Source organism: Engystomops pustulosus, chromosome 6, assembly GCF_040894005.1.
Source record: "Engystomops pustulosus chromosome 6, aEngPut4.maternal, whole genome shotgun sequence".
NCBI lineage: Eukaryota > Metazoa > Chordata > Amphibia > Anura > Leptodactylidae > Engystomops > Engystomops pustulosus.
The window spans coordinates 155,022,528-155,141,962 of record NC_092416.1 but is presented as its reverse complement, the minus strand read 5'-3'; the positions used below and the strand labels follow the sequence as shown (position 1 = coordinate 155,141,962).

Here is a 119,435-nt window from a genome sequence, read left to right as displayed (position 1 = left end):
GCTACACTGACTGCGGGTGCGTCTACAGAACACGTTTTATCACACCTGAGCCAAAAAAACGCTTCATGTAAACAGAACTAAATGATTGTCTTAAAGAATATGCTGAGAATATGCTGAATCTACAGAGAGTAGACACCAGATGACATCAAACTCGTCTTTATTACTTTTATTCCTATTCTGCCTCCCCTCACAGAGAGCGGACATTACAGAGCAGCACTAATACAAAGAAAATACATTTTCCGATACACGTAGATATACGATAGCCGCCATCTTGTTGAGAGCGGCGCGGCGGAGGGGCGGTGCTATTTGAGAAGTAACCAATGAGGAAGAGCTACGAGTGAGATTCTGAGTTCCTGATTGGCTCAGAGCGAGGGGTGGGACACTTTGTGGTGCATCAGGCTGCCCGCCGCCATTTTGTAGCAGACGGAAGCGGTTATAAGGCGAGGGAGCGGGCTGCGTGCGGTCTTGCAGTTGTCCGGGATATCGCAGGAGGCCTGTAGCGTGTGTGCACGGCGCTCAATTCTCGACAACAAGGCCTACAACAACCGCCATCATGGACATGAGCTATGGCCGGCCCCCGCCTGATGTGGAGGGCATGACTTCTCTGAAGGTGGACAACCTGACGTACCGCACCTCCCCGGAGACCCTGCGCCGGGTCTTTGAGAAGTACGGCCGGGTGGGCGATGTCTACATCCCCCGGGACCGCTACACTAAGGAGAGCCGCGGTTTCGCCTTTGTCCGCTTCCACGACAAGAGAGACGCCGAGGACGCGATGGACGCCATGGACGGAGCCATGCTGGACGGCCGGGAGCTGCGGGTGCAGATGGCGCGGTACGGCAGACCCCCGGACTCCCACCACGGCCGCAGAGGACCCCCACCCCGGAGGTACGGGGACTATGGCCGCCGCAGCAGGAGGTGAGTGACTACAAGCCCCAGCATGTCTTGTGTGTCATATGGGATAGATGCTGCATGACCCGGACTGGGCCTCAAGATGGCGCCTCGCAGCAGTGTGGGCGCCAAAATCATGTGGTGAGCGGGGCTGGGGAGGGCGCACGTGATTGGCGGGGATCCGGTCACGTGGCTGGGAACAATAGATGGGCCCTGCAGCCCAGGAATGTGGAATAGGAGCAGGTTATCCGCTTACAGGGGTCCCCAGAATGGATCTATGGAGAATATTGTGTAGCCACGCTTTTTGTCACTTTTACATTGGGGGTAACGGGACCCCAGTGTGATTACTAAACCTAAATGGTTTTGTATAATTTCTGTATATCCCAGCAAAGCAATCTCCATGCACACATTGGGGTTCTGAGAGCTGTAGTTTCTGATATCTTTAGGCAATGGAGTCTGGTGAAAAATTGTGGAATAGATTGTGCTATGGACATGGAGTAAATGGGGTGGTGACTCTGAAGAGATTTTCCACTAATCTAGTTTTAAAGGGATTGTCCAGAGGTTGGAACATAGCTGCTTACTTTCACAACCGGCCATGGATTGTAGTGGTCTTGCAGTTCAGCTGTATAGAGATGGAGGTTATTTGCAATACCATGTTTCCCATGGAGGGGAGCCGGTTTTGGAAGAAAGTGGTCATATAATTCAACATCTGGAGAACCTATGTATGGGCGATGCCACACGAGGAGTCTTTGGTCTGTTTCTGAGCATGCGGTTTTAAATTCACCATGCATTCGGCTGCTTAGGACCTTATCTATTAAGATAATTAAATTGAAAATGGATGTGTCTTTAAACAGACTTAAAATGCCATGTGTCATCATGTGGTGGTGCTGGTTCTCATTCACTTTTTGGGTTGTAACTTCATGGGGTGTCATGTAGAAGGGGAATGGAGCAACAAGGGGCTTGTGCATCTCTATTATTGGGGATCAAAGTAGGAAAACCACCCTGGATTTAATCTCGGCACAACCATGTGCACATCTGATTATCCAACATAATGTGATGCACAAGAGGCAACCAACAAACTCCATGGACTTGTAGCTGTGTCTTATCACTGCCTGTGCTATTCTGGTAATACCATCTTCAACCAGGCCTCTGACAAGTGTGGATATAGCCTTACAAATCGCACAGGTTAATCACTGAGGGGCCTTTCCCTTAAAATTGTTCACTTGCACAAAGCCGCTCTTCTAATCCTATAGTCTCTTCTAATCAGATTATACTTGTAGCCTGCCCTTTCAGTATCATCCAAGGGCTCTGTAGATTTCACCTCTGACTCTTGCACTGAGTGCAGGGCAATCCTATTGCTGTACCTGGACTCCCAGAGGATCTGATTAGTAATTTGTGTTAAAATTTCCAAAATTTTTTCTCTAGCCCCAGACGGAGAAGACGCAGTCGTTCCAGAAGCAAGAGCCGGTCAAGATCACGCAGCAGATCCCGTTACAGCCGCTCCAAGTCCCGTTCCCGCACCAGATCCCGATCCCGCTCCAGTTCAAAGTCTCGTTCTGCCCGGCGATCAAAGTCCAAGTCTTCCTCTGTGTCCAGGTCCCGGTCTCGCTCCAGGTCTCGGTCTAGATCGAAGACATCACCCCCACCAAAGAACTCAAAGTCCCGCTCAAGAACACCAACGCCACCCCCTAAGTCACCAGAAGAAGTGGGATCGTCTTAGATATGAGGTAACCTATGCTTGGTGCACGTGTTGCCTAGAGTCGGGGGTGGGCTTTGTCATATTGTGTTGCTAGATTCACTGCAGCTGCTGCTATCCGGCCAAGGTGTGTATGTTTGCCAGGTCTGGGTAATGTTGGTCTTATAATGTCTGTTTTGTGGGGTATCCATCTGACTTTAAACCAATATCTGCATTTTCCCCTCAAAGCTGCGGGCTCCAGTTGCATTAAGGAGTAGTGAGCTGTATTGCAGATATTAAGTGGTTTTTCCTGATCCTCCAGAGAGCAGTTTCTGTGGGCGTATAATGGAGCAGGTTTGTGTCTATTATTAAAGATGCACTATCCTGGAATCTGTCGCCGAAGCTGGCCGCACACCTGGCTAATCCCTCCCAACCTTCGGGGAGACCGTGTACTTGCCTAACAGGATGAAGGGAGCACCTCTGGTTGGATAAAATTGACAATATGCTTCCTTTCCCTGACATGTGGTATTGGGGAGTTAGGCCTCCGCTATATGCAGTAGATGGCAGCTGACCCCACAGATGTACATCACATGGGGCCTACAAGTTATACACCCAGAAACACTAGTGACTCGCTGCTTGCAGTATCACTGGCAAGAGGCTCACATGCAGCCTGACCCCCAAATCCAACAAGTTGAGCTCTTCTGTCAGTGGCAGATCCCTACGGGTCACATGACACTGCAACCTTGTCATGCTCAGCAGACTGTTCTCAGATCACACCAGGGCCGTCTCATGGATAGTGTGTCTTTAATCTCTTAACTTTTTGATCTTTTCAGCTGTAACAAACTCTAAATCCCAAAACATGAGACACTTAAGATACATCTAAGCCACTTTACCAAAGAGCAGGGACCCTTAAAACAGATGAGCTCACCCCTGTCCAGTTCACTGTCTGATGCCTTGAGTAACTTCTATATTTTCCTTGCCCCCTCCTCCTACACATGTTCTGTATTCTCAGGCTGTTGTGTGGTCGTCATTCTCATAAATGTGTTTCTTCTCACAACCTCCAGAGTCGTCTAAAAGGCTTCCCCCGCCGGACACACCCCGGATGATCCCTGTACAGTAACTTGTACAGCCCATGGAATTGTACTCGGAGCAAGCAAACAGCCTCCCGAAAAGGTGGTTATCTGTATGATTTGTTATAAAATTTTTGTTCTCCCTCTTATTTTTACCAGTTTAAGTTGCGCCTCATACGGCAGACTCTTATTTTACGTGCCATTTTTTGTTGCTATTCAGATTTCTTGTAATTTAGAGAACGACAGATTTCATTGTTGGCTTTGGATGTTCTGAGGTAAAAATGTTGCTGTGTAATAAAGCGTCTGCCGCCTCCACCCCTACGGAGGGGGGAGTCATATATTTTTTTTTTTTTGCCTGTTAATGCCTCCCGCTTAGAGGTTTAATAAATGTTCTCATTACACGTATGCAGCTGCATTTTAATGGGAAGGTACAGACATGCAAAATGATCTTGTATGGGATGTTTATTTTCTTGTGACAATATTGTTTGCAAGGGAGTGTTTTTATTTGACCACAACTCTAATCTTTTCTCTTGTGTATTTTTGTGCACTAGGCGCAGTTGTGTAGCAGTTGAGTATTGCTGGTTAGCTGTTAAGGTGGCGTGTTGCAGTGCAGAGTGCTTGGCTGTTTCCTGTTTTCTCCTGATTGCTCCTGTGTAACGCAGAAAAAAAATCATGGCTGTCCAGTTTGTTAGAAATTCCTGACAACTGCACGTCCAGTCGCGCGCCCCGGGGCCTTGCCTAAAATTACGGAGCATACAGTGAGCACATCTAACTGATGATAAAACACCTTATTTTGCAGAAGCTGGTCAATCTGATGTCATGCAGGTGTCATTCCCTTTTGTATGTACTGTTATCTGGCTCTATAACATTCTGTACTATAACCACTGTTTATGTAGTAAATAAACATTTCTTTATTAAAAAAAAAAATTGGTGTATGTTGATCTGTGGTGGTTGGTTGTGGGACTTGTGATATATATTCATTATACAATCAATAGTTTGGGAAAGAAGTGACTGAGGTATCCTATCATGTCCCATCCTGGGTACTGTGGTCAAAACAGGACACTGCATAGTCTGATTCACTGAATGACCATGCACTTCTAAAATTGTAATTTGAGTTGGCCACCAGTGTTGGTAGACATGCTGGATGAAGCTGCTAACCATCTGTGTACGGCTCTCCAGAATCTTCCCTTGTATAGATCAGCTTGTTCTGGGGAGATTGCCACTGCAAGAAGATGGCGTATCTGCCACAACTTGAAGGTGGTGAAGATGCTGGTAAGGGGACTTGTACTCAACTGGAAGCTAATTCAGGGCACACATTGGGCTTTTGTGCATGCTCAGTTTCACATGTGGCCAGTACCACAAATTAGTGGGTCCTATTCCTGCCCTGACTTGCTCATTTCCTAAGGATGTGAACAGGTTAAACAGAGCTGCTCTCCCACTGTCGGGTAGCAAATGGTCACATTCGCTTGTTTGCTGCTTGTTGCACACGTGAGGGTGTGCTTGAGGCCTGAAGGTAAGTATGTGAAGTAGATAACCAGAGGCCCTGATGTATACAGCCATTACACATCTTTCTATAGTGTTAAGTATGTGTTGGAGCTATATCTGGATAAATGCATAGAGCTACACATTCACTGGGGGATTCAGAGAACCCACAACTATTTCTAAAATTGAATAACAGAAGATTAAAAAGTCCATAAATTGGTTTAATAACTGGCATAACTTTTTACAAAAACTTCTTGCCAGAAACTTTAATACTAAGTATCACAGCTGATGCAATATATTATATACAACTTATCCATGTTCTATAAGCTCCAGATCAATGTTGTACTTTATAGGAATAGTGAACATTTGAGGTTCAAGCATCAAAGCCTGCAACTGCATCACATGAATTTGCTATACAGATGGTCCCCTACTTAAGGACACCCAACTTACAGACAAGCCATAGTTAGACAGACCCCTCTGACCTCTGGTGAAGCTTTCTGGATGCTTTACTATAGTCCCTATAGCAATAAGGTGTCTGTAATGAAGCTTTATGAATAATCCTTGGTCCCATTACAGCAAAAAATGTTTAAACTCCAATTGTCACTGGGGCCAAATTTTTATTTTTCTGGATCTACAATTATAAAATATACCGTCTGGGCTTACATACAAATTCAACTTAAGAACAAACCTTTGGACCCTATCTTGTATGTAACCTGGGGACTGCCTGTAATTTCACTGCTTCTACATCAGAAAACCTGTGATAAATCTCCACTGCTAACACTTTCACTCCCACCACAGCAATAGGAAGGTCTAATATTTGTATCACTGCTGAGACTTTACATCTGTAGTGTGTGACAACTAGTCCAGCAAAAAACGATCAGGTGACTCGCATCCTGCTGGGCACCCCAAGTCTTATCCATGTTCATTCCTGCCGTGGCAACATGAACCAAACTGATACCTGAAAAGTATTTACCTTTATACGCACAGAACCTTATGGCCTCCTGGTGAATGAATGCATTGGACTGCCCCAAGGGTGTCCTCTCCAACCCTGTTACACATGGTCTGTACACACTACATGGTACTGGGGCAGACATGAGTGGTTTCAGCACAGAGGATCCCTCTTCATGGTAATGATCATCATCTGGATGCTGTGTCTCCCTGGGAGGGCTGATCCCGCCAGACATTCCCGATCAGCATCAAACTCCCTCAATGGCACATTCACACAGCGCAGATCCCACTTGTGCAGCAGAGCGTCTATGGACCAGTTGGCACTGGGAGGAAACATTGATACGACATATATTACCCTTCTCAGGAGCCGGATTACAACACCAGTTATGAGGTAAGTGCAGCGTTACAGTAACCTATAGGATCGGCATCTTTTCTGATCACTTAACGTAATATATGCAAACCCCTTATTGCGTGTACAGCACCAGGGAATTAATGGTGTTCAATACATAATAGATCAAGTAGGCCATCCAGATGAAGGATTGTGAGCTAGGCACAGTGACATGCTGGTGTGCGCCCGCTCTGGCAGGATCTGCTCTTTTAGCTTAAGCCCTTGTTTTAAATTAAAAACTATAAAAATTAATCTGAGGCTACATTAACCCGTCTTTGCATAAAGTGCATAAGAAGTTATAAGAAAAGCTGATCCAACCAGCAGGGGGCGCACACCAGTATGTCAGTGTGCTTGGTGTACAATCCTTTATCTGGGTGGTAGATGTCCTTTAACTTTTTCTGTAATGTTTGGATAGAGATTAGGGCCCCAGCTACATCAGGAGGCTGGCACTGCCAGTTCTATGCAGGCTATAACAAGTGTGCACGCCCCCCCAACACCCACCTGGCATGGAGGAGATGTAAAGGGGAAAATAATAGCAATGCCTGGTGTCATAAATCCCCCCGATAGTATTATCTGAATATATTCATGAGAAGAGCTCCAAGCATGCAAACAGCACAAAATATTTTACACTATGCTGTTCTTACATAACACAGCACAGATTCACAGCTAATAAACTACTAGCCCTTCAGGTAGGGTATGAAAGAATCTCCAAAGTCCTGTGACAATGAGCAGAGAAGAGTCATATTTTACCCGAGATGAGTAGTTTAGAAGCTGCAAGGGGAAGGTCACTTCAGACGCTTCTGGTGTCATATTAAAGATAACAATCTCATCTTTCAAAGTGCATGAAGATTGGTTCTGTAGCTCACAGAACCACAGAGATACCAGGGGTTAGACATAGTCGGAGATGTGAGCTGCAGATAAAATCTGTATCTCAAGTTCTGCAAGATCTCAGAACCAAAACCCCGAAGTTTTCGGAAAGATGATATTCTTATGGCCCATGAAGCATAGAATGAATATAGAGAAGTCTGAAGTGATTCCTCCCTCTGCAGCTTCTACACTTGCCTTGGCCTGGCTTAACATGTCATTGTTATCAACTAGATTGATCACAAGGTAAAGGGATATATTGTACCTTCTAACTTGATAAGTCGCCCAGAATTCAGCGTTGGGGTTTCTTTCCATGATGAAGCGCGCACTTACTAAAACATCTTCAAAATCTGCCAGCAAAGAGAAATAAGTGAATGTGGCACATGCCGAGGACTTACAGCAGATGTGTCGCTGCTCCACCTACTACTTACCTTTGGGTTCATAGAAAACATCAGATCCCAAAATAATGTCGATAGGGGGGAGGGTGAGCAGATCCGGCGATACCTCCCCCCACGTCAGCCCTAAGACGGGCACTGTGGTGAGGTTATTCTGGGCACAGCTCCTGGAGCAGTTCTCTAAGCACTGTGGCAGCGCCGCCGAGTCTGAGAGTATGACACTGGCACCGCACTTAGCTGCCACTATGCCAGGGAGACTCACACCCGCGCCAACCTGGAACCGCAACAATGAGATGCTATTCAGGAATGATCCCAGACAATATTACATCTATTACAAAGATTTTGTTCTCTGTTATCAGCCACTGTTAGCTGGGAGGGGGTGGAGGATGACTGACTGGACATCCAGAAAAAATGTCCATGTTTATCTCCTGTAGCCACAGATCCAGCACATTTTTAAATCACTGACCTCCAGCAGTCTCTTCCCCGTCATAGAGGCCCGGTGATACCAGATGTACTGGGCAAGAACGGGCGCACACGGCCAGACGTACATCCCATACTCAGAATCCAGAACCTGCAAGATGAAAGGACGGAATATTAAAGGGTTTCCATAATGAAAGAGACCACCAGAAATTATTCACTAATGGGTGGAGAGGCCGGACCATCATGTGCCCTGCCACCCCATTATAATTATACGGAATGATGGGAATTCTGGAGACCAGGGGATCCCGGCAGTAGGACCTTCACCCATCACCTTGTGGAAAGGGGATAACGTAAATACTTGGGTCAAACCCATTAAAGGGGTTTTCCCACCAAATAAGTCAGGCCCTAACTTGCTGATCTGTGGGGGTTGCATCACTGAGACCCCCACAGATCACTAGAGGGGGGGATGACTGGAGCAGAAAGGACATGAGCAGCTGCCTGCTCCACTCATCTCGGGAGCAATGAGGGGTCCAACGGAGGTACCTAGGACCCCCTGTTCTAGTGATCTCTGGGGGTTGCATCACTGAGACCCCCACTGATCAGCAAGTTAGGCTCTAGCCTGGTTTAGTGGGAAAACCCCATTAATGACCAGTGAAGTAATGCTGATGCACACAAGTCAGTATGTTAACTAAATAAACTCACGTACAGTTTGCTTGAGGATCACATCATCCTCCCTAGTGCTCCTCCTGTCAGTACACATGGAAACACATTGTACTCTCACATGAGCAATCTGCACGTAGAAGGTAATACCTGGAGCAATTAGGGCCTCTTTCCAACTAACATATGCTCGCTGGGCGGGTATACAGCCATGCAAACAGAAAAGACAGAGCATGCTGTACGGTTTTCCCTTGGACAGTACGGTGAGACACCTGCAGTCACCGTACGCGGCCAGGCGCCATAGGCTTCATTGGGGACCGATATCGGTCCCTCACATGTTAATGTGAAGGAGGCCTCAGTGTTAGCATAGCAGATGGGATTTACATGAATCTCATCCACACACTGAATTATTATGGTGGGAAGTGATTTAAACTGAGAGTTCAACATCCGCAGCAGGGGATCTGTGCTGTGGTCCTCACCACTTAATGAGAAAACCTACAGAATGTCCACAGTCCAATATATAACCGGCCTTCCTCGTAGGTGTCTGTGGATAATGGATGCTACACCAGAGGTATTATACCTCCCTAATGTTCTGCATCAGACATGACAGTCCTGGATTTCACGGTTTGCCCCACTGTTCTGTTTTCTATATTGAAGTGTACTGGTGAAGCAGGGAGCCCTCGCCTCCTTGCATCACCTTTGTGCGCTGCAGGGTCCATCAGGTGCATGTGATGACATATACCCAGAGAAGGAAGGACTGGGGACAGGCAGGAATACGATTTGGTGCAGAAATCATCACAGGACAAGTGTGTCACAAGAAGGGACATTACACGCCCCCTGCTTTTAAAGTGGGGAGTATATTTTGCAGGAATATTATGAAGCAGGACACAAATATTTTAGGTGACACACCGCATCTTGTATCCCTCATTATCCGAGGAAAACTTGGGAGCTGTATGTCCACTAAATGGAAACTAGGATCTGCTACACAGTGTGAACATAGGCGTATAACTGGGTCATTGGCCATGGGGGTGACCGCTCCCTCTGCTGCACCCAGTCCACCAGGGGTTAACCCGCTGCCTGCCCTCCAGCACGTACGCCATGGCGCCCCATGCGGCCGGCACAGGGAGCCGCACCTCGGGGATGCGGAGCCGCAGCTCCCGGGATGGTCCCGCTCCTCCGTCCTCCCGCGGATACACATACTCCCGATACACGATCCGGGGCTCCATCCTTCTTCCCTCTTCCTCAGACATCGCCTGGCGCTACACGTGGGCGCCATACTGTCGCACAGAGATGGCGCACTGGTCAATGGAAGAATCCGGAAGCCATGTTGGTAGAGGCGCCCTAACTTATTGTTACATAACGGGTAGTGTTATTGATAGAGATGAGCCTCGTATAGAGCCAAAACCTCGGATTATTTTCATCTAAGCTAAAAAGGCTAAATAGAAACTAAGATCACTGGCATTGAGGCACCAACAAAGCGGATCCCAGCTTATGCGCAGTATAGCATAGAACAGCCATTGCCCCTCCCAATATGGCGGCCTGGTGAGGACAGTGAGGGGAACAGTACGCGCTGCTTCCTACTTTCTTGTCGACCAATAGGAGTAGTGTTTGAAAGGAGTGGGCGTGGCGTCAGAGCTGCGGGGATCTCGGTGCTGGGAACCGCGGGGAAACGTTAGCGGAGAAACCGGGATGAACCACAAGAGCAAGAAGAGGATCAAGGAGGCGAAGCGCTGCGCCCGGCCGGAGCTCAAGGACTCCCAGGACTGGAGCCGCCACAACTACGCCGAGGTGTACGGGCTGAGCCCCAGCGGCGTGCGGGTGAGCGAGCATGTGCCCGGTGCACCCTCCAGCCTCTGCCGGGCATTGTGCAAGAATAATGCCGGCTACTTACCTGCCTGTAATGTGCTGTGCCCAATAATAATACTCACTACCTGTAATGTGCTGTGCCCAATAATAATACTCACTACCTGTAATGTGCTGTGCCCAATAATAATACTCACTACCTGTAATGTGCTGTGCCCAATAATAATACTCACTGCCTGTAATGTGCTGTGCCCAATAATAATACTCACTGCCTGTAATGTGCTGTGCCCAATAATAATACTCACTACCTGTAATGTGCTGTGCCCAATAATAATACTCACTGCCTGTAATGTGCTGTGCCCAATAATAATACTCACTACCTGTAATGTGCTGTGCCCAATAATAATACTACCTGTAATGTGCTGTGCCCCCTAATAATACTCACCACCTGCCTGTAATGTGCTGTGCCCAATAATAATACTCACCACCTACCTGTAATGTGCTGTGCCCAATAATAATACTAGCTACCTGCCTGTAATGTGCTGTGCCCAATAATAATACTAGCTACCTGTAACGTGCTGTGCCCCCTAATAATACTCACTGCCTGTAATGTGCTGTGCCCCCTAATAATACTCACACCTGTAATGTGCTGTGCCCAATAATAATACTACCTGTAATGTGCTGTGCCCCCTAATAATACTCACCACCTGCCTGTAATGTGCTGTGCCCAATAATAATACTACCTACCTGTAATGTGCTGTGTCCAATAATAATACTCCCTACCTGTAATGTGCTGTGCCCAATAATAATACTCCCTACCTGTAATGTGCTGTGCCCAGTAATAATACTACCTACCTGTAATGTGCTGTGCCCAATAATAATACTAGCTACCTGCCTGTAATGTACTGTGCCCAATAATAATAATACTTACCTGTAATGTGATCTGCCCCCTAATAATACTCACCACCTACATGTAATGTGCTGTGCCCAATAATAATACTCACCACCTGCCTGTAATGTGCTGTGCCCCCTAATAATACTAGCTACCTGCCTGTAATGTACTGTGCCAATAATAATAATACTCACTACTTGTAATGTGCTGTGCCCAATAATAATACTACCTACCTGTAATGTGCTGTGCCCAATAATAATACTAACTACTTGTAATGTGCTGTGCCCAATAATAATACTAACTACCTGTAATGTGCTGTGCCCAATAATAATACTACCTACCTGTAATGTGCTGTGCCCAATAATAATACTAACTACTTGTAATGTGCTGTGCCCAATAATAATACTAACTACTTGTAATGTACTGTGCCAATAATAATAATACTCACTACCTGTAATGTGCTGTGCCCAATAATAATACTACCTACCTGTAATGTGCTGTGCCCAATAATAATACTCACTACCTGTAATGTGCTGTGCCCCCTAATAATACTAGCTGTCTGTAATGTGCTGTGCCCAATAATAATACTCACTACCTGTAATGTGCTGTGCCCCCTAATAATACTAGCTACCTGTAATGTGCTGTGCCCAATAATAATACTAACTACCTGTAATGTGATCTGCCCCCTAATAATACTCACCACCTACCTGTAATGTGCTGTGCCCAATAATAATACTACCTACCTGTAATGTGCTGTGCCCAATAATAATACTACCTACCTGTAATGTGCTGTGCCCAATAATAATACTCCCTACCTGTAATGTGATCTGCCCCCTAATAATACTCACCACCTACCTGTAATGTGCTGTGCCCAATAATAATACTACCTACCTGTAATGTGATCTGCCCCCTAATAATACTCACCACCTACCTGTAATGTGCTGTGCCCAATAATAATACTCACTACCTGTAATGTGATCTGCCCCCAAATAATACTCACCACCTACCTGTAATGTGCTGTGCCCAATAGTAATACTACCTACCTGTAATGTGCTGTGCCCAATAATACTACCTACCTGTAATGAGCTGTGCCCAATAATACTACCTACCTGTAATGTGCTGTGCCCAATAATAATACTACCTACCTGTAATGTGTTGTGTCCAATAATAATACTCCCTACCTGTAATGTGCTGTGCCCAATAATAATACTCCCTACCTGTAATGTGCTGTGCCCAATAATAATACTACCTACCTGTAATGTGCTGTGCCCAATAATAATACTAGCTACCTGCCTGTAATGTACTGTGCCCAATAATAATAATACTTACCTGTAATGTGATCTGCCCCCTAATAATACTCACCACCTACATGTAATGTGCTGTGCCCAATAATAATACTCACCACCTGCCTGTAATGTGCTGTGCCCCCTAATAATACTAGCTACCTGCCTGTAATGTACTGTGCCAATAATAATAATACTCACTACTTGTAATGTGCTGTGCCCAATAATAATACTACCTACCTGTAATGTGCTGTGCCCAATAATAATACTAACTACTTGTAATGTGCTGTGCCCAATAATAATACTAACTACCTGTAATGTGCTGTGCCCAATAATAATACTACCTACCTGTAATGTGCTGTGCCCAATAATAATACTAACTACTTGTAATGTACTGTGCCAATAATAATAATACTCACTACCTTTAATGTGCTGTGCCCAATAATAATACTACCTACCTGTAATGTGCTGTGCCCCCTAATAATACTAGCTGTCTGTAATGTGCTGTGCCCAATAATAATACTCACCACCTACCTGTAATGTGCTGTGCCCAATAATAATACTCACCACCTACCTGTAATGTGCTGTGCCCAATAATAATACTCACCACCTGTCTGTAATGTGCTGTGCCCCCTAATAATACTAGCTACCTGCCTGTAATGTACTGTGCCAATAATAATAATACTCACTGCCTGTAATGTGCTGTGCCCAATAATAATACTCACTACCTGTAATGTGCTGTGCCCAATAATAATACTCACTACCTGTAATGTGCTGTGCCCAATAATAATACTACCTACCTGTAATGTGCTGTGCCCAATAATAATACTACCTACCTGTAATGTGCTGTGCCCAATAATAATACTACCTACCTGTAATGTGCTGTGCCCAATAATAATACTACCTACCTGTAATGTGCTGTGCCCAATAATAATACTAACTACTTGTAATGTGCTGTGCCCAATAATAATACTACCTACCTGTAATGTGATCTGCCCCCTAATAATATTCACCACCTACCTGTAATGTAATAAAACTCACTACCTACCTGTAATGTGCTGTGCCCAATAATAATACTGACTACCCCCATAATGTAACATGCTAGCATCTGTGCCCCCATAATGAGTAACTACCTGCCCATAATATGATGTGCCCCAATAATGATACTGACTACCTGCCTGTTATGTGCTCTGCCCCCATAATGTAACATGTTAGCTGCTGTGCCCCAATAATACTGACTACCTGCCTATTAAGTGACCCAATAACAATAGTAACTACCTGCATATTATGAGCTGTGTCCAATAATAATACTGACAACCTGACTATGTGCTGAGCCCCATAATATATTAACTACCTGCCAAAAATGTTATGTGTCCTCATAATAATTCTGACTGACTGCCTATAATGTGATATGCCAGCTGCTTTGCCCCTCTAATAATAGTAACTACCTGCCTAAAATGCAACATGCCAGTCACTGTGCCCCCATAATAAGGGACTACCTGTCTGTAATGTGCTGTGCCCCAATAATAATCCTGACTACATGACTTTTATGTGCTGTGCCCCATAATAATAACTACCTGCCTATACAGGCAGTCCCCGGGTTACATACAAGATAGGGTCTGGAGGTTTGTTCTTAAGTTGAATTTGTATGTAAGTCGAAACTGTATATTTTATAATGGAAGTTCTAGACAATTTTTTTTCTTTTGCCCCAGTGACAATTGGAGTTTCAAAATTTTTGCTGTAATTGGACCAAGAATTATCAATAAAGCTTCATTACAGACATCTTACAGCTGATCATTGCAGTCTGGGACTATAGTAAAGCATCCAGGGAGCTTCACCAGAGGTCACAGTGGGCAGAGGGGTCCGTCTGTAACTATGGGTTGTCTGTAAGTCGGGTGTCCTTAAGTAGGGGACCGCCTGTAATGTGATGTGCAAACTGTTGTGCCCCATAATAATACCTGACTGTAATGGGATGTTCCAGCTGCTGTACTGACATGGTGCCACCGTACCAGTGCTTACCTGTCACCAGGACCCCTGTAATGTGATATGCCAGCCGCTGTGCATCTGTAATAGTGCTGGCTTGTCACAGAACCCCTATGATGTCACATGCCACGTGCTGTGCCCCATGTTAATAGTGATCTGCCTTATGCCTATAATGGGATGTGCCAGCTCTTGTGCTCCCATAGTAGTGCCCACTCCCTACAGATATTCCTATATTGTGAAGTGCCAGTTTCTTTGCCCCATTATAGTCCCATAAAACAAAAAGTTTATTCATACACTTCAAGGAGGAATAACATGGGGTCATAGGGTATTTCATGTTCCAAGTGTCCATGGTCTATCATACTTGATTTGGTGGTAGATTTCCTTTAACAGCAGGCAGAAAGGAGTATTACACATACTCATTTATGGGGGCACTAATGTGGTCCCTCATACATGATGCCTTTATGTCACAGGAGGGATAAGGTCAAGCACTAATTGTGACAATCGAAGCTATTATTCCGCTCTCATCCGTTCCTCCTCTTCATCCTCTAGGATAATGTGGAACGTGCCGATGCCCTGCAGCTCACCGCGGAGGAGTTCATCGGACGCTACGAGAAACCTTACAAGCCGGTAGTGATCCTTAACGCCACGCTGGGCTGGCCTGCGCACGAGAAATGGACCCTAGAAAGACTCAAACGCAAGTACCGCAACCAGAAGTTCAAGTGCGGAGAGGACAACGACGGCTACTCGGTGAAGATGAAGATGAAATACTACATTGATTACATGGAAGGGACGAGGGACGACAGCCCCTTGTACATCTTTGATAGCAGCTATGGGGAGCACCCTAAAAGAAAGAAGCTGCTGGAGGACTACGATGTGCCGAAATATTTCCGGGATGATCTATTCCAGTTTGCAGGAGAGAAAAGGCGACCGCCATATAGGTATGGGGAGACAAATGGGTTAATACTGGGCCTGGAGTTATCCATGGGCCCCCATAATTGGGTACAAGGGTCTGCAGCAGTATTGGTCGTTACAATGACTGTTCTCTCTCCAGATGGTTTGTGATGGGACCCCCTCGCTCTGGGACAGGAATCCACATCGACCCATTAGGCACCAGTGCATGGAATGCTCTGGTCCATGGACACAAGCGCTGGTGCCTCTTCCCTACAAATACTCCGCGGGAGCTCATCAAAGTGACCCGAGATGAAGGCGGCAACCAGCAGGACGAGGCCATCACTTGGTTCAATGTCATCTATCCTCGTACCCTGCTGCCCACCTGGCCCGCCGAGTTCAAGCCACTAGAGATCTTGCAGAAGGCGGGTGAAACCGTATTTGTGCCAGGTAAATTAGGTTATACATAGCAGAACTGGGATTGTTCATACAGGAGATCAGAATTAGTTCCAGCTCATTATGATTGCATTTATTAAAGGGGTTATTCAAAGTTTTGAAGTTATCCCCTATCTAGAGGACAGGAGATAACAAGGTGATCGGTAATGGACAAATTGCTGGGAACCTCTCCAATCACGAGGATGGGATCCAACAGGGATCTCATTCTCACTAATTAGCGGTGCAGCAGGTCCGAGTATGCCAACTGTCGCTCCATTTAATACTACGGTATGGGAGCATTGGAAATTGGCGGGTACAGTTCTCCAGTATCTCCGGTACTCTCATAGACAGAGTAGGAGATGCCGTGGCCACTCACAATTCTGGTGGAAGCCACATCATTTGAACCGGGTAAGTACTTTATTTAGGGATCAAACATCACATGGAGTAAGTACATTCATTTTTTTACACCTGTCTAGGCCCCGGAGTGTTTTCCGAAAGATTTTGGTAAACTCGTGTAAGTGACAAACTCAGCCCCTGCTCTGTCACATGAAGGATTTGTGTATTTTGCAATCAAATTCCTCACCATTTTCAAGACCTCTGCTTGCTGTCAGTGATGGGAAATACTGGTGCTGCAGATGTATTTAGCTGGGGGTTGACTTGTGATTAGTTTTCATCCTCGAGATGTCGCAAGATTGTTCCTATTCACCCACAGCAGACAGAGATCTGGGAAATGCTTGCACACAAGCTGTAGTCTCGGAACCAGGGTTCTTCTAAGCTGCAGTGTCGGCAGCATTGACTATGCACAGAGGTCCAAAGAAGCCAGTGGCGAGACCACAGCTTGTGCAGGAGCGCGACTAAGACACACAGGTACGTATGGAGTAGCCTGTGCTCCCACAGCCTGGACAGGCTTCTCCATGGCCCAGAACCCTCTGCCAATAATTTGCCAGATAAAGTTTATATCAGCTTTGACAACAGAAGAAAAAGAGAACAGTTCAAAGCTGAGGACAAAAGGGAGAACCAAAGAATTCCTGATGCTAGGTCTCCTTTAAGGTGCTTCCCCGATAGCAATGTACGAGGCGCCAGTGCTGTTTGATGTAGTGTATTATTATCTGTACTACACAACAAGTAATCCTTACTCCTGGGAGCGGGGCCCTGGGGTATCCGGTGTAACCTGTGTGTCACTGGGGTTATTGTGACGGCTGATGGTAGAAGTCTATGGAAGTTGTATTGTCTCCTGAGGGAGACTTTCTAATATGGGCATGATCCGTGTCAATATCATTTTGCTGAGCAGCTGGCACCAGATTCATCACCAGGGCACATGCTTTTAGCCAAGTACAGGGTCTGCTCTAATTTGAGCACAAATTTGCTCATAAACAACGCAATTGATGCTTCTGACACACTGTAACCCTAATGGAACAGTGTTCCTTTTTGTAAATCAAATATCACATGTTTCTTTACTATTTAGCTGATTTATGTGACATCTGCATATTTTATACCATAGAGTGGACACTATGTACAATCTGCTCAGCTCCTCCTGCTCTATAACACTGTCTTTAATGTTCTTCTATCATTTGGTTCCCCCCAGGTGGTTGGTGGCATGTCGTCCTAAACTTGGACACTGCTATTGCCATAACCCAGAACTTTGCCAGTTGTACCAACTTCCCAGTGGTATGGCACAAGACTGTGAGAGGAAGACCCAAGCTGTCCAGAAAGTGGTATAGGTAAGAGGATATGATAGTTACAATGATGTTGGAAGGCACACATTCAGTGGCATGGCATGTTGGGAGTAGTAGTTTTCTATCCGTGTACAGAGATCAGTGTGTTATTATCTCTGTAATAATATGGGTCGGTCTATGGCATCTGGTTATTGTCATGAGTCATTGTCACAGGCAGCACACGCTCTGATCTGATACAGGAGCTCAGCATCTCAAGGATTTTGTTTTTCCAATGTTGGCCCTGCCTCTTCCACAGAGAACATGTAATGGCCATGACATGGATGCCTTCCAGCTGAGGAGACGGATAGAAAAGCATAATTACTCGCCCTGTAATAAGCAGATCAGAGCCAGAACCTGGCAGCGGGTCATGTGCTGATGTTTACACGCACATCATTACTGGCAGACTTGGTTATGAGTTTACCGTATACACGCATCAGATCTCGGTAATGCAGTAAACGGGTCCAAAGACCTCCAAAGTTTCCATTTCACCCAATTGTTGTGTTTTGAGCCCAAATTGGATCTTCATGGAGTGTAATATGCGCCAAAATAATTATGTATATCCTCTGTCACGTGTATTTTCCAATGTCCCATACTTATAGCATCACAGATCCCTTTAAATATGGGTTCCATGAATCTTCACCATCACTTAACCTTGTGGCATTATTGGCCCTCTCTAGGATCTTGAAGCAGGAGCGCCCTGAGCTGGCCGCATTGGCAGACACCGTGGATTTACAGGAATCGACTGGGATCGCATCTGATTCTTCTAGTGACTCTTCCAGCTCCTCGTCCTCCAGCTCTTCAGAATCCGGGTCAGAGGTACGGTTGTATGGTATCACCTCCCTCTACATCTGTCAGTAGTTGCAGGGGGTTTCGGATACTTGGCAGCACATGATACTGGATGTCTCTACGGGTCGGGTTGATTTGGAGTGACAGATCTCTGGTGAAGCTAAATCCTGATTCTAAAAACTGCGACAAGCGGAAGTAATGGGATTAGTAGTATAGTTTCCGCACACCGCTTGTAGCTAAAATATGGATTTCTAACATCTGTGGGCCTGTAGTTTAAGGGAACGTCAGTACTATGGTGTCCTCCTAAAATCCAGCAGTACTAGATCTCCTTTACTATTGCATAAATGATATTAATGGTGTCATCTCTAATATCAAACCTCACACAAAAGCTTTGTAACTAGTTTCTGTTCCCTCGAAGACTACCAATAATTAATAACAATAATTATCTGTATATTTTATACTACATCCAGTAATTTACAGGGCAGTGATGGGGGTTGTGTTAAAATCTGCTGTGATTTAGAGTGGCAGAAAGGTTCATCTCTGATGGCCTATGGTAGTTAAAGAGTTAATTTCTGTAACCCCCCCTTTACTATTATAGACCACCATATATCTACCCTGTGAACACAGTTCATCTAGGACAGCAAATGGGTTTTGTTTCAGTTGCCCTGGTAGCATAGAGCAGTAAAATAAAATCTCGAGCAGTGGAAGAGTTAAAGGTGTTCTACCAACGTCTATTGTTATCACATTTACACAGGATTGGGGATAAGAATTTAATCAGTGGGATCTGACTGCTGAGATCCTTTCTAATCATGAGAAAGACGGTCACATTGAATGAAGCTCTGGAGATGACCAATGCTCCACCTGCTTAATGATTGGGAACTATGTTGCCGTGATTGGTGGGGGTCCCAGCAGTACAAAATCTTTAAGGCTACATACTTGGGATCCATTAGTTATCGATTTTTCTGGTTGTCACAGAAGGTGAACGCTGTAACTTAAGAATCCTAATTTCTTCCCAACACAAGGAGAGGAAACGGAGAACTAAGAAGCAGCATTCTACGGCTGCACGGTACTCTCTATGATTGGGCAGAGCGATTAAAAGAACAAAGTTTTTACAGCAGAAGGGACATTTGTCATGTGAATATGTGTAGTTCTGCCTCATATTTCACTTTGTTCTGCACGCAGGATGATTCGAGCTCCGGAGCGGAGACTATGTCACACCGAAAGAAGAAGCGGAGAACGTGCAGCAGCATGGGGAATGGCGACACCACCACACAGGACGACTGCGTGAGCAAAGAACGGAGCTCCTCCAGGTGACACCAGAGACCATCATGGCTCCTGCACATGTTCTCTAGAGGAAGGTCATTCTGTTCTGATTTCCATCCTCCGCCGCTAGGAGTCTACAGAACAAGCCCAGTGCCACCATTTTGTACACCCATCACTGGCATGATTGCCAACTTGTGTACCCCTTAGAAATCATGACCGGTGACAGTCCAGAAACCACAGATGGCCGTGACTGGAAGTAGTGCATTAAGCTCAAAACCATATACAAGTCTTTTCTCCAAATACAAGAACATGAAGTATCTGTGGATTTCACAATGTCCATGACTCCTTTCAATAGTTCAGTGGTTTTTTAGTCTAGCTCCTGCAGCAAATGAGGTCTGTGCAGGTGGAAGCGACCACTTGGCCGATTTCATTGTTTGAGTGAATTTTATGTGGTTTTCCTTCTCCATATTTGAGTTATATGCAAGTTACAATGTCCATTTTACTCGGGGGTGGACACCTACTCACCCAGGGTAGGTATATGCATATAATACATCAGGGTAGATGATGGACACCTTACTAAGGAAACTTTCTGCACTTCTACCCCTTGGTTTTAGTAAATGGTGGAGATCTCTGTGCCTGGACCCCCACTGATAAAAACTTCTAACAGTTTTTTTTTTAAGGATACCTGTGGTTAAGGTTTATGCTTATGCAAGACGTGATGTTATCCATGGCATGTAGGATGGATTCTGAGATCCTAACAGATCCACCGTCTACATAAATGCCAAATTTTAGTTTACATGGTTTAGTCTTCAGATATGATGCCACTCAATGTCCACCTTATGTTTCGATCTTCCTGGGGTCCATGTAAAACTTCTTCACTACATCTTTTTATAACTTGTATGACAATGTTAAGATCATCACCTAACCCAAAATGGTTAAAATGGTCCCCTTACTGTAGACTTTACCTATTTCCATGGTTCCCCTCTAGAAACATTTCTGCAAGTTAAGCTATCTAAGATGTTTGGTCACCTCAAGACGTACATAAATCAGTTGTGGGATGCAATAGATTAGTGTTGGATTTATTGCCGCCAGCCTGTTGCTCCAGTTCATGGACGTTTTCTTTTTCTTTTGGTTAAAATGACTTGTTCACAGAAATTGGGGAGTTGTTAGGACTCAAAATTGCTACAACTACAAATTACAAATTGTCTCAACATTCAACACGGGCAAATTTGACAATTTTGACCAGATCTGTCTAATGTGTAATAGGGATGCCCCAGTAGATACCAAGGTAAAAAAGGCTTGGGATAAGCTAGTGGCTTGGGGCTGCTGCACCTGGCCAATTGTGCTCAAAAACTTTATCCAAGTGTCAGACAGATTTACCGTCATGATCCCAGTATAGATGAATTTGTACTGGTTACAGACCTGTAAAATCGACCATCACTAGGAGAAAGTTTGGCCTACAACTTATTGCAGACCTGGCACGTGGTAGGAAAGATGTCGGCCATTCAATCATTTCTTTAACCACTATCCTTATCTTTTAAATAATTGTATCAGAACTGGGAATAGACAATTCCCAATAAATCTTCCTTGAAAGACATCTACCACCAGGATGAAAGATTGTATGCAAATAAGCCTAAGGGGCTCCGAGCTCCATTAACGCCCATGAAGTGTGGAGTCCCTCAGGCTCATTTGCATGCAATCCCTCATCCTGGTGGTAGATGCCCTTTTATTAGTAATAATGATGATGGGTAACACACTTAAATTTTCTAATTATTTATCACTGCTGTATTCTTGACCAGGGTTCATGATGTATTTGGACAGAGTAAATCCACATCCAGTTTTATATCACATGGAAAGTTAAGGTAATTGGGTATTTTTTCATTTTTAAATAGTTTTTAGATACTACCCTATCTATCCCTGCTTTTTATATCATATACTACTGGTTCCTCAGTTAATTTGTGTCAGTCATGCCATACAGAAATTTAAACTCATAGTTGCCAAAAATCCCAGGAAACAAATACAGAGTATGGGTAGAATTACTCCAAAGTGGGCTCCTCGGGGGCGGGGATTAAAAGTAACAAATTATGTCATAATTTTTCAGTTCCCTGGGGAGCCTTTAGGATTCATTGCACCCAATTGTCATCTTTGCAGGAGATATATCCTTAGAAGGAAAAATAGAAATGGTGCCACTCTTTGCTTGTGGCAGTTTCCAGTACTGCAGCTTACACAAATTTAGGAAATGTTATTGTGCTGCATACAAGTCATGGACAAATGTTTTTTTTTTTTTTTGTTTTTATATAACCACTTTAATGAACCCATAACTACAGGTGGAGGCTGGTCTACTGTCCTGGTTCAGCACTTGATATTGATAATGTATCTTTTACTATGTAATTAACCCCCTTTTACCCATGGGACAGCCGACACGTCACCAGACAGACGTCTTTTATCCCTGGTATACACAGTACATCTCATTCCCCCGACTGCAGCTTTGAAGTGATTTTAATTAATAATTCCCCTAGAAATCGGGGACATTTAAATCTCCAGCACAATCCCACTGCCCTCCAGGATCGGGGGATGAACAAATAACTTTGCTGTGATTGCCTAGTCACAGAGATTTCCCTGAGCAGCCGAATGATCTCAATCTAAATGCGCCTCAGCCGCGAGTGTCTTCATTAATTATACCAACATCGGAGCCGTGTGTATTCCATGCTAGAGTCTGTGATCGCTGCTCATGTCAATCACTTTACCTCTTTAATTTGTATTTCGTTTTTTTAATGATGTTTTCTAACAAAAATTAAAATTGAGTTCAAAGCTGTGCATTCTCTGGTCTTTTCTCATGCTGTGTGGGTGGGATGGGGTAAGCAAATGCCACTAGGTTTTATCTAGAAAAAAGAAAAACGCTGGGCTCCTATAGGCCAGGGGCTGCTGCAACTTTCTGTTCTCACCTGTAAACGTGCGGACCCAATGGTAGTACAAAATACCTACCTGGTATCACCACATTACAGCTCAAAATACCATCCCGGAAATACTGCAGACAATGAAGCAGCCCATAGAGATGGCCTTAAGGCACCATCACCATCGGTAGGGGTGCATTGATACCAGAATTTGGAGTGTGATACTATATCTGGGGTAATAACACAATACTCAATACTGATGCAATATAAAGCTCTGAACCTAAATTTCTGAATCCAATATCAGATTTCTTCTTTGCTAGTAAGAGACTGTTGAGAAGAAGAAGTTAAAGGGGTTGTCTGGTGACCCCCATGGATCATGAGAATGAGGGTCCTTTGTATCCCAGATAAATAGGGCACCCAGTCGTGCATCCGCCGGCTGCTCTACTGATCTCTGGTGCTGACAGCTGAGTACAGCGCTTTGCTATGCCTGATCGCACCATAAAGAGAGCATACGGTGCAGGCATGACTAGCTGCTGTATTTATCTGGGGTACGACGGATCCCCCTGTTTTCGTATTCCACTGAAAACCCTGCCAATCTGCAAGTTATCCCTTATTGTGTGGAATGGATCCGGTTGACCAAAAAAGTACAGAACGTTTTGTACATTGTGAAAGCTACCCTTAACCGCTGACAATTGGCATTGTTTCCCTTACCTTCTCCGCCTCTGGTAGCAGCATAGTCCATGCTTCACATTACTTGAATTTTTGCCTCAGTATTGTCCCCCTTCTCAGTCCTCGAACTCTAGGAACAGCAATGTCCTTCTTATTTCTCATCCTTTTCAGCAGAATTGTCCCCCTTTCCATTCTTCATCCTCAGGTGGCACCACTGATATCATGTGGTACCTACCTTCTGATATGGACCTTGTAGGACTCTCCAGAGATAAATAACAAGAAGTTGCACTGCCGCAACAGCATTTTGGGGTAAAGCATCTCGCACCACTTAATGTAAAGAATCCTTTCCCATAGTGAATGTGGAAATAAAGCTGTGCCTATGTTCTTACAGATGATGGGACAGTGGGCGTTATTCTTTTTAAAGCCCATACAGTTATCAAGCACATGTGGGCTACATTTTGCAAATGTAACCCAACATGGCAAAACTTTACCGCTTAACCCTTTATGTGTAAGTTTGGCTGGGAGTGTCACCATGGAATGAAGATAGCATGCCATGGGCCTTGTGACTATTCTGTCTATGTGATCCTCTATAAAACATGAACAGATTTTTCTCGCATTCACATAAATAACATATTCTTTCCATAGCGTGCAAGTTTACACACAGATTGTCTGGATTTCACACTTTTCTATTAAACTTGCATCCTTGGGATAGATGTAAATAAGATGTGGGACTACTAAGTACAGCTACACAAGGCACCTACGTGAGCAATGAAGAGGACGAGGACCGGACATGATTTATAATTTTTCACTTGTATATACATAGGATATTAACCTAGGCTTGTATATCTCCCTTGGCCTGTGTGCACAGTGCTTGGGATAATATACAGTGAAAGATCAATAATATACGGAAAGAGGAAGTGTGTCTGTCCTTGGCTCCATCGCTAGAACTAAGGTGAGGTGAGATAAGACTCTAATTTCCCTGTTCCCACAGCCAGGACCTCACCGCAGCCAGAAAAACATTAGCCCTCGCTATTTAACAGATATGGACAGGAGTACACTAAATAACCAGTCCTTATCTTCATTATGTGATCACTGAATGGATAATGTAAACCCAGGTTTCCCAATCTAATGTATGGAAAGCTCTGCCATGTATGGAATGTTTTAGGGAAGAAGGTATCAGGCATGTTGTAGTTGAACATGTCTGATCCTTTGTTCTAAGGAGAAATCGGCCATAATCCAAGTGTTAGGTATCTAATACTGGCTTACTTCACTTTAAGCATTTAAAACACATGCATGCTCAGCCAAATCAAAAGTGCATGTGCATGGGGCAGTATACAAGCAACAGCAGTCTAGGATTTACATGATAGGATGTTGACATTTTATCTATTTTCTATATCTATCATTCAGTACCTAATAATGTTAGGAGGAAATTAGTGTACATGTGCAATCTCCAGTAATGAGGTCAACACAGATAAAAGAAAAAAAAAAATAGACCCAATCTTGACCTAATTGTGATACCCCCTGCCACTGACCACAGCTGAAAACTGAGAGTGCATGTGTATGGGTACAGTCATTAGGAATAGCTGTAGGAAGATGGTTCTTGTTTGGTTGAGCTGCTGGTCACCTTTAAAGGGGTATTCCCATCTGGGCATTTACATTTATTTAAATTCATTTGCCATATGTAAACATTTCTTCAATTGGATGAAAAAAAATGTTCCTGTGTGAAGATGTGTTGTCCCTTAGAAACCAGATAGCTTCCTCGGATACGACCACCTCACACTCTGGCAGCGGTGGCCAGACATGCGCTATAGAGTCCTGCAGGACCATTACAATTCAACGATCATTACCACAGGACGGCTGTGCGACATGTAGTAACTCCAGGACATTTTATATACAATAACCTTTTGTTTCTTTGTGCAATCACTCCAGCAGAGGTGGCCGTAACCGAGGAAGCTATCTCGTTTCTAAGGGACAACACGACTACATTTATGAGAAATTATCTTCACAAAGGAACATTTTTTTAAATAACATCCAATTGAAGAAATGTTTATGTATGGAAGATTAATGAAACTGAATCTAAGTGCGCAGACGAGAATACCTTTTTAAATCACATCTCAACTTCTAAGTAGTCCATTGTGTGTACATGAGGAATAATACTATTTCTCCCCATTGTGTGACCTGTAATCTCCATGTTGCAGAAGCTTTTCCATTACATGCTCTCTGGGTGTGTTCACACGTTACATTCGCATTGCAATGATTGGGCTCGGCCCAAGCGCATCTTCGTTTGTAATGAAATTCATGCGATCCGCAACAATTACCCAGTGCAGGGCCAGCACCAGAACTGGGTGTACCTGGCAAGTGCACCTTGCACATAAAAAGTTATTTTATCAGGATGAGGAGGGGGAGCAGGAGAGAAGCCAAGCAAAGGAGAAGAGGCCCTTTTTTTTTTTTTATATTTGTGTATGGGACTCCTGACAACCCCCTTCCCAAAGCAGATGCAGGGGTAAAGTGGGGCAACTGTGTCCTAGAAGAGAGCTGTCTGGTCGCTGCTCTCTTTCATGACACACACACATGAATCTTTGCATAAGGAAAGACAAAAAAAAGTCCAGCTCACCTCCTACATGAATCTTTCAATGGAAGGGGACGAGAGAGAGATGACTGCTGACTGGTGATGTGTAACACAGAGAGGAATTGTGCAACGCTTCAGAATCTATGAAGACCACATACAGTAAGTTTCTGTAAGTGATCTGCAGGGACACTTAAAGGGACACAAGAACTAAAGTCCTTCTTCTCGTATTTGCATAATCTGTAAGCTCTTGCGAGTAGGGCCCTCATTCCTATTATTTCCTCTGATTATGTTAACACTCTGTAATGTCTTGTTTTATTTGTTTCTGCACCCCATGACCTGTACAGCGCTATGGAATATGATGGTGCTGCACGCTACATAAATAAAGATTGTTAAATCTTTCCTGCTACTAGTTATTTAAGCTGGGGGCCGTCAATAGTAATTACAGAAAAAAAAAATTCTGCCCCCATGATCACTGCTTTAAATCTAGAAACATTGACCTACATATGGATGATTGGGATTAGCAGCTGGTTATGAGGAGCGTTGCTCAGGCGAGACAATTATTACACTGTCCGTAACCCAAGTGTCACACAGACTGTAGATGGCGGTTGGTTGTTCCTATGTATTATTTCGGCACTATATGGTATCACTTAGTCTCTGCAGAGAAGCTTATCCTAGGACAGGGCTGCTATCGCCTGCCTGCTGTATGCTACATGGGAAGGCGGAGAGATGCAGGCAGATGGATTCTAGTGGAAGAGGCAGGGCCAGGACAATGACAGCTGTTTTGTGGAAGGAGGAGAGAGGATCAGTCAGTACAGCTTCTGCCAGGAGACAGAACAAAAGCCTTCTCATCCCAGACAGCATGGAGCAAGCAGGGGACTTCTCAATGACAATTCCCCTGATATTCACGGCTTTAGCTGTCATCCTTGCCACCCTTATAGTCAAACTCCGCGGTGCCAGGGAGAAAGAGCCAGAAGATGCTGCCCATGAAGAGAAGAAGGAGACGGTGGCTGAAGAACCCCCAGAGATTGACGAGAAACACAAAGAAGACCCTATAGAGGAAGACGAAGTGGGTGAGAGGACAGAGAGTGATGGGACAATCCCAGTAGAAGAAGTTGGCGCAGTTGAGGAGTCATCCCAAGCCAAGGAAAACGAGACTGAGGAAGAAGAGTGCGCTGCTAAGGAGAGCACCCCATCTAGTCACTCTAGTCAGGAAGAGGAGGACAGTAAGGTAAGAAAATGCACCTACAAGACACCACCAGTAACGTAAAACTTCACACCATGACAAGTTACTCAGCTTTTTCTTACTACGTACATCAGACCTATGCCAGTCTGAATTTTAAAAAAAGTTGTACAAAGTACTGGCATTAGCTGTAACCATCCTGCCATCCCATAGATGGGTATAACTATGTTCTAAAGTTGGGCACCGTAGGCATTAACTTAAAATGGCTGCAGGTGCACTTTCAGTGCCAGCGTGTAACTGGCATCCAGACGGCGCACAGCTGTCTGTACCCGCCCCGGTCGGCTGGCTGCAAGTTCATATTCATTTTCAGTGTGTATTGTTAATGGCACAATGGTGTCAGTCTATGTCGCTTTCGTAGTCGTAGTCATAAAGATACATAGAAGAAAAAAATTACTTTATACTTGTGGTTTTTTTTGTCGTCCTTTAAAGCAATGGAAAAACTTTGAGTAACGCAGTCGCCTTTATGTAGAAAAGCAGATAATATTCCGCCCTATGACTTGGCAGCGCCAGACCTGCGGGATGTGTACGAAGTGTGCTGCTGTATATATCTAGTCTCCAGCCACCTGGATTGTGCTTATAAAGTAGCATGCATATGTCTCCCAGCTCCTAGCAGCAGTCTGTCTGGCCTTGTTTATCTTGACTTGTGCCCCCTGGGTGAGGAATTTTGGTCTCATACCCAGGAGCTGCTCATTTCCTGTGCACATTCCTGCCCTGTAACCCATTGCGGTCAGGAGGGGAAGGGGGGCAATGCAGGGCTCCACCGTATACCACCTATAGTATACCCGCTATGGAGTGATCTACCCATAGACATTGTTTAAAGCTAAAGGAACACACGTGGGCTTGTGGATATTATTCGGGATGTTTGCAGTTATCTATAATACTTTTTCAGCTGGTTCCCATTTAACGAATACCCCTCACCCCTCCTGACATGTCTGTTTAAGTCATTATTTGTTGAAATAACAATTCTGGGTCACATTTTCCTGTAACTCTGTGTCGTAGCTTTACTCTGTTATTCCTCCTGAAAATTTATGGAAAAAAAGTACACTTTTCCTTGTCAAAGGGGTGTGTCCCTATACAGTCTGCTCTGCCTTCACTGATTGGTAAGTGTCAGAGAATACGGACATACTTGTAACTGGTAACACCCAGATGTCAATTTATTCAGAAACATGTAGGAGGAATAACAGAGGAACAGTACAAAAATAGGAAGCATAAGGGGAATACAGACATGACCTTTACAGTGACCATTAGTGTGGTTGTGACCCATCTTTCTGGTGACCCATCTTTCTGGTGACCCAGAAGGTCAAGTATGCCTCTATGTGAAAGATTACATGACATATCTAGGCCTCATGTAGGAAAATTGTAAGACTGTCACTGTTGCTCATAGCAACCAATCAAAGTGCAGCTCTTACTTCATTAACCTCTCTGGAGAAAGCAGAGCTGATCTCTGATTAGTTGCTACAGTTTTAAAGCCTTGCAAGTCTAATTATATAGCAATACATCATGTAAACTTCCTAATAAACAGTTTTGGCCTATTGTATTTGCCCCATAGAAGTCTGTTTCGAAGCACCAGATCAGATCTATGGTCACCCAGAATTTTCATAAAGCTATATATAGAGAATAGCTCTTTAAAATAGGTTGGGCATCCCATTTTATAATAGAGAATATATTGCTCATAGGGAGACGCCAGAATCCATAAGTAGTGGGTGGAGGTGTCGGATCAGAAGCTAAAAATATGGGTCTGACCCAGGTCCACAGGCCTGTCACACACACTGGCAGAGCTGGCATGCATCATACAGATGTTTTGGCAGGACGCAGCACATTACATAATCATGTCAGAGTTAGTTATGCCTTATTTGGGTTGGGTGTTAAACATTAAGTCATAGCTGTGAGCTTACACATAACTTCCATTGCCGCGGCTCATACAGCCTTCTCACTGCTATATGCCGTCATTTATAGCAAATATCGCCCCCCTCCCCCAAAAATAAATAAATAAATATATATATATATCAAACCAACGAAAATGGCAGCACTCCAAATTAGTGAAAAAAACTTTGTGTTTTATTCCACCTCCCGCAACGTTTCGGCTGTTGTTCAGCCTTTGTCCTTGACAAAGTTGGTTTGATGTCTATTGGACTCTGACTGGTTAGAGTCAAGGATAGCACCCATTACCACCTTTTACAAGGACTGTGCTGCTGCTTTTTCGACTTTGTATATATATATATATATATATCCAAGAAAAAAAATGAGACTGCACTCCAAGGTAAAATGTGAAAAAAACGGATGGGAGCTTTATTAGCCCAAGTGCAACGTTTAAGCCTTGAAAAAGGATCCTGAACAGGGTCTGAAACGTTGCACTTGGGCTAATAAAGCTCCCATGCGTTTTTTTCACATTTTACCTTGGAGTGCAGTCTCATTTTTTTTCTTGGATATATTTGTCTGGTGTGTCAAGACCAGGATATTGGGGTTTGCACCCACAAAATTACTTGGCAATCTTGGTGCTGCTGGACTTTTCAAATGTTGTATATATATATATATATATATATATATATATATATATATATATAGAGGTAGTGATGGATAACAGGCCCTGAAACCTAAAGGGGGGGGGGGGCAAGAGATTCAAGTTAGGACTTTGCTTCCATTCCCAATAGTACTTTTAATTTCGTTTTTTCACAGAAAACGTCTATGTATAAATGCAGGGGTCCATTTCCTTTTAGACACAAGTGATGACAACCCATTCTCGGGCTTACTTTAGAGAACCCTGTTTTATCTCTGGACTGTGACATCACTGTGTGTATTATCCCTGTACTGTGACATCACTGTGTGTATTATCTCTGTACTGTGACATCACTGTGTGTATTATCCCAGTACTGTGAGATCACTGTGTGTATTATCCCTGTACTGTGACATCACTGTGTGTATTATCCCTGTACTGTGACATCACTGTGTGTATTATCCCTGTACTGTGACATCACTGTGTGTATTATCTCTGCACTGTGACATCACTGTGTGTATTATCCCTGTACTGTGACATCACTGTGTGTATTATCCCTGTACTGTGACATCACTGTGTGTATTATCCCTGTACTGTGACATCACTGTGTGTATTATCTCTGTACTGTGACATCACTGTGTGTATTATCCCAGTACTGTGAGATCACTGTGTGTATTATCCCTGTACTGTGACATCACTGTGTGTATTATTCCTGTACTGTGACATCGCTGTGTGTACTGTCCCTGTACTGTGACATCGCTGTGTGTATTGTCCCTGTACTGTGACATCACTGTGTGTATTATTCCTGTACTGTGACATCGCTGTGTGTACTGTCCCTGTACTGTGACATCGCTGTGTGTATTGTCCCTGTACTGTGACAGCACTGTGTGTATTATCCCTGTACTGTGACATCACTGTGTGTATTATCCCTGTCCTGTGATATCACTGTGTGTAGTATCCCTGTACTTTGACTTTACTGTGTGCTTTATGCTGGCACTGTGACATTGTTGGGTGTATTTTTCTTGTATTGTGACACTACTGTGTGTATTATGCTTGTACTGTGACATTGTTGCGTGTATTATTCTTGTACTGTGACATTGTTGCTTGAATTATTCTTGTACTTTTACATTGTTGCGTGTATTATTCTTGTACTGTTACATTGTTGTGTGTATTTTTCTTGTACTGTGACATCATTCTGTTTTATTCCTGTACTTTGACATTATTGTGTGCATTATGCTTGCACTGTGATATTGTTGCGTGTATTATTCTTGTACTGTTACATTTTTGCGTGTATTATTCCAGTGCTGTGACATCACTGTGTGTAATATCCCCGTACTGTGACATCACTGGTTGTGGATTAACTAACTACATTACCGAGGAAAGTTTTTCTGGTGCAGACTCAGAGAGAGCATCTTCACTGGAGATGTGTACTGGGGCTCTATGAATCCATAAATCATTGGTGATTGCTCTATATAAATGTTCTGTCTGCTATTTTTTGTGTAAACTAAATAAGTAGCACAGGATTAAACTACTCTTCTTCAGTTAGTATGGGGAATAGCCTCTTTGTACTGCGGGGAGACAATACCATTATCTCTCGGATAATCATCTATACACTATTGCACATAGGAGTGTAATGATCGCCCTGGGATTGCAGGTCTGATCTCATGAACACCTCAAATATGTATAAATGAAATGGAATCCCTTCCCGAAGTCATAGGTGTCTATCTAGTGGATGATAACATAGGCAGTTTCAGTGGTCCCCAGGGGCCCTAGACATCATAAGGGTCCACAGCCAACCAAGCCATTTGTGTATACAAAAGCCCTTTTGGGACCTTTGAAGCTCCTCCAAAGGTCTATAAACTAGAGCAAAGAAAGCTGGCTTTATGGGAAAAAAAGAAGCGGGGTCTCTTCTAATGAATGTCAAAGTATAAAAAAAATGAGACATGTAGGGGGGCCACAATTTCCATACAGCCCATGGCTGTTAATCTACCCATGTCTATCTTTTATCAATTTTGCATTGCGACCCAATAGCTTTATGTTACTGTAACTCCACCCTAACTGCAGGACTTAGTCGTAGTCTGTTACTATGGAGATGCACAGGTCGACATAGCTTATAGATACAAAAGTACAGGGTTTTTTATGTAAGACTTATAAATTAACTGTATTTTCCACTTTGCATGGGAATAATTTTAAAAAAATTGGTCAAAAGGGTGGAGCTTGCCCAGCTTTATGAAATAGTGGACACTTCAGTGCTCCGGTCTAAATCATTGTTGTAGTTTTTTTTCAGCAGTTTAACACTGTAAAGGGTTAAAACTACTTCTCACTTGAGCTGCCTTTGAATGGTTAATGCCTGTCATTCCCAAGTGAGTCACTGCAGCAGAAATCTGGCCTTACAAGGCAAAGATCCTCACCAGGTCCTGACTCACTATCATCCACAATCGTACAAGTTCTCTTTTCCTACATACAATATGGAGATTCTGATTCTCTGTCCTATTCCAGGGCTTATTCTTGTGACCCCTCGGGCCCCGCTGCTGCATTGTGCCCTTCCAGTGTTAGATGTCACATTGTCTCTGCAGTGGGACCTGGTCTTATCTGCACCCGCCACAGTCTGAAGTATTGGCAGGAACCTGGCAGAGGAAATAAGCAGATTACAGACTGGAAAAGATTAAACCATTTATATCCTCCCTGCCAGCTAATTGTAATGACACAAGGCTACTTTATGTAAGGTCAGGGTATTGTGTCGAGGGTCACAAACCACAGCACGGTCAATAGACAATAAACTAACCCCCTATGTATTCTTGGGATAGGCTTGGCACCATACCCGTCACCTCAGAAGTTGTCCCCATTCCAATATGTAGACCTGGGATATCCTATAGGGATCAGAGATCAAGGTGCAATATATACATGTCTATAAGAAGTATAAGTAGTCATAATGCAATTTGGAGGTTACAGGATTCATATCCGGACTCACCCCAGTAGACCTTATCTGGGTCCTTGACCTTCTGTTCCACCTATAGGTCAGACAGAGTTTACAGAATGTTCAGTTGCTGCCATTGAATAGACTGGTAATGGGCCTGTATGACCACTAATCCATCCAAACGAGGTTCTGGAACCTCTGTTCTAGTGTTGGGTGTTTGATACATTTATCCTGTAAATATGAGATCCTGTGATGGCCCTTTTAAGGAAATCTACCATTTGATTTGATGCAGTATGAGGCAAACATACCTTGAGAATGCTGTAGCTACACTGATGTAGGATCATATATTGGTTAATCCCTGTGCTGAGTAGTTTTGCTGAAAAAACAATTATAACATTCAGTACCTATGGAAAGCTGGGTCAGACTGGCTGCCATAAACACATTACACATGGGAGCTTGGAATTACAAATGGAGGTTAGTCAAGACATGACTGATCAATCTGAGCTGGATCACTCATACACAACAGCTGGGGGATGGTGCAGCAATTAATTATTCTTTCTGGCAGGGAGAACAGTGATTGCATCATCCTATCCTGCAGAGAAAAACTCACACGCTAGGACAAGTACTGAACCACCGCTGAAGGAGCCATAGAAGAGACAGGGCTTCATTATCCTAATGTTATATCTGTTTTATCAGCAAAACCACTCAGCACAGGGATTAACCAAGATATGATCCTGCATCAGTGTAGCTACAGCATTCTCAAAGTATGTTTGCTTTATAATGCATCAAATCAAATGGTAGGTTTCTTTAAAGGAAATCTACCACATGGATTTAGTGTGTCTAAACCAAGCACACTCACATGTTGGCGTGTGCCTGCTGAAACGGGATCTGTTTATCTTTTTGCTTCTAATAGCTTAATTTTTTACAAAACTGTCTTTTTAAATTATGCAAATGAGCCTTCAGGGGCTCCTGTTTACATCACAGAAGCTCCTTCTGGCTACGTCATTCTCTAATTATTCACGTTTCTATTCCGCTCTTAGGCTAAGGAGGTTGGAGGCGGGTAGAAACGCTGAATGGAGGTGTGAATAATTAGCTGACAACATAGGGATTTCTTTGATGTATCCGAAACCCCTGAGGCTCATTTGCATCATTTTAAAACATGGTTTTCTCAAAAACGGAGCTATTGGAAGCCAAAAGAATAAAGGCTCCTGTTTCAGGAGGCACATACAAACATGTAAGTATGCTTTGTTTAGTAGCACCACATCCATGTGGTAGATTTCCTATAAAGGGCATCTACCACCAGGAAGAGGGACTGTATGCAAATGAGCCAGAGGAGTTTAAGGCTCCATAGGTGTTAATGGAGTTTGGAGCCCATCAGGCTAATTTGCATACAATCTTTTTTCCTGGTGGTAGATTTTCTTTAAATTAACAAAGAACAAATCTCATATCACAATCTCATTGACCACCAATAGGTCGTCACCTTCCTCAGAGGAACTCATATCATTGTGCAAACCGTCACTTCAAGGCCTCAGTATGGTGTTTCAAGAGAGCGCCAATAATTTTTGACTCATTGAATTCTAGAAAAGTTTGTCATGGGCTTGGAAAGTGGAATGCAGCCACAGGAATGAGATTCATGAGCCATAGGGCCACACCTATTCAATACTCAGATGTTGTTGAGAGGATGAGAGTCTTCACATTGTCAGAAATCCTATGAGATAAAGGACACATTGGACAACAATACTGCAAGTGAAACTTTAGCAAGTAGCCTGTTGTGTAGATCCCTTCAAAGAAAATCTGCTCATAGATATGGACAGTGACTGTGCTAATCTTCTCATATTTGTTATCCATGGCCCACTACCTTCTAAAATCAACTTAGAAAATTATGCTAATAAGCCTTAAGTGCTCTTGGGGATTTTCGCACAGCCCCACCATGTTGTAGCTTCACAGGCGGTTACACTGTGCATGAGCATTTCCTTCCTTCCTCTCACACAATCAGAGGGGGGAAGTGCTCCAGCACAGTGTAACCATCTGTGGAGCTACAGCAAGGAGGGGCTCTGGTAATGCCCCCTAGAGCCCTTCAGGCTTATAAGCATAATTTTAAACATTTATTTTAGAAGGAAGGAGGCCAACGGTAACAAATATAAGAAGATTACCACAGTCACAGTACCTGGATTTCTGAGTAAGTGTCCCTGGTTTATCTATGCTTGATTCTCAGTTGTCTATGAGCTGGTGGCTGGAGAATAGCACAAATTACGGTTCCTCTACTTCTCTCTATAGATTTGTATTTAATCTGATACTTCTGTGAAATGCCAGATAAACTCAGCAGGGGTTTCAGTGAGCCGGATAAGTGGAGAAAGAAGCACTTTACTCTTATATGCTGTGATCCTAAAATTGACATTTGCTGTAGCCTATCATGTCATGTGTTACATTTTCATCATTGATCTGCTATGATTCCAGCCTCTGAATTACTTAAGTCTCTCCAAATCTTGCCAAAAAGTGCCACCTCTGCCACCCTGTGTCTGTCATTACATACACAATGATCGCGCTCTGCCCTATATTATATAATAAATATAGCTGGTGTGCCCTGCCTCACATTATATATCATTGTGTACTACAGCTTACGGCCCTCTCCCTATGATGTAATATACAATGGATCACCCTGGCATTGATGTTATCCGCCATTGTTCCCTGCCAGTCGCTATTTTTATCACTGAGTGATGGAACACAATATACAGAGATGTAAGATTGTAGGACAATGAGTTGGACCTGTTCATATTGGGTTTGTCTATATTAGTGGCTGAAGTTCAGAAAGTGATTCAGTGTCATATATAAATGGTCTGATACATTACTCATCTGCAGGCTTGGGGTTTGTACACATTTAAAATGTGTGTGAAGCAGCAGGTAATGGAGTAATGTTATAGAGCAGGAGGAGCTGAGCGGATTGTACATGCAGCATGTTATAGAGCAGGAGAAGCTAGTGTCATCTGCAGGCAGCATATTATAGAGCAAGAGGAGCTGAGCAGATTGTACATAGTGTCCTATCTGCAGGAAGCATGTTATAGAGCAGGAGGAGCTCAGCAGATTGAACATAGTATCCTATCTATAGGAAGCATGTTATAGAGCAGGAGGAGCTGAGTAGATTGCACAGTGTCATATCTGCAGGCAGCATGTTCTAGAGAAGGAGGAGCTGAGCGGATTGTACATACTGTCCTATCTGCCGGCAGCATGTTATAGAGCAGGAGGAGATAGTGTCATATCTGCAGGCAGCATATTATAGAGCAGGAGCAGCTGAGCATATTGTACATAGTGTCCTATCTGCAGGCAGCATGTTATAGAGCAGTATGAGTTGAGCAGATTGTACATAGTTTCCTATCTGCAGGCAGCATATTATAGAGCAGGAGGAGCTGAGAATATTGTACATAGTGTCCTATCTGCAGGCAGCATGTTATAGAGCAGGAGGAGCTGAGATGATTGTACAAAGTGTCCTATCTCCCATTTGCAATCTAGGATTGCATGTACTTGCACAGACCGTCGTAGCACTTCCCATTCGTGGTTATTATTGGATGTAAACCCTTTGTTTTATTGAACTTGTGAAGGACTTTATTATGTCCTCCACAGACATCAGTCCATACAATTTCTGCAGTCATGTCTTTATTGATTTTCACTCTTTTATGAATAATTTATAAAGTTAAAATTGTACATAGCACGTGGAACCACTACCGCTAGAGCAGGACTATAGTAGATGGTCCGTCCTTAGATGTTCAATAACAGATACCTGAATCCAGTGACTCCACCTCCGTGTTCCCCCTCATCTATGTAGGCATTTCCAGGCAATTTTTGATGTAAAACACATTGACACGGCAATCATTTCAGTAGCAGCGGAGTACCCTTTAGATAGTTAGATCCCTCTTTTGGATCTGTGGTTCCCTGTTTTTACTGGTGAAACAATGCCATGTTCGGACGCATGCACTTTTTGCACTTTATCGAATTTCTATACTAGACACACTGTTCCATATCTTACTAATCCTAGAATCTGAGGACCTTAGATGATTAGGGACAGTGCGCCCATTTAGGGTCAGGTTCCAGTCGGAGTGTAATCATTTAGGATTGCCACCCCGAGTTGAGGCCTTTAGGGTGTAATAGGGCACATTTCATATCATTGGGTCTATTAGGGCTCATTATTGAAAAATATTACATCCCTATTGAGTCACCTGGTATAACCATCTCTGCACCCCGTGTGTCTCTTGGCGCTCTCTACCTGTCCCTTTTTGACTACTTCTCATTTTCTGTCCTTTTGCCTCTTTATATCAATACCTTACCGGACATATCCAACATCTCCCGGATCATCATAAACGGGCATTAGGAGGTATGAGGTTGTATTTTTCTACCTTGTTTCAGGGCCCGCTACAGGTTACAGTAGGCCCCTGGGCAACAGAGCCTCAGTGGGTACCTTTGCAGTGATCTTACATGGCGGCATTAAAAATTCAGAAACTAAAACAGTCTCCTGTTCCCTAAAATATTCCCTGGTTTGTCAGCCCAAACATCCCTGTCATGGTTATATTATATAAAGCCCCGCTCACTCCTATGGATTCATTAGTTATAGCCCTCCTTACCTCCATGGATTCCTTATGTACAGCCTTATGTGGGCCCCCCAGCAGCCCTGGGCCCCGACACTTGCCCAAGTACGCCCAGTGCTGGCGCTGGCCCTGCCTTGTCTATTAAATGTATGCCAATATTATTCTCTGGCTGATACCCAGTTCTCAGTCCGAGGTCAGTGGTATACTTTGCTTGCTGGGTTATGTTTTCATTGTTCTATATGTATATGAGGGTGTCTCCTCATGTTTAAAGTGGTATCTCCACAATTGTATTGTTGTTATGAATCCCTAGTGGAGTAACCAGGATTCTATATCTCCTGGATTGTTTGTATATTTTGTAACAGATACCTGGCGCTCTAATACCAAGGACTCTCAACCATCAGCCAACTATGTCTGAATAAATGCTGCAGTCTTATCACTCCTTACTAAGCACAGCGCCATATATTGTACAGTGGCTGTGTTTGGTATTGCAGCTCAACCTCATTCACTTTAAAGGGAATCTGTCACCACATTTGCACATATACAGCCAGTGACAGGTTCCTATGGAGCTCAAATAATTGACTGACACCCTATTTTTAGGAAAAAATTGTTTCCCCTACATCCACATAAATTTCCTTTTATCTTTTATTACCTGGCATCAGAGGGGGGCGTGTCCTGCTCATCCGGCCCCTCTCATCTAATCCTCCCCATGCCTTATGCTTCCTTACTGGTTATTTCATGTCATGTGACCAGAGTGACATCATCTCAGATCCTTTAGCCTTTTAAAAATGCAAACTGTACCACATGCATGTATCTGACCACATGAAGTCAAAGTGGCCTCCATGGACTTCTACTCCCCTCCATCCTCCATAGAGGCTGCTGTGATTTCATGAGATCACTTACATGGTGTACAGTTTGCACTTCTTAGAAGGCTAAAGGAACTGCAATGATGTCACTGGTCACATGTCATGAATGCAACACAAGGCACCATGTAAAAAAATTGACACAATGGGGCACATTTACTTACTCCGTCCCCGGAGTTCACCGAAAGTGCATTGTCTGTGTATAATGCACTGTGCCACGATTCACTAATATTGTGCGCCCGATATCCTGCATGTGTCGCTTCCCCCCTCAGGTCCGACAGAGTTCACCTTCTATTTCGTGGTGTATGTAAGTGCTTGGCTTGTGACACAATTTGAAAGTTAAATCCTGCACTCAGTCCGAATCAGTTGGATCATCTGATTGTCCGCCCCCGATTTTTGCCGCATGAAAGCAGCGCAGCTGTGCCAAAAAACGATCAAGCACGACACAATTCCAGCACAGACACCTGTTAAATACCTGTCCAAGCTGCGCAATCCCCGAAAAAAAGTGCAAAGTCCAACGAAAGTGCAGTACGGGACCCTTAGTAAATGAGCCCCAATATTTCCCATCTGTACATAGAGCTTTATATGTCTTTAGTTGAATATAAGCAGACAGTCCCTAAGTACAAGGAGGCAGAGCAGGGATGTGAAGAGACACAAAGCTGTCAGTCACAATAATGGGGCGCGGTTCACTGGTATCTCTGACTCTTCTCTCACAGGCTGCCAGAGATGAGTCAGAAAAGCTCATTTGCATATAAGAAAAACATCTGTAATTAATATACAGTGCCCCACTGGCAGCTAATTTTAGGTGATATGGGGTAATTGTTAGTCGGGGGGGGGGGGGGGCAAAATCTGGTGACAGGTCTTCTTTAATGGGGATGCAAACAGACCATGTGACCATTTGAGTTTTCTGAAGTTCCAGGATGTGATTAAATGCTTCTGCACACCTATTTTTTATTGTAGCAATGCCAATGCCTTTCATGTCTTATTCCTTAAAATTTCCAGAATATTACCATAATAGGAAATACAAGTAACAGCTGAATGCCCAAGTACAATAGCCGAGGAACAGGGTGAACCGCATTGTGACTCTCCCAGGGTCATAAGTGTTTGATCCCATCACAAAACAGATTGTATAGTTCTCAACAGAAAATTCGATGTAAAAGATGTTACATCCATGTCAGGCGATTCACTAAAGATATGAGAAATATGCATTATATAAGAAAATGATCATTAAAAAGCAGTAAAATGTATATAAAGACGACCCCACATGTGCCAAGTTAAAATGATATTAAATCGAAGAGTTTTAATATTAAAAAAATTAAAAAATTCAGTCCTGTACTATATCTGTTCCGTCACCACAATACAATTTATAGCAAAAATACGCACTACATCCATAACAGAGGCAATATTGGATTCATGGAAATTTTATTGAAGATAGTACAGCACGGCTCAACTCCGAATTGGCGCCTTCATCAGATCAAAACTGTACAATGACTGTGTATGTGAATTAGTTGATGTTAGTAAATTACAAGATAAACAATAGCCAAGAGTAGACTATTCCAAAGTAATAAAATCAATGATCACAGTCATATGTAGGTTATTTTGATTAAAAGAAATACATAAATAAATCAATTATTAGTTAATAAATAGATCAATGATTAAAATAGTTAAATAAATACATAAATCATAAATAAATGACAAAATGACATATTTGCCAATTGTCATTGTAGATTCATGAGAGACACCTGAGAACATATAGATAAATTTAAAGTAAATCTCTCTCTCTCCCTCTCTATACAAGTTTATGTGGGACACTTGAGCATATATGAATACATACATGAAGAGATAAATCAATAATAAACTCAATAATGCATAGATCTGTAAAAGAGGGACAAATGTATGGGCATGGTTTTAAAAATATGTGCATAATTGATTGCCAATCATGATGGGAGAACATTACAGTTATTAATAAAGAGAGCAGATGTCTGGTGGAGGAAATATACTATGAGGCATAGGAAGTGTGGCTGCAGGGTTGGATAAACTACAATGTATTAAAGGAAACCGACTATTTGATGTGATGCATTATGAAGCAAACACACCTTGAGAATGCTGTAGCTACACTGATGCAGGAACATATCTTGGTTAATCCCTGAGTTGAGTGGCTTTGCTGAAAAAAAACTATTATAACATTCAGGACCTTGGAAAAGCTGGGTCAGGTTGGCTGCCTACATAAACACATTACATACGGAGCTTGTCATTACACATGGAGCTTAGTCAACACATGACTAATCAACCCGAGCTGGATCACTAATACACAGCAGCTGGGGGATGGTGCAGTGATTGATAATTTTGCCTTCAGGCACAACACAGGGATTATATCATCCTTTGGTTCAGTGAATAACTAATGTGCTAGGAGAAGCGCTGAAGCAGCCACAGAAGCGAGACAGCTTCATTATAATACAATAGAATGAATCAATCGAGATTGTTTTGTTTCTGTTTTTACATACAAAGTCATATTAATAATAATTCATTATTTATATAGCGCACACAGATTATGCAGCGCTGCACAGAGCTTGTCACATCAGTCTCTGTCCCCAATGGGGCCCACAATCTAATCAACCTACCAGTATGTTTTGGAGTGTGGGAGGAAACCGGAGGACCCAGAGGAAACCCACGAAAACACAGAGATTGTGTGGTTTTGACCTGATAAAGACGCCAATTCAGCGTTGAAACACGTTGTCCTAGCTTCAATAAAATGTTTATGAATCCAATATTGTCTCTATTATGTAGCGCGTCTATTTGCTTACCCCATTTTTCTCCATATCAATTGTAAGAAGCCTACTGGGTATTTATCCAGATTGGGGATAGACTCTGCAACAATCTCCTTCCCATTACCATTTGACAAACTTTTGTGTACAGATTTAGGCGCCTGGCTCAAAAGTCTCTCTCAAGATTTTTTGTAGCCTTCATTGTTCCTTCACCTCATGTCTCCATCTTCCCCCGATATAGATTGTGAACCCTCACGGGCAGGGTCCTCCTTCCACTTGCCTCCTGATCACTGCAGTTTTGTATTTGTCTTAATATAATGTATGTGAACCCCTTACTGATTGTACAGCACCACAGAATTAATGGTGCTCTATAAATAATTCATAATAATAATAATGCAGAAGTCTATGGGGAGGGGAGGGGGGAAAAGTGAGCAGGAGTGAGAGGGTAGACACAGACACATACAGAGGCTGCTGAATGTAAATAGGAAGTTTCGATCTCAGCCCATAAGCTCTTGCAGAAAGAAACAGAGCGAGAGAGAGAGAGAAGGAAAGTTATTGAGCATATTTCCCTCTACTTTTTTGTATACAGTATTCAGGAAACATCATATCATCTAGTCTCCACCACCAGCTAAGACTTAGCAAAACAGACAAGACTTTGTACAAATTATGGTGGTCAGAAGAACCAAGTCTACTAGGCCACTTGTGCAGATGTTACTTCTTGCTCTTCAGTGCCGACACTTTGGGTAACAGATGCTTCCAAGTGCGAAAAGACACAGAATAAATACTATTTACTGAAGATTCTGCTTGGGTTGATGCTAATTATATTCTACTTCATTAGTATCCATGTTTTATTGCAGGAAGAAGACTTTGAAACAGAAAGTGATAAAGTATTGAAGATCAGTGAAGCAGATGATGCAGGTGAGTTACCCCGGATATATCATGTAGCATATTCTATATATTTATCTATCTGTCTATCTATCTATCTATCTATCTATCTATCTATTATCTGTCAGTCTGTTTATCTGTCTGTGCATGTATCTATCTTACTGTCAATCTATCTGTCTGTCCTTCTATTTATCCTTCTGTCCGCCTATCTGTCTATATTTCTGTCTGTCGTCTATCTATCTATCTATCTATCTATCTATCTATCTATCTATCTATCTATCTATCTGTCTGTCTGTCTGTCTGTCCTTCTATTTATCCTTCTGTCCTTCTATCTATCTATCTATCTATCTTGGGTGCCATGATGACTGTCCCCAGCACATTTTCAGATTGGGTTGATCTGTACAGTGGACTTGCTCATTGCTACCTTATTATTTATTCAGTTCATTTGGATGAATAATGGATGGGTGTTTCTAAGGAGCAATAGATCTCACCAGGAAATGACCTAAAATTGTCAGATTCTCACAGCTGTGACTCTATTTGGGAGTAAGGCAGCCCCCTACTTAAGAACACCCGACTTACAGACGACCCCTAATTACGAACGGACCTCTGGTAATTTACTGTACTTTAGCCTTAGGCTACAATCATCAGCTGTAACAGTTATCAAATGTCTCTGTAATTCAGCTTTATTATTAATCCTGGTTCTTCATTCAACATTTTTAAAATCCAATTGAGTCCAAAAAAAATTTGTCTGGAGTTACAATTATACAATTGTAAATATACAGTTTATAAAATATACAGTTCCGACTTACATACAAATTGAACTTAAGAACAAACCTACAGAACCTATCCTGTACGTAACCCGGGGACTGCCTTATTACAATGCATTGACATACCATTCGACTTCAAGGGGCCGCACTATTAACCACAACTATAGAAACACCAAATACCACCCTAGAAATAACTAGTGCAGAACAGAACAAAACCCCACCCCAGAAGCACCAAATACCACAGTGCTGAACAAAATATCTCCCTAGCAGTATTAGCCAAATTCTACATTGCTGCCCAAATACCTCCATAATACACACCCCAGACAATAATAATGCAGAGCCCAAACTAGGCAATGAATAATTATACAGATCTGGCACAAGTTGATAAGAATACAGAGCCCAGCCTTGGCAATACATAATAATGATGCAGACCTCAGATGTTAATGATAATAATAAAGCAAAAAGACAAAAGCAAAAAGCAATAATTTTGTCTAATAATTCAGACTGCAGAACATGAAGAGAATGCAGGCTAATCAGCGACACTAATATAGACCCTGGGCCAGACAAAAAAATACAGATAACAGACTATAACAAATAATACAGACCTCACTTTAGGCCATTAACATTACAGTCCCCAGACCTGTCCATATTACATTATAGGCCCACATATATTAAAGTGTATATTACAGTTTTCTGTCTGACTGTGCACTGAAAAGAACATGCAAACTGCTTGCACATGTATTTATAAGGTGTCTGCGTCCGTATTGTGTCCTAAAGGTGCGCTCCGGTGCAGAGGTGCTCACCGCGCAACACATTTATTACTGCGACTAGACAAAATTGTGTTGCACGCTCTATGTTAAAGGTGCACCAAAAAAAAACAACTGGTGCCCACTTCCCAAACAGTGCAGGGGGCGCCAGATTCATGAAGACCGTTCGCCAGTTTTGATGAATGTGGCGCACTCTGGACAATAAAACAGGGAAACTGCAGGAAAAATAAATGAATACTTACCTCTCCTTGCCCCTTATCTCCTCCAGAGTAAGTTGTAAGGCCTCATTGACATGACCATGTGCTTTGGCCATAAACTAGATGCACAAACAGTAACTAAATCACAGACCCGGTACTTTCTAATGGCCTTGGTCATGCTGCGGTGTGTGCAGTCTAGAGGTTCCCACATGCCAATGTCAGATGGGCCACAGGCAACAGAACACATGAGGCCCCATATACTGATCCTGTAACCGGCACTGGCAGCAGATGTAGATGTACTCACCACTCCCCAGACCTCCTGTACAAATGAAGACACACAGAACTGTCACTGTCATAGATTAACCAAAAATATCTTTATATATACTGTATTCATTATGTAATTTCATAACAGCATTAAATAATGCTTAAATATTACCTCTGTACTCAACAGTGATTAGTGATAGACTCTAGATCAGTGCTTCTCAACCTGTGGGTCGGGACCCCAGTGGGGGTCGAATGACCAAAACCGGGGGTCGCTTAAAGCCATCGGAGCCGCAATTTTATTGTGTTTTTACTGCAAGTTGCATGGTTTGGGGTCACCACAGCATGAGGAACTGTATTGCGGGGTCACAGCATTAGAAAGGTTGAGAACCACTGCTCTAGATTCATGATAGACGTAGCCAGAATAATCTACAGTCAGATGAAACAAGTGAGCAACCCCAGAACTGTTGTCCTATATCCTACATTGTCCTATATCTGGACCTATATCAAATCCTATATCTAGACCAATACTTCTGGTACGTCATATCTGATGGGATCAGATGATCAGATATTCGTAAGCGCGACTCATTGAGATGCTCTGATGTTTCTGGGGAGAGGAGACTTAAATGCCCACAAGTCCCTTGGCATAAGCTCCTCAGTGGGCACTGCCAGTCTGTTTGCCAGCAAACACTAATGAGAGCACTCAGTGTATAACATGGAGTAGGTGTCTGCAGAGAATCAGTGACCCCATAAATGGAGTTTTTCTCATCCAAACAATGGGACGTTTGTCAGTCCCGCAGCTCGCAAACAAATTACTAAGCAGAATTTGATCGCAGATAAGACTTGCTCTGCACAGAGATCACCGCTATGAACATGACATTTTTTTCCATGTACACAAGGGCATCTTTGGGGATGTAATAAGCTGACAAATGAGCTTATAATGTTGTGGGAGCTGGGTCCTGAAATAATAACGTTGGGGCAATTTATACCATGGGTGCTGGGAGATACCAAGGTGAATGTTAAAATGATCAAAAGCCAATTACTTGCTTCCCATATGTGAAATGGAGCAATAAATACCGGGATAGTCCATTTTATGTAAAGCATGATACACCCAATATATTAAGAAATACTTGAGATGTCAATAATAGCAACAGAATGGGGCTTATTTACTAAGGTTCCCAAGGCCGCATTTTTGTCAGGTTTCCCGACTTTTCGTGGATTGCCCCGGGGATTGTGTCGCACGTGATCGGATTGTGTCGCAGTCGCGCCGGCTTTCACGTGACGTGTAAAGCTGATAGCCTCTCCACTAGTATGTAATATAAGTGGAAGAAACACTGAAATTGCACAACATGTTGAACAAACTACTAGGTCAGTGTCATGTACCAAAAACCAATCACTAATAAAGATAAAACATAGAAATATTTATTGGTATACTCTAAAAACACCTAAAAGGCACTCCCAAAATGTGCCATCCTATCTCTGTAAAAATAAGACAGAGTAATCCTTCTCACTAATGCCTGAATGTCTGGCAAACATATGGACAAAGTGCAGATAGCACAGGTCAATAATACAACAATGGAAGATAAACATACTAGCTGAATAGAAAAGTGAATATTATGGATAAATATCACCCAAGTCCATGTGTGTAAGGAGGAGAAAACGTCCCCACGCGTATCGCCGCGCTCCTGCGGCTTCCTCAGGGGTAGCTGGATACCAAATGATCCTTTCTCATATATATGATTCATGTGATCTCAGCGTCTGACGTCACTTCTGGTTTGCTGTCGGCGTCTGACGTCACTTCCGGTCTGCTGTGAGACTGGGCCTATGCGCATGCGCCAGCCGCGCACGCCACGCGCACGCACGGTATCCCCACTCCTCCACCTCCATGTGGGGAAACCGCACGAGTCACGGGCCACGCCCAGCCGGCACACCCCCGCAAAACTCCACCCCCTTACGGGGGCCGGCCCACACCTCCAGGTAAGTGCGACGGTGTGATAATGAGTGACACAATTCACGTGACACAATTTGGGGGGCGGGCCGTTGGATGATCCGACGGATTCGGACTATTTCACATTTCACATTCAGATTTTGTGGGAACACACCTCCTCAATTCGAAGAATAGAAACAACTACTTGTCAAATGGAATCCTAACAAAAATTGCAGAATTGTTATCTCATAGGGCAGTGATGGTGAACCTTTTAGAGATGAAGTGCCCAAACTACAACCAAGACCCACTTATTTATCCCAAAGTGCCAACACAGAAATTTTATTTGTGATCTATACTCCCTGCTCAGTCACATCTTTCATTCATAATCGCCGGAAGAATAGTCAGGGCGGTAGCAGGAGCTACAATGATAATCCAAATCTGTCCACACCTTCCCACTCCTCCAGTAGTCCCAGGTAACGCAGTCACTTTAAAATAGCTCTGTGCACAGCAAGTCCTGGGCTGTCTGAGACTGCAGGAAGATACCTGGAGTCATCTCTGGTGATGGCCTGAGTGCCCACAGAAAGGGCTCCGAGTGCCACCTCTGGCACCCGTGCCATAGGTTCGCCACCACTGTCATAGGGAATACAGTACAAACCAGGGGCGTAACTACAGGGCCCGCAGTGTCAAGGGGCCCGGCTTCTGACCTGACACTAAATAAAGATGTTCATCACAATACACATATTATGCTGCATGTTGTACAGTATGATATGTATATGTGCTGTATGTGTGTATATGTGATGTGTATGTGCTGTATCTGTCTATGGTTTATGATGTGTATATATTGTATGTGTGTATATATGCTATACATCAGTGCATGGCACTTTGTATGTGTGTATGTGATGTGTATATGCTCTATATGTGTGAAAGAGTGTATAAATGTGTGTGTGTATTAGTGAAGAACTGTATGTATGTAGTTATAGACCTAAATGTGTGTGTATATGAGTGTATATTTTCAAGCAGGGAGGGGGCCCCATTAATAAGTCTGCTATGGGGCCCTGCCTCTCCTAGTTACGCCCCTGGTGCAAGCATTTGTGGAAGTATGTTGTTTCGGCAGTACCGCACTCTGATTACAGGGGTAATTTTTATGGAAATTCATACAGGCACTTCTTCAAGGCTGGAATTGTGGAGAAAAATATTACAAAAAGTTAATTGGCATTATGGTATATTTTTAATACAGCATCAATAATGCCTGTGAGATTAGCAGTCTCAGACTATTGGGATCTGACGGAGCTGCAGAAATCAGATCACCTATACTGGATGATAGAGGAAGCTCTCTGAGGATACTAGGTGTGATTGTCATTATCCACCTGTCCCTTACTGTGTATGGCCATCAGAAAACCTGGAGATATAATTGCGCTTATTAATAGTGTGAATCCCTTGTGGGTCGAGCTGTGGACACGGGAGACGTTACTGGATGTTATTTATACCCACAGCTTCACGGAAACATCATCAGACTGATTATGACATTGGGAGGTAAAATCACGACCATATCCACCTTACTGGGCATCATCCGCTATTAGTCACCGATCCATTTAGTTATTGGTGGTGGAACCATTAAAAGAGTGTATGTACTGACACCTGATTAATCCATACATCATGTCACACAAGTGGGTCCCTATTGTATACAATGCTAGGTCACCAGTATCTTGGTTAAGGTGACAGACCACCAGGAGAGACCACTATCCTATGAAGAAATACATAGAAATCTCAATCCTCGCTACATTGGTATTTACCAGCCAACTTGCCTATTGTCCCCGTCTGATGCGTTTCTACATCAACCCTTGTGGCTGATGCGCCATCAGATGCACATAGAGGATTAACAAAAGAGAAATGGCTGAAACTGTCATATACTGTAAGGGGTCATTCAGAAGGGCGTGTATACTGCGCATCCGCAAAAAAAAATGCAAACGTGTGTCCGTGTTCAGTCCATATTGTATCCACATCTGTTTGTTTTCACGTCCACATTTCATTCGTTTTTTTTAAACATTCACAAAAAAACAAATGAGTTTTTAATCTACTTTTTGCAAAATATAGAACAAAGTTAAAGGGAACTTGTCAGCAGAAATTGGCCTCATAAACCACTACCAGTATGTTGTTAAGCAGCTAAACACCTTGCAGATCATATTTCTTTCATGGCTCAGCGTGGTGGCATCACCAAGAAAATCAACTTTGAAGTAAGATGTAAATTGGTAGAATGAAGTCAAGGAGATGGAGTTTTAATACTGAAGTCAAGCTCTCTCTTCCCTAGAAACCTTCCATCACTGTAAATAATGGCCCTACATCCAGAGACATCACTAACCAGATCTCCTGAAGTCTGATGCACAATGTCAATCACAGACGAGGAGACGTTCAGAGATCCCCACCTTGACCTCAGTGTTAAAATCTCCTCCTCCATGACTTTATACAACCAATTTACATCTCACTTCAAAGTTGATTTTCTGGATGATGCCACCACAATGGCACATGAAAGAAACAATAACTAGAAGGTGTAACGCTGCTTGACATTATACTGGTTGTAGTGTAATTGGCCAATTGCTGATGGCAGGTTCCCTTTCATATAGTATATGAGCGCTTTTTGGTGTGCGCCACTTGCAGTAACAGTATTTCAACAGTATTTCAATCAGGGTATAGAAGGGATAAATGTGAGTGTAAAAAGTAACTTTTATTTAAAAATTGTTAAATTGTTTGCCACATTGTATTAAATAATTTCTAAATAAAAGTTACTTTTTACTCTCACATCTTCCCACTACCCCTCCTGTGGAAATCATCTACTTTTTTCGCTGCCCAATTGGTTGCCTAGCAAAATTTGAGAGACAAATGGGCCACTGACTTCTTTTGAGGTCTGTGGTCCACATACGAGAAGATAATAGTGCATGCTGCACTGTGAAAAAAAAACAGATGTGTGAACAGACCCGTAGGAATCAATTGGTCAGCATGCCATCCGCAAAGACAAAAATTGGATAGCATTCAGACCTCAAAAAGCAGTACAGTTTTGTGCAGTCTGCCGGAGTGATCCAAGGCTGTTGAGGGTCAGGCAGGGACAATAAGCAGGTCAGCCGTGTTGTATGATCTGCTGTATAAGGCAGGAGGTTACTTACATTTTCTCCAGTAAGGCAGCAGAGGAATGAACATCATGGGGCTTATTTACTAAGTCGGGTTTCCCGACTTTTCAGGGACCGCGCTGGGGATTTTGTCGCACGCGAACGGATTTTGCCGTACCGGCGCCGGCTTTCATGCGGCAGAAATGGGCGGGGGGGGGGGTTGCGGGCCGTCGGACGATCCGACGGATTCGGACAAACCACAGGATTTAACATTCACTGTGTTAATGAATCTGGTGCAGGATAAGACTGTTGGTTTCCAGTGTAGACCTACCCTAAAGTAAACTCTGCGTCACAATTTTTGGCACACGGAAGATTCAAATAGGCCACGCCCCCTCAGTCGGACAAGTCGGAAAATGGCTAAAAACAGGTCTAAAAAGCCTTGATAAATGTGGTGTAAGGCTTTTCACGCTGTTTTTTGGAGCAGAACCACCAGAATTGTGGCACAATTCCCCCCTTGAGTTTAAAGTGGCCCTACCCTTAAACATAATCTACATATCTGGTGCTTTGCCCTCCCCCACCATGTAAAATGATGTAAGATGATTTCCAGTACAGGCCGTCCCCTACTTAAGGACACCCTACTTACAGACAACTCATAGTTACAGGCAGACCCCTCTGACCTCTGGTGAAGATCTCTAAAATGTGTCCCAGATTGCAATAATCAGCTGTAAAGTGTCTGTAATGAAGATTTATTGATAATCCTTGGTCCCATTACAGCAAAAAATGGAATTTGGATTTCATTCTACCTCCATCTCATTGTTAAAGGTGACAATGTAATAGTTATTCTACAGAAATATTTGTCCTTCTCCTACATCCATAAGACGGTCAGCTGGCACTTTGTTTTACTTATGGCCACTCTGGGGTATCATGGATGGTTATGTCCAACCTTAACCTAAGTGGCGGATGACATTTATTCCTTCCGTAGTTTAAAGGACATCTTCCACCAGGACGAAGGACTGAATGCAAATGAGCTTGAGGGGCTCCAGGCTCCATTAATACCTATGGAGCCTGGAGCCCCTCAGGTTCATTTGCATACATCCTGGTGGTAAATGTCCTTTAACATAAGGTCTTAATCCAGAACAAAGTTCCAGCTATGGCAATGCCATACTGCTGCTGGAAACCGCTTCTTCTTCTACAAAGGACCCGCTCCTCTCATCTGGTATGAAATGATATTTTTGGAAATGTTTCCATGTCACTCCCTTTATTCTTTTCTATTTCCAGACGATGAGGCGTTCTCCTTTAAATACTTTCCAGGAAAGCTGCGAGGTAGCGACTATGAGAAAATGCTATCGAAGGAGGAGTTAGAGGAAGAGCAGAGGTAAGCGCATTTAGTCACAGGACCCCTTAAAATAATCACGTACTGAGGGTGTCTATGGGGGCCTGACCTATACATGCATGATTTCTGTCCCTGGTATATGGCTTGGAAATCAGGATGGGATGGGTTACACTGCCGACCCTGCACAAGAGCTTGCAATCAGCTTGTACACTGATGGATTCCATATTTTAGACGCAGTTTAATTATTGGTATCAGTAAGCCATGCAGTATACGTCTGAGCAGAGCGGTACAAGTGCTATACTCAGGGCTGGTCACATACAGCAGGACTGAGCTTTACTGGGGACTATATATCCAAAAAATAATTATTTCCCCTCAGTCCAATTTATAAAAGAAGCATGTAAGGGCATGGCCGTATTTCTAGTCCTTATATCTGTATTACAGTGGATCCATATGGACTGTATACCATATAACAGCATAACACTTATAGCGGATGCTATGTATATGTCATGGTGAATTGCACACTAAAGTATATATGTCCTGATAGACCGCACGCTATAGTCTATATATGTCCAGGTAGACCACACGCTATAGTGTATATATGTCCAGGTAGACCACACGCTATAGTGTATATGTAGAGGTAGACTGCATGCTGTAGTCAGAATTGCACCATCCATAAGGAAAGTTGAGCCTCTTGCCTCAGGCAGCGCCTAGGGGCACAGTCATCTACTTAACACCTAAAAATAGTTGACCACGTATAGGTAGTAATAGCTAGGTAAACTGCACAATATCGTGCTGGGTTCACCCAATTCATGAAGACCGGAGACACGGGTGCGAGACAATACTGTTGAAAACACTATATACATACATGTGCAAGCAGTTTGCACGTTATTTATGTGCAGTCTACGCCAGAATATTGCTGGATGTCTCGTCAGACCAGATGTCATAATGGGTGTGAGACATTGCCATAGAGAACCCACTCACTAAATTGATAATCTGAATTAATGGGGCGGAGGGGGTGCCTCAACAGAAAGTTTAGATTTATCCCTGCTATAGTGTATATGCCCCAGTAGAGCGAACAATATAGTGTATATGTCCTAGTAGAGCGAACACTATAGTATATATGTCCTAATAGAGCGAACACTATAGTGTATATGTCCTATTTGAGCGAACACTATAGTGTATATGCCCCAGTAGAGCGAACACTATAGTGTATATGTCCTAATAGAGCGAACTCTATAGTGTATATGTCCTAGTAGAGCGAACACTATAGTGTATATGTCCTAATAGAGCGAACTCTATAGTGTATATGTTCTAGTAGAGCGAACACTATAGTGTATATGTCCTAGTAGAGCGAACACTATAGTGTATATGTCCTAGTAGAGCGAACACTACAGTGTATATGTCCTAGTAGAGCGAACACTACAGTGTATATGTCCTAGTAGAGCGAACACTATAGTGTATATGTCCCTGTAGACTGAACACTCTGGTGTATATGTCCTAGTAGAGTGAACACTACAGTGTATATGTCCTAGTAGAGCGAACACTACAGTGTATATGTCCTAGTAGAGCGAACACTACAGTGTATATGTCCTAGTAGAGCGAACACTACAGTGTATATGTCCTAGTAGAGCGAACACTACAGTGTATATGTCCTAGTAGAGCGAACACTATAGTGTATATGTCCTAGTAGAGCGAACACTATAGTGTATATGTCCCAGTAGAGCGAACACTATTGTGTATATGTCCTAGTAGACTGAACACTATAGTGTATATGTCCCTGTAGATGGAACACTATAGTGTATATGTCCCAGTAGAGCGAACACTATAGTGCATATGTCCTAGTAGACTGAACACTATAGTGTACTGTATATGTCCTAGATGGTCGCACTCTATAATGTATATATATTGTGTATGTCCTCGTTGATTATACGGTGTAGTATATATGTCCTCGATGATCACACGCTATAGTGTCTGCAGTGCCTTCTAGTGTTGGTTGTAGCAGATGGGTGCAGCTTGTTTCTGAACCAATTGTGACAGATACAGGAATACCATGATACTACATAACTTCATTTGATGTGTATTATGTGCACCCCATGAGATGCACTGCTGTGTGGTAAGCATCATGCATTTGCCTTTCAGGATTGAGTTGACCTCTGATCTCACATCCCTGTAACACGTACAGTGCCCACGCACTGTTACATGTGGTAAGACGCTACAACCCATGTGTTAGTACTTAGACCCCAGTAAAACTCATTAACATGTCTGTTACATTTCCCTCTACTCCCTCACTCTCCATTGATGCCCTCACTACTATACCTCCAGCATCAGAAGTGCTAAAGGTTCTCATTTCTTATGGCTACCATTATGTGACAAGTGAGATTTGGAGTAATTTGCTGCCAATATTCTAATATAGTTATTATGGGAATGAGTCGCTTTGAATTATATACATTTTCTATTCTTTGTAGGATAAATTAAATATTCAGTGAATAGACCTATGTCTATTAGAATAGACCTATGCCCTATGAATAGACCTATGTCCACAGGAGTTTTATTTATGCAGGTCTTTTGTATAATCTTTCAATCCTGGGTGCTGCACCCATATAATTTGCAGTATTTGGAGGCACCTATAGCTGGATAGATCACCAGAGCTATGTCGGCCTCAAGTGTTTACAATACATTACTACACTTCACTGCAAATCTGGTACAAAAAAATAAAATTAAGAGAACCTTTACCACTTCAGTGCCCTATACCCATGCAACCCATCCTACTGATTGAGGTATTGTAGTGATTCAAATATTTCAAATTATTATAACAAAAATTGCTTTTAAAAAAAAAAAATATGCAAACCATATATATCACCATTAGGTAATTAACCATAATGCATTGCAATGAGAAGACACGTCACATATCACCAGGGGCGTAACTTGAGGGGGTGCAGATGGTGCGGTTGCAACCGGGCCCAAGTGGCTTAGGGGGCCCATAAGATGTCACTTTCCCATATGAGCAGACTAGTACTATAAACCATACATTATAGTCGGGGGGCCTGGTACAGACTTTGCCCCGGGGCCCATCAGCTTCAAGTTACTCCACTGCATATGACACTTATGCTGGGTTCTGTGATCCCGTACAATGCTGCATGTATACATGGCCTATGGGGAGGCCAGTAGTAGGGGAAAACTTTTAGGACTTTAGAGGGTAGGGTTGAGCCTTAGAGGGCCCATATGGTGTCTCTTCCCCATATGAGGAGACCATTACTATAAATGATACAATATAGTTTTAGGCCTAATGTAGCTTTTGCATTGGGTTCATCTGCCCCAAGTTATACCTCTGGAAGCAAATTACTTTATATTAGGATCCTGCAGGGTTTTATGATCTCGATATTACATACTTTACATAGTCAGAAACCATCTAAACTGTCTAAAACCAAAATTAGTCCTTGTTGCCCATAGCAACCAATCAGAGCGCAGCTTTAATGTCAAATTCAGCTCTTGAAAAATGAAAGCTGTGCTGTGATTGGTTGGTAGAACAACAACAACAAATCTTCTTCATAAAGATTTCAATTCACCTCACATGAATATAATAGTGGATTATGCACTTTTTAAGGTTACAACAAAATAGCACAAGATATTCGGCTGCAGAGAACCCGTAGCTGTAATCTGTAGGGAAGACAGGGCCTACACGATGCCTGATACTAATAGAAGTGAATAGGAAAAGTGTCTATACTAATTATGGCTTCAGTTGGATGATGCTACTATGGAGCTATTGAAGTCACATGACATTTCCATGTTTGAGTAAATGAGAAAAATTTGCGGCAGCTGCTTATCCTGTTCACTTGTGTTGCAAGGCTGAAGCAAGTCCTTCTAGTCACACAATCCTATAGGCACTAGACCAATCCCATTCAAAGGAATCTATTACTATCCCAAAGCATTAACATCTAAACTGCCGGCAGCATGTTGTAGGGAAAACGTAAACATATCTTAATTATCTCTTTACATTATGCAGTTTCTGAGAATTTCCCATTTTAATCAGTATGCTAATAAGGCAGTTGGTGCACCCATGGCCTGTCCTTGCTATTCGTGCTATTCCTTCTTGGTCCACATTTCTTCCTTTCACATAAGTAGGAATAGAAGTACTGGAAGAACCGGGAAGGGATTTATGTGGGAATTGCCTCATTAGAATATGGATTAATCTGGGAATATCTTGGACATGTTATAATGATCAGAAGTAATACAGATAAGTAGGGAATCAGATTACATTTTTCTACATTATGCTGACATAAACCCTAGACATTGAAATTATTGAGTGGGGAGCAATTGTTTTAAAACTGGATAAAAATAGGTTAGAAACATAAAACGCGCATAAATTACCTCACTGACCCAATACCACTAACATTACATAACATTTTTGAGTCTCTCTGAAGGTTTGCTGAGTTGTATATTATAGTTTAACCCATTGTAAGTCTGTTATAAAAATTATTTCTACTCAAACTACCAATTTACCATCTCTTCTACGTCAGGAACCCAGAAAGGGAAACTAGGGAAGGGTCCAATCATTTACCCATACATATATGTTCCCACAGCTCTAGACTTGTATATGACCATCATATAAAGCCTTAAACATGTACCTCTCCCTGCCCCGTACCCTGTTACTTTCCCCCTGTTGGATGAATTTACCAATGATCCTTGGCTGACTCCATAGTTATTGAGGTCACCATTCCTTAAAGGGATCCTGTCACCATGAAAAGGAAGTGCAATATACAGACAGCATGTTATAGAGCAGGAGAAAGAGAAGTGCATTACTCTGTAGATCTATTTCACTGCGTAGAGATTTACCTATACATAGTGATCGCTGACTCATCAAAAATAATTTTTACCTCACTTGTTTTCAGGATTATTTGTGATATTACATGGTGATTCCCTCTTAGCATCCAGGAATATCAAATATAGAACTCCCACCCCCAACTTTAGAGTAAAATTTTTAAATTATGCCAAAAATTGTAGTATGGGGATATACCCAACTAACCAATGAAGGATCAAGGATGTTTAATTGCAATTCCCAGTACTCCCTTATTTCAATTCGGGACACATGCATGCTCAGCCAAGAGCTCCCGTTTATAGGATGGTCAGTAGGGCAAACAAGCCAACAGCTAATATCTATTGATGATGTATGGGCATATGAATAGTCATAAATGCCCATCTAGGATAATAATACTCTAAATTAGAAGAGTTTCTAACAGAAATCCATATTAATTCCTGAACATTGTGAATGATTTTCCTGGGGTTGTAATAAGTATATCTGCATGATTGTGACTCAGGAAGACAGGGTAATGAATACATGCTGGTATGATCCTGATGAAGGGTAAACCTAAGGCCTCATGCATGCATCCATGTCATTGCTCCATACAACCTCCATATTGTGGGGAGCCACAATATAGCTCCCACAGAAATCTATGAGGCTCTATATATCTATCATATTCAATTTATTGTCATATTACAGCATTATCCTCCCTTAGAGGCAAGAATATGTCCATATTATATGGAGGCTCCATATAGCGGAAGCATATATGCCGTGCGCATGAGGTCTTACGTCTAGTAGTTTGGTAGACCGTCCTACTTTTTCACTGATGGTCACAGATTTCTAGTCATTCCATCTTGTTTTTGTTTTTCTACAGAGCTGAAGATGATAAGAAGTTATCCTTACAGACCAGCTAAAGAGATTTACAGAAAAAAAATCTGCCCAATCCAACAATATTATATCAGCAATTTTAAAAACGCAACTTTTTGGAAAAAATAATAACTTTATAACCAAACCTATGTAGCTGGGAGGACAATGCATGGTCTCATAAAGTCCTGTACTGGGAATAGCCAGGGACTGGAAAATCACATTTTCTACAATTCTGATAGCGCTATGCTCTTGCACTGTGTAGAGGACACTTGCCTTGAGTCAAGGGAGTTTACAAGACCTCCTGGCATCCATAACTCATTAGATCGGATTCCTGCTTTAAGAAACTTTGAGTGCAATATCTGTCTTAAAACTATGCAAGCAATGCCTTATGTTGACATATACATTCAGCTTAATGTAGGAAGACCCTAAAAGGTGGTAGTGCCAGCCCAGTCATTGATAATGCAGGCCAAGTGTAAAGTTTAGGACTCTCTAATAACAAGTTATGATAGGCCTTGAGCATTCACGTCTTCACCATACAATGCTGCATGCCTTCACCGAATTTTGCTTATGGGACCATCACACACTTCAGATCTGAAACTACCCCTAGAAAACTAGTCATCGTTGGCCATGACATGCTATGGACATTGAGATATTCATATCATTGAACCTTACATGAAATAAACCAATCTTATTGGGAAGTTGGATGGGCGGACAAAATGGCAAATTTTAGAGAATTATTAAAAAAAAAATGTAATCCATGCGAACATCTATCCAAGGATATTTGATAATCCCATACACAGTGTCTGCTGTGTGTGTATTGCTGTTGTTGAATGAAGGGTATACAAGGAGGATGCAATTGGTTGTAAATCCATTTTTACTGGATTTAAGCCAAGGATATAAAAGTAACCATATCAAGACATAGAACCCGTTTATCAAGCTTTGACCCATTAATCTGTAGACTGGTTCCTGTAGCTGATAACAGCCGGAAACCAAATTAATTTTTCCCCAAAAAAACCCTGTGCTGTTGAGTTGAAAATAAAGTCATGGGGGCAGTTCATTGGGCTTCTTAGTCATCTGAATTCTTCCACTCATTTCTAGTGATGTAGTTGACCACGTTGTTCAAAACCAGTGCCGGGCATGTGCAACGAGCAGTGAAGTCTACTCCTCGGCTTCATCGTCTCTATGCACTGAGGTGTAGACTCCTCTGCTCCATGCGCATGAACGCCGAGGCCTACTATTTCACTAGAAGGGAGAGGAGGGAGAGTTTAGAGGATGACTCCATGACTGGAATGACCCGCCCCCATGTCTTGGATCTTGATGGAGATGGACCTCCTTTGTTGGGCCCTTACAAGCTGCTACCTTGGTAGTGACGCCCATGACTACAGCCACCCATGGAAGTTCCCATTGTTACACATCTTCTTGTATTACACATACAGATTATAATTCATCAGCCCATATTATAACAAGAGCCCCAATGGCCACCATAGGTTCTCTGCAAAGTATATGCTTACCATACAGTATATTATCCACGTAATTAACATGGCTTCACAATGGCCGCCACTTTATACTCATCGAGATAACATTCCCATCAACCAGAGTTAGATTGCAAGCTCTGCAGGTTCCGTGGCTATGTTTGCTTGGATTGAGATAAATCATGTGTTTTCCTTGCCAGGGTTCAGAGGGAACAACTGGGTGCCATCTTTAAGATGATGGAGAGCAACCAAGAAACCTTTGGGATGATGTCAGAAGGAGACTTAAAGGACCAGTTGAAACTTTACAACATGTAGTGTCCTCTGCTGGTTGAAGCAACTCGTAATATATGACATATCCCCAGGCTGGCGGTAACAGAGCGTGCTGTGACACTATAGGCGTATTATGGTGGTTATATTAGAACGGACTAGGAACGAATTTACAGGATGCCATGATACTTCCCACAATGCACTGCTGTCAACAGAGGAGCATCGGTACCCCTACATTATAAACACAGTGCGATATCTCCGATTCTGCTGGTACATGCTCCCCTTCTCCTTGTTACTGAGTAATATCATGACCTTATTGTCACTCCACCCTGCAGAACCTAGAACTGTAGATTCACTGGGAGGCAAAAAAGGCTCGTTGTCAGGAAATCATCCAAAGCAAATGTTAAAGGGGTTCTCCATTTTCTTTTGCAACCTCTGCAGTAAGGGGCCAAGTATATGAATGCATAAATCATTCATGAAATTACTGTATATAAAGAGTGTGGCCACTATAGCCCAGGACAAGAAGATCTTTCTGCGACCAAATTACAAAATTAAAGATATTAAAGGGGCTGTATGAAAAGAGCTAAAAAAATAGTTTGTATTTTATCCTTGAACAGCACCACTTTTTTTCTACAGGCTGTGGATGGTATTGCAGCTCTTCTCTTGTAGACAGGTTGGATCTTAAAGGGAACCTGTTATCACAAATAAACCACTAGCAGTATGTTGTCAAGCAGTTGAACAGCTTCTAGATGATGTTTCTTTCATGGCCCAGTGTGGTGGCAGCATCCAGAAAATCAACTTTAAAGTTAGATGTAAGTTTAACGCTGAAGTCCAGCTCTCTGAACACCTCCGCCCATGAGATTGACATCATGCCCCGGACTTCGGAGATCTGATCAATGATTTCCCTGGATACGGCACTATCAATTGGAGTAAAGAGGGCATTCTAAGGCAGGGAGAGCTTCACCTCAGTGTTATGCTCTCCATCTCCTTGACTTCATAAAACCAATTTACATCTCACTTTAAAGTTGATTTTCTGGATGATGCCACCACACTGGGCCATGACAGAAACATCATCTAGAAGCTGTTTGACAACATACTGCTAGTGGATTATTAGGCCAATTTCTGATGACAGGTTCCCTTTAAACATTAATTTGTACCCTTTAAAGGTCGTACCACCAAAGAAACAAAACATACTTCCTAAATGTCATGTTGCAGAGAGGTCCTTGGCTTAAGTCCACCCTGTGTGACACGTCCAGGACCAGTGCTCCTTTGGGAGAATTTAGGGATAATTTGTGTCCTTCACTCTTCTGATTTGCAGGGGGTCCCAAGAGGTCAGACCCCAGAAATCAGCGATGGAGGATGTGTCTTTGGTGGAACAACTCCCTTAATAGGTACAAGCTGCGATACCAGACACAGCCCGTAGACAAAGTGGCGCAAGTTTTAGAGAAGATTTTTGACAACCTCTTGTAATATATAAAATTATTTCATGAGAACCCCTATACGGCAGCGGTAAAGATGTATATAATGGCCATGGCACGCCTTCTCCCACTGAATCATGGCGCACTAAACAGTGTTTCACTGTCCTAAGCAATAGTATTTTGTGCTTTCTATCACTACTGCTGTGTAATTAAGATGATTTTTTTTATGTATATATCCTGATATTTGGTATTAAATCTATATATATAGTTGTCTTTTTTTGCCTCTAGTGATTTTATGTAGGGTATTGGCTTTGCAGCTTCAGCCCTATGCTCATAGAAGCACGGATGGGGTAGAAGTAGTCTTTACTATATGGACTGAGCAGAGTATGTGTTTCTCTTCATATAGGGAGAGTGGGTTTTCCAGCTCACAGGGTTTTTCTTTAACATTTCTTATCATTTCTAATAAAATATTTTGCAAGCCTTATCCTTATGTGTCTGTGTTTCTTTGTGTGACCGCGACACTACTTCACCACTAGGGGGCCTAGATTTACGGTATGTCATGGATATGCTCAAAGACTTCCTAGCACACCCTGCTTCTTGTAGGGCTTCTTGCAGTGTCGGACTGGGTTTCCTTAGACCCACCAGAGAAAATCAATTTGGGGGCCCACTCTTCATTACCCCCCAGGAAATACACTCTAGCAGCCTCCAAATTGTGGTGTTTTCTGATGGATCACTGGGGTTCAGGGGTTGAGCCAGGGCCCACCGGATGATCCCTTGGTACTCTGGTGGGCCAGTCCGACACTCCAAGGCTTGATAGGAATACTAAGGTCTGTCATGATGCCCCTGGCTATCATAGTAATCAGACGGGACCCAGTGATTATATTGTATGTCTCCTGGGGGGATAGTGGAGTTATCACCAGTTCTGATCTTAGCGATAGGACCCCAGATATCAGTCATAGATTTCAGTGCAGATGTCATAGCACAGGCTGCTTAATGCACAAGATTCAGTTGCAGATGACAATGGTATACATCATTTTGTGTAAGGGGGTTAACTATTAAATGGCGCTAAAGGGTATAATTACCTAAGTAGGTTGTGTGACCATAGCTACAAATCCTTCAGAATCGGCAGAAGATACTTTAGTCGCAGCATTAAACCAATAAGTGTTCTCATTCCACTTATGTTACAACTCAGATTCACGTACACGCACTGGAAATATCAATACTCAGCTTTTTGCGCTTAGTTTAGGTCACGTCATGCCACGGAAAGAATTAACAGTCATCTGATCAGAAAGGCTACACGTAATAGCAGAAACCGTGTTGTATACAGGTACAAAAACTGAGTTACCTGTGTTAAGAAGTGAGGAAGTTTCCTGGTGTCATAATATGCCTGAATCTATCAATAGGGAATACTGATAGTCGGTGCTGGGTAGCAGTTGCATTGGTTCCTACATGATTGGGGTAATCCAATGACCATCTGACAAATTAAAAGAAATGGAGACTGAGGGGGAAGAATACAGGATTCTTGGAAGTCCGAACCCCCCAGAAGAATGATAGTTCAATGTGCGCTGAAAAATAGAAGGGGTAAGTCACACATGCTGTCCCTCTTTGACCTCCAAGGGAACTGCCAGGTAACATCCAGGTAACAATGCTTAGCTGTCTACAGCATCCCATAGAAGTGAATAAAACCCTAACACACATGTATGACCTAAGGGAAGAATTTGTCATTTTGTGGACCCCCTATTGGTCAACTCTCTCCATGATGTGAAACAGGGTGCCCTGCTTCTCCTCTTGGCCTAGATTCTTCATCTCTAGCAAAACTGGTATGGAAGTAACTAGACTGAAGGAGAAAGAGGATTGCCGTGTCACATTAGAAGGTGGATGATGAGGGTTGTAATCCACCTTCTCTTTGGTTCCCCAAACTGACTGTTATTTTAGCAGTGAATCCAATGAACTCGCAGCCCACCAATGTGTGGCCCCCTTGGCCTCCGGAGGCACCACACAGTTTCATGGGAAGCATTAAGGAGAAATCTGCTCTGTCTGACCCCCTTCTTCATGCTTATGGGGTATATGGAGCCCTATCCTTGTGATTATTGATGGACCCTGCGGTTTAATCTACATGTGAAGATCAGCATCTTTACAGCAAAGCGGACCCCACATCAATTCCAAACTTAATTCTGTGAAATGTGAGGTGAGCGGTTTATTACACTGAAAGACCAGTCCAATGATATATCTTGTTTAATATGTAAAAAGGCCTCCTGTCCTCCAACCTCCTCATACTGTGGCCCCCTGTCCTCCATTCTACTCATACTGTGGCCTCCTGTCCTCCATCCTCTTCATACTGTGGCCTCCTGTCCTCCATCCTCCTCATACTGTGGACTCCTGTCCTCCATCCTCCTCATACTGTGGCCTCCTGTCCTCCATCCTCCTCATACTGTGGGCCCCTGTCCTCAATCCTCCTCATAATGTGGCCTGTCCTCCCTCAACCTGTTCTTGTGGCCTCCTGTCCTCCATCCTCCTGTTACTGTGACCCCCTGTCCTCCATCCTCTTCATACTGTGACCCCCTGTCCTCCATCCTCTTCATACTGTGGCTCCCTGTCCTCCATCCTCCTCTTTCTGTGGCATCCTGTTCTCATCATACTGTGGCCCCCTGTCCCTTAGCCTCCTTTATACTGTGGTCCCCTGTCCTCCAGCCTCCTCATACTATGGCCCCCTGTCCTCCAGGCTCCTCATACTGTGGTCTCCTGTCCTCTATTCTCCCCATAATGTAGCCTCTTGTCCTCCATCCTCCTGAAACTGTGGCCTCCTGTCCTCCATTATCTTCTTCTTGTGGCCTCCTGTTCTCCATCCTCTTCTTCCTGTGGCCTCCTGTCCTTCAGCCTCCTCCTGTAGCTCCTGTCCTTCAGCCTCCTTCTGCAGCCTACTGTCCTCCAGCCTCCTCATACTGTGTCCCCCTGTCCTCAAGGCTCCTCATACTGTGGTCTCCCGTCCTCCAGCCTTTTACTGTTCTCTATCCTTCTCATACTGTGCTCCCCTGTCCTCAAGCCTTCTCCTATCCTTTATCCACCACATACTGTGGCCCCCTGTCCTCCAGCCTTCTCCTGTCCTCTATCCACCTCATTCTGTGGCCCCCTGTCCTCCAGCCTTCTCCTGTCCTCTATCCTCCTCATTCTGTGGACCCCGGTCCTCTAGCATTCTCATGTCCTTTATCCACCTCATACTGTGGCATCCTGTCCTGTAATCTCCTCATACTGTAGCCTCTTGTCCTCCATCCTCCTGAAACTGTGGTCTCCTGTCCTCCATTCTCTACTTGTTGTGGTCTCCTGTCCTCTATCCTCCTCATAGTGTGGCCTCCTGTCCTCTTCCTCTTGTTCCTGCAGCCTACTGTCCTCAAGCCCCTCCTGTAGTCTCCTGACCTCCAGCCTCCTCCTGCAGCTTCCTGTCCTCCTCCTGTAGCCTCCTGTTCTCCCGCCTCCTCCTGTGGCCCCCTGACCTCCAGCCTCCTCCTGTCCTGCAGCCTCCTGTCCTCCATCCTCTTGTTCCTGTGGACTCCTGTCCTTCAACCTCCTCCTGTAGCTCCTGTCCTTAAGCCTCCTTCTGCAGCCTACTGTCCTCCAGCCTCCTCCTGTAGCCTCCTGACCTCAAGCCTCCTCTTGTCCTCCAGCTTCCTCCTGCGGCTTCCTGTTCTCCTCCTGTGGCCTACTGTTCTCCCGCCTCCCCCTGTGGTCCCCTGTCCTCCAGCTCGCTCCTGTGGCCTCCTGTCTTCCAGCCTTCTCCTGTGGCTTCCTGTCCTGCTGTGGCGCCCTGTCCTGTAGTCTCCTCCTGTCGCTCCCTGTCTTCCAGCCTTCTCCTATAGCCTCCTGCCCACCAGCCTCCTCATGTAGCCTCCTGCGCCCAAAAACCTGGACTGTCCAACCGAATCCCACCTGGACTGCCATGTGCAGGCTCCAAAGACGTTCTTTTCAGTGCAAACTAGGACAGAAAACTGGCGCAGCCAGAATAATAGATCTGGCCCTATGTGCCATCATTTTCACACTGCAGTTTTGGAAGTGCAAGATATACATCCCCATAGAAGGTTATGGCGCACACATGTGTGTCACCAGATTGTACAGTGCACGGGTAAAAGATAGAACATGCTCTATATCACCCCGTAGGTACGGACATGCACTGTGCATCGCTTGGAGAGGGAAGGGGTAAGCCTGAGATATTGCTGGGTGAACACACAGCAGTGTGAACGTAGCCTAATACTGACCGAAATTCTTATGTTATTCAAATTAGGCTTTACACCAAACGATTGTATTAAGGCTAGAGTCAATGGGGTGATGCAGGGAGGTCCCTTCTTCTGTATAAAAAATGTCATGTCTGATTATAGAGATAAGTGTGTTCTCACTCACAGTTAAGAGATAATATCTGTGTATTATACTATATTATATTTGGCCTCTGGATGAGGCTGGCATTCCAACTACAGGGTGTAACTATACACCCATTTGCTGTATTACACTATCTAAATATACTTAACAGATATGTCCAATTGCCGGAATGGAACAAATATATGAGGAACAAATTCAGAAAATACACAAGTTAATTGTATATTTTTCCGCTACTCAAAGAATCTGCTATATTTGCTAAACTGAAATAAAGTACTACATATGTGGCATGACCTCCAGGTACATAATAGTGGAAAAGGGGAAACGGACAGCATCTCAAGTGTCACCAGCAACCTAGGATATGACATTGATAATCAGGGTGTGGAAATCATTGGGTTAAGGATCCCTAATCTCTGCATGAGTTGATCTTGAATGTTCCGTAAACTTCTGACTTTCTCCGGCATCCACCTCGCTCCTCTGCACCACCCGCATGTCTCCGGTGACAACAGCACTTTCCCACTACAATTTTTTCCTTGGCAATCAATCTTAACCTGGGCGAGACAAAAAGGCAGTCTGTTTGATCACTAGGTGGATCCCAAGAGGACAAACAGGAGGACACCTCGGTGTGAACCGCAAAGTGGTCGGAGGTTCATGTCATGTCAGCTGAGGAGGCATCTTGTATGCCATGAACTTTGCTGAAGAGTCAGGTGTAGAAGTCACTTCCAGCACAACGGAGCGGCTCCACCTTCACTCAGCATCCTCTTCCAACTCGCTCTGTACTTCTTCTGCTTGAAACAATGAAGTTTTTTCGTCTTAAAACCCTTTTCTTAGTCTTGGCTCATGTTATCCTGATCATTCTGCTACTCCTCTTGTTTTTCAATTCCGTAACCGAACGCTTATATCCAAAAAGGCAAGTACATTTATCTTCATAGGGAATGTAAAATACAATTTCCAGTTTGGTAAATTTGTCAATTTATAGATATTTGTATCAATTTGTAGAGATTTTTTTTTATTGATGATAAAAGTAAACATTGTAATATACTTTATTAAGTAAAACAAAGTATCTGTTTCTTTTTCCTGCTTCTTTCTCCTGTAGTGATCAGTGAATCTAAAATCCTTCTGTGGTCTGTCCACTAGACAGATTGTGGTCTGTCCACTAGACAGATAAGGAGGCTAATGACTGTTTCCATATCTGTAGAATATTTCACTTGATGGTTCAGCATCCTGAGGAGATTAGTCTATCCAGGCACTGTCTGTAAGGAGTTAAGTCATTAGATACAGGACAGAAAGCTGATGTTTTTCAAAATCTAAGTTACTTTTTTTTAAAAAAAAATCCTATAAATATTTTGCACAAATAAGACCTCATCACTTCCAAAATAATGTACACCAAGCTTCCATCATGCGAATAACTAACATGTAAAGGTAAGTTTTTTTTTTAACCTTTTACAATTCCTCTGTTTCCTTACTATGATAAGTATCTTTCTGACGTTATGCTATGTTTTCATTTTTTTTGCCACTTCTGAATTCCAGACAATTTTTGTTAATTTGCTGTACTCCAAAGGGGCACGTCAGACTTAGTAGTGGCAATCCATACGGAGTACCACAACTTGATTGGTTACAGTAATAACACAAGTGTTTTAGTTTTGAGAGTAGCTGATGACAACAATGTGACTTCTCCCCTTGGCCACTAGTGATCTTATAGTGGCACTGCCACTGATCCGGGTTGCAAGTGTTTGGGGAATTCTATAGCAGCAAAGCAAAAGGGGGTGGGGAGTCAGGTGCAAAGCAAAAAAATAGCTTTATTGAATTGATTAAACTGAATCACGCTCTTATGTAAAAAAAAATACAGCTGAGGACAGTGATGTATTGGCCACAATTATAATAACATAATGGATCAGTGGATCCCTAGTAATAGACAACTAAAACCATATCCCAAATAATTATAGGATTATATGGGGAAGGAGCAGAGACATAGCTAGGGGATCAGCATAGGGAGGGGCAAAACTCACCCAAGTGTGCCCCCAACCCAGGTGTACCAGTATTCTACCATACAGTGACCATATAGTGGTAGATACTGGGCCTCCTTATTAATTACCATAGTATATAACAACTTTGTGACTTATAGGAGACATCTTTGTACACATTTTGTCTCTTTTGTGTGATCAGTGTCGTGCTGACTTTTGATACTAGCGAGATCTTGGAATTGTAAAAGAGTATTTGTCAGGTGGATTTGGGATATTAACCATATGAGGCGTTTATACTTATCCAGATGCAAGTCTGATGAGGCACCTAGGGCTCACATCCAGAGCTCTCACTCCTACTCTCTCAAAGCTTCACTGAAGCTGGAACACTCCGGCTTCATAGCACATGCTGCATATCTACAGCGCTTGTGCAGTGAAGCCAGAGTGTACTACTCCAGCTTCATAGTACATGCTGCATATCTACAGCGCTTGTGCAGTGAAGCCAGAGTGTACTACTCCTGCTTCATAACGTACACTGTGTACCTACAGCACTTGTGCAGTGAAGCCAAGGTGTACTGCTCCGGCATCACTAGCAGTATCACACAGGCGCTGAGAGCCCCGAACTGAGGTAATTGTTTTAAAGCGATCATGAACGGTAATCATACAGGGTGATTTGGAACACTAAACCACCAGTCCATAAGGACCAGTGGGCGTTTTTGTGGCCCAAATCCACCTGACAGGTTCCCTTTAAGTTTAGGACAAGATATATTTATTGAAAGCCGTCACTTTCATGTCACAGATCTGTGCATGATGACAGATCTATCTATCAACCTGGATTTATCATTACTAGTACTGAGCTGTGCCCATATATACAGGATAGGAGTAATAGTACTCTGCTGTGCCTATTTATACAAGATAGGAGTAGTACTGAGCAGTGCCCATTTACAAAAGATAGGAGTAGTAGTACTGATCTGTACCCATACATACCGAATAGGAGTAGTAGTACTGAGCTGTTTGCATATATACAGGATAGGAGGAGAAGTGTTGCACTGTGCCCATATTTACAGAGCATGGGAGTAGTAGTACAGTGCAGTGACCATATAAATACCGTATATACTCGAGTATAAGCCGACCCGAGTATAAGCCGAGGCCCCTAATTTTACCACAAAATACTGGGAAAACCTATTGACTCGAGTATAAGCCGAGGGTGGGAAATGCATTGGTCACAGCCTCCCCAGTATATAGCCAGCCAGCCCCTGCCCCAGTGTATATAGTCAGCCAGCCCCTGCCCCAGTGTATATAGCCAGCCCCTGCCCCAGTGTATATAGCCTGCCAGACCCTGCCCCAGTGTATATAGCCTGCCAGACCCTGTCCCAGTGTATATAGCCTGCCAGACCCTGCCCCAGTGTATATAGCCTGCCAGACCCTACCCCAGTGTATATAGCCTGCCAGACCCTGCCCCAGTGTATGTAGCCTGCCAGACCTTGCCCCAGTGTATATAGCCTGCCAGACCCTGCCCCAGTGTATATAGCCTGCCAGACCCTGCCCCAGTGTATATAGCCTGCCAGACCCTACCCCAGTGTATATAGCCTGCCAGACCCTGCCCCAGTGTATGTAGCCTGCCAGACCTTGCCCCAGTGTATATAGCCTGCCGCCGCTGCCGGACAGATCGCACAGAAGATATACAGGGGTCGCCGGAAAGGTGAGTTTAGATATATTTATTTTTTTGACTCGAGTATAAGCCGAGTTTGGGGTTTTCAGCACATGTTTTGTGCTGAAAAACTAGGCTTATACTCGAGTATATAAGGTACTAGTAGTAATGCAGTGCTGTGCCTGTATATATATGTATATAGAGAGAGAGGATGGGAGTAGTAGTACCGTGCTGTGTTTCAAATGTATAGAAAATAGGAGTAGTAGTACAGTGCTGTGTCCATATATTTAGAGGTTGGGAGTAGTAGTACAGTGCTGCGCGCATATAAATGCAGGGTACCAGTAGTAATGCAGTGCTGAGCCCATGTATCTACAGGATGGGCATAGTAGTACAATGAATGCCCATGTATAAATATAGAAAATGGAAGTAGTAGCATAGTGCTGTGCCCATATATATAGAGGATGGAAGTAGTAGTACAGTGCTGTGCCCATATATATAGAGGATGGAAGTAGTAGTACAGTGCTGTGCCCATATATATAGAGGATGGAAGTAGTAGTACAGTGCTGTGCCCATATATATAGAGGATGGAAGTAGTAGCGTAGTGCTGTGCCCATATAAAAGCAGGGTACTAGTAGTAATGCAGCGCTGTGCCCATATATACACAGGATGGGAGTAGTAATACAGTGCTGCGCCCATATATATATACATTATGGAAGTAGAAGTAGTGCAGTGATTTGTTTCTCCTCCTGCTTAGGGCTCATGCGCATGATCGTATATAGCTCACGGCCACCATAGTGTCTCATCTCACCGTGACCGAGCCACGCAGCCGCACCACACAATAAAGAGCAGGTCCCATTCGTGCCCATTTTTGCGAATGTGCAGTGAAGTAACTTCAAATATGGTGGCTTCTATCTCTGTCCTCAGTAACTTATCCCTAGGGCCTTTTTGCCGAACAGCAACTTGGCTTCATCTAGATTTGAACAGAGGAGTCAGAACTTACCTTTACAGAAAGGCAACTGGCACAAATAGCATTTAGATTTCAAGAGAAATGTTATCTACAAATCTACAAAACTTTTCAAATCCAAATCTATTCAAAGAGAGGGCAAAAGATCTGAAAGTGTGCCTATTGGAGAGGCATTACAGTGACAGGCAGATTATGGATGCAATATAGCACTTCAGACAGATACGACAGTTCTGCCACGCAAATTACAGCCACTGTTGAGGTCTATTGCACCCGCTTATGGTGCATTGAACTCATTGGGGTACATTTAGTAAGGGTCCGAATCGCTCTTTTTTGTGGGGTTTCCCGAAAATTACCGGTTTGCTCTGAATTGCCCCGGGAATTTAGCGCACGCGATCGGATTGTGGCGTATCGGCGCCGGCATGCATGCGACGGAAATCAGGGGGGGGGGTTGGGGGCATGGCCGACGGTATACCCGACAGATTTTGAAAAACCACGGTATTTTCTTTTAAAAATGTGTCGCTTGACTCGTGCTTACATGCACCAGGAATAGGTTGGTGAACTCTGGCGGACCTCGGCGCAGCAGCGACACCTGGTGGACACCGGGTAAGTAAATGTGCCCTATTGTGTATCACAGCACCATGACCAAGCCAGTGGCACTTCCTCCTCCCACTGTGTGAGATTACAACAGACAGGGGGAGGGGGAAGTTCTGAGCAGGAAGGAGGGTGAGGCTGATTTTAAAAGGAAGGAGTTCGTGGATATAAAATATAAGAAGAATACTGCAGTAACAGTGCCTGTTACCACACCGGGACCTGACCACAGCAGCTGGATTCCCAGGGACCGGAGTGACTGGCTGTAGCTGCGACCTAGCACCGAAATGCATCAGGGTGGCTTGGTCCACAGGAACAGGCCTCTTTCATGCCCGTCAAGGCCATCTGGGAGAAGCAAGAAGAGGGGGAGGCTGTGATATAGACAAGGGATCCCCCTGGGGCTCTCCTGCTGTGTGTGCGGTAATGGATCCCAAGGTAGATGGTGAAAGGGAGGCCTGTGATGCGAGTGCCAGGCCAGGAAAACTCACAGTTTCTTTAATGGCACACATAGGCCATGTGGCAACAGGTAAGAGGCTGCTGGTGGTCCTTCCTGCAGGCACACAGGGAGGTGGATTGATTGGTTGTGGCAATGATTCCATTATGACATAGTATTTTGGAGTACCTCAGCACTTATCCAGTGGTCCAAAGGCTGGAAATAGGAGGCAGGTTGGCTCTGCTGCTTGGGCAGCAATCTTTGTGCAGAGATCAAAAAACAAATAAGAACAACCTACAAATCCAGACAGAGAGAGAATTTATAAACTTCTCATTTATTCATATAAAAGTAATTACTCATTTGGATATAGAGGTAGTTTCCATGAAAAGAAGAATAGCTATGTACATAAGGCAAGTGCTTCTTATTATATTGACACTATACTCCATTATCTCCTGTCCTTATAATTCTAAAACCATGCCAAGAAACCTGCCCAAAAACTATCAATGTTGCTCCTAGCACGACGACACTGCCACCCATTAGGCAAATAAATGCTGTCACAAATCTAAACTTACAGATAATAAAATTAAATAAAATTACAAAGTCCATTGTCCATTCCATATAAAAGTTATTGAGGCCAAATCACAAGTATTACCTTTCAATACGAACTCAATACAGGCGGTCCCCTGCTTAAGAACACTCGACTTACATACGACCCCTAGTTACAAACGGACCACTGGATATTGGTAATTTATTGTACTTTAGTCCTAGGCTACAATAAACAGCTATAACAGTTATCACAGGTGTCTGCAATGAAGCTTTAGTGTTAATCCTGATTTTTATGACGACCCAACATTTTTAAAATCTTATTGTCACAGAGACCAAAAAAGTTCTGCCTGGGATTACAATAATAAAATATACAGTTCCGACTTACATACAAATTCAACTTAAGAACAAACCTACAGACCCTATCAAACCTTGCCTGTACAGCTATTTCTGCCCTGAATAATACTTCCGTTTAATTTCCACATAATACCATCAACTCGTACCATAATAATATTATCATTAAGTGCTATCATATAGTTACAAAATAATACTGCCATATAAAGTCCACATAATACCATTAAAAGTGCCATAATGATATTATTAAGTACCATCATGTAGTGACACAATAACACTGATATGAACAGGGGCGTAACTAGAAGAGGCTGAGCCCCATAGTATACTATATATATATATATATATATATATACACACATAAATACCTATATACACACATAAAGTTCTAAACACGCATTTATACACTCATGTGCACATTTTTAGGCACCATATATACATCAAGTATGCACACATATAGTATATATATCATATTATTACTCATACAGTATATACACATGTATACACTATTAACACACACAGAAGCATAAACACGCATACATACAGTTCAAATTCCTGTTGCTTTTGGTCAAATAAAGTCACCTTCTTGAGATTGTGATACCTTTTCATGGCTAATGGAAATATAAGATGTTACAAGCAAGCTTTCGGGACGGCTATGGTCCCTTCATACAGGTCATACACACCATATATACACACATAAAGAATAAACGCACATACAATACCATATACATACTTAAGGTACATTCACACACATAGCCAGGCGGGCATATGGCCGCGCGCTGGAAGGGAGGAGGTTTCAGCCATCAACCACTCCACAGAAAACAGTGCAATGTGGCCGCACACCCGGGGGATAAAAAGAGCATGTATACAGGCAAAACATGTATGGCAACGTACCAACGCCAGGCCCGTCATTGCTGTCTATGGGGACATGTACGTCCCGCCAGATGGTTGTGTATAAACATACACCATATACACACAGCATACACTCACCACATATACACATCCATACATTTATACACTCATAAACACATATGTCTAAACTCACTGCACTGTTCTCCGATTCCGGGATGATCCAGATTTCGGCTACGTTGACTTCACCCATCGGGAGAGGGGAAGGGGAGGGGCAGTCTTCTCATTCATTCTGTGCTCATGACTATGGATACTTACCTTTGCATAGGTTGTCTCCTGCTGCTAGATAGATGACAAGTTCCATGTAGCCTATATATTGACATAGAACGACATTACTTCACCCCAAGAATCAGTTGTTGAGCGGAGCTTGAAGGTTTATATGAACACTGTGACTTGCCAGCCTGAGAGAGTGACCCTGGCAACTATATAATGGGGCAGATTTATCATCTTTTTTGGCGACTTTTTGGTGTGTTTTTTGCAACTTTTTTGGTACTTGTACCATATTTGCATGTTATATTGTCCTTAGAGCAATAACATGCTGTATAAACATGGATAAGTACGGATAAGGAAAGGGGGAGAGCCCTTCTCACTCATTAGCATAATTGTAAAAGTTTAGAAGGAAGGAGGCCGTGGATAACAAATTTTTAGATTTTAGATTTCCCCTAAGGCTCGGTTCAGATATTGTTCCCCTAGGCTACCCTACCAATACCATAATTTGGCCTCACGTCAACATTTGAAGAAAAAAAAAATTCTTAAAATAGGGCAGATCTCAGGGTTGCGTGCCTTTTGTTGACTTTACAATTTATGTGGGTTGTTGTATTAGTCGGGTGTTTGCGCTCAGGAGGACGTTACGCTTCGTACGGACGACTTGCGCTCGCCATGAGGTTAGCAGAAATCTCAGATTTGTTGATGATAAGAAATGTTCCCATATGGCGTCAGCAAATACTAGACTGATAACCTTGTGTACGTTGGTGGCATCACTTATAGATTCCAAAGGAATAAGAGCCCATTCACACAAGAGAGTTTATGTCCATCATACAATCAGAGCCTGACGGACTCCACTCTGAAATGGGTCTCATGGACCACACCGTGTTCATGAGGGACACCACTTACGCCAAGATTATGAAAAATTAAGGGTTACAGCACTCAGTTAGGTACTTCTGGCACTTTGTCAATGAATTCTACGAATGGTTCGTTCCCCTGTCTGAATGGAAATCAGGTGAAGTATGAAATATCCTTTCTAGAGCCTTTAGGTTAAAACTCAACCGTATACCAATAAAAAGCCCCCCCTAGAGCCACATGCAAATGAGTAGAGAAGAGTCACTTTTTGCCTGAGATGAGTCATTTTTAGAGGCTGGAGGGGGGGTAGGAAGTCACCTCACATGACAATATCCTGGACTCTATAGTACCTAAAATAGCAGCAGGCTTATGGTTCTTTGAGATGCAGCACAGGAGATACAGACAGTTCAAGAAAAAGGTGGAAATTGGATCTTTACCTCCAGCTATAATTTATAACTATGTCTTGACCCGCTGGTATCTACGGCTCTTTAGCTCATATAACCACTTGCTGTGAGAAGAAGGATGAAATTCTTATGCTTAATATGACACCAAAAGCATGTTTCTAAGTGCTAGAGAACTAAAAATAGGGGCACCCCCTTCAGCCTTTAAAAGTGACTCATCTCAGACAAAAAGTGGCTCTTTTATGCTCATTTGAATATGAATTTGAAGATTGTCGAAAGGACATTTCATACCCAACATTAGGGGGGTATTAGTTTAATTGTGTAAAATTCGGTGACAATGACCCTTTAACAACATAAATTGCCCCTCCATTCATTTTCTATGGGTTTGTTAAACACTAATGAAATATCATCATCGTCCAGAAAGAAGTTGCCGGCATTTGGAATTTTTGTTGTATATCCCTGGTCATGTAATGTCACATAGATCCATGGCTCGTTAATATCTGGTCATGTGATGTCCCACAGGTGTCGGGCTCGTTATATCCCTGGTTATGTGATGTTACACAGGTGCACGGCTCATATAATCCTGGTCATGTGATGTCACACAGGTGCACGGCTTGCTATATCCCTTGTCATGTGATGTCACAGAGGTATAAGGCTCCTTATATCCCTCATTGTGTGATGTCACACAGGTGCATGGCTCGTTACATCCCTGCGCATGTGATATCACACAGGTGCACGGCTCCTTATATCCCTGGTCATGTGATGTCACACAGGTGCACAGCTTGTTATAACACACAGCTCTGTTTAATCTCTGAAATATTAAGAGCCGAGCAGCTGTGGGACATCACATAACCAGGGATATAACAAGCTGTGCACCTGTGTGACATCACCTGTCCTGGGACTTGTTTTTATCAATGAAGCTTCCTATAAAAGAACAGCGAGCAGAGATCTAGAAAACTGCGAGAAATTGATACAGAAATTATATTGGAAAATTGTCTAACTTTTCATTACACAGTATCAATTATTTGCTGCAAGTGGACAAACCCTTTAATAGAAACAACTTTGGAAAAGATCTTCAAAGTATCCAGAAAATGCCATATCTGAAACGGTCAGATTCCGGCATTTAACGAATACTCCGGAGTGTGTAATACAAACACTAAAGGTTTAGAGAGCAGATTATTTGCAGGCTCAGTAGACTCCCTCTAAATACTCAGTACAAAGATCTAGGCAAACAGAATATCTATGTGTTCCTCTGCCTCAGGCTATTAGAGCGGATTTGTCTTTCCAGGGGTCAAGAAAATTTACACCTTTGGTTTAAGCAAATAATGGGAATCTACACACACTTGTCTTAATTCTGGTGATAGATAGATATGAGGATAGATACACATTACATAGATAGATAGATGCACTGCTCCGGCAGAGTGCACCACTTTTTTTGGTGCACCTTTACCATAGAGGTGCAGATTTACGTACCCGGTCCATTCCCAATCCAGCGGCGGGTTCTCTGACGCTGATTTGTGTCTTCTGGCGATTCACTAAGGTAGTGCGCCCGATGTCCACCAGGTGTCGCTGCTGCGCTGAAGTCCGCCGAGGTCCGCCGGAGTTCACCAAGCTAGGCTGGGTGCAGGTAAGTGCGTGTTAAGCAACACATTTCTTTAAAAAAATATGGCGATTTTTTTGGAATCCGTCAGGTTTTCCGACGGCCACGCCCCCCAATTTCCATTGCGTGCATTCCGGCACAGATGCGCCACAATCCGATCGTGTGCACCAAAAATCCGGGGCAATTCAGGGAAAAACTAATATTTGGGAAACACGTCGGAAAAAGGCGATTCGGGCCCTTAGTAAATGACCCCAGAGAGCGTGCAACACACTTCTGTCAGACAATGCATGACAAATGTGTCGCACGGTCCGATTCTGCACAAGAACACCCCTTTCAGTGCAGAAATTTGTGGGGTGTTGTGTATAGTGCAGCCGTGACACAGACACTTTATAAATACACGTGCAAGCAGTTTGCGCTGAAAAGAACGTGCAAAGTCCGACATAAAACTGGTTCAAGGGCTTTAATAAATCTGATCCATTGTATATTTCTATATAGAGCCGGAAACTCTGAAGCTTATTTGGATAATGAAGACGAGTATCAGGATCCGGTAAATCTCACGGAAGACTTGCTGTCCTATGAAGAAACAATGAATGAACAGCCTGGAAATATGTTTTGGGATTCCTTTCCTGAAGAAACAACAAATGGATCTGTTATAGGAGTTCAGGAGCTGAAAAACCAAACTCAACGGGAAGCAAACAGAACAAGCCTGGAAGTTCGCTCAACAACGTTTGGACAAACCACTTGGAAATCTTTAAAAGCAAAAGACTTTACTGCCGAACCGCAGTGGGAAAGTGAGGAGCATTACATCCAGGTCTCCTCCTCCTATCACACAGTGAGTGCTTGCCGAATATCTACTGTCATATTGTCTAATGTCCACCGGACGGGGGCTAAAAATCTGAATGATGGACCCTACAGATCAGGAGAAAGGACCACAAGCTCGGGCTTTCTATTCTCAATAATTGAAGGAATGGGCAGCTCAGGAATCTCCGATGTTTCCATGGTATTTAATGGAGTGTCAGGACACATGCTTGACCTACCACTCCCCCCATTAGTGAGAACACTAATTGGGTTCACTGCCCTTTGAGGTAAATAACCTGTCAAGACAGACTTTTTTGTGCACCTAGAGCCCTTCTGTGCCAGATGTCCATTTATGCCCAGGGGTCATAGTTTACCTAGGCAGTCGGGGCCTTTACCAAAAATTTCTTGACCTCATATGGACCGTATCCGATTGGCTAGGGAGCCTACTAGGTATGATTGCAAAATTATAAGGGATAATATAGTACATGTACAGTTTAGGGGTATAGGGACATATCTAACATGCACTTTACTTTCCAATCAAAAATCATCTCCAAAGACCCCATGACAACACAACTAACCAAAAACAGATTTTACCCCATTAAACTACCAGCCCCCTTTAAGTAAGAAGTGAAATGCTCTTTCTAGAATTTGCTCTTCTATGTGAAATCTCACCCATTTACCTATAAAAAATCTACTCCAAAGTCATATGCAAGTGAGCAGAGAAGAGTCAGATTTTTCAGAGATTCAAGTTTAGAGGATGCAGGGGGAACGTCACTTCAGACTTTCCCATCTTCAGTTCTGTAGCACTTATAAACATGATTGTGATTACAGAAACCAGATTCTTACCTTTAATGTGACACCAGTAGCATGTTCCCTGGTACTACAGAAGTCAAAATAGTGAAGTCTGAATGAATACTCCCCTGAAGCCTCTAAACTTGATTCCTCTCAGGCAAAATATGACTCTTCTCAGCTCATTTGCATATGAGTTTGGGGGAAATTTATTTTATAGGTTATTGGGTGGGACTTCACATAAAAAAAATCTAGTAAGGACATTTCAACCCCTACCTCAAGAGTCTACTAGTTTAATATGGTAAAATCTTTTGACAGGTGCCATTTAAACTCGGGTGGTGGGGATAATGGTGAAAGAGAACAGGACAACTTCTCATATTAACTTCCCCCCCTTTTTACTCCCACCAATGTGAGCGCTTCCGTGACAATGCCCCCCTCCAAGATGAAGTTAAAGGGGTATTCCCATTTCAGCAAATTAATGATATTGTTTGTCTTATAAAAAGTTATACAACTTTTCAATATACTTTCTGTATCAATTCCTCACGGTTTTCTAGATCTCTGCTTGCTGTTCTTCTATGCTTAGTTCCCGGAGACAGTAATCTGACCATGGTCACAAAGGTGCATGGCTCGTTACATCACACAGCTCTGATTACTCTGTATGATATAATGAGCCGTGCACCTGTGTAACCAGGGTCAGATTTCTGTCCACTGGAAATAAACAGAAGCTTTCTATAGAATGACAGCAAGCAGAGATCTAGAAAAACATGAGGAATGGATACAGAAAGTATATTGGAAATTTGTTTAACTTTTTATAATACAAACCATAACATTGATTTGCTGAAATGGGAACTACCCTTTAACTGTTACCAACTCTTCAACCAAACCTTGCATGCTGCTTTGATGGTAGATGAACTTTTTCTGCTTTGTGTCCCCAGACTTGCCCGATCTCTATAAGAATCAAAGCTTACAATGTTCCTTGGCTGAAGCAGAGGTTTTTATACGATATCACCATATTTATGGATTCCCACCATTTCAGTGATGAGGAGTGGAAAAGATTGGGACACTTCATTCCCCCATTTGGCTGGATGGAGTTAAAGTACTCAGGTAAGTGATGCCGAAATCCTACATCATCCTACAGTCCTACATCCTATTGTCCTGAATGATCTCCTAAAGAGGACCTGTCACCCTAAAAAACACACTAGGAACTGCTTACTAATGTAGGCTGCTTACAGATGTATCAGTGTTCAACTGCTAGAGATAAAGCTAGAAAACACTGGAGCGCCATGGCCTCAGAACCCCGGGCCAAGCTTACAGCAGTCCGGCGTATTCAGGAGGGGGCAGTCCGGCGTATTCAGGAGGGGGCGGTCTGGCGTATTCATGAAGGGGCGGTCCGCTATATTCATGAGAGGGCGGTCCGGCGTATTCATGAGGGGGCGGTCCGAGGAGGCGGTCTGAGGAGCCCGGCAGTCATCGCCGGCCTATGGTTTGACAGTGTCGGTCTGGGGATAAGCAGAACTGCCTCAAACCTCCCCTCATGAATACCCTGGACCGCTGTGAACTTGGTCCGATTCTGAGGGTACGGTGCTGCAGTGTTTCCTAGCTTTAGCGGAGGGCTCTGATAAAGCTAGCTGTTTATCACTGATACATCGGGGGTATCGCTAGAGCTGCTTACTTTAGTGCGTTTTTAGGGTGACAGGTCCTCTTTAAAGACATATTTCTACTCAAATAGACAGGATTTGTGCCTACAGCCAGGTTTCATCTGTGTCTGTAACATATTTTATGGGAAAATGGCTAAGAGTGAAATCCTGTGAACATGGTTTGTGTAATATGAATAAAGTTTACATAACTTGTCAAATATTGGAAAAAAACTTTCATGTCATGTTATGACATGTGACACAAAGAGATTAAGCTCAAAGATCAAAGTAGTATGTATTTTTTCAGGTTCACAGGTTCTCTAATGATGCATCAAAATACTGTATGTACATTTTCAAATGGATATTTTCCTGGTCCTTAGGCGGCCATGTTTGTTAGTGGTAACAGGAAGTGCAGCCATATTTGTGGGGCACTTAAGGTGAAGGTTGTACAGTCCTTCCATTCAATAGTAGCTGGTAGAAGTCACATACAGGACAAATCTACCCCTAGGCACAGTTGTGAATGGGTTAACATTCTCATTGTTTACCAAGTTTTTTAAAGTTTAGTTTTAGTATCTTTCCCCCAACCATAACTTGTCTCATCTGTCAGGGTTTTGGTGCCTGAAGGGCTTTTAGGACCTCTACTACACAATTTGTTCACCAGACCTTTGTGGTTAGTTACTTGAAGGTCCCATGCATGTGACCATATATAGTGGCCTGGAGCTAGACGCAAAAATGGCAGCTATCTCACGGCCCCCATCGAGGTCTATTGTGCACGGTGTAACAGTGCGGTGAGCGCCTTATATAACGCCTCTATAAAGTAACTGGCAGGATAATGCACTGCACTACATAAGTAGAAATCAAGTGATTCCCTGTCAGCGAGACAAAATGATTTAAAAACATTATAAATAAAGTTTATGTTAAAAAAAAAAAAACACACGAAAATCGCCAACTCCATAAATCAAACATATTTTGTACTTCCACACCTGTACCAACACGGGCTAAAAATCCATATATGTATTTATTTCCTATGACAAAAAACTTTTGAAAAATCCATAAATGTATTTATAAAGGAAAAACAATGGCAAAAATTATATTAAACACAATCAGAACATTTTATGACCGTCAAATAAGCAAATAAAACTGCAGGTTTTTACACAAAAAATAGGCCCTCATACAGCCACGTTGACAAAAAAGTTTTGGCGCTTGGAAAGCAATGATGGAAAATGTTTCATTTTTCCAACAAGGATTTCATTTGAAAAAAAACCCTATAAATTTGGTATCACATTGTGCGTATTGACCCAGAGAAAAAGAAAACATTTTTCTGTTGTTTAGGTTCCACAAAGTGTTTATCTGTGAGGTGTGAGCAGCTCCTCTCTGCACCATCCTCCAAACTACTCCCTGTGTTTCTAGGTGCCAGGGAAATGGCGTTATTAACTTTTAAAGTGCCGCCAAGAGTGATTTTTATATATAAAAATTTCACCCAAAATTCCCACTTTAAACATTAATATTTCTGGTTCCCTGGCACCTAGAAACACAATTCTCCTCTTTCATAGAAAAACAAGTGAGATTCTAGGTGCCACGTATCTAAAGTAATAGCCCTCTGAAAAAAGGATGTATCTCATACGTCCTTGGCCATGGAGGTGAGGATGTATCAGATGCAAGGAAAAGGGGTTAAAGGGGTTGTCCAAAAACTGATCACTTATATCCAACACCAGCCAGTGACATCAGGTCTATCCATCGCCCATCTAAGTCACATTAACATAAGCTGGGGCTGAGCTGCAATACCGAGCACAGCCACTGTACAATGTATGGGGCTGTGCTCCATTCATCTGAGTGTGTTGTCCTCTTTATTTGACTTTAACATGAGTTTGTGTCTTGGAAAGTAGAAGACGTGTCAAACAAGGAGCTTGAGCTTGTTTCCTATATCTCAGTCTGTAGTTCGTTGGATCAGTGAAATTGCACATAATACTGACAGATCTGCAGTACATTATTGATACACGTGATGTAAAGCATTGGAAAGAGGACGACTTATTTTTAACTCTTTCCTCCCTGCAATGTCCAGTGGTGAAGGAAGCCATATTGGCTCTCCCTGATGTGACCAATCAGCAGCTTCTCCTCAAAGAAAAGAGCGGAAAGACTCCGCACTGCGTTACCTGTGCTGTGGTGGGAAATGGAGGCATTCTCAATGCTTCTCGAATGGGACAAGAAATTGATGCGCATGATTATGTTTTTCGGTAAGTGTCTTGAAATTTACCTTTATTCGGTATATTTCTCTATATAATGGAGGGCTCAGCTCAGAGACTTTACCAATCCTGAGCCATTGCTAGTTTTGATCACTAAAAATTTAAGTACCACATCCCAAAGCCCCCATAATGTTTTTATTTATTAAAAGGGTCTTGAAGGGTCCAGAAATCGGAAAACTGGTAAATTGACATTAATAGATTCTCTTTAACCTCTTCAGGACTCCTATTTTGGCCTCTAGGACACGGCCAAAAACAATCTGCCCTGTGTCATTATAAGTGTTTATAGCTCTGGAACGCTATAAGATATCCAGGGGATTTTAAGACCGTTTTCCCGTGAGGTATTGTACTTCAAGTTAGTTAAAAAATTGGGATGGGATCTGACTGTAGGACTGCTCGGGCAGCCCCGGGGCACTTGGCAGACCTCAGGGGTAAGTGGCAAGGGTGGTCTAATCATTAGGGGGAAGACCCTTACATGCCATGGTCATGCTTGACCCTGGCATGTAAGGTGTTAGAGTGCTGTGTCAGCTGTAAAATCCAGCTGACACCCACTGCTTCTGGTGCCTGCTCCGTTCATGAGCCAGTGCCAGAAGCTGGCGTGGGAAGTATCTTCCTGCAGGGATATACTATTACGCCAGGTGCACATAAGGGTTAAATACTTCTGAATGATAAACTGGCTGCCTGTAGCTACCACTTGGGGGAGCTCAGTGCCTAAGAATTGATCGAGCTTTCTATGGAACTCAATGAAAGATGATAAAATCTCTTTGCATTTAGCTGGCTCTAGGGCAGTGACCTGAAAATATAACATTAGGAAGCAGAAGATGATCAGGACAGGGCCCCCTGTTTCTATGTTGCATATAGCAGCTACATTGTTGGTGAGAACACTGTAGACATTAGAAGCTAGCAGGCGTGATGATGTCCATAAAACTTTATAGCTAAGCTGTCATTATATATGTATACAACTTACTTGTATATAAGCTGTCATTATATAGGTAAATAGGAGATGAAATTCTGTATTTAAGCTGCCATTACATATGTATACAACTTACGGTACATAAAAATGAAATTCTGTGTCTGAGTTGCCATTATACAGGTATTCAACTTACATAGAGTTGAGCTTTTATACCTAAACTACCAGTATATAGGTGTACAACAGCTCATCTCTATATAAGGCTACATTCACACACATGTATGGGGGACGTATATACGGCTGATATACGTCCCCCATACACTTCTATGGGCTCACAGCACCCTACAGGATCGTTATGGTGCAGCACACGTGCAGCACTGTAGCGCTCCATAGCCCGGGAAAAGAAAGGACATGTCCTATCTTTTCCCGTGTTACGGCGTCGTGCGTCCCTACAGAGAGGGGCGGGGGTGAGCAGCGCGCAGTGTTCGTGTAGCCTAACTTGTATACCAATATAATGGCAACTTAGATACAGAATTTCAACTCTATGTAAGTTGTATACCTACATAATGGCAGCTAAGATACAGATTTTAAACTCAATGTAAGTTGTATACCTATATAATGGTGGCTTAGATATAGCATATCATCTCTTTGTAAGTTGTATACCTATATAATGGCAACTTAGATACAACTTACAAAGAGATGAGCTTCCATGACATGGGTATACAACTTACATAGAGCTGCATTGCTGTATTTATTCTGCTTAGAAAATATGTATTATTAATATTCTGTTTCCTATATATATATATATATATATATATATATATATATATATATATATATATATATTTGGGGTGAGGAGGGAAAACATATGCTTCTGCCTGTGGCCCTTATTATTTTTTAGGCAATGAGCTCCGCAGTGTTGGGTGTATGAGAAGCCATCTAAGCATTTGTGTTGTTTGGTGATTTAACCTATGGGCCATATTCTAGAAATGCAATAAATGTTTTTACAATGTCTTCCATGTTTCTGAGCCTGGGAAATGGTCACATCTGGAATCACTGGATAGGAGCCTAGAAGAACGGTGCAATAGTTTGTGTACCTTCAGATATGCACACTAGGTGGCGTTGTTAATGTTTACATCCATGAGCAAGCATGCTTACTACCGTTATGTTACTTCGCACATTATACCACCGCCAGATGGTGCAGCATTACCAGACACTTGTTGTCTTGTGTATCAGTAGATCCTGTGGATAAGCGACTGATATCAACCATATCATACAAAAGATTTAGCATACCTCCCAGCTTTTGCAGTGGCGAAAGAGGGACAAAAGATGGACACTCCTTGTGCCCTGCTCTTTACTCCATCAGCTCCAGCTCCCCCTTAACATTGTGGCCCACTCTTATTGTGACTCCCCTGATATTGTACCCTCCACCCCAGCAGATCACCCTCATATTGTGCCTCCTAGCAGCTCCCAAGACATACCACCTGGGCAGAGCCCGAAATCTGGGATGGTTGGGAGTTAAACTATTGGCTGCTATGTTGCAATTGATGCTCAACTAACAATTCAGCATTTGTGTTGCAGTGTACCACATGGTCATTCCCAATGTCTGTTTACTCTTTCGTTCTTCCCAGGGTTAATGGCGCTGTGATTCAAGGATATGAAGATGATGTGGGAAGACGGACCTCCTTCTATGGCTTTACTGCTTACACCCTGCTAGCCTCCCTCTATATGCTCAACAGGAGAGGATTCGCCAAAATGCCCCGGGACGAGGTACATCTATGGTGGATACTTAATAGTCACAGACGGTCTCTGCCAACACAGATTACACATTCCCTGTGTATAGTGACTTATTTATCACAATCTCTTAATGTAGAAGGAATTGTCTCACGGATAATATAAACTCTTAAGGAGCTGCAATGGCATATTTATAGGAAAAATTAGGTGGGATGGTTTTTGAAAATCAATGTGAAGACAGGGAAGAAGTGTGAGCCTTTAGCTCTGTCCCTGCCTACTTGACAACCCTGCGTTAAACCGTAGGTGACAACTTGGCAGTGGTCTTTACCCTGGTGTACACAATACAGATAAACAAACATGCATAGGACCGAAAACAAGGCAAAATCCAATAAACTAAATTGAAAACCAATATGGTGCAAGGTACAAAAACATAAGGCAGAAGAGTAGTCAAGGTTAAAGAAATAATAGACAGGAGCATTAAAGGAAATCTACCATTACTTCCTGCTCACTTCACAAGTGCTGAGGAAGCAGGGGGAGGGGGAGAAAGTGTGAAAGTCTGTAAAGCCAGGTCACAGGGGAACAAGGGTAGCCGCTGATGCTCATTAGTATAATTAAAAAGTTAATTTTAGAAGGAAAAAGACTGTGTATAACAAATATACACACAGTCATGGTGGATCTAGTAAGTAAGTAAATGTTCCCAGTTCATCATGCTTAATTGTGATGGATGGTCTTACTTCAAATAAGCAGGCATATATGGAGTGAATGAATGCTGCCCCAGAAGCCTATTGCAGATGTTCAGCCCACCACAGGACTGAGGACACACACACCCTGCTCAGAGAGGCTGCTGACCGGTCACTCAAAAAGACCTCTGCAGAATATCACACCCCTGCTCAGAGAGGCTGCTGACCAGTTACACTAGCAGCTTTCTGTAAAATATCATACCCAGATGTGTTTCCCGGCCAGGGGAACTACTCTGTAGAAAGAAGTGGCAACATGCCAAAAAACCTGGGTGTATCCCTAGGTCAAAAAGGACCTGAAGAGGACAATAAATAGTATTTTCCAAGAATACTCATTAGATAATAATTAATTATTTTTATTTTTCAAAATTCCTATAAGCAATAAGTCTTAATGGGAAGTCCTAGTACCCTCCAACAGTCCCACTGTCATTGTGCCCCCCAACAGCATTCTCTTTTATGTTGTACCCCTAAACAGTTCCCCCTTGTATTTTATACCCTTCAGCAGCACACCCTCAAGTAGATTCCCCTCTTATTGTGCACCCAACAGCAGCTCCCCCACTTATTATGCCCCCCGCAGTTCCCCCAGCAACCCCTCCTCTTTTTTTGGCCCCCACAGCAATTAGCCTTCTTACATTTTGCCCCCCTCAGCAGCACCCCCTCTTCTTTTTCCCTTCCAGCAGCTCCCCCCCACTTATTGTGCCTCCACAACAGTTCCCTTTCTTATTGTGCCCTCACACAGCAGCCCACCTCCTATTGTGCCCCCCCCCCCACAGCAGCTATCCCTCTTATTGTGCACCCACTTTAAAAAAATAAACAAATACTCATCTTTCCCCATACCCCAGCAGCAGCTCCTCTCTCATCTCCTTCTGCTGTATGTAGCAGAGAAGGCAGGGGCAGGGATGACATAATTACATGATGTCTTCACGTGCCGGCTCTGCTACACACACAGCAGAAGTAGAGTCACAGTAATAGTGCAGGGAGCTGCTGGCTCTTTCCACTATCACTATAATCAACAATCACATACCTTCTGTTAGGTGGGACAACAGGACAGAGCCCGAAAATCGGTACTCTCCCGCTTCAATCCAGGATGGTTAGGACTTACATTGGAAACAGTGCTATCATTATGTCAAATACGTCTCAAAGGGGTTATTCAGGAAAAGAATTTATCAACTGTCCACAGACCACAGCGCTCAGCTTTCTTTGTCAATCCTGAACATACACAGCTGCATGACACAGAACACATGAATCCCATTTTTGTAGAGGTAATTACTAGTGATTATGAGCCAATCCCTTTAATCCACCCATCCAGTCTAACCATGCTTGGTAGTTACAGTTTGATAAGCAGAGGCCCGGTTCCATGCGTAGTCCTTCAATCTATAGTTAGACTGTACTTAAAGGAATTACCCAGTGTAGAGGTGGACATGCAGCACTAACATTGTACTCCAAAGAGGAAGGAGGAACAGAGTTTCACCAAACGTGGTTGTTACTATCACAAATTGGTACCACACTTGGAAGTTGGTAGTACAAGAGGTAAAAATCAGTCTCATTTAATATATTGGGGGTCATTTACTAAGGGCCCGATTCGCGTATTCCCGACGTGTTACCCGAATATTTCCGATTTGCGCCGATTTTCCCTGAATTGCCACAGGATTTTGGTGCACGCGATCGGATTGTGGCGAATCGGCGCTGGCATGCACACGACGGAAATCGGGGGCATGGCCGAACGAAAAACCGACGGATTCAGAAAAACCGCTGCATTTTAAAACAAAAAAGTGTCGCGGGACTCGCGCTTACCTTCACTCGGTCCGGCTTGGTGAAGATCAGTGCATTCCGGGGAACTTCAGCGCAGCAGCGCCACCTGGTGGACGTCGGAGGAGCTACCTTAGTGAAACCCGGCCGGACCCGAATCCACCGCAGAGAACGCGCCGCTGGATCGCGAATGGGCCGGGTAATTAAATCTGCCCAAGCTGAAGTCCGCTGGAATGCCTCGAAATACACTGGATGAAGGTGAGTGAAATTTTCGCGACACAATTTTTTTTTTAAATGCGGCGGTTTTTCCGAATCCGTTGGGTTTTCTCTCGGCCACGCCCCCCCCCATTTCCGCTGCGCGCATGCTGGCGCCGGAGCGCCACAATACGATTGCGTGCGCCAAAATCCCGGGGCAATTCAGGTACAATCGGCGCAAATCGGAAATATTCAGGTAACACGTCGGGAAAACGCGAATCGGGCCCTTAGTAAATGACCCCCATTGTTTTTATACTGTTGTTAAGGGGTTGCAGTTTAGGGTTGTAGGTTGTGTATTCCAACTACCTTTTTAAAGACTGGCAACCCCTATGAAAACTGTGAACTCATCCCTGACTTTGAGATACCCAAAAAACGTGGACAACGTCTAATTCTCTGACACTCAGGATAACATAAGAAACTCTTCTGAGTAATTTTTCACTAAATGTATTGGAACCCATAGTCTGCTACTGTCAATGGCACATTGCTTAGGAATACCACCTGCCCTAATACATACTTAATGAGGGCAATTAGGTAGATTGGATAATAACACGTTCCTTTGTGGGTTTCCCAGGAGACAAAGTACATCCTTTTCACCGAAGGACAGAGAGACTATGAGTGGCTGAAAGCATTACAGCAGAACAAAGAGCTTGCCAAGGGTACTCTGGAGATGTACAGGTACATTGCTTGTTACCCATCAAATGCTTTCTGTGGGACTAGCCATCCATATAACATTGTATTCATCCCCGACCCTGTACAATAGAATGTCTTCCCTATCACCTATACTCTCATGGATTTAGTTACTGCTTCCTACCAAACCTGAAGTTTCAGCTTCCCACATTCATTTAGCTAAGTCTGAAACTAGACCTTGGTGCTTATACCACATGTATGATAACATCTTCATGCTAATAACATGTGTCATAAATGTAATGAGGACAAGAATTTGGAATATCTCCCTCCTTGTCCCCTAAATGTCACAAAATTTTAAGGTTAGAAAACTCAAAGTATTTTAAAAAGTTTTAAAAAAGAGATGAATGCATCACTAAACCCAGGGTCGGTTCCAGGTTGCAGTAGGCCCTTGGGTCACAAAGCCTCAGTGGGCCCCTTTGCAGTGAACTCATGTGGCGGCATTAAAAAGGGAACAAAAGACTAATACAGTCTCTTGTTCCCTAAAATATTCCTCATACCAAACAGCCCCCTCAAGATTATTTTATATAAGCTCCCCTCACTCCGTATGGATTTATTAGATACAGCCATATGGGGGAACCTCCCAGGAGTTCTGGGTTCTGCCACTTGCCCAGGTATGCCCAGTGCTGGCGGAGGGCCTGACTGAACCCCTTCTGCTTCCATCCAGATCCTTATCAAGCCCTTCTTGCATCTACTTCCTTTACTGGCACACGGCCTCTGATTGGCTAATTGGCCATTTACTGTTTGTCAACATGGAAACAGGAAGTGGAGATGTTCAAGGACCTTCTTAGCTTCTGAATTGGAGCAGTCTTGAATCATTGAGTTCAGTACGGCTTCTCTAATTTTGTCACAATGTTTTAATACTGTGGTTTGAGCAATGTAGACATTTCTTTACATCAAGTCTCAATTATACACTGCTCTAGAACATAAAAGGAACATTTAAATAACACCATGCAACTCCAAGTCAATCAAGAAATCCACCTATCCAGTTATGAATCAACACTGATTGTGAACAAATTTATTCTGCTGTTGTGCAAATGGAACAGACAACAGGTAGAAACAGGCAATTAGCAAGAGTCACAGGACCGTACACCACTGGGGGAGGGGTGTAGGAGGGCACAAACCCTGCAGCTGGCCCGTCTCCTCCTCTGTGCAAGGAGGTACAGGAGGAGCAGCTCAGGGTGAGCTGGTGCCGGAGCTTATTTTAGTTAGTGTTTTAAACCGCGGTATCGCGGTTTAAAACACTTTTTAAACTCTATAGCCGGCGCAGGCAGGTACGCGCTCGGCGCTTACCATGCGCGCGGCTCTCATTCACTTCCTATGTAGCCGCGCGCACGGTAAGCGCCGAGCGCGTACCTGCCTGCGCCGGCTATAACGTTTAAAAAGTGTTTTAAACCGCGATACCGCGGTTTAAAACACTAACTAAAGTAAGCTCCGGCACCAGCTCACCCTGAGCTGGTGCCCGGTATTGCCATCGGAAACCTGCCACTACAAGTGGTAGGTTTCCTTTAATACTATGGACTGTTTTTTATTGTTCTCAGTGCATTTCACTATATAATGAATTAAGAATTGCACCTGGAATATTTTATTCATTGAGAACTAGGATATAGTATTTTAGTGTTCTCTTTATTTTTTGAGCATTGTATTTTCTAAGAAATTCATTAATTTATTGGCATCTAATTGGAATTATTGGGCCATATTTATCAGGGCGTCTGTGCAACATCAGTGCTATTGCTAGCACTTGCGATTATTTTTCCCTCTCCGCCACCTTCACGCCAGTGCGACGTGAAGGGGCGTGATGGGGAGGGGGCGGTGTGGGTTGTTACTGCCTGCCATAGAATAAACGCTGTGCAGCCGCCTGCCCCAATGCTAAATATGCCCCAATGGGTCCATCACTTTACACACAATTTATGTTGGGAACACTTATGGTTTTTAAGGGAAATATACAGTAACCTAACATAATGTCTGAAAAACAGGGTTAAACAGAGTCTTAGGCCCCTTGCACATGACTATATGGGAGCTCGTGGTCAAACCACATAATTTGTGTCCCGATCACGGTCCCCATAGAGGTCTAATAGTGGTCATGATGCGTAGAGCACAAAGTGTCTCACGACACGACACTTTTCCACCTATGTCTGGGATCTAGTCTGGGGGAGCACAATGCCGTGTACAAGGGGGCCTTAGTGTAATGTCTGGAAGGGTCATAGTAGTTCCTTATTGAGTCTAAACAGTCACATTGTGCCTGTCATCTCTTTTTAGGCTGCGTCCCCGTGATGACTTTGGGGACAATTTTGACTTTAAGAAGTTGTTAGTTGTACATCCAGATTTTGCTCGGTATCTAAAGAACAGGTAAGATGAGATGTGTTAAAAATATGACCATGGTCCTATATCAATCCTGTTTATACAGTGTAGTCATGGAGTGGACATAAATATAATGGGAAAGATATCTGTATTGACCTTTAATATATGAATAATATTGATGTTTTTTGGGTAGTCCACCTAGTTAAGCTATTACATTACTTCTGCTTTAGCTCTTCTGATCTACCATCCAGGACCATCTTGTACCTTATCAATGATTTACCCCTGACCGTTTCCTTCAGCAGGGATCTTTCCCCTTTCTATAGTGCTGCAGTATCCTATAGGTACCTCCTTGTTATCATCACAATATTGCATCTTAATAGATCACAGGACAGATCTTTGTATTGACCTATGATATCAGATTTAGCCGTCTTAACGTAAGCTTCATTGCCTTAATTTTACTAATCATTCTGGATAGTACATGTTCTGTATATATCTTAGTGGTTGACTGACTCTCTGCATAAAGATGACTTTTCACCACCTCATCCTTGTTGAGGCTTCTAGACAGATTCACTTTGAATTTTCTTTCTAGCCTCCACGGTTGTTGAGATATCAGTAAAATATCTGACCATTATACAGGCAGTCCCTGACTTAAGGACACCCAACTTACAGATGACCCCTAGTTACAGACGGACCTCTCTGCCCACTGTGACCTCTGGTGAAGTCTCTGGATGTTACTTTAGTCCCAGACTGCAATTTCCAGCTGTAAGGTGTCTGCACTGAAGCTTTATTGATAAGCCTTCTTCCCATAACAGCATAAAAATGTAAAAATACATTTGTCACAGGGACAAACATTTTTTTTTTGTCTGGAGCTACAATTATAAAATATACCTGTTCCAACTTACATACAAATTCAACTTGAGAACAAACCTAAAGAACCTATCTTGTACATAACCCGGGGACTGCCTGTAATCCTCTCCACTGTCAGAGAGGAGGAGCTGCAGCAGAGGTAGGGGCTTGTTTTATGATAATTTTCTACATGTCAGAGAAGATTAGCATAACACACGCCTCCTCCCAGCTCCTCCCTGACAGTAGAGAGGATTATAATGGTCAGATACTGTGACTGATATCTCTGTAATTGTGGGGGCTAGAGGTGCCCCTGAATCGGTGTAATCTACACACGTGTGAGGTGGTGAAAAGTCCTCTTTAAGCTCTACTGAGTCTATCTTATACCATGGGTTACAAAAATGTGAGAATTATTCAATGTGAAGTATTTACATGTTACATCTCCCAATATTTGTGATAACAGAACTAGTATCGGGTTTATGAGTGTTTTCCAAATGTATTGTAGGTACCTGAGGTCCAATACTCTTAATGGGAAAGGCTGGAGGTATTACAGGCCCACCACTGGAGCTCTGGTTCTACTTACTGCCTTACACTTGTGTGATACGGTGAGTGTGATCCTGGTCTGGTGGGGAGTATTTTGGTAGGACTTTTGGGCACTTTATATTCCCATTACTTTGTCTTTGTCAGTAATTGTATAACCAGAACAATAATGAGTTCCCCGGAATTATTAAAATGAACGGTCATTATTAACGTCATCTGTTGGTCTTGAACTTTGCTAAAAGCTTTGAGTAACCTTTTCATATCTCTGTGGTTTTCTTTTTGTCAGTGGGAACAATAGTCACTAATGAACACTTTTCAGTACTGCACTTTACTTCAGGAGCTCTAGGCCCTACACTCCCACTTTGTAGAACTTATTTTAAAGGCTTTTTGTTAAAAAGGAGTTGTGCTGGCCATTCACAGCTATCAACCCCTTCTCCTTCAAGCATGCTCATGTCCTAAAAGAGGAGAAAGCCTGACATTCGTGAAGCATTGGGTATGTTGAAATCATCTTGCTCCACTCTTAATCTCAGTGATTTATTCCAGCTGCCATATTTGATGGGAAGGAATTTTTACCTACTATGGGCCAGTTGAATATTGCCTTTTAGGGTTTTTACACTAGGTCAAACTTCGGCATCTTTTATTCAAGCTTATCTTCTAGGATCCCTATCTCCCCGGATGCATGCCCTAGGGGGTGCAATCAAGAGGCCTCCAGACAGAGTAGATAATTAGCCAGTCCAACCAAGATCAACCAAAATCAATCTGATATGTATGGGTATTTGATTTGGATCTTAGATTTTGTAGAATGAACTAGATTAAGACATTGGGGCTCATTTACTTACCCGGTCCATTCGCAATCCCACGGCGCGTTGTCCGACGTTGATTCAGAGCTTACCGGAATTCACTAAGGTTGTGCATCCTATATCCACTAGGTGTCACTGCTGCGCCGTGGTCCGTTGGAATTCACCATCTTCTTCCTGCGGTTTTTCAGAATGTGTCGGGTTTTCCGACGGCTACGCCCCCGATTTCCGTTATATGCAACCCGGCGCCTATGCGACACTATCCGATCGCGTGCGACAAAAACCCGAAGCAATTCAGCGCAAAATGGCGCAAACTGGTATTTTTTGGGAAACCCAACGAAAATGAGCGATTTTGGCCCCTAGTAAATGAGCCACATTATGTTTCAGAATATGTCCTTGTGTTTTGTTTTTAAAGGACATCAACCACCAGGATTGTAAAGCAAGCACCCTGATATACTGTTGTGTGCCCCCTCTTCTCTTCTTTTAGCTTCTTATTGTTACAGGTGCTCCTGCGCCCCATGTCCCGGTCGCAGGTGCACCTGTGTTTCTCTGTGTTGCCCCACACCATTGCTGGCACCGGGGGTCCAGCGCGTGCGTCCCCTCCTACTAGGGCACACGCTATGGCTTACGGAGATTTAAAGGGGCAGCAAGCCGATACTTGGCACTGGCTGGCCGCCTGGTCTGTTTAAATTCCAGTTTCTGTGTCCCCTGCCAAATCTTTATGCCTCACAGCCTTAGAGAAAGCTTGTCTGATGCCCGAATTATATTCCTAATACCCGTTGTGACCCTGGTTACATTATTGACCTTCTGCTATGTCCCTGACTGATTCTGTGCTGTCTGATTCTGTACTACGCCTTTGCCACAACCGCGGACAAAGTTGCACCTGTGGAGTGACCTGGTGGCATGTCCAACCCGCTTTGCAGCGGCCTCTGGTGAAAACCGGGTACCACTCCCAGGTGTCAGCTTATGTCAGCGTTTGAGGTGGTCCAGTGGGTCCACTACCCCTGGTGCCTGACATTTATGCCCTTTTTTTTTAAAAGCAAAAGGCTATAAAAATTATGCAAAATAACCTGAAGGTCTCCAGGCTCAATTAACAGCTATGGATCCATCATCATCTCAGACTCATTTGTATATTTTTTGAAGCCTTTTTTTGCAAGAACCATGGCAGAAAGAGCTAAAAGATGGGTGGATCCTGCTGAAGGGGGGCACACACGGGTATGTAAGTGTACTTGGTGTACAATCCTTCATCCTGGTGGTAGCGAATCTCTCTCCAGGAGTATCCTTTTCAGCTGCTGAAAGATTCCAGTAGCCTATGCTATGTTGATTTAAAAAAAAAATCTTTTGTCAGAATTCTGAATAATTTCAGTACTTTATGCAACTTTATTTCACATTACCTGGCTCACTGCCAGCACCATGTGGTGAGTACAAGGGAGGGGGGGGGGGGGGCAGGGCAGCTGCAGTAGCCTGTGTGCTCCCCATCCATTCAGCTGACTGAATGGAAGGTGTTGAGGTGCGGAAGAATGCAAAAGAAACAGGCACACACAGGCTTCTACAATTGAGTAAACCCACAAGGAACCCATAAAGACTAGACTAGTCAAGTCTACGACATCCTAATATGTTTTTCATGGAAAGTGCAACAAGAATCTGCAATATTCCCCTTAATATCCCATTACATTAATGTGCCCCATAACAACATTCAGTATTGGTATCAATGCATTAATAATAATAATCTTTATTTACATAGCGCCATCATATTCTGTAGCGCTTTACAAATTATAGGGGACATATACAAATATAATATTACATTACAGAGTTCAGGCAGCCATATGGAACAGTAGGAGTGGGGGCCCTGATCACAAGAGCTTACAGTCTATGAGGATGAGGGGCGACACAAGAGCTTACAGTCTATGATGATGAGAGGGGGACACAAGAGCTTACAGTCTATGGGGATGAAGGGGATGACACAAGAGCTTACAGTCTATGAGGATGAGGGGGTAACACTAGAGCTTACTGTCTATGAGGATGAGGGGGTGACACAAGAGCTTACAGTCTATGAGGATGAGGGGCTGACACAAGAGCTTACAGTCTATGATGATGAGAGGGGGACACAAGAGCTTACAGTCTATGGGGATGAAGGGGATGACACAAGAGCTTACAGTCTATGAGGATGAGGGGGTAACACTAGAGCTTACTGTCTATGAGGATGAGGGGGTGACACAAGAGCTTACAGTCTATGAGGATGAGGGGCTGACACGAGCTTACAGTCTATGAGGATGAGGGGGTGACACAAGAGCTTACAGTCTATGAGGATGAAGGGAATGACACAAGAGCTTACAGTCTATGAGGATGAGGGGCGACACAAGAGCTTAGAGTCTATGAGGATGAAAGGGGGACACAAGAGCTTACAGTCTATGAGGATGAAGGGGATGACACAAGAGCTTACGGTCTATGAGGATGAGGAGGTGACTCAAGAGCTTACAGTCTATGAGGATGAGGGGGTGACACAAGAGCTTACAGTCTATGAGGATGAGGGGGTGACACAAGAGCTTACAGTCTATGAGGATGAGGGGCGACACAAGAGTTTACAGTCTATGAGGATGAGAGGGTGACACAAGAGCTTACAGTCTATGAGGATGAGGGGCGACACAAGAGATTAGAGTCTATGAGGATGAGAGGGGGACACAAGAGCTTACAGTCTATGAGGATGAGGTGGTGACACAAGAGCTTACAGTCTATGATGATGAGAAGGGGACACAAGAGCTTACAGTCTATGAGGATGAAGGGGATGACACAAGAGCTTACAGTCTATGAGGATGAGGGGGTAACACTAGAGCTTACTGTCTATGAGGATGAGGGGGTGACACAAGAGCTTACAGTCTATGAGGATGAGGGGGTGACACAAGAGCTTACAGTCTATGAGGATGAGGGTTGACACAAGAGTTTACAGTCTATGAGGATGAGAGGGTGACACAAGAGCTTACAGTCTATGAGGATGAGGGGCGACACAAGAGATTAGAGTCTATGAGGATGAGAGGGGGACACAAGAGCTTACAGTCTATGAGGATGAGGTGGTGACACAAGAGCTTACAGTCTATGAGGATGAAGGGGATGACACAAGAGCTTACAGTCTATGAGGATGAGGGGGTGACACAAGAGCTTACAGTCTATGAGGATGAGGGGGTGACACAAGAGCTTACAGTCTATGAGGATGAGGGGGTGACACAAGAGCTTACAGTCTATGAGGATGAGGGAGGACACAAGAGCTTACAGTCTATGAGGATGAGGGGATGACACAAGAGCTTACAGTCTATGAGGATGAGGGGCGACACAAGAGCTTACAGTCTATGAGGATGAAGGGGGTGACACAAGAGCTTACAGTCTATCAGGATGAAGTGGTGACACAAAAGCTTACAGTCTATGAGGATGAAGGGGGTGACACAAGAGCTTACAGTCTATGAGAATAAGTTGGGGGTGATACAAGAGCTTACAGTCTGTGAGAATAAGGTGGGGGGGACACAAGAGCTTACAGTGTATGAGGATGAGGGGGTGACACAAGAGCTTACAGTGTATGAGGATGAGGGGGTGACACAAGAGCTTACAGTCTATGAGGAGGAGGGGGAGACACAAGAGCTTACAGTTTATGAGGATGAGGAGTGACACAAGAGCTTACTGTCTATGAGGATGAGGGGGTGACAAAGCTTGTATAATGGTCCATCCATTGAACCAACTGCTTGAACCAGCCATCAGCCGCCATCTTGTATACACAATACAAGCTCAATGGGACTGCAGAGAAGCCTGGAGCTTGATATCTATCTGGTTGTTGCCAGATAACAGATGGAAAGAAGACACAAGATGGATTAGTAAAGAGAGAGTTGAAATATTGTGCAGTTAGTGATTGGGATAAGCTGCCTAAAGAGCCTTTAAGGGAAATTAACATTCCAAAAGCACGAAATAACCTATAAAATAACCTAATAACATATTGGGATCATGTGAGAGCGAGGTGACATAATGCAAGAAGCGTGATCCCGAGATTACGAGGAGTAGAGGTAATTATTTCTAATATTTTGTGTTTTTGGAGTGGTTGGTTTCCTTGAAGAGGAGTTTGAAACTTTGGAGGGTGGGTATTAGTCTGATAGTCCAGTGAAGGGCATTCCAGAGAATTGGTGCAGCTCGGGAGAAGTCCTGGAGACGTGCCTAAGAGGTTCAAATTAAGGTAGAGATTAATCTAACATCACTGGCAGATCGAAGAGCACGGGTTGGGCGATAGATTGAAATTAGGGAAGAGCGATGGGGAGGTGCAGTGTTATGTAGAGCTTTGTGGATGAAGTTGCATTGTTTTTTTTAATATCTCTTTCTTTACCCCTAGGTCAGCGCCTATGGTTTTATGACAGAGGATTTCAAGAACTACGCCGATCATTATTATGACAAGACCAAGACCAACCTGGTTTTTTATGTAAACCATGATTTTCTTTTGGAGAAAGACTTATGGGCTCTTCTACATGAGAAAAACATCATCAAACTTTACATGCGGGCTAAAGGACTTTAGTAGTGGATCTCTCTAGATGACTTTTTTTTAAACAATTTTTTGTATATACTTTTAATTTATTTCTTGTTTTTCATACTCTGTTTGAGACCAAAAAATTAAAACATTTCTATTTTAAATGAAAGGAAACCTACCATGAGGAATCTACTTTTAGGTTGGTACACGCCTCAGTAGCCTCTTCAGTTCATTTACATATGAAGTTATAAAGTTAAATTAGGTTCCAGGATTATTAAATTACAGATTAGCGGAAGAGGAATCTACAATCAGATCTACTTAGATTCCTTATGGTAGGTTTCATTTAAGTCAATGGAAAAGTAATGGTGATTTTGGAAATTAAGGTGTTAACTCGTTTTTTTTTTTACAGGGGTGTCATTCTTTTCTCCTCTTTTTCTGCCCCTCCTCCTCTCCCCATGCTTTATATGGAGGACCATGGCTTCTCGGGGGTTGCTAGGTGATACAACGAAAACTATTCTTTCTGGGTTGAAAGGAATCTCTCGTTTCCCGAGTCCCGTTGTGACATGGATAAACTGGTTTCCTTTCACGTTGTCCCCTTTCTTTCAAGTTTAACATCCAGGCAGCGTATAACAACCATATTCATCCGTAACACTTCATTACAAAGCCTAACTTTTTGGGGTTTCTAAAAAAAAAAACGTGAATTATTGGCTGTGGGCAAACCAGTCAACGGTGATCGGGAATGGGTCCTCCTAGTTCAATGTTCTTTCTATATATGGTCACAGAGTTTCAATACAAAGGGCCACAATTATTAAAGCGTTTGCACCAGTTTTCTGTCTTTGCACTGAAAAGAACATCTATATCCTACGTTATCCAACGCTAGACTTATATATATAAATATCATAGTATCATAGTATATAAGGCCGGAAAAAGACGCAAGTCCATCAAGTCCAACCTTTAAGAATTAAATAAATGTTTTATCCCCATAACCCCTTATATTTTTTCTCTCCAGAAAGGCATCCAGGCCTCTCTTGAACATGTACATAGAGTCCGCCATAACAACCTCCTGCGGCAGAGAGTTCCATAGTCTCACTGCTCTTACAGTAAAGAACCTTTGTCTATGTTGATGGTAAAATATTCACATATATACATTTTATTAGTTCTCATGATTAAAAGGAAGGGAGGGATACATGTTTAAAAACAAGTGGCCTATAGTGGAGGAACACACCAGAGACATGAGGGAGGCTGTCTTCTCCGCAATGCTCCAGTCCCCGCGGCTCCTTTTTTGTTTTCTCTCTGCTGTAACAGCCGGCAGAGACATGGCCATGCACTCTGCCGGCCGGCGCATACGATGACATCATCAGCGGCCGCATCATTGTGTGTGTGTGTGCCGGCCGGCAGAGTGCATGACCGCGGCTCTGCAGGCTGTTACAGCAGACAGAAAACAGAAGTGGAGTCATGGGGACTGGAGCATCGCAGAGAAAACAGAAGAGGAGCCATGCCGAGCATTGGGGAGCCGCTCCGAGCATGGGTGGCGCCGGAAGGTGAGTATGTAAGTTTAATTTTTTTAAGTACTGGGCACACTGGGGGCTGGCTGTATACTAAAGAGGGCTGGCTGGCTGTATACGACACGGGGATGGCTGTATACTAGAGGGGCTGGTTGGCTATAAACTAAAGAGGGCTGGCTGTATACTACTGGGTGCTCGTTGGCTATATACTACTGGGGGCTGGCAGGCTGTATACTACTGGGGGCTGGCTGGCTATATACTACTGAAGGCTGGCAGGTTGTACACTACTGGGAGCTGGCTGGCTATATACTACTGAGGGCTGGCTGTATACTACTGGCGGCTGGCTGTATAATACCGTGGGCTTGCTGGCTATATACTGGGAGGCTGTGACCAATGCATTTCTCACCCTCGGTTTCTTATACCCGGGTCAACAGGTTTTCCCAGTTTTGGGTGGTAAAATTAGGGGCTTTGGCTTATTCTCGAGTATATGCGGTATATATAAAGATTCAAAAAATCTGTCTTGGAGAACTAATGAAAAATCAATTGTTAGGATTGATATTGTAATTCAGAGGATGTCAAATAACTGGTAACATTGTAAAGGCTAAAGTGCAATAGTAATAAGTAATGCAATGGATGAATACATTCTATCATTCATAAAAAAGCTTCCCAAACCTAAAGTACTGGAGACACTTCTCCGATTTGGAAATATTCCAGCTCTGTTAAACTGTTAAATGTCTGTACTGCATTTCTACATCGGCCAAGTACTTTCTATCCTCTTATCATGAACATGTTGACTGTAGATAAGCAGCATTGGTTGTACATTGACAAATAATTATTTTATGGATCGCGTTGTTTCAGTCCCCTATCAGACATGATATAATCTATAATACAAACAAACTTTATTGCCCGCGAGTCACGAACGATGAACTGGGCCAAAAGTCAAAGAGGTTTTTATGTAGAAAAGAATCTGCCCATCTTTATAAATGTAGTAAATTCCGAGTTTACTATATCCTTGAATAAACATTTCTTCCATCTGTCACACAATACCTAGATTTTTGTAGAAGTCAAACTATGCTTTTTATTTTACTGTCATTTTTAACAAACTTTGCAAAAATCAATCTAACTAGTAAAACTAAAATACTTATCGAAAAATATAAGAAAATGTCTACCATTTTATCCACTTCCTAATCTTCTTCACATTATTATATTAATTAGGGGTTTGCCCATGAAAGAAAGCTCTCAAATTTTAATCCCCTAGTGATGTTTGCATCATAAAGCTGATTTTTAACCCCCTTACACTACAATTTTACAATTTTTATGCCTGTTTTAGCTCCTATCACTCAGTGATGGTCAGTGTAAGATTGCAGAGTGCGGGCAGGGGCTCTCTAAGCAGACACTTCATGATTCCTCTGTGCTATGAGATGCTATGTGCTGACAGTGTGATCAGAATATCAGGGTACAGGGTTTATCTACAATTTATTTAGCTTCTGAACAGTCGCTAGTATCTGACACATAGACGGAGAGATGAGACAGAGTAGAAATTATGAGATCCATGAGATGGATATAAAAAACAATGACACACTGTCAGCATTGCTACATCTCAGCTATAACAAACACAGTCATTTCTACTATATGCCTCCTTCCCCTGCTATAAAGACCTTATCTTGCCTGTAGCTTGTAGAGTAAGTCTGTGCACGCTGCTGCTTGCCAGCATAGAGCAGACACTGCATAGAGCAGACAAGAGAAGCTATTCCTGAGAAGAATCTGTCCTGCCAATCATAGAAGATAGAAGATTCACGGTCGGATCCTGGGGCAACTGGGAGGAAATTGTATACACCAGAACTGATAGGTTGGAATTAAATCTGTGAAATGCTGTATTTTTGTTAATAAAATTGAATTACAGAATGTGTTATTTTGTTATGCTGAGTACATTTAAGAATCTTGTCTCCGTGGGAATACCCGTTTAACATATATTTTTAAAGGGTTTTCTGGGGCCAACTCTCCCTTGTCTTGAGAAAGAATAACAGAGGTGCTATTTTTAGAAGCTTTTCAAACCAAGTCCCATTTATGCTGCTTTTGACTACGGCCTTCAGGATCATTAGCATAAATATAAAAGTTGACTTTAGAAGGAAGGAGACCATTGATAACTAATATAAGAAAATTACCACAGTCACGGGGCCTGGATCTATGAGTAACTGTCCCTGGTTTTTCATGATGGATTTTGATGATAGATTTCCTATAATTTCAATAGATAAGGCTGTTAAGTTTTTTTCTAAATCCGTCTTTGTCTCCCAAGACTCACTACAGCTTATGGAGAGAAATATAAGAAGGGGCTGAATGGCAAGTGAACAGAAGTCTTACAGCAACTAATGGTGGGAGTCTAGTAAGTACTTTGCTTTAATGTCCAATTTAGAGATGCTGGTTATATATGTTATAAAAAGGTTTCGTTGCACATAGGCTTTGTGTGGGAGCAGGGCCATCACTAGGAATTTGGGGCCCCTGACTAGCAAATTTTGTGGGCCCCTTCACACTGTGATAATCTGGCTCTGTGTCCACAGTGAGTTCCCTGCACCTGAAAATGGAGGAGGGCTTTCTGTGACTTGGGCCCCTTCTCCTCCTCGGGGCCCCTTGAACATAGTCATACTAAACCCCCCTGATGGTGGCCCTGTGTGAGAGACAATATAGCAGTTAGTCTCCACCAGCAGTACAGAGACAACCGAGAATTAGAGAACCTGAGCCGACTCATGGCAGGGTCTGCACATACCACACTCTTACAGCTGCAACAAGTCAGTATAAGGACCATAGGCAAGTATGATTTTACACTGTTGTCAATGGGGGATGGGAATGGGCCACTGCTAGACACCTCTGGTAGTTGTTTAAACAAAGAATTGGGTATGTTCAATCATCTGTAATGATCTCATATACATAAGATCAATAAGATCATTGGGTTTGTTCGACTTGGCTCTTACATGCACTTTGTGATTGCTGCCTATTCTTGAGCACAGATCTAGCTAAAAGGGGATATTAAGGACAATATTCCCTGGGAATAAGTATGGGTTGTTAGCCAAAACAGGAGACAGCCATCTGACATCACTTATTTGGAGTTGTTGCTCCTTTTCTTGAAATAAAATACTCTATCATGGGATAAGTCATACTCTATAAGTGCGTGTTCCCATAGATGCAAGATACAGAATATCTTCTCAGAGTATCTTTTATGGGCAGGGGCTTAACTAGTGACAGAGCCCCAAAGGAAATGTTCAGAGGGGAGCACCCCCAACTTATTTCCTATTTCTATTATCCCCATGATCACCTACTTACCCATTTGTGCCATATGCAAGGAGCTAAAAAAAATCAGATATTTATCTTTCCCCATTCTTTCTGCAGAAGCTTTCCTCTTCTCTTCTTCTCCACAGCTGCAATGCACAGCTTTGTCCAGGTTAAGTAAACCACACATATGTAGCCAGACATCAAACCTGACACACTAAAGGGAATGGAGGATGTGCATCATTATGTACATATTATACTCCAATATATACAGTATAGTACAGTATAGTAAGTATATAGCATACCATATATACTAAAGTATAAGTCGACCCGAGTATAAGCCCCTAATGTCCCTAATTTTGCCACAAATAACTGGGTAAACTTATTGACTTGAGTATAAGCCGAGGGTGGGAAATGCATTGGTCACAGCCTCCTCCAGTAATAAAAAGCCCCATGCAGCCAGCCTCCCCTGTTATGAAATGCCCCATGCAGCCAGCCTCCCCTGTTATGAAAAGCCCCATGCAGCCAGCCACCCTCTCAGTTATATAATGTCCCATGCAGCCAGCTTCCCCTGTTATGAAATGTCCCATGCAGCCAGCCTCCCCTGTTATGAAAAGCCCCATGCAGCCAGCCTCCCCTGTTATGAAATGTCCCATGCAGCCAGCCTCCCCTGTTATGAAAAACCCCATGCAGCCAGCCACCCTCTCAGTTATAAAATGTCCCATGCAGCCAGCTTCCCCTGTTATGAAATGTCCCATGCAGCCAGCTTCCCCTGTTATGAAATGTCCCATGCAGCCAGCTTCCCCTTTTATGAAATGTCCCATGCAGCCAGCCTCCCCTGTTATGAAATGTCCCATGCAGCCAGCCTCCCTCTCAGTTATAAAATGCCCCATGCAGCCAGCCTCCCCTGTTATGAAATGTCCCATGCAGCCAGCCACCCTCTCAGTTATAAAATGTCCCATGCAGCCAGCCACCCTCTCAGTTATAAAATGTCCCATGCAGCCAGCTTCCCCTGTTATGAAATGTCCCATGCAGCCAGCCTCCCCTGTTATGAAATGTCCCATGCAGCCAGCCACCCTCTCAGTTATAAAATGCCCCATGCAGCCAGCCTCCCCTGTTATGAAATGTCCCATGCAGCCAGCCACCCTCTCAGTTATAAAATGTCCCATGCAGCCAGCCACCCTCTCAGTTATAAAATGTCCCATGCAGCCAGCTTCCCCTGTTATGAAATGTCCCATGCAGCCAGCCTCCCCTGTTATGAATTGTCCCATGCAGCCAGCCACCCTCTCAGTTATAAAATGCCCCATGCAGCCAGCTTCCCCTGTTATGAAATGTCCCATGCAGCCAGCCACCCTCTCAGTTATAAAATGCCCCATGCAGCCAGCTTCCCCTGTTATGAAATGTCCCATGCAGCCAGCCTCCCCTGTTATGAAATGTCCCATGCAGGCAGCCTCCCTCTCAGTTATAAAATGTCCCATGCAGCCAGCCTCCCCTGTTATGAAATGTCCCATGCAGCCAGCCTCCCTCTCAGTTATAAAATGCCCCATGCAGCCAGCCTCCCTCTCAGTTATAAAATGCCCCATGCAGCCAGCCTCCCCTGTTATGAAATGTCCCATGCAGCCAGCCACCCTCTCAGTTATAAAATGTCCCATGTTGCCAGCCTCCCCTGTTATGAAATGTCCCATGCAGCCAGCCTCCCTCTCAGTTATAAAATGCCCCATGCAGCCAGCCTCCCTCTCAGTTATAAAATGCCCCATGCAGCCAGCCTCCCCTGTTATGAAATGTCCCATGCAGCCAGCCTCCCCTGTTATGAAATGTCCCATGCAGCCAGCCTCCCCTGTTATGAAATGTCCCATGCAGCCAGCCTCCCCTGTTATGAAATGTCCCATGCAGCCAGCCTCCCTATCAGTTATAAAATGTCCCATGCAGCCAGCCACCCTCTCAGTTATAAAATGCCCCATGCAGCCAGCTTCCCCTGTTATGAAATGTCCCATGCAGCCAGCCTCCCTCTCAGTTATAAAATGCCCCATGCAGCCAGCTTCCCCTGTTATGAAATGTCCCATGCAGCCAGCCTCCCCTGTTATGAAATGTCCCATGCAGCCAGCCACCCCTGTTATGAAAAGCCCCATGCAGCCAGCTTCCCCCGTTATGAAATGTCCCATGCAGCCAGCCTCCCCTGTTATGAAAAGCCCCATGCAGCCAGCCACCCTCTCAGTTATAAAATGTCCCATGCAGCCAGCTTCCCCTGTTATGAAATGTCCCATGCAGCCAGCTTCCCCTGTTATGAAATGTCCCATGCAGCCAACCTCCCCTGCTATGAAATGTCCCATGCAGCCAGCCTCCCTCTCAGTTATAAAATGTCCCATGCAGCCAGCTTCCCCTGTTATGAAAAGTCCCATGCAGCCAGCCTCCCCTGTAATGAAATGTCCCATGCAGCCAGCCACCCTCTCAGTTATAAAATGTCCCATGCAGCCAGCCTCCCCTTTTATGAAATGTCCCATGCAGCCAGCCTCCCCTGTTATGAAATGCCCCATGCAGCCAGCCACCCTCTCAGTTATAAAATGTCCCATGCAGCCAGCTTCCCCTGTTATGAAATGTCCCATGCAGCCAGCTTCCCCTGTTATGAAATGTCCCATGCAGCCAGCCTCCCCTGTTATGAAATGTCCCATGCAGCCAGCCTCCCTCTCAGTTATAAAATGCCCCATGCAGCCAGCCTCCCTCTCAGTTATAAAATGTCCCATGCAGCCAGCCTCCCTCTCAGTTATAAAATGTCCCATGCAGCCAGCTTCCCCTGTTATGAAAAGTCCCATGCAGCCAGCCTCCCCTGTAATGAAATGTCCCATGCAGCCAGCCACCCTCTCAGTTATAAAATGTCCCATGCAGCCAGCCTCCCCTTTTATGAAATGTCCCATGCAGCCAGCCTCCCCTGTTATGAAATGCCCCATGCAGCCAGCCACCCTCTCAGTTATAAAATGTCCCATGCAGCCAGCCTCCCCTTTTATGAAATGTCCCATGCAGCCAGCTTCCCCTGTTATGAAATGTCCCATGCAGCCAGCTTCCCCTGTTATGAAATGTCCCATGCAGCCAGCCTCCCCTGTTATGAAATGTCCCATGCAGCCAGCCTCCCTCTCAGTTATAAAATGCCCCATGCAGCCAGCCTCCCATGTTATGAAATGTCCCATGCAGCCAGCCACCCTCTCAGTTATAAAATGCCCCATGCAGCCAGCTTCCCCTGTTATGAAATGTCCCATGCAGCCAGCCTCCCCTGTTATGAAAAGCCCCATGCAGCCAGCTTCCCCTGTTATGAAATGTCCCATGCAGCCAGCCTCCCCTGTTATGAAAAGCCCCATGCAGCCAGCCACCCTCTCCGTTATAAAATGTCCCATGCAGCCAGCTTCCCCTGTTATGAAATGTCCCATGCAGCCAGCCTCCCCTGTTATGAAATGTCCCATGCAGCCAGCCTCCCTCTCAGTTATAAAATGCCCCATGCAGCCAGCCACCCTCTCAGTTATAAAATGCCCCATGCAGCCAGCCACCCTCTCAGTTATAAAATGTCCCATGCAGCCAGCCACCCTCTCAGTTATAAAATGTCCCATGCAGCCAGCCACCCTCTCAGTTATAAAATGTCCCATGCAGCCAGCTTCCCCTGTTATGAAATGTCCCATGCAGCCAGCCTCCCCTGTTATGAAATGCCCCATGCAGCCAGGCCCCTTCCCCTTTATGACATGCCCCATGCAGCCAGCCTCCACATTTCAATGATTAAATGCCCCATGCAACCAGGACCCCCTCTTCTGATGAAATTCCCCCTGCAGCCCTTTGTCATATAAAAAAATAAACGTACATACTCCTTGCAACTCCATACTCTGGTTTTGGAGTCGAGATGCGCAGAACTCTGGCTTTGCAGATGAGTGTGCGCAGCTCCTTGTAGCTGTGCGCTGAAGATGTCTGGGTAGGAGGCTCGGAGGCTATGGGTCGTGGAGTGACCGCGCCGTGTAGCCTCAGCTCCGGCTACTCCACGCCCCAGTAGCCTCTTTAGAAATCTTGCATATTACCCTGATTAAAGATAGAGGGGAGTAAAGGATTATTAAAGGGCTATCCTTACATACGTATTGGTAGGTTTCCTTTAATTGCAGACAACTCTGATAACTGTCACAGCTGATCATTGTGGCCTGGGGCTGAGGTACAGTAAATATATATCATGTCAGTCTTCTGGGTGGACGTGTGAACTCTGTGCCAGGTACGTATTACACCACAAGGTTACCATGCACTATTATGCTTACTATTTTGTGCTATTAGCGATTTCTCATTTTGTACCCATGAACTAATGTTAACTGTACACATCATTGGTGTCTCTATTGTTATCTTCTAAATTTAACACGTCCCCCAGAGGTTTTATGTTGTCCTTTCCAGCATGGCTGACATTTCTACATGAGCCTTGTCCTTCTGTGTATTTTCAACAATTATGTGTAATTAATAAAATTTACCAATTCTTGCTTAATATATCTATGGAATTCTGTCTTTTTTCTATTCTCTGTTTTGATGTAAATTTCCAACATACAGAGGTCTGTTTTTAACTAGGGGTCGTCTGTAAGTCGGTTGTTCTTAAGTAGGGGACCGCTTGTATATATATATGAGTGTATAAATGTGTGTTATTGTAACTCGCATGTGTGAGTATACAAATATGTATATTTTTTAAGTGGGAAGGGGGGCCCCATTCACAAGGCTGCTAAGGGGCCCTGCCTCTACTAGATACGCCCCCGAATGGTTGTAAAATATATATCATGAGAACATGTACAAGGCCCAGACTCTTGTGCACCTGTCTAAACATGCCATTCGGTATCAGCATATAATTGGGGGTAGCCACACTATTTGTCAAATGTTTGACAATGAAACATTCTTCTGATCGTTCAACATTGAGAGTTGTTGGAACGAGGCCCAATCTCTCCCATCATGATACATTATTGTATGGAGTAGTTACATATTAATCTCGGACCTTGTCCTTTTGATTGTCATAATGTTTCCTTGTGATATCGTTTCTATCACCGATAAGTATATACAGTAGTGATTAGTTACAATCCTCAAATACACTTTTAATACAGTATCTTCTATGCACAGTATGGGAGATATGGATCTGATCACTGGGACACCCCTTTAAAAGGGGTTATTGTCTGTGGTTGTGGTACTTTTACAGCTTTAATGCAATGTTCAGTATGTCAGATCCATTATTAACTGGATTGTAAAGAATCCTGATGAATACCATAGTGAAGGTAAACCTTTTAGAGGCCGAGTGCCGAAACTGCAACCCAAAACCCCGCTTATTTATTACGAGGTGCCAACCAAAAATTAAAGCAGTAACTTATCGCTCCCTGTTCAACAACTTTCAATAATATTGGCCTCCTGACGATAGCAACACAGTAGAAAGTAGCTTCTTTCCAGTTTCCCTCTGTACACAGAGAATTGTGGGGCCATTAGGAGGTCCTCCAAAAATAATTTGACCCTGTCTAATTCTCCCTCTTCCTACAGTCCCAAGTAGTGAGGTAAGTATCAAAATATGACTGAAAGCAGCATCTTTTAAGTCGCTTGGAACTGCAGGAAGATTCTTTGAGTCCTGTCTAGTGTGCTGGGGTGATGGCCCGGGTGCCCACAGAAAGGGCTCTGAGTGCCGCCTCTGGCACCCATGCCATAGGTTCGCCACCACTGCCATAGGGGGTTGATGTCATCCTCTAAAGGAACACCTCAGTCACTACTGATTGAATTATCAATAGGAAGTAGAATGACTGGCACCACCTAAACACAGGTATAGAACCACAGTCCACGTCCGACAGACACAGCCACACGTCGGGACCGGCAAGGGGAATCCTGCTGCGGGGTGCACATCCAAGCTTCACGGAAGGCACAATATCAACATCCAGAGGAGGTAGAAAAAACGTCACTCACCGATCTCAAGCAGAGGAAACTTTCCTCTGCTTGAGATCGGTGAGTGCCGTTTTTTCTACCTCCTCTGGATACTGATTGAATTATACCTTGTGCGGGACCTGAAGGAGCAGGACTCTAGGTTCTAGCAAGGTTCTAGGAATACAATAAAAATGAGTCCTGCTCCTCCCTTCAGGTCCTGCACCATGTATTATTCAATGAATTAGCTTTCACTGGAGTGTTCCTCTAAAGAAACACACAATTGCTGTAAGTTTTCAGCTGTAATGTAATATTTGCTGATATTGTTGCACATATAGGGGCACATTTACTAAGGGCCTGAAAAATCGCATTTTCGTCGGTTTTCCCGACTTTTTACCGTATTGCCCTGAATTGCCCCGGGTTTCTGGCACACGCAATCGGATTGTGGCGCATCGGTGCCGGCTTGCATGCGACACAAATCAGGGGGCCTGGACGTCGGACAACGCGACTGAATCGGACAAACCATGGAATTTAAAAACAAAATTGTGTCGCAAGATCAGCACTTACATGCACCGGGAAGAAGAAGGTGAACTCCAGCGGACCTGAGCCGGGAAACGACACATGCAGGAAATTGGATGCACGATCTTAGTGAATCTCGTCAGACTCGAATCCTCGTCGGACAAGGCACCTTGGGGATAGCGAGGGGACGAGTAAGTAGATGTGCCCCATAGGGTATGCCATAAATGCCTGCTAGATGTTGGTCCCACCTTTAGTCCCCCATGGATAGAAGACATAGGCTATAACAGGAGTGGATGAGTTTTCTCCAGCTCTGAGCTGCCTGTAGGTACTCACACCAGGACCCAGGGGAGGTTAGTTACAGATTTCCCCATCCTTCCTTCCATGAAGATAAGTTTCGAAGGGAGACTTCAAGAGAAAATTTTGGACAACTGTAAGAGCATGAAAGCCTTAAAAATCCAGATTCTCTCCATCAGACCATAATCCAAGTAGATAACAATGCATTCCATATAGTTTCTTACAGACCAAAATTTACTCAACTTCATAATTTGATGAGGATTGAAGAGCAGAACAGACACTACGGAGAGTAGTGTATGTTCAGTTGTCTCTACCTTAAAGCCCTTAAAGGGGTTGTCCACTTCCAGTTAATAATTTAGATTGTTTGTGTGTGTTTGTGTTTATTTTTCAATATACTTTCTGTATGAATTCTTCAATAGAAATCTGTCCATGGTCATGTGATGTCACAAAGGTGAACGAGTCATTATATCCCTGGTCATGTGATTTCACACAGGTGCACAGCTCGTTATATATCACTGGTCATGTGATGTCATACAGGCGCACAAGCCATTATATTCCTGGTCATGTGATGTCACACAGGAGCACAGCTCATTATATCACTGGTCATGTGATGTCATACAGGAGCACAAGCCATTATTTATATTCCTGGTCATGTGATGTCGCACAGGTGCACTGCTTGTTATTACACACAGCTCTGATTACCCTTTGTGATTATAAATTGCCTTGCACCTGTGTGATATCACATGACCAGGGACTGGTTTATATACCCCTCTATAGTATTTGTCATGTTTCCAAGGTTAAACATTAGCGGTCAGTAACTTTTCATCATTCTTTGAATAATTCTGTACTACAAGTATATAAAAACTTTGTAATATATCTTATCAGAGAAAAATGCTACTCTTTTCTAACCTCCTCCCTACTGATATCACTCGGAAATCTGTGCTTAATCCAATTCAATAGAGAAAATTTACTGTATAACATAACAGCAAATTATATGGAGAGGCGAAGGCTGAGGACTGAGCAGGAAGCTCTATCTCACTGAGCTAGGAAGTTTCTATCTCACCCCATGTGCCTGATTTACATCAGCACAAGTCAGGTATTCTCTATAATGTCCTATATGATTCTCCTCATGCTTCTACGTAAGAAAGTGAGTTACGGAGCTGACGCTCATCCATAAAAATTTGATAAGGGTTAGAGCAGAGTAGGGGTAGGAGAAGCCGTGATCTCATGAGAAAACCAGTTAATAGCAAGAAGTTGACAAAACTAAGAGAAATTATTATAGATGGAGATGGATTCGGAAGGCAGATGGATTCTTGAACTTTCCGTACATAAAATGAGATGTGGGATAAGAATTAGGGATCAGTGTTTATGGAAACCGCACATTTTTGGAACCACCATCCTGATATCTTGAATTTTCCATACACAGGATACCTGAAGCTGGAAAGATACATGAGAGGATGAATATTCAAATATGAAGCACAAAGCTGGGGGCTGAGAGCTGAGGAGTCTGCGGCACACACATGATGTTTTTTGAAATGCATCCAAACCAAAGCCCAACCCCTGGGACTACACAAAGGATTCTGTCAGGGTGCAAGGTACGTTATAACACACACACAATTATATTGTAATGCAAATGCTTAGAGAAAGCAGAAATACATATGTGCGATTAGAGATGTGAGATTTGTTGGTAAGAAGATGTCCAAAAAAAATCCTAAAAGAGAGATTTAGCTGTGTATTGGTCACTGGCCAGCCTCTCCTAGTATTTTGGTGGTGTGGAGATATACAGAGGGAGTAGAGTGGGCATGGGATGAGCAATGCCCCAGTGGCTAGGGGTTTGGGGGTGGTAAATTTTTTTCACCTATAGAAACAGCTCCAAAAAGAAAGAGAAGATTGAAAATTAAGACAATGGATTAAAGAAGGATGTCCGTGTTTCCAAAGCATCAACAGATCGAAGCCAAGCAAGGAGCCAGATACAACAATACCCAGATGATATTGAATCTTTGATCCTGAGGCAAACTGGTGATAAATTCCTTAGAGATGTCAGTCCCAGATCTGGGAACTGGAACAAACCCACTGGAGCTTGGTAACTTGGGTAGTAAATAAAGCAATGAACTGTTAAATGTGTCTCGTGCAGGTCACATATATTATCAAGAGAAAAAATTACTGGTTTGTAGGAATACAAGATGTCCTAACAAGATAACACAAGATCAAGACCATCACTATTATAGGAACATTATACTAGGACAGTTTCTGTTACCTTTATATAGAACTAAATGGTCATTTTAATTGGCAATACAGTCCTGGAATGGACTACTGGAAACAGTTGTCAAGTCAATAGAAGGAACACCTAGTGTTCACCAAGGAGAAGCTGGTGGTCATATGTTGAAGGACCAGATCTGTTTAACAAGAAGAACTAGATCCTGGACTGGGACCGTGTAACGGACGATGTGTCTCTTGGTGTTGTGGGCTTGTAAAGAGGCATGCCTCTGAAATATCTCAACAACATCAATATTTGACTCTTGGATAGCCTGTAGGTCTTCTAGATAGTCTTCGACACTTCACGAAAGTCCCATGATAATCTCCCTTTATTCCCATAGGCATTGGAGATGACAATCAACATGTAGATGACCTTCTTGTCCTCAATTGCCTTTGTTATACAGCTGGTACTTGCCTGGGCTCATCTGGAGAAGAAATTGGTATATAATTGAAGGAAGGAGCTAGGTGGGGAAATGTTGAATATGTTTTTGAGATCTTGAAATTCTCATTGGGGGGGATTTACTAATTCTGGGGCTAGCACGACTGTCGGCATGGGAGATCAGTCTCTGAAAAGCACAGCCCGATGTTTTAAAGTGGCGCACGTCTGTAAGTAAATAATGGGTAGACGGTAATAATCAGTCGTGCCCAATAAAAATCCCGACATCAATGAGATGTGCGCCAAAATCTTACATGGACTGCGCCTTAAAATTGCTCTCTGGCCATTTTTTTCCTGGTCTATTGTGCGCCAAACATTGCACCTAAAAATGCAGACAAAATACACATAAATGTGACAGATAATGTGGAAATGTTAGGCCACGCCCACATGCGCCAAAAAAAGATGGAGGAGTCAGGATAGTCGGAAACATCTGTTCTTTTTGGCGCAAACTAATTATAAATGATCCACAACAATTCTGCATCCAGGAAAACAAAAGATCCCGGCATTTTTTAGGCGCATATACGATAATACATGTCCCCCATTGTGTTAAATTGTATAAAAAGAAGAACTTACAATTGACGAGAATCATCTCTAGAGAAGTAAAAGTTCTTTACACGCAACTAATTGTTCTATACTACAGAAAGAATGTCCATTGCCAAAAGTAAGGGAGGTAATGGCTATATTACAACTTTTTACAACAAGTAAACTAGAAAAAAAAAAAAGAAAAATGCAGATAAAAATACATTACATTTTACATTTAAAAAATTATTTTTTTGCTGCTGACAGCACAAGAGATCTGAAAGGGTTGTGTTCATGCAGGATTCCCCAGTGGGCTTTATTTCATGTGTCTCAGGGTCTCCAGTGTGGATACCATTAACACAGTTACTGCCAGGACCACAACATGCTACAGGGATGTCTCTGCTGGAACACACCCTGCTAAGCTCAGCTGCACTCACTGATCCATTTTCTTTTTCACATAACATTCGTATAACATTAAGAAAACCAAACATTGCTGCTGAGATACTAAGTTGTGTCTTGGATACTGAATATTAGACTCTATTTTTCTCTATTTTTATTGACATAGTTGTCTATGAGATGATATGTTATGTTATGATTTAGACTTTTTTGGGGTTATATGTTTCTTTATATGTTATGGGGCTTATGGGCATTTTTATTGATTTATTAATTTATTTTTTATTGAATAACATTTTTTTTTTAACTTTTTCCACTGCAGGCAGTGCTGGGGACCAGATCGGACCCCAGCACTTCCATAGCAGCAATCAGTGCCCCCCGAAAACGGTTCGGGGGGGGGGCGATCGTGGGGGAAAGACCCCCCCAGAGACATGTTAGATTCTGCGGTCGTCCTGACCGCGGCATTTAACGGGTTACACACCCGCGATCGGAGCCCAATCCGACCGCGGGTGTTACACTGGGGTGCCGGCTATTAGTTACAGCCGGCACACCGTGTTTCCCGATGCCGGTTCGGCTCTGATCCAGAGCCGAGCCGGCATAAGCGCCGTGGCGGATATATCCGCCACTGAGCGCTAAGTCACTGCGCTCCGTGGCGGATATATCCGCCACGGAGCGTGAAGGGGTTAAGGCCGGAGCTACATGGTGAGTTTGGCCACAACTCTCAGACTGCTGGCAGTAAACAACACTCAAACCCTACGGGGTTTATTTACTAAGGGTCCGTGGCCGCTCTTTGGTCAGTTTTTCCGATGTTTTGGGGATTTGCGCTGCTGAATTTAACTGGGGATTGTGTCGCACGCAATCGGATTGTGGCGCGGCTGCGCTGGCTTTCATGCAACAGAAATCGGACGATCTGACTGATTCAGACTGAGCGTGGGATTTAAGATTCAATTTGTGTCCCAAGATCAAGCACTTACATGCATCAAGAAGAACAACGTGAAATCTGGCAGACCTGAGTGGGGAAGCGACACATTTTAGTGAATCGCGGCACAGTGCATTCCGGTTGGACAATGAACTTTCGGGGAACTCCACAGACCGGGTAAGTAAATGGGCCCCTATACATCTTATATTATACATCTCCATAAAAGATATTTGGTAAATCACTTGTTTAATCGTATTGTGATCTCTGTTCTCCGCAAAACAATTGCAATCGCGCTATGGCCAACTGGACTCCCGGATGGCAAGTCGACATCCGGCGAACCCCATCAAGTTGACCTTCTGCTGGGTGTAACATACTCTTAACTGAAAAGAGACAATTGTAAACATAATCGAAACATATCCAAAGGGGCGGGACAGCTTGAGATGACAGATCCAAAGAGGGAGAGGAAATGGAAATTGCAGCTTCAAAGTTAGGTGGGGAGAGAGGAGGAGCCCCTAGGCCAAGTGCAATCGGGGAAAAACTACCCCACAATCTGAATTTAAAGTGCCCCAGCACAAACTGTGGGCAGTTTTACACAGTTAGGCCTCATGCACACAAGCATAGTTTGGGCCAGGAGCTAGCAGTACAAATTGCTAAAAGATCACAAGCCCTTTTCACAAACTTATTTCATGGTCACTCTGCTCACCCCATCCATGTCAGCCGTGGTGCAAACAATGGTGGACGGCCAGGATATTGCACACTGTAGTGTGCAGGAACCCCAAACATAGACTACCTGCACATGAGCGAGGACACAAACAATGAATCCATTGTTTGTCATCAGTATGTACTCGTTTTCAAGACCTATATCTGCAGGTGGTCCGATGTGTCATCCATATTTGCGGATCAACAAAAAAAAAGAAGACTGTCAAATGATGTCACTATCTTGTACCAACCTGTTGAAGGGTAACATGATTGTGTCCCCTAGAAAGTAATCCCCAAATACGGACCGCATGCGGATATGTGTCTGTATTTTTTTATGTTGCCACAGACTTCTATGGGAAGGCCCGAGCTGCAAAAATGGGCAGGAATAGAACCTGCTCTGAGTTTTCTACAATCACCACACGGATCAGTGAAAAACACATTCATGTGAATGGGGTTAATTGAAATTAATGGGTCAGTGTGCCATTCACAAGAAAAACATGGAGAGCGCACAAATTCTTGTACATGTGGCTTAGTCTGTTTGTTGGCTTGATTGACAATCTGCCCCAGTTTTAAGTCACTAAACCAACATGACACGTTTAGTTCAGTTGGGCCATATAAAATGGCAGGGACTTTAACCAACATGCCCTGCTTCCACTTCCTATCAGTAGGAGAGTGATTGGGGCTCATTTACTAAGGGCCGCAGATCACACTTTAGTCAGACTGTTCGCCATTTCCGGGCATTGAACGGCTCAGGCACGTATTAAAAAGGTGTCTGCGCTGGGATTGTGTCACACACGATCGTTTTTTGGCGCCGCTGGGCTGGCTTCCATGTGTCACAAATTGGGGGTTGTGCCATCGGACGATCCGACTGATTCGGAATGAGCGCGATATTGGGTGCATGATCTTAGTGAATCGCGGCACAGTGCTTTATCGTAGGACAATGCACTTTTGTGAACTCCACAGGTCGGGTTAGAAAATGTGCCCCATTGTGTAAATGAGGTCAGGTTTGGCCCAGTGACACCTTCTGTACCATGTACCAATTTTTATGCAGTGGAACGGCCTTTAAAAACACCTGTTAGCAAATTAAAGCGAAAAAGCTGCACATACTAATAAAAACAGATCCCTAGCCCTCTTCCAATTATGGTACTGTGAAAAGCCTATCTATATCAAAATGTACCCTAAAGATCGGCCACAATGTGGCACATCGGATCTATCCTTCAGCGGTCTGGCGTCTGAGGAGGCGGTGACTGCAGCATCAAAACAGGCAGTCACTGCCGGCATCTGGTGTGGGAATGGTGGTCATCTAGAAGAGAGGGGAGTGTCGGGACCGCACCCCTCATGAATACGATGTCAATGTCGATGTCAATGTTACCATATAGATATGATTTTCAAAGTACCATGATTGAAAGAGGGCTAGGTAGATCTGTTTTTATTAGTATGTGCAGCTTGTTCAGTTTAATTTGACAGGTATCCTTTAAAGGGGTTGACTACTTTGCCTCATGGTAAAGGGTGCGTAAGTGTGTGTGGGGGGGGGGGGGGCAAGATATTAGGTAATTTACCAAAATACGTCTATGAAATGTTCTGTTCGTTTTCTTGATATGTAAAGTGAAGCCTCCTGTTTTCTTTTACCTCATCAGCCAGACAATCCTGACCATAAAATGTCTGCAGATGGAGGATCATGTGATCTCTATCTGTACATGAACAATCGCCCTGCCAGAACCTGGCAGAGTGATTGTTATGGACAGATAGAGATCACATGACCCTCCATCTGCGGCCATTTTATGGTCTGATGAGGTAAAAGACAGGAGGCTTCACTTTACATATCAAGAAAGCAGAGCAGAACTATTAATAGATGTATATTGGTAAATTACCTCATATCCTGCCCCCCACGCTTACACACACATTACAAAAAAAATGAGGAAAAGTGCCCTACCCCTTTAAAGGTGTCCCGGTCAGCTGTTGCAGGGAAACATGCTGGTCACTGGGGCTTGTTTACTAAGGGTATTACTATGAAGTTAGTGGAATGCATTGAATTGTGATTTGGGACCATGAGATTGCCACAATCCTGAGTCAAACCAATTTCAAAATCTGGTTGCGAACTTGTACAAAGCCTTTCCACAACAAAACAGCAAGACACCTGTACCTGCACTCAGCGATGTGTACTGCATATATTTGCATAACCCATCATTTACACAAAGTAGATCATCATTTGTATGAAAATACATATCTCATGTTAAAGAAAAGTCCATTAACCAATTTCTGTTTCCATTAGTATTTCAACTTTCAAAATTACAATGTTGAATACAAAATTATATCTATGAGTTGCTTTCACCGTTACTACAGCAATACAATAAAATAAACTCTTAATTTAATTTATGGGGGCTCTTTCGCTGCCTCCGTCAAATCCAACTTTTTACCTCCTTTAACCCATTCAGGATGCAGCCAGTTTGTACCAATAAAATGAATTACTTACTAACATTTCCACTATGTGAACTTTATGTTTTTGTCATTTTTTAGAAGTCGTTTTTGTCTATGACAGTAGACGGCTTACAAATCGAACAGAGATTATCCTTTCTTTAATAAAATTTACAAATTGTGTATTATCCGTATATGCAGAGGGCACGTTGTGATAATTTTGAGGAGCACTTAGCTGTTACCTAGGGGACATTATATTGACTGTGATTTTTTTAGGGATGGATTGTGGAGATGTTCTGCAGAGGCCACGGTCACCAGGGTGGCAAAGTCTGCAGTGAGAAGTCACTGCCGGGAGAAGTTTCCATGATGTTCTCTACCTGATGGAGAATGATTGCCAACGATGAGGAGAATACAGGAAGAAGATGGATAAGGCCAACACAGACGTGGAAGTAAACCACGGCAACAGTAATTTTGCTTTCTTGTCTAGGACACCAAAAGGCCTAGAGATAGTAGGTCATACACAAGAAGAACCACCCTCACAGGGAACCCAGGAGCTATAATGGGCAGAATACCTATAGGTTAATCCCCAGGTACCTTCAGGTATCTTACGTTTACCACTTATGGTCTGTACAGGATTTTCCATGCTAAGAGCATCTAATTGTAGCTCTAGATTGCAATACAGATGTGGCTCAAGATAAGAGAAGATATGTAATATCTACAAAATTGCTCAAGGTTTGCTTTAACAGAGGCAATTAGTGTAATAGGATTTGGATCAATGTCCATAGGAAAACCTCTTTAAGACTAGGACTCGCAAGTTGCAGCAACCATGACACAATAATGACAAAGAATCGTGCAACCATCCAAGCGACAGCATTCAACTTTATTAGCTGTGAGGAATTATACAAATTGTATTTCCAAAATTCATATGCTATGCAATACTCATATTCCCCGTGTTTCTAGATCATCTGTGTGCTATTTGTCAGGCTCCAGGGGTAGTGGACCAACTGGACCACCACGGATGATGATGCAAGCCGACACCTGGGACCGGAATCTAAGTTGCACCTTGGTTTTCACCAGAGTCCGCCACAAAGTGGGTTGGACTTGCCAGGTCGCCAGGTGGTTCCACAGGTGTGACTTTGTCCGCGGTGGCAGCCAAGGCGAGGTACAGAGACGTTGAGCAGAATTGTAGTCAGGGACAGGCAGGAGGTCAGGACTGGCAGCACAGGATCGAAGTCAAGGACGTAGCAGAAGGTCAGGGCAGGCAGCACAGGATTAAAGGCTATAACAGAACCGGGGTCACAATAGGAAATCACGTTAACAGCACAGGGCATGAGAACGAAGCTTTCTCTAGGGCACATGGCATGAAGATTCGTCGACTTGTGCAGGGTTAGGCTGGATTATAAGGGATTCTGGGAAAAGGCCAGCACCAATCAACGGTGTGCTGGACCTGTCAATCTTGAGGAGCCTGATCGCTGGACCAGGAACAGGAAAGTGGACAGGTGAGTAGCAGCCATGGGACACAGGGGCACAGGTGAGCCTGCTACCTGAGACATGGGACTCAGGAGCACACGTGACACTATTCTTTCTAGTGTAGTATGATTTGACAGAAAGAAATTTTAAGAAAGTTCACACTAAATGGAGTATAAGGGCTAATACAGGCGACCACGCTCATCTGTGTTAGCACACTCCCAGCTGGTAAAACCCATTTGTGAAAAATCGAGGAACAACCAGGTTCGGATTTAGGGTTAGTTCACATGGCTGATTTTGGCAACCATTTTTTCACCTGGCACACACCACCTCTCAGACAACCTATATTCAACCAAAATCCACACCGACTACACTTAATATGGAGGACATGCAAGTCAAAATCTGTGTTAGGAAAACCTGAGAAGAAGATTTTGACGTTAATATCTTGACAGAAAACCAGCGTAAAATTCCAAGTTGTGAACTGACCCTTATAAGTCCTCATATTATGGGGATAAAAATTATTTAAACAGGCCTCCTTCCCCTTTAAACAAACCCATGGCCATGGCAGCAGTACAGTGAATTTCCAGGACTATTAGTCCCCGGGTACCCGAGCATTGTCAATAGAAGAGGAGAGGGGAGGCAGGAGGGAGAATCTGAACAATACGTGTTCCTAGAACAGCCAAAAACTGCGCACAAGGAACTGATGCCAAGGGAATTGTGTGAGGTCGCTGCGACCAAGAATGACACAAAGCAGTTTGTTATCCCGATAAGAGACAGTGGCTTTATCTGAAGTCGTCTACACATCATCCTTAGCAGTAGGGAGGCTCCGATGACAGGGGAATGGCTGGGACATGTCACTAACTACCCCCCATCAATGTATCCAGCACTTTGCCCTGTAATCCCATATGTTCTCATTCAACTCATTTTACTATAGGAAAATATTTACTGCAATTCAAGAACCCAAAATTCTGGGGTGAAGTTTGGGTTAGTTTTGCATTTTAGAAGGATAGATTTACATATTCAGTGTATCACATTTCATGGGTTGTATGCAGCATTCAGCATTAGCCAAGCATAGGGAGGATAATAAATATTATGCCAAGGGGACCTGCCACCGCTCCGGACATGTCTGTGCCAGCAAATAATTGTATTCTTCATGAAACACTTCTGCATACTCTTTTCTTTTACTTTATACAAATCCCATCCACATGCTTCAAATAAAACCTATTTTTACAATCCGGAGCAGGTACATGGTTGTGTTGTGGATCTGGGGTGCAGATTTTTAGCATTGCTATGTAGGAGCTCTGCCCCTCGGATCACAGATGTGTCAGAAACCAGTTGTCACAGTTGCTACACAGCAGGATGTGTGTTGCAGACAATTTGTGGTGATTCCTGCCTATGTTTAGTGTACTATAATCTGATAACTGTCCAATCTGCAAAAAAGAAGCATTAACAATGATTAAAAAAATGTAAACAGTATATAAATTTGTTAAGGGCCAAAAGTCATACCAGACATTCATACCGGGCCCAGTGTCAAAAAAAACTGAAGTACTGGAGCGACAATGGAATTGGGAGCCAGAGCAGGTTTTTTTCCAACTTCTTGTTAAAGTTATCCAGAAACTCAAACTTCCGGAGTGTTTGATATCCAAGCGCCTGCACCATCACTGACCATGTGAAATAGGGTCCCTTTCCCCCAAACGGGTTGGAGGGTAAGCTTTGTCATGGACTCCCGTAGATAATGAATAGGCCCACAGTTGGGCTTATATACTAAGGGTTGCGCATCAGACTTTCCAACGTTTTTGGGTTTTAATCTCTCGGAGTAGCTCACTGGTCTCCCGGCTTGAGGTATGTTGTGGTGCACGTATCCGGTCTTCCGACTCGGGAACCCGATCGCTCCACCACTTGTTCAGCTTGTCCCCACCGGATACCAGTTCCACTCACCAACTGAAGTTAAAAAGGATCGCAATAGTGCAACAAGGTTTTTTTGCTATTAAGAACTTTTTTCTTTAATAGATATACTCACAATAAACCAATAAAACATAAGCTTTAAAAAGAATTACACATTCGGCAAGATGAAGTCCAGCGCGATTCACCAACATCGTGCGCCCGATATCCTGCATGTGCCGCTTCCCCGCTGAGGTCCGCCGGAGTTCACCTTTTTCTTCCCGGTGTATGTGAGTCCATGTCGTGCGACACAATGGGGCACATTTACTTACCCGGTCCAGTCGCGATCCAGCGGCGGGTTCTCCGACGCTGATTCGGGTTCTGCCGGGATTCACTAAGGTGAATCCCGGCCGATATTCACCATGTTTCGCTGCTGCGCCGAGGTCCGCCGAAGTTCACCTGCTTTTTTCTGGTGTATGTGAGTGCTTGATCTTGCGACACAAATGGCTTTTTAAATTCTGCGGTTTCTCCGAATCCTTCGGGTTGTCCGGTGGCCACGCCCCCCGATTTCTGTCACGCGAAAGTCGGCGCGATTGCGCCAAAAATCTATCGCGTGCGCCACAATCCCGTGAAATACAGCGCAAAACGGAAATATTCGGGAAAAACCCGACGGATTCGCGGCTGCGGACCTTTAGTAAATGTGCCCCAATGTGCGATGTTAAATCCTGCTCGTTGTCCGAACCCGTCGGTCCCTGATTTGTGTCGCGTGAAAGCTGGCGCCGATGCGTGCCAAAAACCCCTGTTAAATGCGGCGCAACGCGGAAACCGTCAGGAAACCCGACGGAAATGCGGTGTGCGGACCCCTAGTAAATGAGCCCCTATATGTTTAGCAGTTAAGAGCAAGCACAATCCAGTACAGGAAATCCAGATCTTATTGAAATAAAACCACATCCCGAGGGGAAATATTCTGTTTAGTAACATGAGGACATTACTGGTCCGGTATATTACTAGCGACCGCTAGATGGATTTCGTAATGTATGTTCACATCTGCAACATGTGTGTATGTATAACTACAAATCCTATTTAGATATATGGTACGGTCACAGAAATTCTTGCAAAAATAAAACTACAGCATGTGAATGTACCCTAAAAACTTGTCTGATTTCTGCTAAAAAAGTGCCACACCTGTCCACAGTAAAAGTTGAGGGATACTTTATGGCATTACAATTGAAACTTTTTTTGGCCAACCACAACGATTTTTGCAGGAGTGGCCGGCCATATAACGGGGCACATTTACTACCAGTTTTCTGTCAGACTTTGCACGTTCTTTCTAGTGCAAACAGCTTGCACAGGTATTTAAGAAGTGTCCACGCCACATTTGTGTCGCATGTGACCCGGGCGTTCTGGTGCTCAATCGGACCGTGCGTCTTATTTTACTTGCAAAGTCAGACAGAATTGTGTTGTACACCCCATGTTAAAGATGCACCAAAAAAAAAGTGGTGCACTCTATCGGAGCAGCGCAGGAGCTGAAATGCTGAATCTGGCGCCCCCTGCATACTACACAGGCAAACTGCACATAGTACAGACTGCACTGTTGTTATTAAATGTGCCCCAATGTGTATGGGGCTGTTCTGTTTTTTATCCAATGGGGTGGGGAGTAAATTGTACTTCTAATATACAAGTAGTATACAAGTACTACAGTACAAATACTAGACTATACTATAATTGTCTAAGAATTTTTGTACTTTTTACTAATTTTACCTATGCAAGTTGAGGATGAGTTAAGATCAGTGGGGGGTCCATCTTCTGGACACCCCACCAGTCACTCATTCTGAACAGAGAAGTGGCAGAACCTTTACCAATAAATGATACTACAGGCAGTCCCCGGGTTACGTACAAAATAGGTTCTGTAGGTTTATTCTTAAGTTGAATTTGTATGTAATTTGGAACTGTAAAGTTTATCATTGTAACCGCAGCCAGAATGTTTTTTTGGTCTCTGTGACAATTGTGTTTAAAAATTGTTGGTTGCCATAAGAACCAGAATTAACAATCAAGCTTTTTTGCAGACACCTTTTATACCTCCTACAGCTGATTATTATAGCCTGGGGCTAACATCCAGAGGTCTGTTTGTAACTAGGGGTCGTCTGTAAGTGGGATGTTCTTACTTTTATAGTCTGTAATCCTGTAACAAGGGAGTGCGATCACCCCCCCACCCCAAGTTAAAGGGGTATTCTCATCTGGGCATTCACTTTCAGTTTCATTTATCTGCCATATATAAACATTTCTTCAATTAGATGTTATTAAAAAAAATGTTCCTGTGTGAAGATAATTTATCATAAATGTAGTCATATGATCCCTTAGAAACAAGACTGTGTCCTTGGTTACGGCCACGTCTGCTGGAGAGATTGCACAAAGAAACAAAAAGTTTCTGAATATTAAATGTCTGGGAGTTATTACATGTCGCACAGCCGCCCTGTGGTAATGATCGCTGAATCCAGGTGGTCAGGCAGAGCTCATTAGCGCATGTCTGGCCACCGCTGCCAGAGTGTGACGTGGTCGTATCCGGGGAAGCCATCTCGTTTCTAAGGGACTACATGACTACATTTATGAGAAATTATCTTCACACAGGAACATTTTTTTTAATAACATCCAATTGAAGAAATGTTTACGTATGGCAAATGAATTTAATTAAATGTGAATGCCCAGATGAGAATACCCCTTTAAGTAGGGTACCACCTGTATTTATAATAATCATGCTCATA

The 119,435-nt window shown here is 43.4% G+C and overlaps 5 protein-coding genes across 12 annotated transcripts; 4 read left to right on the top strand and 1 right to left on the bottom strand.

The window, feature by feature from the left end:
* Positions 1-397: 397 nt before the first annotated feature.
* On the top strand, positions 398-4,544 carry SRSF2 (serine and arginine rich splicing factor 2). Of its 4 annotated transcripts, XR_011847807.1 has the most exons (5): positions 398-915; positions 2,314-2,615; positions 2,813-2,917; positions 3,628-3,736; positions 4,185-4,543. XR_011847807.1 is itself a non-coding variant. In XM_072111972.1 (3 exons), the coding sequence occupies exons 1-2, from the start codon at positions 554-556 to the stop codon at positions 2,606-2,608; spliced, it is 657 nt and encodes a 218-aa protein (XP_071968073.1). In that variant the 5' UTR covers positions 399-553; the 3' UTR covers positions 2,609-2,615; positions 3,628-4,543. The 4 variants fall into 4 exon arrangements, 1 of the variants encoding a protein (XP_071968073.1); XR_011847806.1 differs by having other exon boundaries at positions 3,628-4,544; XR_011847805.1 differs by lacking the exon at positions 2,813-2,917 and having other exon boundaries at positions 399-915.
* A 771-nt stretch (positions 4,545-5,315) lies between these two features.
* On the bottom strand, positions 5,316-10,205 carry METTL23 (methyltransferase 23, arginine). 3 transcript variants are annotated; one of them, XM_072111970.1, is made up of 5 exons: positions 9,988-10,205; positions 8,177-8,281; positions 7,747-7,984; positions 7,581-7,665; positions 5,316-6,386 (listed from the first exon to the last, which is right to left on the bottom strand). In XM_072111970.1, the coding sequence occupies exons 2-5, from the start codon at positions 8,258-8,260 to the stop codon at positions 6,218-6,220; spliced, it is 576 nt and encodes a 191-aa protein (XP_071968071.1). In that variant the 5' UTR covers positions 8,261-8,281; positions 9,988-10,205; the 3' UTR covers positions 5,316-6,217. The 3 variants fall into 3 exon arrangements, with proteins under 3 accessions (XP_071968071.1, XP_071968069.1, XP_071968070.1); XM_072111968.1 differs by having other exon boundaries at positions 9,921-10,194; XM_072111969.1 differs by having other exon boundaries at positions 9,883-10,006.
* On the top strand, positions 10,051-22,650 carry JMJD6 (jumonji domain containing 6, arginine demethylase and lysine hydroxylase). Its single transcript, XM_072111967.1, has 6 exons — positions 10,051-10,605; positions 15,298-15,686; positions 15,800-16,086; positions 17,657-17,792; positions 18,464-18,602; positions 19,755-22,650. Exons 1-6 carry the CDS (start codon positions 10,477-10,479, stop codon positions 19,884-19,886), a joined length of 1,212 nt encoding a protein of 403 aa, XP_071968068.1. The 5' UTR covers positions 10,051-10,476; the 3' UTR covers positions 19,887-22,650.
* A 3,955-nt stretch (positions 22,651-26,605) lies between these two features.
* Positions 26,606-59,364, top strand: MXRA7 (matrix remodeling associated 7). 3 transcript variants are annotated; one of them, XM_072111966.1, is made up of 5 exons: positions 26,611-27,195; positions 41,678-41,738; positions 50,004-50,100; positions 52,198-52,262; positions 55,731-59,364. In XM_072111966.1, the coding sequence occupies exons 1-4, from the start codon at positions 26,671-26,673 to the stop codon at positions 52,229-52,231; spliced, it is 717 nt and encodes a 238-aa protein (XP_071968067.1). In that variant the 5' UTR covers positions 26,611-26,670; the 3' UTR covers positions 52,232-52,262; positions 55,731-59,364. The 3 variants fall into 3 exon arrangements, with proteins under 3 accessions (XP_071968065.1, XP_071968067.1, XP_071968066.1); XM_072111964.1 differs by lacking the exon at positions 52,198-52,262 and having other exon boundaries at positions 26,606-27,195; positions 57,396-59,364; XM_072111965.1 differs by lacking the exon at positions 52,198-52,262 and having other exon boundaries at positions 26,612-27,195.
* Positions 59,365-63,527: 4,163 nt separating this feature from the next.
* ST6GALNAC1 (ST6 N-acetylgalactosaminide alpha-2,6-sialyltransferase 1) lies at positions 63,528-95,040 on the top strand. The gene is made up of 9 exons (XM_072111963.1): positions 63,528-64,155; positions 74,201-74,537; positions 76,228-76,396; positions 78,989-79,160; positions 81,708-81,846; positions 85,123-85,226; positions 87,495-87,584; positions 88,885-88,984; positions 94,083-95,040. The coding sequence occupies exons 1-9, from the start codon at positions 64,043-64,045 to the stop codon at positions 94,260-94,262; spliced, it is 1,404 nt and encodes a 467-aa protein (XP_071968064.1). The 5' UTR covers positions 63,528-64,042; the 3' UTR covers positions 94,263-95,040.
* Positions 95,041-119,435: the final 24,395 nt, after the last annotated feature.

Bases quoted from the DNA above. Each gene is read 5' to 3' on its own strand.
- SRSF2 (XM_072111972.1), top strand. From the start codon at position 554: ATGGACATGAGCTATGGCCGGCCCCCGCCTGATGTGGAGGGCATGACT. The intron at 916-2,313 runs GTGAGTGACTAC...TTTTTTCTCTAG, and splicing joins TATGGCCGCCGCAGCAGGAG to CCCCAGACGGAGAAGACGCA.
- METTL23 (XM_072111968.1), bottom strand. From the start codon at position 10,037: ATGTCTGAGGAAGAGGGAAGAAGGATGGAGCCCCGGATCGTGTATCGG. The intron at 7,985-8,176 runs GTCAGTGATTTA...TTGCGGTTCCAG, and splicing joins CGGGGAAGAGACTGCTGGAG to GTTGGCGCGGGTGTGAGTCT. The intron at 7,666-7,746 runs GTAAGTAGTAGG...CTTTGCTGGCAG, and splicing joins TGTTTTCTATGAACCCAAAG to ATTTTGAAGATGTTTTAGTA.
- JMJD6 (XM_072111967.1), top strand. From the start codon at position 10,477: ATGAACCACAAGAGCAAGAAGAGGATCAAGGAGGCGAAGCGCTGCGCC. The intron at 10,606-15,297 runs GTGAGCGAGCAT...TTCATCCTCTAG, and splicing joins TGAGCCCCAGCGGCGTGCGG to GATAATGTGGAACGTGCCGA. The intron at 18,603-19,754 runs GTACGGTTGTAT...TTCTGCACGCAG, and splicing joins CTTCAGAATCCGGGTCAGAG to GATGATTCGAGCTCCGGAGC.
- MXRA7 (XM_072111964.1), top strand. From the start codon at position 26,671: ATGCTACATGGGAAGGCGGAGAGATGCAGGCAGATGGATTCTAGTGGA. The intron at 27,196-41,677 runs GTAAGAAAATGC...GTTTTATTGCAG, and splicing joins AGGAAGAGGAGGACAGTAAG to GAAGAAGACTTTGAAACAGA. The intron at 41,739-50,003 runs GTGAGTTACCCC...TTCTATTTCCAG, and splicing joins CAGTGAAGCAGATGATGCAG to ACGATGAGGCGTTCTCCTTT.
- ST6GALNAC1 (XM_072111963.1), top strand. From the start codon at position 64,043: ATGAAGTTTTTTCGTCTTAAAACCCTTTTCTTAGTCTTGGCTCATGTT. The intron at 64,156-74,200 runs GCAAGTACATTT...ATTTCTATATAG, and splicing joins GAACGCTTATATCCAAAAAG to AGCCGGAAACTCTGAAGCTT. The intron at 87,585-88,884 runs GTAAGATGAGAT...AATGTATTGTAG, and splicing joins GCTCGGTATCTAAAGAACAG to GTACCTGAGGTCCAATACTC.